General features: G+C 37.4%; 1 protein-coding gene across 1 annotated transcript; it reads left to right on the top strand.

Moving 5' to 3' along the window:
• The first annotated feature begins 4,164 nt into the window (after positions 1–4,164).
• COL21A1 (collagen type XXI alpha 1 chain) lies at positions 4,165–117,654 on the top strand. The gene is made up of 29 exons (XM_074864719.1): positions 4,165–4,220; positions 33,516–33,635; positions 35,563–36,114; positions 40,004–40,172; positions 40,307–40,523; positions 42,744–42,917; positions 46,434–46,520; positions 50,339–50,422; positions 52,727–52,789; positions 62,689–62,742; positions 63,652–63,705; positions 66,235–66,288; positions 67,145–67,198; positions 68,822–68,875; positions 68,959–69,012; positions 72,859–72,912; positions 93,289–93,333; positions 93,692–93,745; positions 102,575–102,628; positions 103,952–104,005; positions 104,524–104,595; positions 106,962–106,997; positions 107,691–107,735; positions 109,568–109,600; positions 113,154–113,300; positions 113,398–113,452; positions 113,731–113,931; positions 115,434–115,511; positions 116,247–117,654. Exons 2-29 carry the CDS (start codon positions 33,548–33,550, stop codon positions 116,432–116,434), a joined length of 2,874 nt encoding a protein of 957 aa, XP_074720820.1. The 5' UTR covers positions 4,165–4,220; positions 33,516–33,547; the 3' UTR covers positions 116,435–117,654.
• Positions 117,655–121,896: the final 4,242 nt, after the last annotated feature.

Below are 121,896 nucleotides of genomic sequence, written 5' to 3'. Positions count from 1 at the left end.
TACTGGTGTGCAAGTCATTACAGAAGCAGACCTAGGTAATAAAGAACTGTTTATTAATGTACATTTTATCTTTTCCAAACATTTCTCTTCAGTTAAGACAGCAAAACTATGTTCCTGTTTATTCTGTCCTTTAAAACTTCACTGAGGAAAAAATGCCAAAATTAAAATTTTTATTGAGCAAGGAAGAATAAGGGCTGCAGAATGTGATTCCTATTTCAGGAGTAGGAAAATAGACACAGAAGAATAGGTTTTGAAAGGTATTCTTAATCCCAGTCACTAAAGCTTGAGTCTTCAATATATTTAGGTAATATGGATTTAGCTCAGTGTAACTCCTGAGAGTTTCCAGAAGGAAACAGTTTTCTGTGTGCCATAGACTTGGCTAATGTAACTTGTTTGTAGAGTAACCAGAAACTCCATTTGAAGCCACAGAATCCTGAGACAAAGAAAGACATCAAGAGCTTTCACGGTGTGGGAGGAGGATGACACAATTTCTGATTGCCTGAAGCAAGATGGGAACGTAGCAGAGACCTCAAAATTACTAATTTGGACATAACTCATGCTTAGATTTTAGTTTGCATTTTCATTTAATTTCTCTTTCACATGGCCCCACTGGGCACCATACCTTTTTTTATGCTTTACTTGTTATTTTTTTCCCCTCTTCAGACTCATCATCTAGGAAATAATAACAAATATTATTGATAAGTAATCAGCTAAAAATTCACCATTTTCATAATTTAATGGTAGGAGAGTCTTAATGGGTGAATAAACATCATAATGGCAAAACAATAATCTTCTGGGGGGTGTGTTCCCATCCACTTTTGTGCATCATTTCTTCTAACATGACCAGCCTAAGGGCTAACAAGACTTACCTTCCTATCCCACTTTTTGTGTAAGTTAAACAAAAAAATTATTAGTGAAGCCTGGGTGATCACTGGTGGATTTAAGTCAATGATAGCTCATTGCGATTGAGACTGCTGTTTTATTACTGTAATTTTTCAGATTTAAGTGTAGGTTCTGTTAAAGGCAAAGTTTATACATATAGCATTAGAATGTTTCTAAATTGATTCCCAGGAAACAGATTTGTCAAACAGAGCATCCTCAAACCTTGCAAATGATTCATGTTTAAGGAGTCACAGTACATGGGCCATGAATGGTGAATTGTTCATGCTGTTAATAGAAATATTGTCTTCATATAAACAACGGACTAGAGGTGCTACACATTGAAAAATGTTGATTCTGTTAGATTTAAGTCCTCTTAGAGCTGGCATTTACTGTTATGTTCTCTGTCCATGGTATAGTTAAAGATTACTAACTTTTTTTCTTCTTGAACTTTTTTAGCTAAAATAGGTATTGTCTACTCCATGACAGTTCATATGCAGAATCCCTTAGTCTCTCTTCTAAAGGGTCTTTTAAATAGGAAAAAAAATACACAAAATACACATATGTGCATGTCTTTAGGTGTATATATATATACACATATATACGAATTAATTCACTGACAGCAATCAAACTGCATCATCATAAACTGATACTCATTGCTTCATTTGTGAGCTGCTCAGTTTTCCGAAAGTGTGGTCAGAGTGAGGATGGGAAACAAGGAATTGCTGTCAAGGACGTTGACATCCTTTCAGATGTTCCCAAATAGTGCCTTTCTGGGATATGATTTAGAACAAAAAGCATCATTTGATCCTTTTCTGTGTTTGGATAAGCAGATAAGCAGACAACAGTGGGGTTGATTTGTTTTATTTCTTTCTTATTTGCACTTAAATGGTAGGTGATGGCTCGCTCTGTCAAGTGTAGAGATGTTTGCCTGAACTTTGTGTATGAGCGTGCAACACAGACACTGCCTTGTTCATTCACAAAAATCTGCTGCTGTTCAGTGATCCTCAAAAGAGGCTACATGTTAAAGCATATTAGGATTATGTTTGAACCCAGATTTGTCTCAGAATCACTGAATCACCTAGGTTGGAAAAGACCTTGAAGATCATCCAGTCCAACCATTAACCTAACATTGACAGCTCCCAACTACACCATATCCCTGAGCACTATGTCGACCCTACTCTTAAACCCCTCCAGGGATGGGGACTCCACCACCTCCCTGGGCAGCCCATTCCAACGCCTAACAACCCGTTCTGTAAAGAAATGCTTCCTAATATCTAGTCTAAACCTTCCCTGGTGCAACTTGAGGCCATTCCCTCAGAGCCGGTTCATCTCTCATCTTCAATCTCCTTTTTCTCACCCTGAACTAGCTGCCTTGCACTTAAAATAAAACAAATAAAGACACATTTTTAACAACACAAAAAGGGCTTCAACACTTGGAATGACTGAGGCCCAGTTTCCTTTTACAGATGTTCCTCTGCGGGTGAATTTGGTCTGCCTTTGGCACCAGCACCTGGGGGTTTCCTGGGGGGGGGGGGTGACTTGGTCACTGTGGGGTCCCTCCTGCTGCAAAGAGCTCAGGAATCAGCACAGCCTGTGAAGGTCCTTCTGCAAAGCTCCTCAAGCCTTGCAGGGATGGTCTGGCTTGTCCTCCTGTCAAGATCAGAGTGAAAGAAGTCTCCTGGCTGAATGAACTATGCAAACACAAGTTTGTAAACAGGCATAGGTATAAGGCAAGCCAGAAAGATCTGTGGGAAGAGAGAAGCTGAGGTCTCTTAGTAATGTGCACCCTGAGTACAAAATAGATTAACTGGTCATGGGTACTGCTGTGCCCACAGTACAAATAGCCCACAATGTCTTGGAAAAGCACATTTAGCATCAAGAATACAAGCTGGCCTCAGGTCCGGAAAACGGCAGTGGCAGAGCGGGTGAGGACCATGAGTGTGAGAGCAAGGAACCTCTGTTGGGGACTGCTGGCATCCATAACTCATACTGCTTTCTAACGCAGGTGTCTATTATGTTTGGGAGAACATATGTATTATTCACAGAGAACTAGTGAAGCTGCATTCCCCTTCCTACCCGCCAGCCATGTAAACCAGGTATCCAGTCTGATGAAAGCTGCTACTTTCATGTTATTTAATTAAAGTTTTTCACCATATGCATTCCTTCACAGGAGGACAGGGCCCGTGTGGCACAGCTCTGAGGTTCCTCAGTAAGGGGAGACATGAACATCATCTAGGTAAAATCTATGACTAAAGAACAATTAGGGAATGGCCCTAGAGGTCTTAAATATTGCTTTCCCTGTGCCAGGCTTGCCGGTTCCTGAAGTCTGTGTAAAGGCAGTGAAGGACAGCCCCTCCTGGCTTTGGTAACATCTCTCCACATTTGAAAGTCATGTGCTCACTGGCTGGTCATCTGGTTCCCAAAGGCGACATGTTCCCACCAGCCTGTCTCCTGGGCACAGCAGCCACACAGAGGCTGGGGCTTGCAAAAGTCCTCCTGTCCTTTCCCCTGGAAAAAGGAGTGCTGGGAGGTGGGCAGGAATTTATTCAATATCTGGGCATTGCCTGTGTAGCTACAGGGTTAGATCTATTCCTCCGCCACAACACCTTGCAGCGTGTGTTGTCCAAAGGGACGAGGAGGAGGGAGGCATTTGGGTAACAAGTGCCAATAGTTTTGCATGGACAAAGGGCTTCTACACCTGAGCTCTGGCATGGGTGGTGGTGCTGCAGCCGTGCCGGAAAGGGTTGTGTGGTGATCACTGGAGGTTTGTGGGACAGCTTCACTTCAGAAAGTGTGAAAACACATGTGCAACAGGAGCGCTGAGGTGCGTGACCAAATAAAACCTAATTTTGCAATAAGCTCCCCAAACCAAGTACTTCTGAAATGAAAGCTGCGTCATCACCAAGTTACTTCGAAGTACCGGCCTGCCCCTCTTGTATCAAACAATTTGCTAATCCCAGACGCAGCCCGGGGTTCGGGATGCCTTCCCAGACCGGGGAAAGCCTGCCCGACCCCTTACCGGGGACCGGCTGGGGTGGCGGGGGACATGCCCTTCGGGGGGTGGGGGTGCACAGGCGGCAGCAGCCCAGCGGCGGGCTCGGCGGGGCTCTGGCGCTGGCCCGCGGGCAGGGCAGGGCGGCGGCCGGCCGCGGGCCGGGCGGGGGGAGGCGGCGGGGGCGGTGCCGCCGGCGGGGCGGGCTCCGGCTGCCGGCGCGGGGCCGGGGCCGCCGCCGCCGCCGCCGCCGAGCTGGCGTGGGGCAGAGCCGCGCCGCAGCCAGCAGAGCCTGTGGCAGGGGGGCAGCGCGGCTGGCGGAGGGAGGGCGTGCGGCCGCCGGCAGGTCAGCGGGGACTCCCCGGGGGCGGCGGGGGGAGAGGCGAGAGCTCCCTGGGGCGCTTCACCCTTGCGGGGCTCCCCTCGCTCGGGGGGGCGCGGCTCCCCTCGCTCGGGGGGGCGCGGCTGGAGGGGCGGCCGGGCCGGGGGCACAGGACGGGGCCGGGCCGGGAAGGGAAGGGACGGGACCGAGCGGGACGGGACGGGAGGGGCAGGCAGGTGCAGCCATCGGGGCGGCCTCGGCCCCCGCCCCACAGCCGCTCGGCCCTCGCCGGAGCCCGGGCGTGGGGACGGTGGGCGCCACGGAGCCGAGGGGCTGAAATAAGGACAGTTGTGCCTCCTGTTTAACAGGAGCAGAAAGTGGACGGTGGCACCGATGTGGGTTTTTTGCGATGTGCTTGCAGTGCGTGCGGGCAGGTTGTACGAGCTTGAAACTCTTCCTTAGTTTATTGGCATGAGATGAAATAATTTATATCACACTATATCCTTCTGTGCCACCAGCAATTGGCTTTATTCTCGCACCGCTGGTGAAACGAGCTACTGACTTTGTGTCTGAACTTCTTTCATAGTCTGTGGCATGGAAGTTCAGACTTTACAATAATAAGTAAAGGAGAAGCGTTTGTAATAACTGCAGTTATATTTGTTTCCATACCTGGAAAGAAACATCTGCTCTGCGGGCCACTTCTGATTACTACTATTCAGTTGTGTAATGCCTAGATATACGTGGTACTTACTGTACTGAAAGCATCTGGTCTCCGATTCAAGGATTTCACAAACTGGAAAACCTGGTTGATTCTGAAAGTCTTCCAGCTTTCAGGCACCTGAGAAAGCCTTGTGGGTTTATTAGACTTAGTAAACTTACTTGGAAGTTTTCCCCAAACCTTATTGATTGTGGGGGGTGCATATTATATATCTTTCAAATACATATTCAAATACATAATACTGAACTACAGAATGAGCACAAAATACTTATTTGAAGAACTGTGCTAAGTATACCTTAGGAAATTTAGTTTTCAGCATGAAGACTTTGATAGGATACAGCATATTAAAGATGTGCAAAATCAAGACAAATGTCATTCAGGGATGCATAACAGGAGATGTATGATGGCATATCCTGGTACTTGTGACTTTGGGGTCCGTGTCTGGTATCAGTACCATCTGGGATTTTGGACACCACAGTTCCAGCAGTCTTACCAGTTAGGCAAGAGAGGAGTAGCAAAGGTGATCAGGGATCTAGAAAAAATAGCCTACGAGAAAATAATGAAAGAACTGGAATGCTATAGTCTAGGAAAGCAAAGACTGATGAGAGATGTGATAACAATCTTCAACTGTGAATTTGGTTGCTGCAGAGTGGCGGGAAACGAACTGTTCTCCACATCCAGTGGAGATGTAACAAGAATCAGCATGCTGAACTGCAGCAGGAGAGATTAGGTTAAATGCTAGGGAAACTCCTGTCTAATTGTACAGCTAATTGAGCACTGAACTGTCCAGGTAGGGTGTGGAATCTACTTCACTGGAGCTTTTTAAGTTCAGATCTAACAAACATTTACCAGCAATGCTTAAGGCAAGTATGACCATGCCTTCCTGTTGGGGAGACACTACATGACTACTCCAGGTCCCTTACAGGCTCTGGGGGTAGCAGAGGCTACCAGGAGGCCAGCCTGTGAACTCCCACTCTTTGTGATGATCATGCATATTAAAGAAGCAGCTTTGTAAGGTAAACACGGCTCAGTAATCCATTTGTAATATTTCACTCACATGCCTAACTTTTATACCAGATTTTGTGATTCTTGCTTCTGCTCAAACTGCATTTACAGTTGAAGTCTAAGAGCAGTGGTGAGACATCACGTCTTGGTTTGGCACCATCACAACCAGTAAATTGACTTATTGGTAAATGATAGGAGATTGGAGTTTAGTTTCAAAGTACAGTTCTATAAACTGGATCACATTGCTCCCTTCAGGTCCTCAGTAATACAGGTGTGTCTCAGGCAGTCCATGAGGCAAAACTACTTTGGTTTAATTTATCTCTATCTTGGCTATGATCATCATATTTGAAATTACTTGGATTATAATTCAGTTCTTAAACATTCTTTCGAAAGTGTAGTTTGTCCTACTGCATTAAACAAGTTTTTTGCCCAGTCCAGTTATTAGCCCAACTACTTACAGAACTAGGTGACTGGAATGAGACTTGGTGTTTTTCTTCCCTTACCTCCATTACCTAAAGTTTTTTGCTGCTTTGCTCAAGTTTTATTCTTTTATTGTGTTATTCTTTGTGTTGCTATTATCAATTTACATACTAATTATTTTAAAATTCTACCACATTCTTTGCTTCCAGCGACTGGTTGTGAAATTAGCTTCACAGTCCAAAAAAGGATCACTTAAGGTTTTTGAACATCCCTGTTTTATAAGAGTGGGAACAGACAAGGCCTAACCTTTCTTTCCAGGTTATTTGTTATTACTTTGTGTCCTGATGTTCTGCCCTTACTACTTTAGACAGGCATTGAATAAAGCTGATTCAATCTTTCCAGAGTCTCTTTGTAAGAGAGGTCTTTTTTAATGCTCTTAGTAATCTGTATTATTAAGATGTCTTTGTTTCTGCCTTTTTTCTCTTCTTTGAGCTGGCATGACCAGAGCTGAGCCCAGTAACCCCACTGAAGACGTGCTGTTCATGCAGCATCTTCTGCTGCTTCCCCCTCAGCTGCTTCCCTTGCTTCCCATCACGCCCACATGTAGTCTAGAGTGCTTGAAGAGACCAAGATGCACCTTATAAAGTGCATTATCTTGTGTTTAATTTTTCTGATGTGAGTTTGTTGCCCTGCGTGCTGTCAGAGTTTCTCTGAATAATCTGAAAGGATGTGTTTTGTCAGGGCACCGCAGCAGGGGCTCCTCATGGAAGAGGGGCAGGGCAGGGCCTGGCAGCCAGGGCCCATCCCACTGCCCCCCAGGAGCAGGGTAGCTGGGGTGCACCAGGCAGCCCATGGCATCGGGCACCTCCCTGGGGACAGTGTTGAGCTGAGCCAGGCTGGGACATGGGCTTGCGGGTGGGCCCAGCTCAGCAGGGCCAACGGCCAGGCTGGGCAGGGCTGTGGGGAGCTGGAGACGGGCCCTGCTGCGGCGTCGCTGGGGCAGGGGCTGACAGACCCAGGGGGGCTGAAATGGGGTCCTGGGCTGTGGGAAGAGGCGAGTAAAGGCCTGTTAGTGCTGTGGGGGCCCTGACACGTTTCAGAGCTTCACTGATCCAAATTTTGTGTTGAAAATTTGTGAAATCTACCCATTAGCACAGTAGTCGGGTATCTGAAGTAATCCAAAGAGGTGGGCTTTAGGAAAGGTGAGCCTACAGAGACTGGAAGGTGAACTTTGGCATCTGTCCCAGGGTGACAGTCACAGGGAGATTGCCGGAGAGTTTATCTCCCTCAATTACACAAACCAGCAAGGTTTCTAGAAGAGTTTTTTGCAATACAGACATGTGTGGTTCAGCACCCGTCCTTTTGCAGCACGTCCTTGGCTTGCCTGTGCTGGAGCATGTAGGAGTGTGGGTTTGATGCCCCCTGTGCATCCTAGTCCTTTGAGCACCAGCAGCGACCATTCACAGATCTTTGCATTGGAGATGTCTCCATCAGACAGGGTCTGCTTGTGAGTAGTCAACTCTACTAGTCTGGAGTAAAATTTAGGAGTAAACAGAAAATTGTTAAGGAGGTTTCTACACCATGGCAATACATACTGCTTTGTTAAATAATAAAAAAAAAATAATCAAGGCTAGGCATTTTTTTCCTGCTTTTGCCCATAAAAATAGTCTGAGCCCTGCAAGACTTCTGTGTTGCTTCACTTAGAACTGGAATGGCTGTGGAAAAAAACAATATATGGTAGAAGAAAACTTGGACATGTGGGGGCATAGACAAAATGGCTTGAGAGGCTTTGTTCCTCTCTCTTGTTTCTATGGTACTGGAGTACTGTGAGGCTTACAAAATGGTAACTTTTCTAAGTTACCATTAATCTGCACAGACATTGTTTTAAAGCAGCGCTGATTGATTTAGCTTTCCAGGGTAGATGTCAGGCACACTATTCATGATTAACAGCAGATAGAAACCAGGGAGATGAGCAGTGTTGATCATACTGAATAATATTATGAATGGAAGTAAGAGTACAAAGTAAATACATGTCAACCTTTTGGAATTTTGTGTGATTTATATTGTTTCAATGTTGGATTGAGTAATTGATCTTTTTATCGGTGTGTTTTATGCTGTAATAAAACAGGATTTAAATGTGAGAAGTTAATAGCTGCACTAAGTAAAACACACAGGCACTGGAATGAGACACATTCTCTAGAACTAAGAGCATGCAAAAATTGCAGGGAAGATTGAACTTGATGTGGTGAAAAATAAAACTATCATTCATGCCAGTGAGAGATTTACATTTTTCCTTGAATTCTCTGTCAGTTCAAAGTAAGCCTGTTAAGAATACTGCATTAGCACATAGGAAATCTAAATTTCCGCCTTGTATATTAGTACTTAAAGGTCTGAATTATGAAGAAACCTTAATATTCCAAGATTTTTCTCTCTCTCATGATTAGTTCCAGTAGCTCGCTCTGAAGCTCTGGTTTGAGATGTGAGACACTGAACTAGTAGCAAAGAGAGGCTGGATGCTTCTTAGCAGTGTAGACAGAAATAAATACTGATGTGGCAAAATGAGCAGGTTCTGGAGATCATGACAGAAAGACAGGGAGGGGCTGGGATCAATTACAGGTCATCTGACGCAGGAGGGGTTGAGAAGTGCCTGTAAGGGCTACCTGCCTTTGGCTGTGGGACTAGGGGCAGGGGTCTTCTGGGAACTGACACAGGGACAGAGGTATGAGGTAGGCTCAGGGCATTTTTAGGACAGGGAGGGTTTGGGGGAGCTTTGTGGCAGCAGGATCTCTCTTACTCCCTCACACTTTTCATCCAGACCAGTTCTCCTCGTTGTTTTCTCCACTGTCCCTTGTTGTGGGTGCCTCTTGCCACCTCTACAGCCATCCATTTTTGCTCAAGCTCACAGTTTTCCTTTGCCTCTTCATTGGTCCCTGCCAACTCTCCGCTCCTGCCCAGGCTTTGGGAAGAGGGCTGGGGTCTCGGTGTCGCGTGTTCTGGCTGTTGGGAAGGTGGTAAATGGAGGTATGAAGAAAAAGAAAGGGACTGTGCAGAGGTGAAGAAAGCACTTCAGTGACCTTGAAGAGCTTCTGACTGCTTCTCTTGCAGTCCTGTGTGACATGAAAGAGATGTACAGCAGAGGAGTATGGCAGGTTCTGCTGCTGCCTCACACTCATCTCTGTCCACAGAGGCGGTGGCAGAAGTACTGTGCAAATAGGAGGTGCTATCAATGGTTTGGGATGTAGCTCTGTCATCCCCATCTTCTTTGGCATAGGTAAAATCTGCTGATAGAAGTGGACTACTTGCTTACAAGTGTGCAGCTTTGTATGTGGGTGTGAAAGACCTTGAACATAGAAGCGATTGTTGGGTTTTCATATGTTTTAATTGGGCAATTAAGATTATCTGGGAGGGCTCTAAATGTGTCTGTCTGGACATGGCATATCCATGGCTGAAGTGGCTCTAGCATACTGTATATTTGCTGCTGTGAAAAAACTTGTAGGATTTTTAAAAAGATTTTGTCTGGAACATGCTAGAAAAGCAACTTTTTCCAAGCTGTCTTTGAAAGGGAGAAATTGAGTTGTCTCACTTCGAAAGTGAAAAATTGAGGAATGAAGAGTATACATTAATACTGATATTTGGTTAGCTCAGAACATTTTTGTATATTTTAGAGACCATTTGCTCTACCCAAAGCTCTGTATTTTTTTGTATTTAGTCCAACTTATAAAATGTACAATATTTATTTGCATTATCCAAACTGTCAATTGTTTTCCCCTTTCTTTTGTGTAAATCTTCAGAGCCATGGTGATGATGAGTTCAACAAGTTAGAACATGTTTTATATCCTACAGGAACAGAAAGTGGAAAAAAAAACCAACCCTGAGCTCTAGCTTGAGATTAAGCCAACATTTTTTAAAGCATGCCAGCTTGTATTTTCCAAAATATTTTATAACAATCTGTACTTTCTTCATTAAGTAGAGTTAATGATTTCCAAAAGTTTTTGAGTCAAACTGTTGCAGCATATAAAAATGAGCCCAATTAAGGTGATTTGAAGACACAAGAGAAGAGTGCTGCAGTTGGTATAACAGCAGTATGTATAGGCTCAGCCTTTAAGAGACACTTGGGAAGTCTTTGTTGTCAAGAGTACCTTGTGCTTCTTTTGGTCTCAGTAGGTAATTCCAGTTCTCACCCCCTTATGAGTTCCCTAATTCCACAGCAGCTTGCAGGGTCTTATGTGGAGAGGTCAAGATAACATTACATAGTTGTATCAACAGTACAATTAAAAGACCAGATTATTGAGCTCAGTTTAAAATCTTGTGGTATAACCCTTGCTTCACTAAAGTGTGCAAGTGGACTTTTGTCAAACAGAGGAGCTGTCAGGGAGGGACCACACGGTCCCATGATGAGCTTTCTACATTATCAGTGTAATGCGTACATTTGAGAGAAGGTGTATGAAGTGGTACTTTAGTTCTTTTTCTGATACCAGACACTTAAAAGTTCAAATTATAGGTGGAATTAGAACAGTACCTACTGCCTTCAGTCTCCCCAAATGTAATAGTTTCTTTTTCTTAGTCTTTTAACCACCTGGGATCTCCTGGGTGGCTGTCTTGAAGCTCTCACCCAGACAGACTCCATTAGACAGAGATCTAAGCAAAGCTGTTTAAGTGTCTCTTCCTTTAATTGCAGCTCTCTTTGACCAGATCAGCATGTTCCTACTTACTTGCACTTGGGATCTGACCCTGGTTTCCTACTATTTCCGCTTTCCTCATTGCAAGTAGAGAAGATAGAGTAATATTCACAGTTAAATAAAAAGGCAGAGGAGAAAATAAATGCTGTAAGCGTAGCTGCAGTGTCCTATGTAGAGAAGAGGAGGCAGGCGCATCTGTGCAATAACTTAAAGGGTGGATGGAAGAATATGATTTGAAGATGGAAGAAGTGGGAGTGGACCACGGGTGGACTGTTAGGGTCGTGAATTCATTCCTTTCTCAGCTGTGGGAAATGTTTTAAAACAAAAAAGCACTCTGTGAGAAGTGTCTCTCTGAGATTATACGCCCAAGTCAAAAACCCAGGGGAAAGTTATATAATACTGAACTTGAATTTAATCGGAGGATTGATTGCTTATGGGAGGTGGATATGGGAGTCTCCGGCTCTTAATTTCTTGGCCTTGGTAGCACAGGACTAAAAGATAAAGTAGATCACTCCTGGCAGAATATGACTAACTGAATGTCAGTGCCTTGGTAAGGAACTGTGTGCCCTCCTTTCCCAAGTGGAATGGTATCTGCCTGGTTACCACATTTTGTTTAAAGGTTTCCATTAGGAGGGAGCAGACTGGGCAGGCAAAAGTGAGAACTTTTGAGATACACCATGAGATTCACTGTCAACTCCTGAAATAGAACAATGTGGAAAAGTACAGCCAGGATCATTGGAACTATGTAAAGAGTGGAGCCCTTTACTTCATAGCAACTTAAACCAAGGGAAACTTTAGGTGGAAATGCAAATATAAAAGGTGTTAATATGTTGAGGGGAATTTTCAGAGACAAATCCCCTAATTATCTTACTGAAAGGAAACTGAAACTCTCACCTACTGAAAAGAAGTTCTTTTTGTCCTTCAGAAACTGTCACTTCTAGAGAAAACGAGGATCAAATGGCAACCCTAAGCAAACCAACCAAATAAATTAAATCGCTTTTTGAATAGCTCTGGCTGGAAGTCCAGAGAGAAAGAAGAACAGGGAAATAATGTCAACTAAGAGATCTGGAGGAGACTCTTTTTATCTCAAAAAAGTAAAATTGAGAATCCTTTGGGTCCTGTGAAGAATTGCACAAATCATGAGAAATCACTGATGGTAAAATGTATCTAAATGCTGGCAATATATTAAACTGTGAAAAATATACTCTTGCAATATAATAGAAGATAAAGTGATAAAGGAGTTTTTTGCCTTTTTATTGCCATGAAAAAGAATGAGGGGTGGGGGAGGGGAGGAAGATTTGCTGAATATGAATAACAGCAATTTTTTTTTTGAAGGTCCTAGACAATGGAGTTTTATGTTTGTTATTCCCTGATGAATTTGCAATGAGGAGAAAGGAATGTAATTGTATGCCCCTGTGATTAAGTCCATTTGCTGTGCAAAGAGGCCCACATGGTCATGGCGTGCTCATGACTCAGCTGAAATGAATATTGACAGCTTTTGCCAAAAAGGGGAGGGAAGTCAGGATGCAGAGGATTTCACTAAGGAGCTCAAAAGAGAGGACAGCTGCACCTAATTTTCAGAAGCACATAGTTGTCTTCGAGGAAGCCAAGCAGTACCAAGAAAAAAGCTTTTTATTTCCTAAAGAGTAAAGGCATTCCATTTATTTTCTCTCTTATTTTCTTTTCCGTTCAGTATTTAAATAAGGTATCTGCCCTCCCAAAAGGTGTTTCTAGCAAAGGAGAATTTCTTCTTTTTGTATGCATAAGTATACCTACTTATGCTAAATACTCACTATAGGTAATCAGTAGTTCACGGTTGGATGGTACCTGACAGTAGCAAGAAAAAGGCATTCAACAAAACTGTTCTGGAGCTGTCCAATACAGAGCATTCTTTTGCAAAAGTTTCAGTTCTTTGCAGAGCACCTGATTCTCTCTGCTGCTCAACATTTGACCACATGCAACTTTGGATTAGTTTCCTGATTCACTCTATCTGATTTTTAAATAGAGCTGGGGTAATATAGGTCTTCTGCTCCTGCAGAATTATTTATAGGATGCCTTTGGAAAGTTGGGTAACTGCAGGCAATGAAATCTTGCTCAGAAATCAAAGTGATATGAAAATTCTGTTATATCGTGATTTCATCCTGAAAACTTAGCTACACCAACACCAAAATAGAACTCAGGCATGGATGATTCACACCTGAAGTAAATATATAATCACTTTAAATCATTAACCTATTTTCTTGTTTGAATAAACAGGAAGCAGTCTTTCTCTCCTGATGATGAGTAGGCCAAGATGAAGAGAATATTTGATACTATGGAAAAAATTCATAGTTATTATGATAATTATTATGAAATAATCCTATTCTCTTTTGTGACGTAGACATTTTGCTACCTTTTTCCTGAAGTGGTTATTTTCTAGTCTTGTTTACTTGTACATTTTCACTGGTTAATATTTTAAATCTATTTTCATTGCCATGGAAGCATATTTTATGACTGAAAAGGAATTGATTTTTCTGTGTGTGTGTACTCTTTTCACCTTTAGTACTATCTGAGAACCAATAACCATGTGTCTAAACATAGAGTTCATCTTTAACAAGTTCATTCCAAAACATACATGACAGCATTTGATTTTAAAGATGCTTATGGATTATGATATAGTTGCTGGTTATTATGTCTAATATATAGCTAAATTCTGTTACTTGCAAATTGATTGTGAATTCTCATGAATTATACAGCCCATATTAGAACAGAGAATGTAGTCACACATTTTGGACTAAGGCTTAGAAGCAAGAAAATCCATTTTAGTCAAACTGTGGATCAATTTCTTACAGTTTAAATAAGAGACAGTATATGATATTATACATGGTGTCTTTGGATGTTGATACTATACCCCAGAGATTCCCCTGATGAGGCTTTTTTTTTGAAGGAGATGACATTTTTATACAAAGTCATTCTGAAGTGGTAAATAAACATATGAAATTAGTTAGCTTATTGTGTGAAGTATCTAGAATTCACAAGCCACTTGTAGAACTATTGTGTACCCGCAAATACCGCCATTGTTGCACTGACAAATATAGCTTCTGTGAAATATGCCTGAACGTGTTCAGTCAGTATTCTCATTGTATTCAATATTCAGTAGTTTTGTATTTTGTAAATATAGTATCAAAATTGGGGGAATAGAATTTCAAAGAGTACTTCTTGAATTGTGGTTATTTCTTTCATATGAAAAACAATGTTAGATGGAGGTTAGAGCATGGTGTATCATTCTGTAACTGGAAACAGAATAGCTGTTATTTAAAGTTTCAAGTTATACAATGTAATGTGTATGCTTGCTTATTTTGATGACTTTCTGACTTGTTTCATTTGGAGGCCCATTTGTACAGACAATAATGTGTTTATTTAGGCCTGAATGCAACAAATTATGTCCAGGTGCAGATTTTATGATCCATGGAGATTGCTATTAATTTATTTTGAACTTTTTTTTTTTGAGTACAAAACACAGCAGTGCAGCCAGTCATTTTAAGTTGAAGGAGTGATACTGTGTCTATACAATGATTGGTTTTGTCTAAACCCACAGGTGCTAGTTTTACAACTTGAAGGTAAATGCTATATTTATTTTACATTTTTATTTTATAGTTTACATATTTTTTATACTTCTGCATAGAATGTAGACTATAATATACTTTGCTGTATAAAAACACATTGAACTTTACTGCAAAGGAATTTGTCCATCTCTCTTTTAGTATTAAATTCTGTACAAAATATTCTAGATACCTTGGTGCAGGCCAGGTGATATTACTATTGGCTTGTGCTAATGAATGAACCATTAATGAATGGACCATCAAAATCTGTATAGAAGTGAAACCAGCGAAGTGCTTTGGGTGAGTGGTTACAAATTTCTAAAATCTGGTCTTGTGGGCAGACACTGAGGTGCATAGTGATGCAGCTGAAGTTAAATGAATGATATTTGCCAAGTCTCAGTAAAAAAGCTTAATTTTCAGGGTTCCATGGGACACATGGGAACATAGAAGAAGCAGAATAATGAACCTGAGAAGGAGAGACCACTGAAATCAGGATTTCTGGGAATGCAGCTTCACCAAACAGCACCTAAATTAAGCTTTGCATCTCTGCTTCGAAGCACAGAATCTACTGCAGAGCATCTGTGTTCTGCATTACTGGTACATTTTGGTTTACTTAGAAAGGGCTACCCTCAGGTACAGAAATGAATCTTGATTGTATTGTTCCTCTAAGGACTAAGTACTTTGGTGTGTAACTTCTACTTTAGATGCCTAGATCTGACATTTAAATGCCATAGAGACTCTTGCTTCTACTCAATCCCGGGGGTAACTGAAGTCGTTGTACCTGCATTTCTGTCAGTAGATGCTAGGCATGCCTAGAACTGTGTGGCATAGTAGGGACCCAAAACAAGCCTGATTCCTAGAAGGTTTACACAGTAGAAATTCCTTTATCTCATCTGTGGATCCTGATCCAGCAGGAATTTTTAAGACATGTTTTTGGAACAAGCTCCATGAAAATCAGTATTTTCTACTCTTTATGTCCTGCGGTTAGAGCATTAGTCAGAAAAGAAGACCAAGGTTTAGTTCCTTCCTCAATCTGAAGCAGTTTGAACAATTTACCTTACGTTTCTGGTAAAAGTTTAAACAGTGAGCTTCTGGATGGAGGTGGAATGGGAGAGAAGTATGAGGAATGAATAACTATAGATGGTGGTGTGTGTGTTAAGCCCTTTTTTGCCAGTACTGCAGGGAGCCATAAATATAGGTATCACATTTTCAGTTTCTAAAGTGATCCTTGCAGCATAACTGATGTTCACCAACACTAGAGATCTATGATTTGTTTTGGATGTTAGGCCTCCAAAAGCAAGCCACATCACTCAGGAAGCATTTGTTGTTTACACTGGACCAAAGTGAGATGTGTATGTGTAAATTAAAGCACACAAATGCATTGTTCATACTGCTTTGAGCAACAGCACACTCAATAGCTTCTTTAGGATTTTCTTGTTCAAGATGTCTCTGAGCAGAACTGAAGAAGTGTGTCTTTGACACTCAGTCAGTGATGCTCTGTAGCACCGATGGACAAGATGCCCAGCAAAGGCTGTGCCTGACTCCAGACTACGCTTCACCACCAGGAGGTTGCCTTCTGGTACAGAGGTTTCTACACCTATTAGTCGTACCATGTTCTTACCTCTTACCTTAGCAGAGGACTGAAATATAGAAATAAAGCTTTAATGCATTTTTGAACCTGTCTTTTTTTAATTCATGTTAAGTCTACTAAAGCAAACTTCTTAGACAGGGAACATCATACAAAATGGAATATGTTTAGAAACTCTTCATCTGGATCCCTTTTGAGCTCTTTTTGTGTATGTTATCTAACATTATTTATTGCTCTATGTTGGATATGTTGAGTATAGAACTTTTTTTTTCTTTATCTTGTTCTGTATTTGTTTGATGGTTGTTCACACTCCTGGCTTACTGTATTTTTGACAGTTTATGAATCCCACAACTTAAAAGCTAATAGATATTTTCTAATGACACTATAGAAATGAACATGAATCTTGGGCATCATGGAGAGAAGATATAAACCAAATGATTTTATGTTGGTGCTCTGTAGCATAAATGCAGGCACTGAACTCTGATGAATCTTGAGGTTTTGATTTGTACCATGACAGGCACTAGCAGCACCTCATTTTGTAAGTAACTACTTTGCACCAAGTATTTGAAAATTAACCAGAGCAAAAAATGTAAACCTGCTTTTATTACCTTCAGCATCTTTACTGTTCTGGTAATAAATGGTCAGACTCTTAGGGATGCTTACAGAAGGTTAAGGATTGGATATAATTAAAGAGGGTCACTTCCATAAGGGAGGCTGCAGAACACCAGGGTCTGAAGAATCTATGCTAGTAATGCTTTTAAACCATGGCTTTTCATTTACTATAAGCAATACAAATTGGAACTGACATTTAACAGATAAATTTATCTCCACAAGCCTTCTTTATATGAAGTCACTAAGACTGCATGCATAGTGCTTTTGTCCAGCTGTATAATCTTTAGGTTCAAGTGCCAGAATAAACCCTGGAAACACTGTAAGTGCTTGCTCGGAAACACTGTAAGTGATGCTCAAGATTTTGTGTTCTTGGGAACACAGAATGTATTAGAATTCTCCCTATATAAATTCATCTTTTTAAAACAAGCAAGCAAACAAATCCCAAATCTACCCATTCTTCTAAGAGCACCAGTTTGACATTTAAATTATCTCAACTTGAATAACTCTGGAATAGGTCTGAAAATGCATCTGGCATCTTTAGAAATGTCAAATTTCTGGCATGAATAATAACATATTGTATTCCTTTCACTTTTTTTTGAAAAACATGTATTAAAATTTATGACAATGTAAAATCTGCTTTTTTAATTTATTGGATTTCTCTGAAAGGTAAGTTATACACCCGTTTATTCAAGAAAGCGTGACCTGACTTTGTTCAGGCCTGTCTGATGCCATCAATATACAGTGTAAGCAACTTATTGTAGGTCCTAGCAAGTGTGCCGTGTTGTTTTATTTGTTTTGCAACCTGTGTTGGTGACAGTAGACATTTCTTAATGGACTCTATGGAAAATAAGTTGCACATATTTTGTATGTTTTGAGATATGGGAACTGCTTTGGAAAAATTAAGCTGTGCTTTTGAAAGAAAAAATGTTGCCTGAACTGCTCTAGCCTCTAGTGGCTATTTAATTCACCTGTTGCTAATATAAGTCAAGGCTGATTCAGAAATGTGATACTCCTGAATTATTAACAAATTCTAGGCTCCTTAATGTCAAAAAGAAACAAAGGGCAGAACTGTTTGCTCTGCTCCCTTGAACAGAAAAGTTGTGAGTGGAATTGCATGAAGGAGGCAGAATGGGAAGGTCTTCAGCTCTTTACCATATGGGCTATAATATTGTAAAAGATACAATCTGTCAGAGTAGTCTCAGGTAGCATGGTCTTTATGCTAAATAATATTTAATTATTGCTCAAAAAAGGGGAAAAAAGTGCCTTATTTCTTCTGGTTCCCTGGTGGAAACCCAAGACGTGTGTGGGTGATGAGTCCTTATGATTGCTTGGTATCACTGCTGAGTAGGGTAGTAAATCTCATCTGCGGGGCCCAGATAACTCTGACCCATATGTTGAAGATTTCTTCATAGACATAGAGTGGGAGGAAAGAATTTGCCTTCTTCCCATGTGCTGTTGCATGGCAAGATGAAACAGGATGCTGCCTTCCACCCCCACTCCATCCTTGCAGTGCCAGCTTGCAGGGAATTCTCTGCAACGGCTGAGGAATAATTTTCTGCAGTTTTGAACATCGATATGTCTGGGAATTTCTGAATGCATAACAAATTGCGTGGCCTTGACTGTTGTAATTGTAAAAACAAACACCTCTCAGACTTGAGGGTAGTTCTCCTCATGGTATCCTGGAGATTTGGAGTTGTACTCCTATTGTACTATTAGATCCTGATTACTGAAGGTTAAACAAGTGGCCAATAGCACAGATTGTCTGGAGTGAGAGAAAAGAAAAGCAAAGATATTGGAGGTAAATGGCTATAGCTGTATTACAGGGTTCAGGGACTTTTTCATAGGAAAGATGAGATGGTACTTATGGTTCTGCTAGCTTAGTAGTAGAAGAATCACTCCCCAGCATCACTGAGGGTATGGCTCATCATAAACCAAGAATGTGGTAGCTAGGCAGTTATGATACAGAGCTATGTATCCAACTAACAAGTATCACTTGTGAAAATTCAAGCACACAAAGACATGTAGGGAACATTTTTAACATGTTAATACAAACGCTGACACCTAAACAACAAAAGAGAAGAGCTGGAGTTACTCGTGAGAGGGTGAAAGCCAACACACTTGTTAAAGAATCTCAGGCAATAAAAGCCCACTTTGAAAGTTGAAAGCTGAAGAGATGGTGGATGTCTGCTACAAAGGCTCCTATTGCCTTTGACCACAAGATTAGTTTCTTCTTAAGCACCTCTGAGGTGTCATAATAAAAAAAATACTATTTTATCTTCAAACTGAAAGATATTTGGTAGCCATCTCACATGCAGGAATATGGCTGCTTATTCTGTGCATGTGATGGGGGGAGATACGGAGTAGCTGCTGGGTGTACTCTGAATACGCAAGCTTTGTCTCCTGGTTCCTCAGCTGTCTGCCAGTCTTGTTGGCAAGAGGAGAGGTCAAGATATGAGGGGTAGCAGTGACTGCCTCTGAAGTCCCATTCTGCCCTTGAGCGCAGCAAGAGTTCAGGGCTGCCTGGGCCTCCTTTCCTCACCCTGTCCCACCTCTTCCTCTTGTCCTTCATCACACTCTGCTCTTACCTTCATAGGCCCTGTTCTGCAACAAAGTAGCTCAGAAAAGCAAACAGTTTAGAGAAGGGTGCCTGAGGGATGGGGGCCGTACACCTTGAGGGCAAGTGGCCCGGAAATTGTACTCTGAAGAGTGAGGAAGGGTACTGGAAAGGAACTGCAGAGGTACAGAAACATGGAGATTGGAAGGTACCTCTGCTCAAAGCAGACCCAGTTAGCATAGGCTGGCTAGGGTCTTCTTCAGTCCGGGTTTGAATAACCACGAAGATGGAGATTTTGCAACCTCTTCTAGTGTCTAGCCATCTTCCTGGTAGAAAATGTTTCCCATACATTGAGTTGTCATTTCCTGTCTTCCCACTTGTGCCCATTTCCCCTCATCCTTCCACTGTATGGCTGTGGGAAGAGTCTGCCTCCATCTCTTCTACACCTTCCCTCTAGGTACTTGTAGACTGCACTGAGATCTCCTTGTGGCTTTCTCTGCATTTAGACAGGGAGGTTGGGTATGGTGGAGAGAGGAAGAGACCCTGATTTTATTCCTGACTCCCACTGCCCCAGAACAATATTGGCCAGAACTGAATGCAGCTTCCCTATTCTCGTTCCCATGCTGGAGCAGTTCATGAAGAACCGCAGCCCATTGGAAGGACTCATGGAGAAGTTCGTAGAGGACTGTCTCCTGGGGGAGGGACCCCACGTTGGAGCAGGGGAAGAGTGTGAGGAGTCCTGTCCCTAAGGAGGAAGGAGTGGCAGAGACAACGTGTGATGAACTGACCAAAACCCCCATTCCCTGTCCCCCTGCACCGCTGGCGGGGAGGAGGTAGAGAAAATTGGGAGTAAGGTTAAGCCCGGGAATAAGCAGGGGATGGAGAGAGGGTATTTTAAGATTTAGTTTTGATTTTCTCATTATTCAACTCTGATTTTGATCGGTAATAAATTAATTTCCCCAAGTTGAGTTGGTTTTGCCCATGACAGTAATTTGTGAGTGATCTCTCCCTGTCCTTATCTCGGCCCACGAGCCTTTCATTACATTGTCTCTCCCCTGTCCAGCTGAGAAGGGGAGTGATAGAACAGCTTTGGTGGGCACCTGGCATCCAGCCAGGGTCAACCCACTACAGAAGTACAAGGCTTTTGAGTAGAAACAGGAATGCTAAAATGTTGTGCCCTGTTCTATATCCACACCTCAAAAGCATTATGTCAAAAATAGAGTTCAAAGGAAAATGACAAAAAGAAGGCGGCATTTGGAAAACAAGTATAGGAACATGAATCTTAATAGGGTCAAGTTGTTTAGTTTATGAAGGACAGCACTGAGTGGTGGCTTGGACAGGGGTGTACATCTAGATAGAAAGGAGTTGGGGGAACCTTTCAGTTTTGCTGAGAAAGTTATAGGCAGAATTAGTGGCTGGAAATTCAGACAAATTAATCTTTGAAATAAGATGCAGTTTCTTTAAAGTCAGCTGATTAAACAGTGGGAAAGATTAAGGAGACTGGGGAGAGGAGGGATGCATTTGAGTCATTAAATCAGGATTAGATATTTTTCTTAAAAATGCAGTTTAATCCAGTTTCTTGTAAACAATCTATAGCTTATGCATACAGGGGTCAAGCTAGATGACAAAAATATCCTGGATAATCCTTTCTCTTCCCATGATCACACATAATGGTTTTGGAAAAGCGGATGAACTTTCACTTAACTGTATGGATGTTGAAATGGCATTTCTGTTCTAAATGTGTGTACTTTCATGTACAACTTAAAACAGCTCCTTGTTCAGATGCTTGTCTGAGGGATTGGGAAATACTGGTATCTTTCCTATGTCAGAAAGTGATTTACAACATCCAGGGTGAGGTTTGTATGGTATCTGCTGGCTTACTTCATATTTTTTCTTAATGCTATTTACCTGTGTGAAATAAAACTGAAAGCAGAGGAATAACACAGGAGTTTTCTGGGGAGGGAATACCCAGACACATGGGTTGTGTAGTGCTGGATGGCCCAGGCCTTTTCCTGCACCTTTGCAAAACCTTCTTGGTGTGATTTGTCTGTTCATTAGACACTCAGTTCTGCAGCTACTGTGTCCTTAGTTGCTTGGGGAACTGAAGGAAAAAACATATGGTAGGGACCAGGAAGGAGTTATATACTGTATAAATGTATTAAAAATAATTGTCTTCATGTAGCAGGCTGTAAGAGTTGTCACATTGTGAAGAAAGTGAGCTTGAATACTGGCTGAAATATCTTTAGTTTTCTTGCAGGTCAAAAGCAGCTAAGCGTGTAAATTTTGCATGGTTTTAAGGTTTGCTTGGGATCTGGAACTGTGAGTGTTTCTCAAAGTACCAAATTTTGGATGTACTTGAAACAGCAAATGTTTATGTTTTCCCCTTTGAGCATGAATGTGCTAAATTTTTGTTTTCTTCCTTCAAAAAGCTGTTTAAAATATTAAGGGTCAGATTTAGCTCCACTGAAGACAACTGGAGTTCTTTCAAAGTTTTCAATAGTTCAGATCCTAAATTCCTCTAGAATTTCTACTATTTCCTTTATTTCAGTAATCACAGCCTCCTTTGAATGACTTGTCAATATTTTCAGTAAAAACAAAAGTAGTAAAACCCTGTCATTTAAAAAATGTAGAATTGGAAACCCTAAAATTCTTTTTTGTCTACCTCATATAATTTTTCTTGATTTGATGTCAGTGAGTTTATGTATCATTGTCAAATTGCTAACATATAATCAAATGTTGTAAAGGCCAGTCTACTTCATGATACATTTATATGTAGTCTAAAGGCTGTTGTACTAAGTTAAATGGAATAAACACCCATTCATTCTACAGCGTAAAACTAAAAAATCAAGTTTTGAACCTTGAATGGAGAGTTTAACCAGCTTTTCCCATGGCTATGGATTGCTATTTTTATTTAAAAAAAAAAAAAAAATCTGTTTTGCCTTTTATTGAATGTTTCTGGAAATGAGGGAAAAAGGGATGACAGTTAAAGGAATTGGAAAGGATTAAGCTTTCAGATATAGTTTTGAAACCTTCAGCTAAAGCAGGGGTCTGTGTCATCATTCTTATCCCCTCCAGCATTTGACCGTACTTAACATTGAGAAGAGCATTAAGTATAATTTATGAAAAAAGACAATGCGTAACACTAATGGACCTGATCTGTTGTTCTTGATGCTGAAATCCAGACCTGTTTAAGGGATAAACAAGGCAAAAGAATAGAAGAAAAAGATAGGAAGACAGAAAATGTAACTTCTATTCCTGATGCTGGCCCTTACTTGCAGGAGGCAAACAGATCCCATACACTTATCCTTTCCTTCACATAGCAAACATTTCAAATCACCTGTTGTGTGTTTCTTACTGCTGCTCTCTTCTTTTCACAGCAAATGTTGCAGTAATTACATTGCAAATAACATCTTAGCTAAGCCAACCCTACCCTTCCTTTTTCAAAAGTGGAGAACAAAAATAAAAAGATGGAAAGAAAATAAATGTTAGGGGAAAGGAAAGGAGTGAGGAGCTATTGGCAGAAATGTGTATCTGACATATCAGACATAGAAGGACCTAGCTGAATTTGGTAGCACTGACAATGTTTCTGAATCCCCGGCTGGCTTGCTTCTCTGAGGATTTTGAGACCACAGCAGTAATGGATGAGCAATTCTGTGTATCTGTGGTCAACTAGGCATGATCCTAACATAGTCTTTAAATTGCATTAGTTCTTACTTGGATTGGTTCTGGTTTTCTGTTGCCTTTATGCCTCTTTCTAGCAACATTTGTTGTTAGAAATTGTTGCACCTTTCTCTCAGACAATTTCCATAGTGGTTTCATGGCTAAATTATGTATAATTATATGTAATGATATATAATTATTATATATAATTTCCAGTTATTGCATTATGTGCCCCAATGACTGTTTTGCTTCTGTTTACCAACAGTTGTCACTGGCCCAATTGAACTGTACATGCCTTAGCTCAGACAAAATGGTCTCCCAAACCGTTGTTCCAGGTAGTCATTTGTATTAAATTGTTTTCTGTTTCCCTGTTTGGTAACACAGATACATATACACGTGTGCACTCAAAATTTGCACTTTTGGATTTTCTGTAGGAGTAGCTTCAAATGTTTCTAATGCAGAATCCTAGTATTGTATGCTAGGTTAATTTCAACTGTACAATTTGAGTGTCAGATTTGATCCTATTGATTAGCTGTTTTGTTTTCCTTGGGTCTGTCCAAGGAGGGAAAATTCTGTGGAATCTCAAGTTGCTTGATAAAAAGAGAAATAACAGCATGGGTTTTTCACAAACGGGATGAAATCATGGTTTCCAGGGAGACCTCAAATTCATTTGTTGCAGCCAGAATGCTGAGCTGCCAACTGTGGTTGCTTACATAAATTGCCCATCCTATACTGTATTCCAATCAGTTGTGTATCAGTCCAGCAGCTCAAATGCTGCGGTAAGCCTCCTTTTTCTTTAACCCATTATAACTAATTGCTGGCACCTGGCACAGCATTCTCTTGGAGTGGGAATAAATCCAACAAAGCGCAAAGTGCCAGAATAAATTGGATTTAAAATACAAGCTTTCTGTGACTTCAGATGTTGGAGCTTGAATATAAACTTACTCTGCTGTAGACTGGAGGAGTCTGTGGGTTTGCTGTGCTTTACTGAATCATATGAAAAATAAACAGTCAGCCCATCCCACTTAAGAGGATTCTTTGCTTTTCAGAAATACGTATCTTCTTGCTTGGGTTACAATATGTATCAACTGCTTACTTTGGTCTTTGATGTACAGCTTCGAAGTTTGTATAAAGCCTTTATAGAGTTGATACAAAGCCTTCTTTCTGAAATCTGCTGAAAATATAATTTCTTTAATCCTCTCTGCTCCTTTATATTATATATATCAAAGCTATAAATATGGAGTGTAATCTTATCATGTAGTACTAATTCCTATTGGTTTATTTTGTTTATATTGAATACTCTAATAGTAGAAATTGTCATCATGTTGCAGAATAGTTTCATTTAAACTACCAGTCCATTGGGGTTTTTTCTTACCTATCCCTAAAATGTCTTTTGGAGTGAAGATTGAAGTGGTTTGCTTTGTCAGTAGTTTGGGCAATGCTCTTTTGATTGTGAAGTCAACCATTTTTAATGAGAGATTTAAATTGTGGCTGTGTCACAAATGAATGAAATATCAAACATAAACTTGAAGTAGTTGTTAGTGCCTTTACTGAGCTTTGTGGGACAAATCCAAAATAATGTTTGAGCAGCAGGAACAGAGCACACTGGGCATACTTAAGGGACCACAGAGGTACATGCAGAGTCAGTTAAGATTGATTTCTGAAAATGCAGATGAGATGTGATGCTGCTGTTTCTCTGAGGTCTCCAATAATCATTCATTTTCTGCAGGCACTTGGACATTCACCTTCTGCTAACCCAGGTCACTTTGCCATTGGCACTGCACAGCTACCATTGCTGCAGCTCACTTACTCAGCTGCAATAGGTCCTTGCCTGCATTTCTCCTCACTTCTTTCATGTGTTTCTCCAGCACTGTTTGGAGATCTCTGTTCTTTAGTCTGTCTGTTGTCTAGACTTTTAGATTTTTAGAAGGAGGAGAAACAAAGCTGTGGCTCTTACCCTTGCCACGGTTGTGAAAAGAAAGACAGCAAAGGTGGTGGGAATGGGAGGGAAGGCCCAGGCAAAAGCTCCATTAGCCAAAGGCAATGCTTTCTGCTTGATTTCAGAGTTAGGAGCTGAAATATCTCTGTGTACTCTAACCGTGTACTTTGTATAGCTATATATTACATAAACTAAGTACAGATACTGCTTAGCCAGAATGGAACCATTTTACAACTACATTTCATTGTGCTAGTACTTACGTATTGTGAGTGGTTTTTTTTTTTAACAATGTAACTTAAACACATAATTTTCTTTCTTGACCTCTCTTAATAAAAGCTCATCTGAACTACTCTGTAATCATGTATTTAATGTTGTAGAACACTCCTGATATGAATGTAATTATGCCAGAATAGGTCATTCCAACATAGAAATAGAAAGAAATGGTATCACTGTAGGAATTTTATCTATTTATATATGTTCTTACATTTATGTGCATATACGTGTGTGTAAACCGAGCCTGAATTAATGATTCCTTCACAGGCTCACCCTTCCCAGGACATGCTGTTACTCTTTTAAATGTTCTCAAGTATAATAACCCCATCAGTTGTGCCCACCAAGAAAGGTAAATTAAGAACAATGTGTGGAAAACATGAATGCAGGGTGGGACTGAAATCCAAATGAAAATCAATACATATTCAGATGTATTACTTGATAAAAGTAACTGATTCGGAGTAACCTCATAGACTTTGAATGTTTAGGACTGATAGTATAAGGTAGAGTTAGGAATAAGTAGTTAAATGTGAATTGCCCTAATATTTTATTTGTAAAACCCATTAATTTTGAAAACAGAGAAAACAAGTGTAAAAAGAAGGCGATGCCATATTGCATTGCATTTCCACATTATTTGCTGCATTTAAGTCAGGATTTTCAGGGTTGCTTTTCTCTTGCTGTACAGTTTCTGTAGTATCGCATAAGTCTTGTAAATGCAAAGAATGTCTTTTCAAACATTGTTGTTGTAATGTTTTAATATTTGTTCCTTTGTAGACCAAACCTAATGATCTCTATTTGAATTGAGATGTTTATACAATGATGGAATATGAGAGAAGTGTTAATTTATACTTGGAAGGTGAGATAATATATATAACCCTTAGTCTGGTTATTTTCTTGGAATGCTGGAAAAGGTTAAAATCATACCCTTCCTGTCTTCCTCCTTAGACAGTAACTAGTAGTGGGAAGAAGTGAAGCAAGGAACTCCTTCTTTCAGTATATTTCTTCATTGTAGTTCTTCAGCAAGAAATCTTCATGCAGCAGAGAAGCCAGGGTTTTCAGAGAAAGAAAATACCTCTCTCTCTCTCCATTCCCCAGTTTGAATAGTGACAAAACTGCACTGAGGAGCAAATATTTTTGATTCTGGAAGATTCCAAATTGCTCTAAATGGAAAGTTTCTTCAGAGCATTTTCCTGGGAAGAGTAAAATGATATACTTATCTGGGCACTGGGAAGCTGGATATGGAAAGACTGCATCAGTAAACTGCCTTTGAAGATGCAGAAAGTGCTGCTTTTATGCATCTTAAAAACAAAGTGGAAATACTGCCTAACCTGCTTAGGCACCTACTTTTCCTGCTGAAAACTTAATTTGGATGTGAAATTCTTCTGCTGTGCGTGCATGCAGATGCTGCCATCTGAACCTCTGTGCACTTCTGTGTAGCAAAGCTGTTCTGGGAGTGGCACGCCTTTGCCATCTCTAACACACTGACAGCCTTGAATTCATTCAAAAATCGAGTAGAGGCTATTGGTTTCAGTGATGGCCATGCCACATATCCACTGTGTAGGAAACCCGAGTTCAATTTCCATCCCAGTCGGAGGTGTTCGGTGGCCCTGTTTGTGCAAATGCTGCTCCACAGCAAAATTGCAGCACCCAGAAGAAAGCAAGAAATATGTTGCAGGAACAATCCGATTGGTTAAAGCTGCCTAAAATGACACAGCGTGTAGATGAGTCAATATGTCACCAGTTTTCAAACTTCACTGAGTTTTCCTCCTGTACGTGACAAAAACTGAATGTGCATTGGGGAGGCTGTAATTTATCTGTCTCTGACCATGCACTCACAGGGCATGGGCTGATGCAGCCAAGCTTTACTCTTCTTCTCCTGTCCTTGGTGAAGACAGAAGTAATACTCTGCTAACTCTTGCTTTGGTGAGCAGGGTCTTATACTGCTGCACTGTGAGCCATTTTTCAAGGGCCTGATGCTTAGTAGCACTGCTATGGTTTTAGCTTTCGTTTACTCTGGGATGCACAGAAACTTGCCTGAGTCTTGATGCGAGTCTCAAAGATACTAAAAAATATGTGGTGACTCTGCAACCCCTCATTTCAGGGGCTCAGAGTAGAGGCCTTTACACAACCTGTTTGGGATCCCTCTGTGCAAGATAGACCATTTTACCTCAGGGGACTGTTTCCACTCACTCTAAACATCCCATTTGCTATCGAAGTGCATATTAAAAAAAAAAGATAAAAAGCATACAGTGAAGACCAGAAAAGTGGCCATAATGAGTCACACTGAAGGTCTACCCAACCCAGTATCCTGTCTCGGTTAATATCTGATAGCCCTGGTGGCTTTAATTTAAATAGTTTTGTGAAGCTGGGAGATAGCCAGAGGCTTGAGCCTGCCACCCTGTGCATCACCAGAATTACAAAGCCTCTGGGTGCAGTGCGCTGTCCCATTTAAGGTGGAAAAATGAAATAACCATGGGGGATGCCTTGAAAAATACAGTAACGCAAACGCTATTTCTCCACTAATACTCTCTCAAGTCTGCAACCCTTTACTTGAGCTGGATGCAGCGTCTGTGTACTTATTTAGTAACCCTGTATGGATTTCTCTTCCATGAGCCTCCATATACTAAAAGAGATTTGGTATAACTGAGATGCGGGAAAGCAGTTTGGTAAATGTGTTTTCCTGGTTATGTTTGGTAAACTACAAACTAATCACAACAGATAATTTGGAAAAAGACAGGGGCTAAAAGTTGTATTTAAAATATTCCTTTATGTTTTTATTTTTTGTTTTTCACATAGCTTAGCATAATATCATAGAATCATAGAATATCTTGAGTTGGAAGGGACCTGTAAGGATCATTGAGTCCTGGCTACCGTTTGCAGATGGAGAGGAAATAAGGAGCAAGCGTGAATCCTGTGTCCCTCTGCCTGTGCAGTGCTGGGAGAGATTTACCATCCCTTAGCACTTCCCTGCACAATTTGACCCAGCTGCTACAGCTCCAGCAGCAGAAGTTTGGCACGAGGACCCTGACTTCTCATAGCAGCCAGCAGAGCTCTCAAGGGCAGAGAAGAAAGCAGTGAACAGTTCCATGGACCACCATAGAGACAACTTTCTCTGTTTCTTTTTAAAAACCTGAAGATAGGAAGAACATGGTCAGCAGTGATGAATTTTGACTTTTGGCAATGTCAGTGGTCCTGGGCTGATATTAATGCTGGCCTCTCCATGGTAGCAATAAGGCACTTGGGCAAGTATTTTCTGTAAGTAATTTCAAGTACACTTCTGCTGCCTGTACTATAATTACTGTGTTGACAAGACACAGAATTTGGTCTCTGGACTTGTTGGTTTGGCACCTCTTTTGACTGTTTAAAGTGCAGTGCTATTATTATTATTTCAAATAAATTGAACACTGGATAATTCCTGGAATCCTCATTGGGTGGTTGCTTAAGTCTTGGGTTTATCCTTTTAATTTTGGTTGCTATTAATAAGTCCATTTTGGCCTACTAAACAGTTATTTGACTTTATACTTACAATGAAGTTCTCAAGTTCAGTATCTCATATTTTTCAGGCTTTGTTGTAAATGAAATACAGGAGGACTCTCACAAATAGATGGAAAAATTGATCCATTGAGGGAATACAATTTGATTCTGCAAATCAGATAAGCTTGTTTTTCCAGTTATTTTACTGATTCTTTTAAAGAAATATAAGTTGGAGCATGGTTTTTACCAAAAGAAATATTGCTCTGATGTGATAGGTTCATTACTTTAATGTCTTTCAAGATTAAAGATGTACATTGAAGGCTGCTGTAGCATTCACTAGTGAAGAATGGAAATTCTTCACTGTGAGAAGTGAGACATACATGATTCCTGACCTGTAAATCCCTCTTGTGCTCCCCCACGCTGATGCCTGATAGCTTGTGAAGGTATTCCCGGTATTATTTCTTTTACCAGTGGACTGAGAGAGAGTTTGGATATGCCCCTCATGTGAGGCCAGGGCTGCACAGTGAACAGCATTCTCTCTGTTTGTGTAGGTAGGGCTGGGGCCAGGAGGAACTTGGAAACATTTTTTCTTTGTTGTTCTACCTTTTTTTCTTTTGGGACTCCTGTTTTGCAGAGTTTTAGGACAACTTGATGAGAGCTGACCAGCAGGGTCATACAAGGGGTGTGCCATTCATTTTTGCCTGTTGTTTAAAACATATACATGAATGAGATGAATGCAAATGAATGAAAGAAGAACACAACTGCAAAATTCAGAGGACAGCACATTTCTGCTGGATGTGTGAGTGGAGCACACCACAGCATATCCCCATGAATTTTCCTTTCCTTACTTCTAGTTCCCCTCTAACACCCTTCATCTCCTATTTGCAGTGGTTTTGACATGATCTTTCCCCTCTGCTCCTAAACCAGGCTCCCTGACACTCTCCATACTCCAGGACAGGCAGTAAATGCTGCTTTCACATGTACCTCTCCCATGGTGAGGTATTGGTGTTTCTGTGGAGCACCTCCTCCCTTGGGGGCACAGGGCTTCCTTGCAGCCCCCTGCTCTCCCCTTCCCACCCAGCCAGCTCTGAGCATCTTCCTCTTCCCTGTAGCTTTTCTCCTTGCTGTTGATCTGGGGGGTTCATCCCTGGAGGTACCAGTGGGTAAATGTTTGTGGAAGGATGAGCAGAGATGAAAGGGAGCTGTGCAGTTTAAGGAAGGCATTAATGTCTTCTGCAGGGGTTCGTGAAAGGAGAGCTGTGCCAGCGAGCAGGATCCTGGTGTCCCTGCCTGACCTGAAGTGCCTGCGCTTATGGCACGGAGCACATACAAGTTTGTGCTGCAGGGAGTGTGTTAAAATAATTTTGTAGATTTAGTGTGCTGTTTTATTTTCAAAAAAAGGTGCAATATTAATAGTAGTAGTTCCTGTACCTTTTTTAGTGAAGACTGATGCAGTGAATTCACTAAGTTGCTTGGGTTTTATTTTCCTTTTACGTAAATTCTATGGGTTTTACATAAATAACCGTTTAGACAACCACAGAAATGACAAACACCAAAAATCAGTTAATGTACTGTTGTGATATTTTTCTCAGTTATCTTTTTCACAACTATTCCTTATCAATTTTTTGGACCTTTTTATTTTTGGGTTGTTGGTGGGAGGAATATATAGGATTTTATAATTTGTTGGGGCCAGCATTGTGTTTTTTTGATATATATGTATATAAACTCTCTGTACAGTGGTCTGTCTTTTTTTTCAGTTGTAGGCTGACATTTTTCTGATGTTCTCAAAGAATGAAGTTGTCCTTCTTTGGTTACCTGCTGTTCAGATTCCCACATAGATTTAATTTCATATGTTCTTCTTTGGTATTGCTCAATTTGGCCTCGTGAGAGATGTGTTTTACCCTTCAGTAAACACTTGCCACAGAAAAGGCTGAAAGTGGTTTTGAGATTATGAATCTTGCAAACCATCAAGTCTGAAATAATCAGTGTAAATTGTCCACTTCTACTATGGTAAGATTTCCTCACATATTACATGCCTATTACTTAGACACTTAATTTCATAGTTTAAACAGATCCGTTTTCAAATAACTGGGACGAGAAACTGCCACTTAATCTATTTAAATGAAGTTGGCATCCTAGTATTTGTGTAGCCTTGCTGGAACAGTGCATCTTACGTCCTATCCCATAGACCCCAAAGTGCTTCATGTGGTTTCTCACCCATTCTGACTCAAGGTAATATGAATAACAAAGTGTGGTGTTACCTTGCAATTATCTGTAATCTGAAGGTGATATTTAATAACATAATAATTATGCTTTTGCATTATTAATTTTGGGGGTTTATATTAGATAGGAGTAGCATTTCCTGGAAATTGGCTTTTGTGCATTTCTTGAGGTTGTTTGTGGAGATAATTTTTTTTTTTGTCTTAATGGAATGAGTGCTTTATAAGCAGTGGAAAAAGCAAAGCAGCTGACTGAAAAGCCAGAGTAAATCAACCTACTGATTTTGTGGCACGTCTTCTATTTGGCAAACACAGCTCATGAATCTACCAGAAATGAACCTGACATTGAAATTACTACTTCTCTACTTACTATTGTCTTGCCCCCACAACTCTGTAATCTTTTTCCCATATAATTTTCCTAAAAACATCATGTGAGGTATATACATCTTTAGAGAGAAAGGTCTGCATTTAATTGCTGTAGAATCTTGTTGCAGATAACAGCTTACTGGCTGCTTGATGACTGCTCAATATGTTATAGTGATTATATAGCATTCTTGTCAGTTTACTTCCTTGACTAGTCTTGCAAAAGAAAATAGTTACTTATTTCTATTTACCTATTTCTTCTCCTAAGAGGCACTTGCAGTAGTTTTGGTGTATTTTTGGAGAAGAGTATTTTCCAGCACTACAGAAGTTTCAGAACATCTGCCAGTATCTTATTACTGGTATGTGGTGGACACCTTGTCTACCCTGCAGAGTTCAAAATGAAAGATTAGCAATATAAAAAGGACAAATACACACAGTTTTCATCCCCCCCCCCTGCCCCCCCCCATATATTGACTTTTAGTTTTGTTGTGTAATAAATATTTTAATTTATATTTGACCTTTTAGGTGAGTGTGTAGATCATTTTGGTGCGGGCATAAGTAAAGGTTTATGACTAGAAGAAAAAGATATGAAAAGGGAAGGAGTCTTGGCCTTATTCAAGGAAGGCATTTAAATTCTAGGAAAGGGGCTGAAAAAAACTGCAAGAATGTTACTGATAAACCAGCGTGTAATAGACAAAAGACTAACATGACTGACAAAGCAAAGTCTGTAGAGAGAAGAGGTATATGTCGTCTTCTGGCTAGATGTAAAATACTTAAATTAGTGACACTGAAGGGTAGTGCGATGAATTGGCCCTGAAATGCTACTAAAAATTTTTCATGAATTTAGCTGCTTTTTTTTTTTTTTCATGGTTTAGAGATCTTCCAATAAATATGGGAAAATTTAAAAGCAATAGGTTGGTTGGCCAATTACTGAGCCATACAAAGACAATGTTGTTCTGAATACAAACCAAATAATGAGGAAAAACGTTTCTGTTAAAATATGTAAAGATAGTTATTATAAAATTCTGTCCTTTGTTATATTCATGACATTTGATCGCCCAAATCTCTGCTTACATGAACAAGTACCCCTTCACATAGTTTAGTAGAAATCAAAGGGTCACAGAATTGTTGAGGTTGAAGGGGACCTCTGAAGGTCATCTGGTCCAAACCAGTTACCCGGGACCATGTCCAGAAGGCTTTTGACTATCTCCAAGGGTGGAGATTCCACAGCCCTTCTGGGCATCTCGTGCCAGTTCTGTCACCAGTGCATGCACTTACTCAGACCAGCACTTAATCCTCCCTTTTTCTGTCAGGGTGTTCATGTTTTGTAGTGGAGGATAAAAATGTAGTTAGAAAGATTGCATTTTGCATTGGAGTATGAGAAGACAGAATACAAAAGAGATTCAGTATACTTTTTTCTTTTTCAGAGTCATGAAATGTATGGATGTCTAGTACAGTACTCCAAAAATGTATCTTTTCCCATTATGATTCTGTTTTTTTTGCAATAGGCATGAGTAATAAATATGACAATTTAAGTAAATTTGTCCAATAATATATGTGTGACAGCAACATGAGACCAAAGTTGTGTTTGCTTCAGGACCCTTTTGGGGATATGATTCAGAGACCATGATTACAAAGGAGACATAAACAGAGGAAAAAATCAAAAGTTGAAGATGGAAATAACTTATGTAACCTTGGATGTTTTGGTACACAGTCTGCAGGACATGGGTCTGCTGTGAGAGGGCTGAGGCTCGCTGAGATCCTGATTCCTGGTGGCAGTCTCAGCCCAGGGGTAAAGGAGTGAGAAGTGTCCCAGACTCCCTGAGGTAGCCAGATGTGTGGGTTGAAACTGAAGTAGCATCCACCCACCAGTACCTGATACATAAACACATGCCATATTTTGGAGCAGTAGCTTTCAAGTCTTTGGATAATGTCTGCAGAGTGGATAGTGGTTGCACAAGTGTGACTGGCACTGGGACTATAACCTACTCACGTAAGTACCTAGCAGAAGTGCCTTGGTGAAAACAGCTTCCACAGAAAGACTGGTGAGCATTGTGGAGTTTAGAATCTCAATTTTGAGCTTACTTTTTGGGTCTGTGGTCCATTGCAGGCTGGACTTACATCTGGGCTTGTAGATTCAATTCAAAGTTGTTCCTCATGCACAGGTTTTAAAGCACAGAAGTTTGGATTTGTTTCGTAATATAATAATATGGTATTTTCATTTCCTCCCCATCTAGTTTAATCTCAAGACTTTGAAAATACAATACACATGGCACAGCTCATAACATTTTTTCAGATACTACTAATTCTGCTACTTCATGATTACATCTCAGCTGAAGATGGGGAAACAAGAGCAAGTAAGTCTTAATTTTTATATTTCAGATAAGGGCAACTTCAAAGCATGCCTTGAATTTATAGTATCCATTTTCAGGTCCACATGTACAATTCTGTTGATGGTGATTTTTTTCCAGTATAATTTTCCTGGTGAAAATCCTATAATATGTGATAAGTAACTTAAATATCTTATTTCTCCTTTAAGAAGGGAGTATCTTGATTTCTCTTTGTGTCTTGGAAATGCCCAAGGGGGCAGATAGAACTGTAGAGCTCCAGTCTTCATTTAAACTTGTGTCTTGAGTATTTATATTTTTATTTCTTCAGATGTCATGTTTTAAATAGCTTAATGTTATGTGAGAAACTAAATAAGAAAAATAAAGGTTCTGTGAGAGGAAGCTGAGATAATCCCAGCTCTGGGACAGGCTTTCTTCATATTCTTCAAATTAGCATCTGAAACCCCACCAAACCAAGTTTCATACTCTAAATCTGGTTTATGGGAAAAAAAAAAGTTAAAGCAAGGTAGCTTTTTGAAAGACAAAAGTGGCTGAATAAAAAGAGTGTAGAAAACTTTCCTCTGGCCCTGATGATATTTTCAGGGTAGGTCTTTTCCTCCAGTTTTTCTCTCAATTCAGCATTTTTCAGTATTTTACAACAAACTCCATAAAATTCCTTTTGGTCTCTAGAAAGATATATTTTTTTCGGTTTACCTGCTCTAAGCTGGGCCTGCTTTCTGCAGGGTCCGATGATGTCCAAAGTCCCTTCCAGCTGAAATTACTGTGATTCTTATCCCTGGACCACAGAGTGATGCACTCTGCTCTCCCCTTGCTTCTTCTCCCAATGTCTTTTCACCACTACTGGTACTGCAAAAGCATCTCTACTGCAGACTGTCATCACTTGCTTTCAAGGAAGGTTAAATCTTGACCTGACCAGAAGTGTTTGCAGGCAGATGTCAGGACAAGGCAGAGCTTTCCTTCCCATAGTGTAGCCGCAGCCTTTCACAAAACAGAAAGCACAATAATGCACAGCAACCCGTATGACCCCATGTGCCATAGGATCTAAATAATCTCTCCTGGTTTTGGCCATCTCCTTGGCACCTCATATATCAGTTATCTAAGCTCCTTTCACAGTCAATGGAAGGTGATTCTTTCCTCTAGAGAATTATTCCCTCCATCTCAGGATGTGCATATAAATGGATAGGACTGTCCTATAGAAATGCTTCTGTCAGTTCATGGCCTGTAGCTGGCAATTTAGTTTAAACCATTTATAAGTGGCTACAGCTAGGAGAGCTGAATCCATGCTGAAGTCATCATGCAGTTACATTATATTTGTTAAATGCTTATGTGATTTTATATTCTGAAGGTTGAGCTTGTTCATTGAGCATTTTTCTTCTAATAAAAATAGAATATGCTACCAGCAACTTTCAACCAAGAATCAGGGTTTTATAGTAACTAGTTCTGTAAGTGCCATGTAACAGTGTCAGAAGTAAATTGAAATGTATTTGTGAGAGGACTGGATATTACTGCTGAATTCTGGAATATTCAGAATATAGCCATCTTCTGTAGTGCGCTTGGTTTGCAAACAAAAATGAGCTTTTATGTTTATCATCTCTGCAGGCAAAGAGATATGGAAAAAACCAAAATGTATTCCTCTCTGCTGATTGCATGAAATGCCAATGACAGCTAAGGAACTGGATTCCAGAATTTTTCATAGTTGTTTCTGGTGATAATGTAAAAAACAGAAAATGGTGTGGTTTTCAGATACCAAGTTGGATCTGTGTGGCTTACAGAAACAGTCTTGTTTTCTCTGATAAACTCTGCTGATATTTTTTTTTAATGGAAAGTATTTGTCAATATAGATTCTAATACAAACAGTAATTGATATGGAAGATATTTCCTGTGGAAGAAGGAAGTGGAAGAGTTCATTAAAATATTTGATTTTTTTTTTTTTTAGGTTGCAGAACGGCTCCGGCAGATTTAGTTTTTATCTTAGACGGCTCTTACAGTGTTGGCCCAGAAAACTTTGAAATAATCAAAAGCTGGCTTGTCAATATTACAAGAAATTTTGACATAGGGCCAAAGTTTATTCAAGTTGGAGTTGTCCAGTACAGCGACTACCCTGTACTTGAAATTCCCCTCGGAACTCATGAATCCACTGAGAACCTTATCAGGGAAATGGAGTCCATACACTATTTGGGAGGAAATACAAGAACAGGAAGAGCTATTCAGTTTGCCTTTGACCATCTTTTTGCAAAATCTTCAAGATTTTTAACAAAAATAGCAGTTGTTCTCACTGATGGAAAGTCCCAAGATGAAGTCAAAGATGTAGCAGCAGAAGCAAGGAAAAACAAAATCACTTTGTTTGCTATTGGTGTTGGCTCAGAAATTGAGGAAGATGAACTTAAAGCTATTGCCAACAGGCCTTCATCAACTTACGTATTTTATGTTGAAGATTATATTGCAATATCAAGAATTAAAGAAGTTATAAAGCAGAAACTCTGTGAAGGTAATTAATTGATTATAAAATATTTTAGATGTGCAGAATGTAGTTCTGTACCCATATTTCTTTATTTCACAAGCAGAATGCATGAATAATGTAACCTAAGGCACCTGATAATCTTTACTATGATCTTCTTTCATTTTGATCTTGTTTGTGGAAATCACTCCCAAAATGTTATCTTCTCTGTTAAAGAAAGAGGTGCATTTGGGAAAGATGCGGTGGTTTAACACAATGTGTGTTTAATTTCAGTATGTAGCATTTTGCCCTAAGCCTCACATTTTTTGCATTGATAAAGTTTGAAAACCCTAAAATAGTTGAGCAATTCTCATAAAGATGAGAATATAGGGCCTACTTTATCCTTCTCCTAGGTGTGGCTGATACTTTTCCACAGTCTAGCATTTCTTCTTGACAGTTAAGAGGATGACCTATCATTACAAATAACCTATCATTACAAACAGGAGTTCTTCTGCTAGCGTGTGTTGAAAAATCCAGAAGAAAGACTCTTGGCAAAAATGCCTGGGATAGTAACAAGCTGTTATGATCTTTTTTAGAAGGATTTTATAGAAGAATTTGCCAAGACCAACACTGTAAAATGATTTTTTAGCTTTAGAATGCTAGCAGCATTACTGCATTGAGTTTTCTGATAACTGTAAAACAATGGCTTTCCCATATATATAAAAAAGATAGCAAATTTCTTCTAAAATATATCACTCAGGACTCTGTTATACAGTGAATACTTATCAGTGCTATTTTATACATGTTTTATTACCAAGAATTGATGCAAGTCATATTTCAGTTGTACCATATCTCTGTACTTAGTAAGAATGAAAAACAGTTTTCATTTGCTCTCATTTTGATTATGGACTTCATTGAAAAAATGTGATACTTACGTTGACGATGATGGTGTTTATTTCTTGATACACTTATGAAAATCATAATAATTCCTTGTGACTAATGTAGTAAGGTGGTCAGTCCAAAAATTAAATCAGCTAAGTGCAGCTAAATTCTTTAATAAAACTTCATGCAGGGCGAAATTCCCCAAAATAAACACAATGTTTTCCTTAAATAAAGTTTAGAAGTGACATTATATTTCATCAAGATGGATTTTCTGCTTTCAGAATTAGCTAGTATCCTTTAAAATTCAGCTGCGATATTTGACATTTTTACAGCAGTAATCTGTGAATGTTGACTACATACACAAAAGTGTACTTAACTGTTTTACTTTAAGTGACCCACACTTCCACTCTCTTACACTGCACTCTTCCCTCATGTTAGCACTGAGATAACTCTCTCAAAGAGTGATCAGAGCCAGCTGGCAGCTTCATTTCTAACTGCAATGTCTTTAGCAGGTGAAATGAAAGACTAGTAAACTGGAAATTTTATATCTGAATGGTGGATTATTTTATTTATGTTGTTAAGATTCACTTTGACTCTGGGAGGGGAAGTTCCATGAGGGCAAAGAAGCAATGGTTTGGACTGTGATCAACCACATCAGACTGCCTGAAAATTTTGGAACTCTCTCTTGATTGTCTTTGTATTAATGTCTAAAAAAATGCTAGCCTGTACTCTATGGCGTTTTTAACGTCATTATTATCTGAACATAGATATAAGGGTATAGGGGAAGTATTTTCTTTCTGGAAAAAGGAGGTTGAGGTTTGGTGGTTTGTGTAGCAAGTAGTGCTATTATTAACAGCCTTGCAGATGGAGGGCTCTTGTGTCTTTTGGGAACTCTAGCGTTCATTTTAGAGCACGGCAGGATGAAAAAATCTGCTGAACCTGTCATCCAGAAAGGACAACATGGCTAAAAAAGTCCCCAAATATTAAGGAATATTTAATATTTCATATTTTAGCTGAAAGTCGAACGTTCCTATAGTATTACTGTTTTCTAGCAAAGATCTAGAAAAGATTGTGTGTCGGGAATGCATTTAAAAACAATACTCAATGCAGACCTCAGGTTTTTCTGGAGGACACTGAGAAAAGTTCCTTTGTGCTAGATAATGGGATTTAACATCAAAAAGCTATTTCATGCTTCAGGAAGGAAAAATAAAGCATCTGAAAACTATATCAAAACACTAAAAGGGAACAAGATTTCAGTATAGGCTGGAAAGTTGCTGTGACTGGTACTATGGACTGGAAACACAACACTGTTTCCCATAGAAGACAGTTCTTAATTTTGTCACTGACTTCTGCATCTTGTATAATGACTAAACTTTCTGGGAATGTTTTTATGTATTTCTTCAATGTGCCATTGGAAAGAATAGTTTCCTAATGTATAATTTTACACATGCTTAATTCATATTGGTTTGGAATAGTTACTTGGGTGTTGATACAGTGTAATGGCCCTCTGACATAAAGTAATCCTATTTCTGCATTTATTTTTTGATTTTACACCAAATTTCTAGTACTGTAGCTGAAAAAAGATTCTTGCATTCGTTTTCGTGTCAGTGTATGTAATCTGTATTAATGGCAATATGACCATTATTCAGCTTTGAAATAAATGAGTTTGGAAAGTATTTCCATGATAAGAATGCACAGTGAAGAAACCTGAAAAAATAAAGTGTTATTACTCTAATTTAATATCAAAGTATGTTGACTTAAATCCTGCATCTGTGTTTTGAGAAGGAAAGTTGTATTGGACTTTGTATTTTTCTTTTTTTTTTTTTTAAGCATTCAGAGGGTAGACATTTTAGTTTCCAAAATGTAGGCAGAGTTCGTGTAATTCTTTCTTGTAGAACTGGACAGATAACTTTTCATATATTATTAATGTGGGAGACAGGTGACACTTCGCTGTGGGGAGGAAAACTAAGGGGAATGTGTGTGGCTTCTTGCTGCTGCCCCAAATACCTGTGGCACGTCCCCTGAATTTTCTTAGCGTTTGTATATCCTGCCTCCCCACCAGAACGGGGTAGCTTCTGGGTTTGTCAGAAAGAGAAGCTGTGCAGCATTTCTCATATTACAAAGAGAAGCCAGTCTAGACCTTTGAGCTGATAATTCCCTGGCACTGAAGCATGAGTTTTCCAGCCCATGGCTGGTCCAGATGGAGATGAGAGAACTCTCCACCCCTTCTTTGGAATGTATTTCTAGCCTCTTCCCTTTCTATGAACTGATGCTTTTCTGAAGAAACAATAGGAAATGAATGATGAAAATGTATTTATTATAAATAGTTTAGCATAATTTTAATAAAACAATAAGTTGTTTGCTTTCTTTTAATTGATTTATTACTCTTATACAACGTTGGCTTTAGCATTAAATTTCACTCTATCTCACTTTTTTTTTTGAGACAACTTAGATCCACTGCCTAGTATTGTTTATGTGTAAAGACAATTAAACGGAGATAACATTCAGCTAACTTTAATTTCCACAGAAAATATATCACACAATATTTGTCCAGTGAGAATAGCTTCAAGCAGATTTCAGTGTAAGACAAAATAGATCGGAGTCCATTTTGAGCAAGAGAAGATGAAAAAAATAGTTGCAGATAATTCTACCTTTGCCCATTTTCAACCCAATTTTATAGTTGAGAGGGATGCCTGGATTAATCCAAATTGTTAGTGCATTGTGGAAACTAACATGTATAATTTTGTAGCATTTTGAAACCATGCAATTTTAGAAAATAAATTCAATTTTTTTTTTAGTCAGATCTAATACCTTTTAGCTATGATTAGTGATAATTCAAAATAGTCTGTGAATGTAATTGCAGTAAAATACGACATCTCAGTATTCTTGCTTCGTGTCTCTGAGGATTCTGCATGTCACTTCTCTCATATTACACTTAACTGGCAGTCTCAATCCCCATCTCAAAAGGCAGCTATAAAAAAAATTAGGTAGGTGAGAGGTTATTTTTTGAAAGTTTTAAGTTATATTGTGAACTATACTTGCATTTATTACTTTGCAGAATCTGTTTGTCCGACAAGAATTCCAGTGGCAGCTCGAGATGAAAAAGGATTTGACATTCTTGTAGGATTAGGTGTGAAGAAAAAGGTTAAAAAGAGGATTCAAATACCAACCACTAATGCAAAAGCTTATGAAGTAACTTCACGTGTTGACCTGTCAGAATTGACAAGGTATTTAAAGTTATAAATACACTTCTAAATTTAGTAAGATTTTTTTTTTTTTCTTAAAGTGAGAGAGACTTATTTTAAGATTTATACAAAAGTTCAAGTACTGTCTTTTATTCTCCCCCTGCCCCCCTATCTAGGAATGTGTTTCCAGAAGGTCTGCCTCCATCCTATGTGTTTGTTTCCACTCAAAGATTTAAAGTAAAAAAGACATGGGATTTATGGAGAATTCTAAGTCTGGATAAGAGACCACAGATAGCAGTCACTATTAATGGAGAAGAGAAAATGTTATCATTCACTACAACAAGTTTAATAAATGGCACACAGGTTATTACTTTTGCTTCACCTTATGTAAAGGTAAGGAGTAAGGAATACTCATTTAAGTACACATTATTCCTTTGCTCTTTATGTTTTTAAAAAATGCATGGTCTTATTTTTGGCTGCTTAGGCATTTAAAAATAGATGGGGGGTACTTTCTCTGTGTTTCTAGAGTGTTCACAGTGATCATCACTGTAAATGCTTTGCAGGTGCTTTCTACTCAGTAGTTTCCAGCAGGTAATTGTGAAGATCACAGAGACTTTTTCATATGCTGGGAAGTATTTTCTGCCTTGAATGTAGAGACTAGAAAATGTGAATGAAAATATTCCATTTTTAGAGTTTTTGTTAAGTGTCTAAATTCCTTGAAAATACATAATGGCTGAAGTTACTTTCTTCCTGAGAAGAGTAAATAGCAGTTTACAAAACAAGAGTTCAATCTGGATTTGTCTAGTTCTCTCTTAAATAAAAATTCCTACTTATTTTTCTCACTGAAGGGATTCCCCTCTTTGTGCAAACCAATTTTATTGTCTCCTAGTCCAATCTGAAGGTTCTCTTGCAACTTTTTTTCCGTAATTTCCAGTGAAGTATTCAATTCTTGTAAGAAAGATTGTCTTGGTTGTAGGTGAGAGGAGATTGAATGTCTCTACTCTTGCCTTTGTAGCAGTATAGGAGTACGCAACCCAGAGATTCCCATTCCTACCACAGGGACTGTTATTTAAATGAACAAAGAGGGATGCTTCAGCAGACAAAGAGTGGGTAAGATTTACTGCTGGAGCGCTTCATGGTCAAGTGGGTTCAATTTTTCTGGGAAGCGGTGGCCTGCATTCAATTCTTACTCCAGTTCAGGCTGAAGGAATTTGAAATATAAATCCTCCGAGAAGGAGGAACTCGTGTCCAAGAGAAGGTCTTAACTACTAAGCTTTTGCTAGGGAGAGGTATTTTATTCTTCTGTTATTGGATGGAGAATTTTACTTTTTCTTTCCAGATTTCCTCTGCCTTTTTACAGTTCTTTGTAGGTGAAATAATTTTACTTTTTTTTTAAGAAGCAGTTAAACTTGATTTACTGGAAATTGTTAGAAAATTCAGTTTCAAGTCAATCTGAAAATTTGTATTTAATTGTTTCTGGCAACTACAGTTGACAGATCAATCTTACTCCTGCAGTCCCAGGTATCCATAAACTTCACCATGAAAAGACTTTTGCTTTTTTTTCTTTTGTGTTTCTCCATGCTTGTATTGCTGTTGTGGAGAACAATAATTTTATGCCCTTTTTAGAGTTGTATATCTCTAAACATACTCTAAATGTCACCATGCTTTTAATGAACCTTTTTATTTAATAAACTTTTATGATAATTTATCACTTCTACTCAGGAAAATGGATATGTTATATTTTCCGATCTGTTGTTTATTTTATCTTGTAATGAGAGCCAATGTAAACAAATTAAAACCCAATCTACAAATGAAAATAAAATAGAAACAGAGGTGCTATCTAAGGGTGTATACTATTAAGTGAAGTAAACTTAATTTTTGTTTATATCTTCAAAAGGTAACAAAGATATATAACATACTGAAAGATGTATGTTTCAGTTTTATGTATACCAATTTAGTGTGGAATTAATCTCTATTAAATTTAGATATATAAAAGATAATCATCTAGGCTAGGCTAAAGAGCTAGATTGTTTTTGAAGTTAATGGATAGGCTCAAGAAGGTTCCTATCTTAAATTTAATTTCTAAGGTAGGTGAGATAAATACTTCTTTAAAGATATCTCTCATTTTCTATTACTTGTAAAACTATGCTGTTCGTTTAAACTAAATTTTAAGCTTTAGAAACCCGAGGTTTTGTGAGATTATGAATGTAATATTTGGTTTATTTATTGCAATATTGTGATTCTTTCTGCCAATATCATGTCGTCTTTAAGATTTTTTTTCATAAGAGGTTCAGTAGAAAGACTTTCAGGTACCAACTCATTTTCACCATGATTTAAGATCTGAAGTGTTTGAGACATTATGCCACTGCTGAAAAAAAGGCCTCTGGTTTCATATTTTTAACAACTACAGGTTTGATCGTGTTGAAGATCACAGACTAAAAAAATCTATGTGAGTTATAAAATAATTCTGAAATAGGGATTAATTATTACCAAATATCATCTTCTCAGTTATAATATTACTTGGCATTAGCAGTAAGGTGTTGAAGTGCAGTTTTATTGTTGTTTAAATTGAAGACATTTTGTTTTAAACAATTCTGTTTTCTTCACTTTTAGACATTGTTTGATGAAGGCTGGCATCAAATTCGTCTCTTAGTAACAGAAGACTTTGTAACTTTGTATATAGATGGCCAAGAAATTGAAATGAAGCCATTACATCCTGTTTTAGGTATTTACATCAGTGGCCTAACCCAAATAGGCAAGTATTCTGGAAAGGAAGAAACTGTACAGGTAAGCTTATGCTAAAACCACAATAACTCAGAAATTCTACTGTAGGTTATCATTGCATTGGCACCTTCTGTTTTCTTGAACTTACTCTTCTAATTTACACTAGGCTGAAATTTAATATTCAAAATTTTAATAGTTAAGAGGGAACATATATGGTCAAGAGGACTCAGCACAACTGATAGATCCTGTGCGGTGGGTGCTTAATTGGTCTCACTGACTTCAAGGGGCATTTATTTTTGCTGAAACACAAATTTTATGCAATGGGGTCTCCCAAATTTGGGAAACAGTGTCTCAAAGCAGGGGATTTCCTCTGTGTTTGACACTTGTATATCATTTCCTTCCATCAGTGTATGGGTTATGCTGGTAAAAGAGGGAGAGAACAAAATTTTGATGAAATTTCTCATCACTAGCTATCACAAAAATACAGGATGTATCAACTCCGTTTCTGTCATACTGCAAATATTTGATACTCAAACTGCCACTGTTTGATTCTGCTGTGCTGGAAAACCCCCCTGAAAATCCCTGTACCAAGGTTCTCCTCTGTTCTGAGGAACATTAAAGTCCTTTTGCCTTCAGTTCGTTGCAGATGCCAAAAAGCTGGTTAAAACTTCAGGCTGTATAAGTAAACGCTGTGTAAACCAGTGGTGAAGACTATTATGTTGACAGTATTCCAGATCTTGGCTAGATCTTGGCTAAATAGATTGTTTCATTATAATTACAACAATCTGGTAATGACATTACTAATTAGACATAGTAATGGAAACAGTTCTAAGAAATTGTGCAGTCGACATGCTGGAGGGAAGGGATGCCATCCAGAGGGACCTTGACAGGCTTGAGAGGTGGCCTGTGCAAACCTCATGAAGTTCAACAAGGCCAAGTGCAAGGTCCTGCACATGGGTCAGGGCAATCCCAAGCACAAATACAGGCTGGGGGATGAGTGGATTGAGAGCAGCCCTGTGGAGAAGGACTTGGGAGTGTTGGTGGATGGAAATTGGACTATGAGCCAGTAATGTGCACTCGCAGCCCAGAAAGCCAAACGTATCCTGGGCTGCATCAAGAGAAGTGTGGCCAGCAGGTCGAGGGAGGTGATACTCCCCCTCTACTCCACTCTTGTGAGACCCCACCTGGAGTACTGTGTCCAGGTCTGGGGTCCCCAACATAAGAAGGACATGGACCTGCTCGAGCGAGTCTAGAGGAGGCCATGAAAATGATCAGGGGGCTGGAGCACCTCCCCTATGAGGACAGGCTGAGAGAATTGGGGTTGTTCAACCTGGAGAAGAGCAGGCTCCAGGGAGACCTTATAGTGGCCTTCCAGTAATTAAAGGGGGCCTACAGGAAAGATGGGGAGGAACTCTATCAGGGAGTGTAGTGACAGGACAAGGGGTAACGGTTTTAAACTGAAAGAGGGTAGATTCAGATTAGATACAAGGAGGAAATTATTTACTGTGAGTGTGGTGAGACACAGGAACAGGTTGCCCAGAAGAGTGGTGGATGCCCCCTTCCTGGCAGTGTTCAAGGCCAGGTTGGACGGGGCTTTGAGCAACCTGATCTAGTGGAAGGTGTCCCTGCCCATGGCAGTGGGGTTGGAACTAGATGATCTTTAAGGTCCCTTCCAAGCCAAAGCATTGTATGAAATACTGAATTACATAAGTAGATGTTACTTCTAGTTATTTTGAAAGCTATGCTTTTTTTGTACGCTAATTTCATGATCCTTACTGCTCCTATTAAAATATATTAATGTGTTTTGCATCATCTTCAGATGTCTTTACTCAGTTACTCCTGAATTTTGTGTATTTGTAGCCAAGCTTCAGTTCTATTATTATATTCTAAAAGTGTATATGGAAACTTGGATGATGCACTGTGTGTGACTCAGCATTTCTCGTGGTAACATTGTCCGTACACTAAAGTACCCCTTTGTGAAAACTACTGAATGTTTGTCACAGATTTCTGATAGGGCTTCAAGCACTTATTGCAAGGAAAGTAGAGATTTCAGAATTGTAATCAATCGTCTCATGCATTTTCTCTGTCAGTGCAGTATTATCCCATTTTTATAGTTTTGTGCATTCTAGGATTAGAGGGTTGGTTGATTTGTTGTTTTTGTGTCTGTTTTTTTCCTCTAAATCACTGTAGAAATGGGACTTTATAAATTTTAGATTCTCAGTAATGCAGTTTCTGAGTAAAAGAATGTTAGTAGCAAGATGTTATCTAAAATAAAAATGAAAACGTTTTAGGAATGTTGAACTGTACAAGATCCTTTTCTGATAGTGGGCTAGAAAAAAAGGAGAAAATCTGCCTCAGGTAGCAATTTTGTATTTGCGGATGATCTCTATAATCTAAAATGATATTTCTTTTCTCCATTTTCTCAGACTGTGATGCATTTTGCAAAGCATTAACAGTCAAACTTTTCCAGCATATTTCTATTTAAACGATGATTATAGAGAAATATTTTAATGAATCTGCATACCACCTTTCAGTGAAAAGGTATTTTGAAATCCTTTAAGAAAGAAATCAATTTGAGTTGGATACAAGAATCTTCTTCAGAGATTCTTTGGTGAATTTTCATTCTCTTTCTGTGTTCTGATTCAGATGTTTCCTAGTGATATTTTGCAAGTGTTCTCGATTTGATTAGTATCTTACTGGCTGAAGTGCTTTCCAGTAGAGCGATGATAAACTTGTGTACATACTTAAGTGTTGTGAGTTGAAGACATTTTAAATTTGAAAACACATATTACTAGGCATGGTATTAACAGACTCCATTTTCTGTGCTTCCTTCCTCTGCTAGTCCAATTTATAGTCTGTGATTTCAAATAAGTGTAACAGGGCCTTTTTCTCTTTGCAGTCGTGATAGTTTATGCTAGAAAAACTGATTTCAGTGGTTTCATTTTTCTGGGGTATAGCGACAGAGCAGAATGGCACAAACTTTTGCTTACCTGGTGCCAGTGTTTTTATTGGTTGCTTTTTAAAGCTTTATGTTATACAGCTAAACTCTAAACCAAATTCTTTGAAGTGTCACGGATGCCTTCTGATGCTTTACCAAACCTTACTAATCTTATATCTAGTAGAGACAGGTCAGTGTAGAAACGTCTTCCCGTGACTCTTAAGGTTAAAAGGAAAAGGTTGGTTTTGCCTGTGCTGTTGTAACTTGTTTCCCAGTGATATTGGCAGCCGGTGTAATTCGTGCTGTGCGTGTTTGGATTTATTGTCAAGAATTAGGGGTGGTGATTTCTACTATTTTGGAAAAGAAAATCTTGGATTGATTATTTTTCTTTAAATAATTCCATTACAGAGTGTTTAATTGGTTGAATGTGTTAATCATTGTGAGTAGCCTGACTAAAAATGTTTCTACATCTTTAATTCATTTTTAACTCTATTGGACACACTTCCAGTTTCTCTTGCTTTTTAATATTTTTTTCATTTTTTAAGCTTGTGGATTATATAATTTCAGAAAAGTATAAACTAACTTAGTGTCAGACTGTTAACACTTTCTCTAAAGAAGGTCTTTTATGTTTTGAATTATAGTTTGATATACAAAAACTGCGAATCTACTGTGACCCAGAGCAAAATAATCGAGAAACAGTCTGTGAGATCCCAGGATTTGTGAGTATGGTAGATGAACTTTTGAGGACTACTTGACATATTTTACAAATCACTGTTTAAAGCTGACTCAATGAATTCTTAAAATAAATAATACTACATTGATTCAGCTGGTGCAAACAAATGCTTGTTACCTGTACAATATCAAGTGACACAAAACTTATCTTTTTTCAACCTTATTTTTGCACAAAAGTATTTTAAAAGTTTTTTTTGTTTAGATACTTGATGGTAGAAATTTGACAGCAGTATAGAAGAATCTCAGAATCTTCTGTTACAATTTAAGATTTTAAACATTATAAATTAGTAAAACTTCTAGGTTACGGCAGTGTAAAATACTTTAAATATTCCTTTTTTTCTCTGATATACTCCTTGCTAGGTCATATACTTCTTGTCTGATATACTTCTTGTCAGGTGATAAGATCTTGTCAGATAATGTCTGAAATTCTTGTGCATAACCAACAAACCTGTATTTTTAAATCACCTTTTCCTATCAGAAGTATCTATACTGATGTCTCTGTTAAATATCCCATTAACTGATATGTTGCCAAGATTTCATGAGGTTATGGATAAGACAAAAATAAAATGCTGTTCAGGATTTTATGATTCATGTACACTATTAGGAAGCTTATGGGGATCCTTTGACCCACCCTTTGCCCTCTTACTTACAGTTAATTATACAATGAAATGTAAAACACATGTAAACAAATTTGGAAACCATTCATGACACACAGTTGGAGCCAGATTTTCAAAAGTATTCAGCTGCCATCTCAAAATATAAGCAAGAGATCGTTTTATACATACAGTTTCCTTCAAAATGTCCTCCTGTGTTTGGTGTCTAAAACAAACTGAACTAAAGATAATCAAACACCAGTGTCTTACTGTGTAAACCCATATTCTTCATGTAGTGATGTGGTTTAGTATTAGGACCATTTTGCCAGTTTGAAAATAGAACCTGTGAATCTTCAACATCCAGATATTTTATTTTTGTCAGACTTGCACAGACCCCCAGCTAGTCTGTTTTTCTTCTACTTGTTTGGGGCCAGCGTGTCTATTGCAATCACAGCTTTCATTTAAGCAACGAGTAGGTGGCTGGATTATTAGCTGTTCTGAAATCTGACTGTGTGTGTCAAGAACTAATGGGTTCAGGAACACTTTTGTAAAGTTAGCTTTAAATCCTCAAGTAAATTTAGTATTTGGCTGTTTAACTGCACCACATATCTTTTTGCTCTTTAAAAAATAGAAGTAGGATATGAAAAGTAAACAAATGAAAAAAATTTTTGCATCAAGAAAGCAAACACTAAGAAGTCCATCATATCTTGCATTCTCTGTGATTTGGCAAGAAGTCCAAGCAAAAAGATTGCTTTTTGCCAGTTTAGTTTCACTTGCTGTTTTTGTAAATTAAATTTGGACTTTATCCATGAAATTCTGGACTCTTTCAGAAAATAAAAAATGTTGGATGATCTCCGAGGAAGAATATGTGGTTTGTGGTTGTATTCTGTCAGTGTGGTTGTGTCATCAGAGCTCTTGAACTAAGCAGAGGCTGTATGTACTATTTACAGCTTGAATTCATCCCCTTTCCCAGAGATACCTAGCTGCATAGTAATTTTAAGCTCTCTCTATGATCCGTGGAGAAAGGTAACCTTCTCTAGAGGTTGCCTAAGATGAAAAGAATACAGAAGAAGCTGTCTCTCTCCACAGAATGTGTATGAAGTCTGTGGTGACTGTGTGCATTAGAAAACTCCTGTACATGGTTGCTACTAAACCATTAAGACAGACAAATTCATGGTTGATATGCTGAAATATTTGGGGATGGATTGTTCTGTGGTGTTGCAGATACTGGAAAACTCAATTCAGTTTATAGCAGAGTCTAATGCAGTCACACAGGAAAGTGAGAAAAAGCCAGCCTTGCCTCTGTGCTGCTGTATGTTTTCCCAGATACTGGATTCAGGCAGAGATCAGAGATTTTAGGAATATTTTGGTACATTCTCTGACATGAATGAATAAGCAGAGGATTTTTTTGATGAGAGGTTACTCCTGGCAAAAGGTTTGACCCAAATCTAAACTTCTAGTGTGTAAATTTTTACACAGTTCAGTATTAATTTCTGTTTTGGCATTGCGTTTTAAAAATTGGTACTGGTAGCTCCTGTTGAAAGACCCTTAAATGAAATGAAATTCATATACATTGATAGCGGCTGCACGTAAGTCTGAGAAAGTCTAAATTTTTCAGTTATAATTCCTTGACAGTTACAGCCCTAAATTTATGATTGATTTTGGTAGTGTTTACAAGTGAATGGATTTTGTTTATTACAAATATTGCTGTACTCTTAAACTGTGTTTCTTCTTGTTTCAGAACGGAGAGGTAGGCTCAATCCTAAACTGCTCAAACTCAGTTTAAGGTAGTATTTGACTTATTATTCTAGGGAATGTACACTTTGTTTTGAAAAATGGATAGAGGTTTGCTAAGCTTAAAAATGCTGGATTTCCATAATTTGTGCTCTAGTCAGTAGACAAATTATGTTTTCTAAAGAAACCCATGTTTGTTAGGATAAATGGCTTGATATTTTCCCCTGATTCAATTCAGTTGCTCTTATTTGCAGGGCTGGATGCTGTTGCAAAGTGAATGGGAATATACACAGTCAGGTAGCTGTTACCTGCATCATGCTAATGGGAGCTCCCTGAATGGGAGCTTGTTTGAAGGCTTAATATGATAGCTTCCCTAACCATCTTCATAACTCCACTTGGTACCATTGCAACGGAAATGTGGATTTGTGTTTTGATCAATCATTTGACCCTGAGAAAGAATTCCATTCATAGAACATTGTAAAAAGTCTGCATTACTTTAGGAAATATGAGTAAAATGTTATAGAAAGTGTTTTGGATAATAAATACAAAATCTGTTTTTTTGTGTCTTGGATTCTTAAATTTTTGCTTTCCCATATCTCTAAGAACTTTGTGGGTGAAAAAGAACCCACTGAATCTAACTTTAGCATATAGATTTAGTACAGATGCACCTAAATTTTGTGTGGCTGACCTTGGGCAAATAGATTTGATCTAGTATCATTCCTCTTGCCTGCCTTGGTAAAACACTGGGGTATCATGTGGTCTCAATGGTGAGAAGTAAATACCTAAAAAAACCCCCCAAAAATTCTAGAGGGTGATGTGATCTGCCAAGGTTTAGTGTTTACTGCTGTTTGTATAGGGAGCATAGTTTGGAGGAGGTCACCTAATGGTCTTTGGAGGCTGGGCACCCTGGGGGCCAGGACTAGTGACTTGTAGGAGTTGGTGCTAACAGCCATGCCCCGCCTTCCCTCAAGTAGCTTTGTAGTTGGGACACATGCACGGGAGGTAGGAGACTTGGTCTTTATGTTCTTTTCAGGCTCTCTACACATGATAGTATGCACATCAGTTGTGGTCATTATGCTATACATAATATTTACTAGATTCTTTTTACAAACTTAAATAGTTATATTTGATAATTGATCACACTTCAAATGATGAATATCAGTTAGTTTAGGGGAAGAGTTTTACATGTTGTCAAATTTAAAATTATCAAACTATATGACACAATATTTGTGGAAAAGTAAACAGTTTCAGATATCAGCCCAGTATTGGTACTTAATTTTTATTTATTTTTCTTCTGGGTAAAATGATAAATTCATGCACGCAAAGTAATTGGAGGGCAATATTCAGGTAAGCAGAAGTTCCAGCTGAAAAGCGGAGTGAAAGCCAGGACTGATGCAACCTAAGGAAAATCAGTTTTGTATAACGTTAGGATACATTTGTTGAATGCTTTTGGCATGTGTATTGATGGCTGGTTTCACTCTTGGTAGTGCATGAATGGTCCTAGTGATGTAGGCTCAACGCCTGCCCCCTGCATATGCCCACCAGGAAAACAAGGACCTCCAGGCCCCAAAGTAAGTTTCCATTCTGACTTATTGAGTGTACACAACTTTCTTTTTTCTTTTTTTTTTTTTCCCCCCAAATCTTAAGTTGGCCAGCCATAGTCAGACAGCTTAAAAAAGTAGGGGACAGGTTCTCCTAGTTCTGGTTTCCAGTGCATGAATATAGTGATTAGGATCCTCAAGCCCAGGTTTTGGTGCCATAGCTCATAATAACACAAATATATCTTTTACTAATTAAGGAAAATGCCTGTGGATGTAAAATTGTGTTTCCTTGCTACTCTTCAGCAAATGATCTTGCACTGTGAATTGTTTGAGAATGAAATGGTTTGCTAATAAAAGTCTTCTCATGGAGAGAGTTTTTTTGCCTTCTTTGTTAAAGAATGGACTAGATACTTACTGGGAGAGTTCCACATTAGCTGTTCTGATGAACTCCCTTCAGTGTTGGTGAAGGATTAAAATGAGAACCAGACTTGAGTCTCACTTGTTTAACATGGCAAACTCAAATCTCTAGTATTTTACTGTACCAACTTTCTCAATAACTGTGCTAAGCAGTGCTTCCAGAATTACTAGCTTGCCTTATAAGGTCAGATAAGAAAACCCCAAACCTCTTGTCTTACATTAAGCAAATGATTAAAAAAATTCTACTCGTTATATAAGGACTCAGCAGTCAGCTGCAGGTGCTTCAAGTCAAAGGGCTCTTTGCTACAGTGGTAAGGGTTTCTAATCAGGGAATTGGAATCCACAAGATGGAGATCATTATTATTTCATGTAAGAATTTTTGCAGTGTTTTACCTTTTTTTTTTTCTCTTTAGCATATCAGACAAAAGAGAGAGAAGAAATATTTATCATTTAAAAAAAAATTGAAAGCCACATCCTGTGAAGTATGAAGGAGTATGAAATGTCAGAATTAGGGTAGCCTATACAATTTTATTTAGATCCCTGCTTCATGTGCAATCTTTCAGTTGCACTGCAGTATAATATTTGTTTCGTGAAAGCTCAATAATACAGGGGACAAGATGGTGCCTAACACAAAAGACTGTAGAAAAAGGAAGCCAATTTAAGATTGTATAGGTTATTTTAGTTATAGCATTTCTTAAGTTTTGAATACTGGACTTTGGAACCATATAAATTTAAACTTAATTTGTGTGTTTGTGATATTAATGGAGTACAATGAATTTAATTAAAACAATTTAAAAATAACAAGTAACTGATATTTTAACCTTTTCAAGTAAAAGGCATAAAATTTCATTTGTTTAGATAGCATATTTGAAAGCAATTTTATTTTCACTCAAATCTCAAACCTAGACTTCTTAATTTGGACAATAATAATTCTGGATAACTATTATTAATTAAAAAAATTATAACTGTCAGTTACGCTTTTCTAAAGAGACATTATTCTGTATCCTTTCTCATTTAGTGCTGCATTACATTTCTGTGGTTTATATGTGAAAAGATGTTTTTTCAGTCACATTGAAAGCTAGTTTCCTATTTCCCTCCTAATGTCCTCCTTGTTTATAACAATTCTGCAGTTGTAACTGTCCCGCAGGTCTGTTGATGGTTCAGGATGAAGAAAGTGGTGCCTGCTTAACTCTCCTGTAGAAGTAAAATGATTTATAGATAAGTCTTACTGGATCTTGCTGGGCTCAAATCAATCCTTTAGTAAAATAAACAGAGAACTTTAAAATACTACGAGGATATATTGAGTAAGAAGTTAACTTCTTCCTTTCTTACCATAAACATGAAGCCGGGGGAATGACTTTTGTTTTCCTTTACCATGGTCATAACAGAGATTATAAAAATAATTGCAAAGACCTTAGAAGAAGAAATCTAAAAGAATTATACTTTTTAGACAGCCATAAGTGTGTGGAGAGTTTAGTATTTACCCGGTTTTAATCCTGGCTCCTGCCTTTCCAGTGCTTTTGCTTTAAGAAGTAGACTCAGCCAAAACAGGTGAGAGTTTTATTCAGAGTAGCACTACTAAATTAGCAAGGTTTTAATAAAGTTTTTTTCATCTATTTGCTAAAAAGTGTTTTTATTTCTATTGATTAAGATGTTAAAAAGCTTGAAAGCATTTGAGATGATGGGCCAAACTTGTACTGTAACTGAGCATGGGCTCACTTCTCCAAGTCTGGCACAAGAAGTTAGGGAGAATTTTCCCACGGGAGGGTGTTACAAGACCAGTTCTTTTTTGCTGTAGGAATTGCTCCTCAATAGCAGGTATCTGGGCTTGCAGCCACTGTTTTGTGGAATGTATTAGGACTAATTTTAAAATGCTCTTTCACATCTTTTGTGTGTTAACATACTGCTTCTCTATAGGGTGACCCTGGGCAGCCCGGGAATCATGGTTATCCTGGTCAGCCTGGTCCAGATGGTAAGCCTGTGAGTACTAAAAACTTAGTCATACATTGTAAATGCAAAGCTAACAGGAGAAAAAAACATGTACCGTTGATATCAGGTTTTCAAATTTAGATTATTTTGTCTCTGTTCTTTGAAACTGTGAATGTCACTTAAGTGCTATCTGAATGTAACAATTCTGTGAATATGTTAATCACAGTATTTTTGTTTCAGCTTAACTATTGTAAATATGATAGCATGAGTTATGTAGGCACTGTCGTAAAGCAGAGAACAGGCTATGGGTGCTCCTGTTGGCCTTTGCATCAGTTTGCAGCAGTTATCACCTTCTGACCTTCAATCTTTACTACTCAAGAATGTTTGCATTAGAAAGCACTTTAAGGCAGCTAAAATCCTGTGTATTTTGTTTTAGGGATTGCTTCTCATGTTTAAGCTTGATTCATTTAATTTCTTTCTAGGCTGCCTCAAGTAGTCCATCAAAATATGTAGATATGCATATATAATGTTAAAAATACAGATATTTTGCACTTCTAAACATTATATGTTAAAACATACATCCTAAAAATACCTGTATATTTCTCTTACCCTAGATTTTACTTTTCAAGCTGGCATTCCGTTAGTATGGATGGCAAAGACTGGAAGAAAGTAGATGAATAACATATGTCCCTAAAATAAAAGTGACAGATTTGACAATGGATCATCTAGTATTCATGGATAACATTTTTTAGTGTAATAAAATTCTAATAAAATCAAATAAATATATAAAAATAGCCTAAGGTTTCATTGAAAAATATATTAGATTTCTGAATCTAATTGGAAGCCTGTATGATATTGACAACCAAGCTTCTCTGTTGAGTAAGGTTTTATTAACAGCCTACAGTCTCTTTATCACCGAAGTGGTGGTGTGCATGTGCCTCTGGTGTGTTAAAAGAAGGCAAGCAAAAGCTGGGAGACTTGACCACCTATGTTTCTTTTCCAAGAATGTGGCCTCTGATGTTGCTTACTATTTTAGTAATAAAAGCTATTTTATTTAGATTTTTTTTAAAAAAAAAAGAAAAAGGAAAAGTAAAAGATAGTTGGGAGCATTAAAAATAATTTGCTTCTGGAAAGAGGATAATTTCTCTGCTTGGATACCAAAAGCAGGAAAAGGAAAGTGCATGCACGTACTAGAAATCGTTAATTCATTGTAGCTTTTCATTCTTATTGTGAAGACTAAATTTTATGGTTGAGTCCTTATATTGTAGTGTTATTTTGAAATCTCCACGGTGAAGGAGAAGAGAAGGTAAGTATCATGTCTTGAAAATACGATTAGGGAGGAGTCCCAAATACTGTTGAGACTATACATACAAGAAGATGTCCCAAAACGTTAGAAAATATAAATGGAGAGTGAGGAGAAGACGAAATCATTTATGAAAGAAACATTGGATTATGGACTGAGGAACTAATAGTCTATGGGTTTGGTTGAGAGTTGCAACTTATTTTGGGCCATTTTGGTCCACACTTGACAAACTTGAGAAACTTCACAGAAGCACAACATAGGATTGGATTGCACCTTTCAACTTCACTCTTTTAGCAGATTTTCTGTCCTGTGGGTTCATGAGGATATTATAAGCAATCACAAATCCTTTCCAAATCTGCCCTTGCTTATCAATTTTGGTACCTCTAGGATGTTATTCCTACTAAAAAGGCACTACCCACCAACTTTGATGTCTGCATAAAAACATCTAACATTCTATTTTTGTTAAGAATTTTTAATACTAGTAACCCGTTTCATTTCTGTGTCAGCTAAAGATGGAAACAGTGAGCTTGAAAGTCCTTGGAAGTGTGTATGCTGTAAGGATAATAAATATTACCAGTTAAAAAGAGAAAGCTCCATGCTACACATTATAAAATGTTCACATTTCTCCTATTTTGTTGCTTAGTTACATGTTGGCCTTTTCTCAGGGATAGCAGCTGGTTCATTTAACTGTGGTGATTCCTTCTGGAGGCAGAGTTAGTTTGATAGGAAAAAAAATAGGCACTGAAAACAAGAAATGCAACTGTTTCTAAAAATTGAAAATTTCTCTGTTTTAAAATACGGGACTTGATACCTGGCCATAGTAGCCCTAATGGCCCAGGAGAGCAGTGAGTACATAAATTTGTCAGTAGTTCCACAAGCAAAGATCCTAATTTTTCCTGTGATATAAAAACATTTTTCTACTTTTGTTTTTGTCTTAAACAGCTTTTAATAGCTATTATCTTCAAAGGTTCTTGGAACTTGAAATAGACAAAACAATCTGAATTGAAATTGTTAGTACTATAAAATACTACATTTTGGTTCGATACAATCATGAAAATACAGGTTTTAAAATAGGAATGGGTGGAATCTGAGCTGGGGAAGTGTGATCTAATCAGAATAACTTTTCAGTTGATTATTGATGGTGCTTAAGCTTCTGAAGATCAGTCCTGTTCTTCTATACAAAGACAGGTGTACAAACTGTCTCAACCCAGAGCTGCATGGGAGAAGGTGTCCATCACAGTTTGACCATGCCAATTGCTAGAATTAGACTTGCAATATGGATAAGTGTAGCAGAGCTGTCTTTAATCCAGCTAACTCTGATATTTTGAAAAATAAAGTGATACTGTACTAGCTTTAGTGAAGCCGGAATGGACTGGATATTGGTAGGGAACTGTCAGTTTCCATTCTCTCTTTTGAAAAATAGATTAAGACTTTATTTCTGAAGTGTCCAGTCATCTGCAACAGCATTGTTTTTGAAACAGTTTGTTATGACTTTTTCATACTTTTATTAACAGATTTCCACTTCAATGCTATATATCTTCCCATAAGCACTGCAATTTACAACAGTGTGAATCATGAAGGAGAAATAAATTGATACTGTAGTCTTTCTGTAACTTTGTAACCTGGCAGTTTTGGTTTTTTTCCTGTGAATGAGTCATAATGTGCATAGATGGGCATTCTCTGAGCATAAAAAAGGTTAACAAAAGTATCTCAGACGATTGGAAGAGAATCAGAAAGTGTCCGTAAAGGACAGATTTTACCATTTTGCTGAACTGAAGTTTATATGTTATTTGAAGTGCTTACAGTTAAATCCTATAGCTTTATTAACTGACTCCTTTTTTTTTTTTTTTTTTTTTTTTTAAATATCAGCTGTAGCTTTTTGCACTTGTTCTTTGTAAGGACATAATTGCAAGCCTATTAGATCATCTGCAGCTCTGGCCAGTACATTACTGTTCCTTACAGTAGATTCTTGAGTACTTTCCAGGCTAGCTTTTAGCCATGAATGATGGGAGACCCTTTAGATACACTGTGCGGGAAACAGATTCCTCTGTCTTTTGCTTTCTGTTTTACTTACTTATTTGCTAATACGACTTGTGCGTTTTCTGTGCTGTCAGTGATTTTCTTTCTTTTGAGATAACTTTGCTCATATGAATCTTTTTAGCTGAATCCCCTGGGGAACTCTGAAAAGCAAGCTCTTAACTGAGATAAGGACAGTAGGCTTACAGGTAGTTGTGTAGTCAGGGTTGTTTAAACAAATGGCTTTTGCATGAAAAGCTTTTCCTGGAAAGTCAGTCTTTTCTGTTCCCAAACACATTTTTATGTTCTTCTCTAATGTTATTCCAGTTTGCCTATCTGGTATTCATTTTCTTGGAATGGTATAGCTGGTCAACAAAATGTTTGTTCCTCTGAGAAAGGTTTTAAGCATGCATATATGTTACTGTATGTAACTGATTTTTAAAGTAAAAAATCAAAGAAAATTTAATTTATTGTTTGTGGGCTGGCTAGATTGTTGTAGTACCTAAAGTTAGTTTTAGTCCAGGAAAATTCAAAACGATTACCATGAATATCTTCGATATTACCAGAAAATTATTGTTCACTTTGTGTTACCCAGTAAAATTGTTTGCTGTAATATTTGGGGAAGCGAACATAAACATGACTCATTTTCAGTCATTCTTTAATATTTTTTTAAATAGTTTTGTTTATATGTTCTTTGTTTTTTCCCTTTAATTGCCACCTCTGTTTATTTTCCATACTCTTGATACATACAGAAGAGATCAGTTGAAGTAACTGGAGAAAAGCACAAAAGTGAGAAGCAGAATAAGTAATGAAATTACATTTTTTTTCAATCAGAAATGTAATTTGGGACCTGAAATGACTAAATGGTCTTGTCAGGAGAAATAGCACCAGTAAATAAGCACAATAGTAAAATTAGTATTTAAATCTGAACTGAAACTCATTTTAATGGGCATTATTCATCAGAAAGAAGCAGCTGGAGTGGTTGCTGGCCCTGAGAATGCTCAGCAGCCTGACTGTGCGATCACAAAGCCATTTTTTATTCTAAAGGATACTTTATACATACTGGGGAAAAACTCAAGGGGAACAATAAATGAACAGAGTCTATGTAGTGATCACCTGTGGTCAATAGAGGTGATAGGTTATCGGTCTGCTGAAAAAAATGAAAAAAATGCAGTCATTTGTCAATTTTGAACTTTGAACCACGCAGCTGGCAAATCTGGACAATTTTCCAGTATTCCATCTAGTTTCATTCATGAAAGTTTGGAAACATTTGCCTTGTCTTTACAGTGTCCACAAGTAATAAGCAGTTTTAAAATAATCTGGTGAGACTGACTTTACTGATATACTCAGATACAGAGTTCATAAGGCATCAAAGCCTTGCATAATAAGTAATTTCTGATCATTCCAGTATTTTTTTTTCAAACTGTAGAACATTATTACAGCTGTACTACCTTGAGTTTAATAATATTTGGTGACCAACTGAAGGCCGACTCTTTTATGATGAACTTAGTATAATGGCAATGGCCAGCTATATCAACAGTACTTTTGGAAGAAAAATGGGTAATAGTTTCATGTATACATAGCATTACCTGTGCTATTGGATGGTTTGCCTGGGGATTTAAATTGATATAAACTCTGCAGCTAATTTTCTCAAGAAACTTTCACAGATATAGTTGATAATTCAGCTGTAAAATGCTGCTCTCAATTCCAGAAAAATACATATGCCTCGGCAACACTATGGCCTTGTTATTCTTCGAGGAAGTATGTTTGCTCCATTCTGACTAATACAGTCATGTCATGGCTTCACTGAGACCTACTGCTTTGAAATCAGGGAGATGCCTGATGCTGACTTGTGTTGCATACAGCTGTACATTTCAGACAAAAGACCCTATGACTGTCTTCAGCAGTGGCCAAGGGCAGGTGATGAGGGTGAACAATCTAAGCAGTGAGCAGGAAGATACACTCCCTTGGTACATCGTCCCATCTCCCAGATGACTGAAGCTCGGGAACTTTTTAAGCTGGATTTATGACCTTTTATTTAATAACCTTGATGGATTTTTTTTTCCTCTGTGGTATTTGAGCCCAGAACATCATGTTGAGGCAAAATATACTGCTAGTGGCTCTGAGCTATGAAAGCCTTGGCAGATGATGGAGTAGCCAATGGAAGGAAGTGTAATCAAATAGAGAAAGAATTAAACAGGCCAAAACAAAACAAAGCACAAAAAAGGCAACAGAGAAGACAATGAAAACTCTTTTCTGTACTTTTCCCATAATAATGTTGACGTGATTACAAATATTTGGTCAGGAGTCACCCCCAAATTTATGGTGGAGGGTAAAAGCTGCATTTAATTACCTTTGTGATCTAATGCTGGATCTGCTCTTCATTTTCATGTTTGGATATGTGTAGACAGAGGGGCTTCACTGCAGAGACAGTTCTTGTAGCCTGCAGAAGCAGATGCCACGAGGAGTCCTTCTATGGGGCCATGCTATTTAACAGAGGGAGGGAAGAGGAAATGACACTTGTTCTGAGCTCCTGAGTTCCCACTGCTTAAGAAAGTCCCAGAGAAAGGAGTAAGGCACAGGCTCCAAAGAGACCTGCTGGAAAGGACCACCTGACTTATGCACATGTCTAAAGGGGCAGGATAAAGAGAAACAGTAGGCAGATGAGTACAGGCATAGTGAGGTGTTAGAGAAGGTTGTTAGGGGGCAGGATGGGAAAAAAGGAGGAGGAGGAAGGACCTGAGGCAAAAACATTAAATGATAAACAACAACTTAGGCAAAGGCTAAAACACTTAATTCAAATACATCAGGTAGTTTCTGACATTTCTGTTGCCTCACAGTATTTTAATTACTGATATTGCCAGTGAGGGAGAAGGTTATAGCATGACTGCAAATTTGAGTGTGGGCATGGATATGTGTCTGAATAGCTATAAGAATTTCTGTCCTTTACGATGTAATGTATTTTATGAAGAGGGTTTAAAAACTTATCTTCTAATGCTTTAGGTAATGGTGTTTTAAATGTGCTAAAGAACTTCCACAAGTGACTTCCACAAGAGAAGACCTCGCTGTCAGGATGTTTTCCTAACACCAAGTTAAATTTTTCTTTCGCAGTTGAATTCCATTATGCTTAGCTACATCACCCTAAATAGTTCTGTTTACTTAGTGTTTACAGTCCCGAAATATCTTTAGACCATTACTGTTGACCCTTGGTTGTTTCCTAGCCAAATTGAGCTTGTTTACTTCTCCCTTCTCTTTCCTAAGTGGTCCTGTTGCCATGCCTTTGTCATTTATGTTGTTCGGTGGCTCCAAAAGCTTTTCAGTAAGGAAGTGTGCAGTGGCAGTTGTCATTGACTTATCAGTACATCCTCTGTTTTTTTAAAAAATTTATATTTGTCTGATGTGATACACCTATGAATGCTGTCTGAACTTCTGTCCTTAAGGCATGCAACTGCATTGAAGATACACTTCTGAGGTTTACTCTGCTATTACACCCAAAAGTTCTTTGGAATTAATAATTGTCATATGTCCTTCTTGCTCAATTTTTTCCCTTACAGGTAACTAACTTTCATTTTCCAGCAAGGCTTTTAATTCACTGATGATGACAGTATTGCTAATTTGTCTGTGTCCTTTATGTAAGTTCTTTGGCCTAAGAAGTCTGTTCAACTTTTTCTGTTAGAATTATTTGTAAATTATTGCCATTTTCTTTAAATTCAAAAGTTACATTTTATCTGTGATTTTCTAAAATACCTAGCCATCTGGTACAAAACTAAGCGTCTCAGTATCTTGTTGTTTATCACTTTGCCTTTACAGATTTTCTGGCACTAGAAATTTATCAGTACTGTTCCCACCCACAACAGATTGAGAGGGAGGTTTTGTATAATCCTGATTTCAGTTGCACTGATGTAAAATAATCAATGAAAATATAAACAAAGTGCTGTGGAGTAGTGCTGAGTGACAACATTGATAAAACACTGTAGTTTAAAACACCTACATTTAGTGTTTATATGTGTACAGAGACACTGGGTGTCTAAGTTTCCATATTAGTCAACAGATATTTAACTAATATACTCCAAGAAGTGTGGGAGTCTTATGCTGTAAGGTATTTTGTCTTGCCCACACCACTGCTTCAAAAGGTTGAATGCTTACCAAATATTTTGTGCCACTATCTTCTAACACTGGGTGGGTGTCTACAAAATCTCAAAAGGCAGGAGCTGCCAATGTTTAGGCAACTGGATTCAAAACTGAGGACCAAATTCAGGGTTAGCTGTAATACTTTTCACACCATTTGTGTGTCTTCTGAGAAGTTCACAAGAGAAGACCAAATAAAAATTTGGTCATGAGACAAGTCCAAATAAAAATTCTTTTTGGTGGCAAATTTAGTGCTTTCACCTTATTTGAAAGTGAACCTTCAGTCCTGAACTCATCTGTGTCAATTGAAAGGGGAATTTTTACTTCTGTCCCTTTTACATAAAATGTCAGCTATGGCACAGCTGTTCTTGGAGCATATATATGTGTTACATACATACTCCTACTGAGGGCTTTGAGATTAAGGAAAAAGATCTTGAGCTGACTTTAGTGCAAAAAAACCTGTAGGCATTAACATATAGATCGATGATCTGTACTGCAAAAAGAATAGTAGTACAAAGACATTTTTTGTCTTTGCTCAGTTTTTATGAAAGTGAGTTTTTGTAATTTATAGGTGTTTTTAACTTGTCCAAACAATTACTAAGTTTTTTGTACCAGTGATTCTGATTTTTGTGACTTCCTGTGAATTTCCTTTTGAATCTTCTCTGTTCCAGCTTTCCATTAAACAAACACACTGACAATGTGGTTGATTTGCTTTGAATCGCATTACAGGATCTAGCTCTGAGCTAAACATGCAGTTTTGTAACCTGAAAACTCTTCTGCCTCCTCCATTCATCTTGTGAATTTTGAAATTCAGTTCAGCCAGGAAATTGTCCTCCTCTACTTCTTCCCCTGCTCAGTTAGAAGGAGGAGGAAGGGAAATTGCATTTCAGAGATCTAAAATGTAAAATAAAGTTTTATTTATATAAAATTGTATCCTACAGGAAGTCATACAAACTTTTTGGCTTTTTTTGGAGAAGAAATAAAGGAATAAACTTTTAAAGGCATTTTTTGGCTTGGTGAATTGTTTCAGCTACCCGGGAGGCCTATAAGCAATATGGGAATGCTACACCATTTACAGTTAAAGCTGGTCTTGCTAGAATTGCCTTGAGCACTAACAGTGAAATGCTTGATAAAGGATCCATGTATGACAGAGACCTAGAATTCTGTTTATTTCTATACTAAACATTACCGGCTGGCTCATTGGGCATCTGCTCAAATGTCTTTTGGGAAGAGGGCACAGCAAGTACTCTCTTGTATCTGACCCAGCAAATAATTTTAGCTCTGTTTATTATTCCCAGGAAGCTTTGACTGATTTAAAGAAATCAGCCATACACATTGCCTTCCTTGTATTGAAAAGGTTCTAGTAGCTCCTTTTTACCAGCGTGGAAATCCTCCCATTAAATTTTGTGCTAAGTTTTTAAGACCGAAACTCATTTAGAGATAGGATTATTATTTCTTACAGTTCAAAGCAAGATCAAATTCTGGGTATTTGAAATTGGATAGTCAATTTTATGGGATTTATCAAATTTAGTTTGGGCTGCCTCTTGAAAGCTCTGAGCCAAATAGCCTCAGAGTTGTATAGGACAGTTTCTCTTATTGTTTTATATGTTTGCTAAAAAACTCCACAAAACCTCTTTGTAGCTCATTTTATCCATTGGAATGACATGTTTTTAATGGAGCTAGGTAAAATTCCTATTCTTCAGTTACTTGCCTCTATTAAAGGATTCTTCTAAAGCACTTGTTAATCTTGCATAAAAACAGGCCATCTTTGCTGTACTCATTGAATCCAATCTACCAAAACACCTCAGGCATATATTTTGGGTTCTGTAAAGGTTCCCTTGTTCTGCCAATATATTCATTTCTAGTAAAGCATTCCTGAAATTCTCTTTTCAACTCATGAATTATTTAGTCCTTCTTTTCATAGTCCTAGCCATTCAAATTATTTTCTTACTTGCATAGCCTGTTATGTACCTTCAAGTTCATAGCTAAGTGCTTAGTATTGAGAATGGAATTTTTGTTATTTAGAGATGTTATAAAACTAGCTGCATAATGTATTAGAACATACCTTGTTTGTTAAAGCTTATTCATGTACCTGGAAATAAAAAGTCCTGGCATTTTTCAGCTATTTTTCTTGAGAGAGAGAGAGAGAGAAAAGAAGTGTCTACATATGTGGGTTAATTTGTTCTTTTTTTTTTTTTTTTTTTCCCCCAATGGGGAATAAAACAATGTATTTGTTACATTCTCATGTTACAATTTTAAAATAATGGATTTTAGCATAAAGCGTGGAGGCTGCAAACTTCAGATGCAGAGATGAAAGCTTCTGCAAGCTGAAATCTAAATCTCAAATGTATGATTTTGATAGCAATTACTAAAATTTATGACCTAAAACGTTGTGAGAACAGTTCTCTAGTAACCAGGAGGATTATTTTTTCATTAAATAGGTGTTTGGAAATTTGTTAATGTAACTTATGAAAAGTCACAAGTCTTGGTCGCTTTTCCTTAGGGATATCAGGGATCAGCAGGAATGCCAGGTATCCCAGGAACTCCAGGGGTTCAAGTAAGTTTCTGTTTTATTCCTAGAATTTGAAAATCTGGGACAAATCCTGCCAAATCTCTCCCAATATCCATTGTTTGTGACTGAGAGTTGAGGTGAGGGGAATGAAAAGGGCTCAAGGGATGTCATGAACTCAGGAGCCATCCTTGGGTGAATTGCTTGGGAACTCGCATGGTTTTGGGGTTTGTAAGTGGGCTAACAATTAGGCTGCAAATCTGATCATTGCTGGGTAAGGCCTGTAGGAGCAGGGCTCAGCTGGGACTTAGACATTTTCATCCTGATCCAGAAGCCAAACAGTATTTCCTTCCATTTTTCTAAGAATCATTAACAGTGATCTGAAGCCTTGTCATGGTGATTGATTACCCACAATTCACATGTCCAAAAGAAGGTTTCCGATAAAGCCCAGGAAAATTCTTTTTATTTCTTCATTGTATTAATTTAGTAGCCCTTACTGGGACAGTTGTTGGAAAGCAGTGCTGTATTTTATTTGTGCCATGATCCAATGTGTCTGGATAGTCGAGGACTTACTAATTTGTTGAATTAAGTATCTGAGAGCGGCCGAGAGTGAGCCTGCAACATGACATGTGTGAAGGTTGTCTGACAGACGTTTGAAAGGAAGGGGACATCTCTGGACTAGTACAGGCCGTGTGATGTCCTTTTTTCCTGGGGTGGTTCTTGGTTAGAGCCAAGAATTGTTTTGGTGTTTCCTAGTCATGGGTTATGATAGTGTGCCATATTCATACATGTTGGGTACATTTCATGCTTGCTTCTGCTTTTGTATCCAGTTACCAAAATGTTGTGACCAGCTAGTTGACACATTAGTCCCTGGGTCATGTTGTATTACATTTCTGTGTCCCATTCTGTATCAGACTGTATTAGTATTTGAGCTGGTTTTCAATTTTTCTCTCTTAGGGACCACGTGGCTTACCAGGTATCAAGGGAGAACCAGGGAAAGATGGGACTAAGGTAAAAAAAAAAAAAAAAAAAAAGTAATAGATAAAAAGATTTTACTCCTACCATCTATCATTTTTGGTTGTACGGTTAATAATATCAATATTTTCACATGAGGCTTTGGTGAGAATTGTTTACTAAAAAGGTAATAAGGAATGAGAGTCCTAAATTGAGAATGTTCTTTCAATTCTGAATCTGGTCTGCTTTATTTAATAAAGTTTATATAGGGTTTAGCACTGCCAGTGACACCTTTATTGCACTGAATAATTTATATTTAGAAAGCCTATCTAGATATGGATACCTGGAAGCAGGATACAGACATCTGTCAGGATGGTCACTTTCTGTCTCTTTTCATCCTTTTTCTCTTTAAGTGAGCATCCAGATGAGCTAGGTAGGAATTTTTGGATGGCACTTGTCTGAAGGCACTGACTAATTGAAACCAAAGCTTTTTGCAGAAAAATTCTAGCTGAGGTGTAGCCAGTAGCTTGGAGCTGCAGACAGATGTGAAAGCTTATATATAACTCCCTTCTGGTAATCAGGATAAGCTTGAATCTGTATCTCCCGTATATGCCATTGGCTATTGGCAAGTCTCATTGATATGTAAATATCTGTGTCCATCCTTCTCTCACACTTTTGCCCTATGTTTAGAAGAGTTCTGAGTTCATTGTAATAAAAACGTATTTTGTTTTTTGTTTATTAAAACTTCAAAGCCTTTTTTATAAAACAAACACTTTTTTTCCAAACAGATTTTACTGTAAAACTACTTTCTTCTGAAATTCCCAGTGTTAAAAGCAGGTCCTTATATTCATCACTGTTCAGCAGAATTCTCAAATGCATGGTTAAAGCTGAAAAATGTACTTCTGTGTTCTGAGCTTTAGGCATATTAATCTGACTGATGTTAGATGTTAATCTAATTGATCAGTCAGTATCGGGCCATGTGCAGAAAATAAGATACTGATGATGAAAAACTCTATTCTCCTGGCAGTGCAGGATTGTGACAGATAGAATATTTCCTAACGCTCAGTCCAGCCTTGTTGAAAATGTGCCAAGAAGTAGGGCTTCCACCACCGTTTTAGCAAACTTCTTCCATTGTAAAATAGGTCTTGCCATTAGAATTTTTTTCCTGATGATTCAGCCCAAATTTTCATCCCTTAATTTCATCCCATTACTTGTAAAGTTTCTGTAGCAACTAATTTAAAACTGTTTCCATTGCCAAGGGTTTTAGTTTATCCAATAATTGAATTACCACTTCTGAGCAGAAATCGAGGCTCTGTTCTTTTTCATTAAGAAGCGATGGATACATGGAGTGTTTATTTTATAAGCTTTGCTGATTTTTTGAGCTCCATTCCATTGCCTGTTTTCAAAACTTACTTGAGAGATATTTTGATAGATTAACCCACAAGCTATCATTCCTGCAGTCGTGTTCCTATCTTCTGTGAATATGTGACAGTCTTCAAATCTGCTTAGACATGAATGGTTTTGATAAGTGCTAGAGACATGTTTTCTTTTACCCTTTGTCTTAGAACTTGAAATATTATATAAAGTAACTTCCTAAGGATAATTTACTGTTCCTCCTTTATGACTGAAATGTATTAAACATTGAAATACATTGCTCAATATAAAGTTAGATATTAACAGAGAGAAAACATTGTGATTGTCCAAAAATGAGTTGATGATTGGCTCTTTGTCCCGAGTGAAGTAGATCCTGTCTACTAAAACACGCAACTAAGCTTGTTTTTAACATTTCAAGTCAGGTAGTGCCAAGTTATAGTTTAGCCTCTTGTTGGAATTGCTCAAGGGAGTTTACAGACAATTTTTCAGATAAATATCTTCAGTACCAATGGCAAAAGATTTGGAATTCCTGGTGTCTGACACCTGTGAGGACAATAAAATTAACTGACGTTTTAGCTTCTGCTTTCAATTGCCAACTGCTTTTACCAAAGTGGGTTTGTTCTTCCACTGAAATGACAACTCGTTTGTAAAAGTGCCAAAGTTGTTTTATCAGTGTATTTTGGTTTCATTTTGTTTATTTTTTAGAGAAAATACTTAATACCTTATTTTTTAATAATTCAGTCATCCAGAGTAAGCAGGTGAGAAATTTGGTAAGGTCAGTAGGTCTTTGATGTTTTCAGTCAGAGACAGGAGCAAAGCTATCCCAGATTTAGGGAATTTCCTTATTCTTCAGGAATGAGGAATGGATGGTAGAATTATCATAGCTCCTACAGAGATTTTCAAAGCTCTTTTTGAAAGCTTTTTTCTTCTTGTTAAAGCTAAATTGCTACTTTTGAACCTCCATAAGCCTTATTGAGAGATGGCAGTAAAATTTATTCTAAAAAAATTAGTGATTGTTTAATTTTTTTCTTTTATATATTGAATCTTGTTTAAACAACACACTCTAACCAGTCATCATACCAATGTTATGTAGTTGATACGGTGATATAAAGTGTCTTTCCACTATTTGTTGATCATTTAGACTATGAATGTTATTATAGTATATTACTACTATTTTCAGTATAAAGATTTAAAATATGTTTGCTCTTTTAGGGTGACCGTGGACTACCTGGTTTTCCTGGATTACATGGGATGCCAGCACCAAAGGTTGAAATGATGTATTTCTTGTTTCAATATTCATGTGTTTCAGCTTGCTCTGTAGTTTAAAGGAAAAATACGTTTATATACAATATTATATCAGTGCATTTGATGAACAACATAAAATGAATAGCTATAATGCTGAAACTGAAGGAAGGTACATGCCATGGGACTTCATTACATACATATGAAGCAATGGAAACCGCCTGGTTTTTTCATTTTTGTTCTCTTCTATGGCATTCTATAGTAATTGCTTCAAACTTTGATTTTACTACTACTTAAACCCTTCTTCATCACAAATAATGTGTCAAAAAAAATTATGTAAAAATTAATTATATGATTTTCTTGAAGTCATTTGAGTGACAGCATTTTGAAGGATAGTTCTGGTCTAACCCAATGAGGTTATTTCACATGTACGTTCCCCAAAACTTGATCAACCGTGTCTTTTGCTCTTCTGTGTTAATACTCAACTGAATTTACTTCTTAGTTTTTCAAAATTTGTGTCTTAAACTTTTCAAATAAGGTCTTCAGAAGAGTGCAGCACTTTTCAAAGAGTTGAATTTTCACTGAGGTACCTACCTGTATTGAAGCAACCAGAAGCTCAAAGTGCCTTCCATTGAAAATAGAAGCATTAAGCCTGTGAGCTGTGGATTGTCTCACCAGCACTGTCAGACATTCTGGGCTTCTTTCCTAGGAAAGCTTGGAAAATTCAGGATTTGCATTTATTGTCTTGAGCATATTTTTTTATATTGGAGCTCTTTGCTGGCTTTATTTTATCTCTGCTATACATGTATGCTTTGTGTATATATCTATATATAATGACTTCTATTTTAAAAATTAACTTATTCACACACATTTTGTTTAGGGAGAAAGGGGTCCTAAAGGAGATCAAGGAGTGCCAGGAATATATGGAAAAAAGGCAAGTAAATTTATAATCATAAAATAAAGCAAAATGTTATTGGTATCTGTGGTGGGGTGAGCTTGGCTGGCTGCCTGATACCCCCCAGCCACTCTCATTCCCCCTCCTCAACAGTACGGGGGAAAAAAATAAGATGGAGAAGCTATTGGGTCCAGAAAAGAACAGGGAGATCACCTACCAATTACTATCATGGGCAAAACAGACTAGACATGGGGAAAATTAATTTAATTTATTGACAACTAAAATAGGTTTGGATAGTGAGAAATGAAGACAAAAAGTAAAACACCTTCCCCCCACCCTGCTTTTTCCCAGGCTCAACTTCACTCCTTCATGGGATGGGGAATGGGGAGCAGTGTGGGGTGGTCAGTCCACAACAGCTCCTCTCTGCTCTCCTTCCTCCTCACACTTCTACCCTGCTCCAGCGTGGGTCCATCCCACAGGCTGCAGTCCTTCAGAATAAACCTGCTTCTGCATGGGGTCTCCATGGGCTGCAGCTTGGCTACCACAGCTCCACCGTGGTCCACTCCACAGGCTGCAGGAGAATTTTTGCTGTGGTGCCTGGAGCACCTCCTCCCCTCCTTCTTCACTGACCTTGGTGTCAGCAGAATGGTTTCTCACTTTTCCTCTCACTCCTTACTTTGCCTGTGTCATGTTTTTACCCATTTTTAAATATATTTCCTCCAAGGCACCACCCCCTTGGCTGGGGGGCTCAGCCGTGCCCTGCGGTGGGTGGGTTGGAGCCGGCTGGAACCGGCTGTGTCCGGCACGGGACAGCCCCGGCTGCTCCTCACAGAGACTGCCCTGCAGCCCGCTGCCAGCGCAAGGGCACCTGCACCCGGTACAATATCATTTATGTTTTTTCAGTAGGTGTATTCCCAGAGAATTTAATTCTGCAGTCCTAACTCAGAAACATTTCCACTGAAGTTCTTGCACATATTTATGTCTAGTAATATTAAACTCATGCTCTGCTTATTTGGGTATTTTGAGAATTCTCTTCATCCTTCTGTTAATGGAGTGACATAATTCATTTTAACATAACACAAAATGCTTGTAAATGTATTTTTTGCAAATATGTCTATGCCTTTAATATAGGGTATATGTAAGAATTATTTAGAAAGTAGTCTGTGCTTTTTAATACATAGAAACGTACATGAACCATATAAACGAATGGGAGAGAGGGAGAAGAGTAAGGGGAGTGAGGAGAGGAGCACACAAATGGAGTGAGACTGATAGCTGCCTGGAAGAGAGATATTGTTTTAATCTGTAATTTATATAAAACAGGGTGTGCTTTTATGTAAATATTTATATTTCAGAGATCATATTTTGGTCATTCAATCTTAAACAGTTACATTTTCACCTGTCCTTATATTTTCTTCATGTATTTACTGGTCTAGAGTTTAAAGCAATTTGAAAGACAGTCTGTGTTCACATTCCTATATTTCAGAGCATATTTACATTTCTGTAACAGGGAGTAGTTTTAATTGACCACTACCTGTGTTAAGAAAGAAACAAATCTTCCATACATGTTCAAAATAAGAAATAACATATGTGAATTGTATGTTAAATATACTGAATTTGCAGCATAAACATTGAGCACTACTTTTCCTTTGCTGTATTTCTCAGGGTTCAAAAGGAGAGAAAGGTGATACAGGGTTTCCAGGAATGCCTGGGCGATCAGTAAGTTTTGTGAAGACAATTTGCCTTTACTTTAACTTGTGCTTGTTAATTCACCTACTGATGACTGTTAACTGTTGCTACAGGGAGACCCTGGCAGAAGTGGGAAAGATGGATTACCAGGAAGTCCTGGTTTCAAGGTATGTACAAATGTATGTTCGCATCTTGCCAAAGTCTTCAATAGCATTGCTGTTAGTCTAAATATACCCAGTTTATTCTGTGGAGAATAACTGGAAATTTAAAAAATATGTGTTACTGGGAAATGCTAAAAGTTTACTGCAGTCAATGGGCAGACTTCATTGATCTCAGTTTGTGAGCAGCAGCAAAGCTTTTATTAAGAGTGTATAAGTGATCATCAGAGATTGTTTATACTTCATCTCCCTTAGCCTGTTTGTGTTTCTCTAACTCTGTGAATCTGTTAATGAAATTTATATACAAGCATATGCTGCAGAAGATACCTGTTGTGTACAATTAAGAAGGAAGTAATCTAATTATTATTATTGCTTTTGAAGAGAGCTGGATGAAAGTTAGGGGAAAACACCTTCAGTATTGGATTCATGTTTATTTTTGTGTTCTCTTTACTGTGCAGTGCACTTTAATTTAGAACAGTTTTTCAAGTGGACTAAGTATCTGTCTACTGTAAAAAAGACAACAAAATCTGTTATTTCTATAATGAATTGCAGTCTGTGAGCTCACTGGCTGTTTTGTATACCCAGTTGTTTGCACTGTTCTAATTTGTGAAAAGATGGACTTTAGCAGTATCAGTTTTAAGTTCACAGGAAAAATTTTTTATTCATATGTGACGTAAACGTTCAGTTGAATTGATGTAAAGAAGCTTTTTAACAGCAGTTTTGTTCCTGTAATATTTTTCTTAATAATGAAGTGCTTGAGGGCTGCTCGAGATTAACGTTCCTTCAATGTCCAAAAATGCAAGTGTACTTTTAAGTGGATATGTCTAAAGTCCTGTTACTGTAGGTGAAGATCTGGGTCTTTCTTCCATTTTGTGACCATGCTTGTCTAGAGCAGTTGGGGCTACCATGGCATATGTGTGACATTTGCTGAAGCAGGGAGGTATGGCATGAGGCCTGTGAGAGACCTAAACCCCTCCAGGCAGCAGCTGCCAAGAAGGTGGATCCAGCAGAATCCCAGGCTCACTCAGGCTGGAGGGGACTTTGGGGTATCTCCTGGGCCATCCTCCTGCTCACAAATGGGACAGAATGAAATCCATACCAGGTTGCTCAGCTGCGTCTTGATAACCTGCAAGGATGGAGACTGCACAATAGGGCAGCTTGTTCCATCCTTGACTGTCTTCATAGTGAAAAAATTTTCACCTTTATTTGCAACAGGAAATGGCTCTACATGTCTATGTGTTGACAACTGAATCAAGCTCTTCATAAATATAATAAATGGAGGCTCTAAAGTCATTCAGCTGCTGAGTGTTAACTGCTATAACTTTTGTGAGATCACTTATAAGTTTCCAGTCCTATTTGCTGGTTTGGGGTACCCCAGGTGACCTGTAAGTGCCATTTCAGAAGGACACCGGTCTTCTGTAGGTGGTACCTGCCAGCCCGATGTGGAAGCTGTGGCTGCTCTAGAGGACCTCAGGTAGCACCAGGCATTTGTGATTAGGTAACTGAAACAAGCCCCTGTTCACTGTCACTGTAATGGGATTTTAGATCACTAACGTATCTCTAGACCTCTTCAGGTAGAAAAACACACGTAGGTGTCTTAATTTGAAGTTAAAGGGGGGAGTTATCACTTACATACAACACTACAGCCACTGTTATTCTAAAAATTGCACAACTTCAGTGTATAACTAAGCATCCTGCAATTCAAAATTTATTAAGAGAACACATCTAAAATAACAGCCTTTAAAAAGTATGTTTAAAATCTAACTTTTATGCTAGGTAAACTCAGTATTTCCTATTTTATTTGTTCTCTTTGGAAAGCTTAATGAGACTGAGCTAAAAGGTAATGGAATGACTTTATTTTATGTCAAATTGCTGTTCTGCTTTTTTTTAACTGCCCCTAAGTTTACACCCTTAAAATACATTAGTAAAAGAAGTTGTAATTGTTAATTATGGAAAAAAATATTTTCTTACTCCTCATTTTTGTGAAATTAACTTCAGCAACCAACAGCAGATTATTTCTGATACTGAAGGACTTTTTCTTTATTTGTTACTTGGTTTAGTTTTAAATACTCCTACATTCATTTAATTTTGATCTAATCCCATTGATACCTGTGATCCCCTTGATACAAATTGTCATTATTAATATATATATATCTACAAAAGCATGTGTCTCTGACACTTGGAAATATGTCAGGCAAAGACAATTTAACAGACATTCTTAAAACACTCAGCTAAGTTTGTGTCTATGGACATTGTAGCTGCCTATGCTGCCATTAAAGTCAATGGAGGTCTAACCAGTAATGCCAGTGGAGTCTGGAGAAAGTCACCTCAAAGAAGACAGACTTGTAGGTACCAGTTTAGTTGTCTACATAAAAGTGTCTGGTGCATTTGAGATGCATTAGTGTCCAAAGCATCCTAAGGATGCTGACAAATATGACATAAGTCCTATGGAAAGCCAGTGCCTTTCTGGAGTGGGAATAGGGACCCAGACAAGACACCCTTGGGTATGTCACATACGATCAAATGTCTGTGTGTGGGCAATGAAATTGAGCTCCTGGTGGCTGGTCAGTTGAATCAAGCCTCCATCAATTGTCTTGACTTCTGTTGGCTGTGATAGGAGTTTAGTTAACCCATGAATTTATCTCAAATGAATCCAGCCTTATTTTCTATATACTGATATATATACACAGAGATATCTCTGCTAAGTTGGTGGAGAAATTCCTTCTCTGGTACTATAGAAAGTAAAAAAAAAAATTAGATACTAGATTTTTTCTTCTCCAGTATTTGATAACATGGACAAGTAATAGTCACAGTTGTTCAACATAAAATTTTAGCTGTCACTGGTGTCTCTTCAGAGTGAAGTATTATGTTGATAAAGCATGAATTTGCAGAGTATTTTGATCTGGTTTTATGCTTGTAAACAATATACAGATAAATCAGTATCTTAGTTGTGTGAACCTGTGTACATTTAAACTGAAAGACACTTTCTTGACTATTTTCTTAATTATTGTAGTACAAAAATATGACATACTCAGTAGTTTTTATTCATTTTATAATATAATAGTTAACAGAAGCCATATTCTTCATTCAAACATTTTGTCAGCTTGACTTCAACATCTGCTTGCTATAAAACGTTGCTTCATTCTGGGTCTGTAATCAAATTCAGAGCAGTAACAAACAGGCTGTCTTTGAAGGAAATTTCTGCTGGAGCTTTCCTGTTTTCTTACAATATTCATTCTGGGAAAGAATGTGGAAAAAACGCATGGCTTGAAACCCAGATGCTACCCATTGTTACTTCAAGTCCAGTTTTTGTAATCTTAAATTAATTATTACCAGATTATTTTTTATATATGAATTGATCTTTGCATTTGTTTTAAGTGCTTTTATTTCTGGAATTATTCTTTAAATTCTCAGCATATTTTTGGTATTATATATATTTTGAGTAAGGATATAAAGATTTGATCATATCTGGTACTGCTATATTCTGGAGTGCTTTGAAATATTTTTCAGGCTATGAGTTGTACTAACAATTGGACAATAGCAATTTATTAAAGTTTTATGTGCTTCTTCAACCAGTAATTGCTGTTCTGATTCAAAAGACAATTGTCACTCATCTCTTTTTTCAAACTGCTTGACAGCTGTCTGTTGGATGCAGCATGAGGGAATATCGGATTGACAACACTTCCTACTGTGTTTTTAAGAGATTTTGTTTGATGAAGCCTTGACCATGTGTGTTGGTTTTACATTTTACTTATATTAAAAATAATAACTTACTATTTGAAATAATTATTTTTATTATGCAAAGGAAGGTTTGTTTTTTTAATACTGTATTTAACAGTCTTTTTTATTTTAAAGGGAGAAGTCGGACAGCCTGGATCTCCAGGCCTAGAAGGTCATCGGGGAGAGCCTGTAAGTCATTAAATTGCTGACATGTCCTTATGTAGCGATTTGTTTGTTTTGTTGGGTTTTTTTTAGTTAATGGGTGTTATACTTCATGTTTCATCCCTGTTGATTTAAATTGGTTGATATGTCAGTTTTTGTAAAAGTGCTTTTTCATTTTCTGGTGTTCATCTTTAAATCTGGATTTAGCAAAAAAAATAAACAAGCCTTTAAAGTCAAAGATGCCTTAAAAGAAAAGATTATTAACTATATTGCAGTTGTATACTTATATGTACATATGTTATAAAATTGTTTCATTATTGACTTCTTTCCTATTGATAGGATGGTATGGTTAGATATTGATAGTTTCTTACACAAGGAAGGATTCTGCGTGTTAAGTGTCATTTCTGCAACACGGTATATCTTCTTTCATATAGTTGTTAAATGCACACTTGAAGTTTATTTTTTCACTGTCTACCTCCCCCCTCTCCTTTGTCCAGTTTTATTGGTCATTTACTTCTTTGCATGTTGTTACACTGTCCATGTTATCTGTATCTCTGTTCTTCTTTCTTCTGGGGACCGTGCTGCTGCATTTTTGTTTTTCTCGTTTCTGGAGACATTGTTCCTCTACTGGTGTTTGGGCAACTCCTCAGTGCAGCTCATTTTTCCTCCTCTTTATATGTGATAGCTAGGCTTTGTTCTCCTTGTTTCCTTGTTTGGCTCTTTAAGGCCAGCAGACTTTGCTTGAAGCAGAGGAGCCAACATATCTGTAGAAATAGCTGAAAGCTTTGACTGCCAAGAGCCAGCTTCTTCAAATGATCCGTATTTCTTCAGTAGGCCAAGAGCAGTGAATGGAGCTCAGTTGGTGGAACACTGCCTTCCAGATGAATTACATTCTGAGTTACATTTTGAATTGTAAGATAAGGAGATACAGCTTTATACATTCAGAAATTTTTGTTGTATTGAATGTAACAAGAGGTTGTATGTGTTACATGGTACTTAAATCTGATAGAGTTTTGATAACTAGGAGATGGAAATAATACCCCCAGCTGAAAAATTCTCAAGCTCTTTCATTTAAAGTTTTTATATATTCACCAAAACCTCATAGAACACTGAGTAGAGTGCCAAACACTGGGCAATCATTCCCAGGAGACTTTCTTCCCACTTGGCTGGCTTAAGTGAAGAACACACATAATTCCTCACTTGGCTTTATTTTTTCCTCTTTCTGCCCCAAATAACTGTGAGATGTATTAACCTTTTACAATCTATGGCATCTTCATACATAAGAAAGATGGAAAGTGAATGTTAATTAAAAACCATAAAATAGAAATGAAGATGTTTTGATATATTGTTAGTTAGTACGCCATAACAAATGGGTTGAGATAATAACAAGACTTCTGTTATTGTCCCTAGCCTTGTTTTGTCTCTTTTTTAATTTTTAGAAAAAATGTTAGTTAGTCATTGTGATTTTTTTTTTTAAATTAATCTAAAAAATAGGAAGGAGAAGGTATTTCTGACCTAGGGAAAACTAAGTTTTTAATACTTTAACAGCTCTCTTTCTGATCTGATACCTTTGGTTACATCTGGCCTATATCTACTAAAGAAATGTATTTTGGTTTAAAATTAATATAAATGCTTCACAATATAACACTTTAAACGTCAGTGTAAACTTACCACTTAAGTCCCATACTTTTGTTTTAAAGAGAAATTAAGTGGCAGATTTAAGACATTAAAATCACTAAGTCTTTTAAAATCACCATAAAATAATATAGGGGAAGACTTCTGATAATTCAACTACAAAAGATTTACATAATCCGAACAGAGCAAGCCAGATTACACTATATGCTTCATTTATAATCAGCGGATATTCTTCTGAAGAGCAGAAAGTCTACATGCTGACCAGGAAATTGCCTCAAGGTAACCAGTAGGAAATGTAAGACACCTAGTCATAACTGCTCATCTGCCTCTCTTGCTGGTGTAGCACCAGACTGCATGTGCAAACATGGTGCTCCCATCTATTTAGAGCCTGAAGGCGGAGCAAAGGGCATTTCTGTGCAGCAGCTTTGTGATAAAAGTGTGTGCTTGGGCTGTGCAAAATGAAAGCTATCCTCAGCCATGGGATATGTAGGCTCCCCTATTCAAGTAGAGGCTTTCATCTGATGGAAAGGGAACTGGATTGTGGGGGCTGTGAGGGATGTCTTGTGCAATTTACTGCTTCTGTTGTTTCTGTTGTTCCTCCAATGTCTATTTGATGTATAACGTGTAAACGCCTCCTCTCTGCTCCTCTTCTGTGCAATTCAGTGTGATCTTCTCTGGTGGGATACCCTATTAGTTAGGGCATTGATGTAGGAGAGAGGGACTGATCTTTGCTGTGCCTTCCCTGTGATAGCCTCTGCCTAAGCTCAAGAGAGGCCTTGGATGATACTGTTGAAACTGTATGACACCATATTGTTAAACACCCAGATGCATCTGTGGCCCTGGGACAGCTCAGTAGGTTGCATGGATACCCCACCAACACAAACATACATTCAGACAGTCTATTTCTTCCATTCAGCCACATTAGAGTTAAACATGGCCTAATTTGTTAAGTTGGTGTAGTGGGTTGACCTTGACTGGACTCCAGGTGCCCACCAAAGCCGCTGTATCACTCCCCTCCTCAGCTGGACAGAGGAGAGAAAATATAACGGAAGGCTCATGAGTCGAGATAAGGGCAGGGAGAGGTCAGTCACCAATTACCATCACGGGTAAAACAGACTCAACTTGGGGAAAAATTGATGTAATTTATTACCAGTCAAATCAGAGTAGGATAATAAGAAATAAAACCAAATCTTAAAAACACCTTGCTCCAACCCCTTCCTTCTTCCCGGGCTTAACTTCACTCCCATTTTTCTCTATCTCCTCCCCTGAAGTGGTGCAAGGGGACAGGGAATGGGGGTTTTGGTCAGTTCATCACCTGTTGTCTCTGCTGCTCCTTCCTCCTCAGGGACAGGACTGCTCACACTCTTCCCCTGCTCCAGGGTGGGGTCCCTCCCACAGGAGACAGTCCTCCACAAACTTCTCCAACTTGAGTCCTTCCCACAGGCTACAGTTCACGAACTGCTCCAGCGTGGGTCCCTCCCACAGGGTGCAGTCCTTCAGGAACAGACTGCTCCAGTGTGGGTCCCCCACAGGTCACAAGTCCTGCCAGAAAACCTGCTCCAACATGGGCTCCTCTCTCCATGGTTCCACAAGTCCTGCCAGGAACCTGCTCCAGCGTGGGCTTCCCACGGGGTCACAGCCTCCTTTGGGCATCTGCCTGCTCCAGCGTGAGGTCCTCCATGGGCTGCAGGTGGAGATCTGCTCCACCGTTAACCTCCATGGGTGCAGGGGCACAGCTGCCTCACCATGGTCTGCACCACGGGCTGCAGGGGAATCTCTGCTCCGGTGCCTGGAGCACCTCCTCCCCCTCCTTCTTCACTGACCTTGGAGAGTTGTTGCTCTCACATATTCTCAGTCCTATCATTCAGCTGCTGTTGCCCTTCACTTTGCACTTGCACAGCAACTTTTTCCCCTTCTTAAATATGTTATCCCAGAGACTCTACCACCATTGCTGATGGGCTCCGCCTTCGCCAGTGGGGGGTCCGTCTTGGAGCCGGCTGACACTGGCTGTATCCGACATGGGGGAAACTTCTATCAGCTTCTCCCAGAAACCACCCCTGTAGCCCCTCCCCTCCCCCCCCCCAAACCTTGCCATGCAAACCCAATAAAGTTGGTCTTTTTAAAAATAGGCAGCTTAAAATCCCTCTTGCTTTAACAAATAAAAAGAGCACAGTTGCAAAATGGGTGCATCTTGAGACAGCATCCAAGAGGCAATGGTCTAGGATGGGGAGCACAGCTGAACTGAACTCCCATTGCCTCCAGCCTCTGAGAGGTGTGGTTATTTTTTGGACAACATACTTTCTGGTATATTATTACTCTTATTAATCCCCAAATTTACAAACAAGAAAAAGTAGGTTGTAAAGCTAAGTAAAAAATTCCAAGTGATGTGGTTGTTTTCCCTCAGCAGTACTATTTGGAACTTAAGTTAGCCAGGCCAGCCCAGTCTTACCCACCCTGTGTAAGAGTAACATTTGACAGTATGGACAGAAGAATTTAGACAGCATTTAGTAAAACTATTAATCAAGCTGATTTTACTGATGACAAAAATAGGCCATCTGTCACTTGAATAGTTTAATGGCTAGTCTTCTGTCTTAGTGATGACAGGCTGTTTTGATAAATACATTTTTTTGAGGGGCCAACTGTCTAAAGGATAGAATAAATCAACATTTATTTGACCTTAATTTCAGCCTGGCTGTCCTTTTTAACATAGGTAGAGTTTTGTCAGAGTTCGGTTTCAGTGGAAGCTATGTTTGACTTCTCCTTGTGTTTACAGTCATGCAGATGGGAACTCTGAAGTAAGTGCTTGTGGGTGAAGCTGGCAGGACATTCATAGCACTCTTCTAGGCCTAGCATATGCTGTCCTGCCACAAGTAATATGTCTGAACATTTGCAACTGCTCATGTTTACTCTCCAGAAATCATATTTTTCAGAAATACAGCTGTAAACACTTAAAATGGTAGAGTTTGCCCTTAATATTTAGGTCACATCACAAGACCTCAGATGTGGCCCCATTTGTGCCAGCGGTAGCAGCATAACGTGGCTTTCAGCTTCTGACCTGACTCCCTCTGTTATACCTGTACTCCTGATTAGTCTGTTGATCTCTTACAACTGCATCAGGAATGCCAGATCTAGATCAATGCAGTCTCTGAAAAATTTGTATTTTATGCTGGGGTATGGTAGCAGAATTCTTTTTGAAATGTGTTCAAGATACACTAAGGATATAGAAATCTCCAAGAGAAGTTGCTGTATTTTTCTTCATAAAGCAGAAATCTTTAAAATCCAACATAGAAACTGGTATAACCATATAGCCTGTATATTTGGAAAGCAAACCTAAAGTTCATGTAATTCTACTTCATCTATAGCCATGCTGAGATTAATAGAAACGGGAACCAAGGAAAGAAGGTTCCTGACTTAGTTATATGGTAGTATGCAGAACGAAATATTTTTTTGGTGTTTTTCTCTTCTGTGTGCCATGTACATGTAATAATCCCCCCTCTCCCTTATTGTGCAGGTTCCTAGAACTCTTCCCTGTGAACAAATTTGCTTAGAGTGCAGCACCTTGAGACAACACGGCTTGTTAAATAGCCTTGTGTTCAGTGTTGCCTCTCTTGACTTTCTTTACATAGAAAACTATGAAAAAAACAGACACAAAACACAGAGCTAGTTATCTGTATACTGACAGTGTTCCTTAGAGATCCTGTTCTTGGAACAAATGCCTGGCAGCCAACCATAATAATAATATAGGAAATAATTATATTTACTTATTAAAATGTAAATGTAGCTGATGCTAATGAACTTTCAGCTTTTTCAGTACAGTTTTACACGTATTATATCACTAGCTGTCATTTCATAAACATATATAAATGAGCAAATATTTTGAGAATGGAGGAAATTCTGAAAAAATGGTATTTTGCCTATATTTACCTGCTACAACAAAATTTTCTTTCACTTTAGTTTACCCTTTTATGCCTCTAGCCATGTACATATTCTCATGAGAATCACTGAGGAGAGAAATATAACACCACAACTACCATATTTGAGTGAAAAATGTGAAATGAATGAATGGTTTGTAAATGGGAACATCTTTTATAAGATTGTCTAATATAGTTAGATGAGATATGCAAATTTTAAGGTGTTCAAGTTCTTCAAGTCTACAGCAGAATCAGAAAGTAATTTTAACATTTCTGTACATTTAACTTGGTTAAGTTAGGTCAGTCCTATCTTCCTATTTCACAAACAGAAGGAGCAGCACAGTGTGTTAGTGTTAACTGAAACAGATGATGACCACTGCTTGAGATAAGTGGAAGTGAAATACACCACACCTACATGCAAATATCTTTTTCAGTGATCACAATGATATGTTTTGCTTGATGCACTTTATGTTGATGTTATGTTGATTTGTACCAGTTATAGTTAATAAGATGCTGTTTACTCAAGATTTATATTTTATATCTGCATTTATATACTGAGTTATGAAATACTTCAATTAGAAACAAATCCAAAAACCCTATAGTATACCTATTGTGAAAAATATCTTTCTGAAACCATTACTTAGTTTACTTTTTAATACATCTAGTCTGATTATTGTTGTATTTCTATTTTCAATCTCTCAGTAGATGAAAGCATAAAAATCCTGTTGTATTTCCAGTGCTCAAAAACTCATGTGTTGTGTGGATTTAATACTTGTGAAAATGTTTCATAGCGTACTAAATACTTATTCAAGTTTTATCTTGCCTTAAAGCACACACTGCTATAAAATAGCACTCTCTTTATAGGTAATATATTTAGAAGAAATTATTTCCTTACAGTCTTTAGGAGAAAAGTGATCAGGAGACTCAGCAAACTGGTCGGTCTGAGTCTATCAAAATTCTTAGCTTCAAATCTAATATTCATGCTTTTCCACTAGTCTGAGATGCTTTGATAGTAACAGCTGAACTCTGAACACTGATGGCCTGCTTTTCAGAGGTGTCAGCATTACAGTCATAAGGGAAGTAAGGACTAGTATTTGCTCTGCAAATGATGTCTTGTGGGTTTCAAAAGAATACCTTATTTCTTTGTTGAAAATTCTGACTTTGACCTATAAATACATTTATGTATAAAGTGAAATGGGTATTCAGGTGGGGTGTTTTTTTCTACATAAACAGCTGATGCAGTAAGACTTCGGTAGACATATGCTATACACTGTTATTTCTTTACAAGTAGGTTTGGTTAGTTGAATTAGTTTTTTAGTGATTGTTTTTTTATTACTTCTAATTTCTGAATTATTGGAGTAGACAGGGCAGTCTTGCTGATGACTTTCTGATTGCTGGAGGTACTATAACAGATGTTGTTAGACTTTCTCCCATTTGAGGAAGAGGGAGATGACAGCTTTGACAGCACAGTACTTTCAGTAATTGTTCTTTAATTGCACAGTGCTTGCTGTAAGCTCAATGACATTTTTTAGACTTCAGTGCAGGTTTTCCTGTCAATTATAACTTTTAGGTCCACTTTAGGTGTATACCTTTTTAACAGACTTTATTTGCAGCCTAGGTTATCTTCTTCATTCTGACCGACAAATTATTTTAACTAAATTCAGTCCATACTGCATTTTCATCAGAGTTAATTGCTATTAAGAAGATAAATATGAGAATGATGCTGTACAGAAACAGGTAATTAAAGACTTCTGGAACTTCAGGCAGACTAGGCTGCAACTATTCGGTTATTCCCAATTGACAAAAAGATATAAGACATGACAGCATAGTTGCTGATCCAAAGCGTATTGAAGTCAATGGAAAGATTCCCGTTCAATTCAGTCTGGACTGGGACCACAATAAATACTGTAATAAACTTGGACCCACTGACCTAATGCAACTTAGAAAATAATGCCTGCTTTTCTAAGTTATAAAACTAACAGTTCTCTCCCATCTAATTCTCACTGTCTGTTCCTCATGATTTCTAATTCTTAAATTTCTGTCTTCACACACTATGTAATTACATTAATTACATTAATTTTCTATAATTATATAGTATCTTTTTTCTTTTGTCTACAGAGACTTAGGAAAGTATTCTTTTTTTTTTTTTTTCCTGTTAGTATCATATCAAATTTAATAATTTTGGAGAATCAAGTGGAGAAAAGGTGTCATACCTTGCTGCCATTTCTTTAAGACTATTTTATAGAGGCAATGTTAACAAAGGCAATTTCTTAAAAGATGTAAGGAAACATGAAAGCAGCTGTAGTTGTAAGCCTATTATGGACATGAATGGTATGTGCTATAAATAGTTGTAAACAGTACTCAGAGTAGTCTGTTTTATGCTTGTATGCTGTAGTGATCTTTTTATGGCTATGCTGACACTTTTCTTACTAATTCATGTGCTGATAGAAATTACATATCAGCATTCCTCTTCCACTGCAGCTGGTTTGTAAATATAGAGATAGAAATACCTCTGATCAATATACTATACCAATTAAAAATCTTGCTACTGACTTGCTGAGCTGTATTACAATAAACAGATGCTTGTTGTTTTTTAAAATGTTTCTTAATAATTTGTTAATCTTGTATAAATTAAAAAATCTGTTAAAACAGTGTGATTCTGACAGAATTGTCCTGCAGCAAACACCTGAAGGTGCAACTTTGCTAGAGTGCAGTAACTATCTTCTAAGCACAAAATTAGTGGTAGTGCTTATTTATTTGTATTCCACAGGTGATTCCAATGAATTAGTCCACTTTATACACAAACCCACAAATTCTTCTGAAGAGTGTAATTTCTTCTATGCATTAAAATAATTTTGGGCATTTATTGGAAATTTTCATGTAGAGACTTTAATCTTGATACTATACTTATTAGTTAACTGTACTAGAAAGTGAGCTTTAATTTCCAGATGAAGTGCTTTGGCATAAGCTTATACTATCTGTAGAGTAAGAGCTGTGACACACACTGTTCCACCTGTGGTTTTTCCCACTGAGGGAATGATCATATTCACTTCATACTGCAGCTTCAGCCTTCAGCTGTCATGTTCTCAGCTTGGCTAAGATATAGTCTAGAGATCTGCTATGAAACTAAGAATGAATCAGCTTGACAGTATGCATGTATACAGCACACATCAGATATCCCCTCTCGTGGTAATATCACTCAAAAATACATATAAATGTTTGCCCATTTAAATGTTTGTGCATTTAGGAGACTGGGGACCTCCACATCAGTTGCAGAGACCAAAATAGGCACGTGCTTACAAATATCACTGCCTTTTTTTCTGAGTGAAAGAAACTAGATTTTCTTAGTATTAATATTGCAGTGAGCCTTTCTATAGAGATGGTTTATCAGTATTTGAACATTATAGCTATATAATTTGACTTCTAATGTATTTTTAAGTGGGAAAAAGTTTAATATAAGTGATCATCATTCAAAAGCATTTCTGATAAGTTCTATTATTTTGAGCAAATGATGTACAGATACATTTCAAGTTTATTAACTAATGTACTACTACTGGGACTGAAAAGAAGGCATTCTAAAAAATTACTGGACTTGATCAAGTGGAGATTTTTGAGGAGTTGAATGGACAAATCCACACAACTGTAAATTGATTCTGTATTCTTCATCAGAAATTTCTTTACTCCCAAATCTCAATTAAAAATGTAATTGGTTGCTGGATTGGCTAAGATTAAAGAATTAAAACTATATAATCTCTGTGTGAGTGTGTGTGAATCCAGTTTGGCTCTGTCTGAGTAGCTGATCTGATGTAGCAAGTTTAGAATTTCTTTAATCATTCTTTACTTTCCCTGCAAGTTTACTAAATTATGTGTTTGCTTAAGTGTTTAATCTAATTTGATCTGGTCTAATACTTCCCAGGCATAATGAGTTAATTCACCCTGCTAAGAAGAGAATAACCACTAAAGATCTTGAAAGTTATATAGTAAAACTGGTATAAAATAGGTATGCCTTAAGTGATTAATATTCATTTCATTTGACATGTGATATTTAGAAAAGGACTCATTTGCATTTTTTTTTGATCCACCTGATGTCAATAATAATGCTTAGGGCATTCCTGAACTTGTGTGCTAATTTCATACATTCAACAAAGGCTTTTCTGAGGTAGGAGATGCTTGAAGAGAATGTTTGGACTGGTATATGTTGTGTATTGGGCTGATGTCTGCCATTTTAGTGCCAGGAAAGTTGGTGTTCATACTTCCAGTAAACAATGTTTCACATGTGCTGATTAATCTTGAAACAGCAACATCTCTCCATTATTCTTGCCTTACAATTTTCTTCTTAACTCCCAGTTTTCAACACTTTAAGACACTGTCAAATCCTTCAGTAATATAGATAGCACATTGGAAATTACATCTTCAACAAAATGTTTTTTGTATATTCTTCAGCAGAAACATTATGCCTATGCCTAGGATCAGCAAAATAAATAAATGCATAGTGAAATACTTATGAATTTGAATGAACTTCTGACAGCCAAAGTACCCAACAGTCCCTATTAGGTGACAGTATCATCACATGGTTTTGGCCTGATTTAGGCATATATGCATCACCTTTTAATCAGAATATGATATGAAAAATTATTTTAAATCATTGAAGTAACATTTTTGCAGTTTATTGGGAAGAAAGAGCAAAAAATGAAAAAAAGTTCTTTTGTAAAGGAGAAAATATTTGACAACCTGTGGTGTAAACTTCCCATTTGTGGATTGTGGCAGAGGAGTTACAAGTAAGTAATATGCAAGATATTATTTGTGTATTTGTCTGTGCTGATTTTCCACTCTCACACATATTAGAGAGGTAGGATATAAAATACCTCAGTTTCTAGTATCTATACTAGTAGAATTAAAAATATTTTTAGCAATAATAAATGGTCATTTATCCAGTAGATTTTATGCAAAAATACAAGGCATAGAACATAGTCATTTAGTTCACCAGATTATATGACTGTAATTTTTGCATTGCTTTCATCTGTAATTCACAGAAACTGTGTTCAAGATTATCGCTTAGCAGCTATATCATGCAAAAAGTGTCATGTATGTTACACTGTGAAATGCATGAATATGTAATTAATATGTGCCTGTCCTAAGTGGCAAGTCACTAATCACTGTGCTTACTGTGGTCTTTCATTTTGTCAGGTCTCAGAAGTAAGCTATGGAAAATCAAGATAGATCTGGATTTTTCTGCCATTGTTTTAACATGTGCTGCAAGATGGAAATGTTTTGAATCTTTAAATATTTGTCAGACAATAAAGTTCTAGCTCTAAGATTATCATTTATGGTGAATAAAAGCAGAGTGTGTATAGGGTTTTTTTTCCCTATTTATGGTGTATAAATGCAAAATTCAGACGAAGACTTTTAAGCTGTACATTAGTAATTCCATGTAGTCATGGGCAATACTATAGGAGCTAATGCTTCACAATGCAATTTCTGTTTGTGTGTGCAATTTCATATTTCATTTTTAGGCACTGGTTTGTATCACTGCATTTTGACATAACGATATAAAGTGTGATTTGAATTTTAATAGTATGGCTCAAGGACAAATTCCTAGATACATTCAAATGTTGCTCCGTAGAGTAAAGGGATGTGGTGTTTTCAGGTTTCCAGGGAAAGTGACCCCTTGATACGAAATTATGTCTCTGTTAATGTTCATGGTAGAGAATAGTCGAAAGAAGAGACATCTGAATGCCTTTAACACATCCCCTGAATATTTCTATCTTCCTTTCCTAATATACTATGAACAGTAGGAATTAGCATTTTAATTTACAGCTTAGGTAAATTTCTGCTGGAGTTTCCACTGACTCTGAAGACCAAAGAGAATCTTCCCTCAGCTCATTGCTAGACTTAGAAACAAACAAAGGCAGTAGGCTGTGAATGAAGATGACAGTTAGAATGTAGCAGCCATGAATATGTATTATTTCAGTTGAATTCACTTAAACATTACTGTTCTATTCTGTGCTTCTCAACATGTTTATGGTGAGTTACTTAACAAGTAGAAAAAGGATTACAAAAGGGTGTTTGACTTTCCTTCTGACCCAACTTCAACAGGGTAGTAACAGGGTAGCCAGTTTTCTTGCTAGTCATCATTCTTCAACATATAGGACAAGCCAGAGAAAATATTTGCTGTACCTGTGTCCTCAGAACAGCCTCCTCAGGAACTGTGGTCAGGGTGGTGATATGAAGCAATCTAGCTGTAACTCCTTCAGGGCTCTGAGTTCTGCATCTGAGCAGCTAATCTACAGTCTATACTCTGATAATTATCCAGAATTGTTTTCATTTCACCTCATATAGTCAAGTAGATGTAGTTAGTCCATCTCTGTGTTACAGTTCTTCTCTGATATGAAACTAATATCTGTGCAGGATTATTCATCCCATCATGAAATACTTGTCTCAAATAGAAGGGGTCATTTTCTTCTGAAGTTGCCTGTTTCTTTTAACTGGCTTAGACAGTTTAGATTTTTAGATTAGTTAAAGTTAGTTGAATTGAACCCTTCCAGAAAATGTGGAAGAGAAAAACAAGCAAACAAAACAGTGCTGCTTTGTTATTTTTACGTTCAAGTGGTAGCTGGGCTGTCAAAGTAACTAGTTTCTTGTTATGCTTCTTTCATGTGTCCTTCATGATCAATAGCATTGCATTATTCTTGTGCAGTGTGCTCAGTTATGGTCATGCCAATTGTTCAAGATATATTGTCACATACTTTCTACAGATAGTGTAGAAAGAGGAAAAGATACAGTGAACTTAAGTAAGGGAGATGTGCAGTATTTGTGAGCCTTAAAAATATTTTCATCAGATGTTAGTATTGCTTATACTCAGTATTCTTGCTCTAAAGAAGGTGATAAAGATAGTTTTGTAACTGAGATCAGTTGGTTCACCGGTATTCAGGAAGTGATGAGGACAGTCCCTGTCCACAAAGGGCTTTAAGCCTGAAATTGAGAAGTTGATACTCAAGTCTCTGGCACTCAGGTAGATGCAGTGCTAGCAAATTTGGGGAAATTTGGTGCAGTTAGTGTATTCATTTTTATTATCTACGTATTAAAATTACAGTGATTTGAAGCTACGGAATACAGGCTGGCTTCCCATCCATATGAAACAAAAACTGAACAGTCTTTATTCAAAGTGAATTTAAATCCATTTGTAAGGTTTAATTAATGTTTCTGCTAAAATTAAAATACCATGATGGTATAAAACCTCTCCTTCCCAAACTGAAAAAACCCCCCCCATGATAAAAATACATAATTTTTCATTTGTACCACATGTTGTTGTATTGGAAGTGTGTTATGACCAGCATTTGTTTCTTTTCATATAGATAATTGAAAAATATTATATGTTTGTGATTAGACATTGTTCTAAAAGGATTAAATATCATGAATCAAATAGTACTCTGGGCTAATGAAATACAAGGAACGCAGTGCTTATGGGATCCTACTCTTAGGTCAAGCTTAAAAAAAATTGACTTTAGGATTTTGACACATTTTACTCATATTGGACCAATATGGAAAAATTGCTACAGGACCAGCAAAACCAAGGTTATTGGATACACTGAGACCAAGAATAGATAAATGTACTATAGAAATATTAACCCATTTAAGAAAGAACCTTTGACTCTTACTGCAAAAAATAATTTTTATTTTAGTAATTAAATTTAGTCTTAGTGATTGCTGTGAGGGTCATGATGTGATTTTCCTTCTTTGTGCTCTGGAAGAGTTTGATCCCAGTCTCTACACCAATTTTTCTTAGCTATTTCTTAAAAACAGTAAGAACTGCCAAGCAGACTCAGAGAAAAGGAATTATCACAGAACTTTTTCTCTGACAATGGATAGGAGTATGTAGAAAATTATTTTTTCACCTGTCATTTACTGCCAGATTCTGTCTCTCAGAGCTTTTGGGACTTCCTTAGACAAAAATGCATGCTGGCCCATCCTACTTAATAGCCAGCAATGGACCAATTTTCTAGTAATTTTACAGTCCTTTTTGGAACATGGTTTTACTGTTTTCATTTGCTACATCCTGTGACAAGTTTCACGGTATGCACCATATGGAAAAAATGCATGATTTGTTGTTAAACCTACTCACTGCTAATTTAACTAAGTGGCTTCTTACTACAGGAAAGGGGGATGTCTGAAAATTGCATTCTTCCACATCAGTATGACCTGTGTGAACAGAACTGCGATTCTTGTAGTGTCAGACAGATGGGCATGTTGGGTGCAAGGAGCAGAGCAGCAGTCAGTGCTCTTCGAGGTGGCTCTGCTGTCCTCAGCCTGCCCTCTCTTATGTGTGCAGGGTGCTCAAATTGGGTGACCCATCACAAGCTTTTGTCCATAATTTAAGTAGTCGAGAAATTTTAAAATATTTTGAAGGCATGTAACTGCTTGAATATCAGTGTGTTTACATGTAAGTGTCAAACCTGGGTCAGTTTGTTAGCTGTTAGAAGTCAGTGTAAACTTTTTAGACAGGTTGGATGTTGGTTTGCACAGTCTGTAAGGCTGGTGCCTGGCATTGCAGGCAGAGGGAGGGCATCGCAGTGTCATCTAACAGGACTGGGGCTCGGGTTTTGTCTGGCCACCTTTGAATCCACAAAGATTTGACAAGTCTGATACTATTTTGAAGGGTATCTACAAGGAACAGTGACACCAGTTTCTGCCTGTGACAGGATATACACAGTATTCATTTTCTATTAGTATTTCCAGCTTTCAAATTACAGTTTTCCAAGGTCTGTGTTGTTGGCAATGCAACAGGGGTCACTGTGTTCCACATTTAACATATGTGTGGTTTATTTTTAATAACTGATTTGCCAAAAAAAGTGTTTGCAAACTCTGGTCTTATAACTGCAAAGATCTTGGTAATGTTTTTCCTTTCCTGCATTTAATTTAAAGCTGCTATGCTAGTCCGGTGGATGCTCATTATGTCTGTGGGAATGCTTCTTTGTATTTAGCCCATTTTTCTTTGTCATTAATTCCAACTACTCAGTAGTAGCAGATGCAGCTTCATTGAATTTCTTTTACATATATTTTGCTACGTTCCCCGGTAGAAGGTTTTATCCGTTGTCTAAATTGGGTTCGTGTCTTTCATTCTATTAGGATTATCAAGGATTTGCTCTAATCTTTAAAAAAGTATCTTGACTGTTGCAGTTTTATCCAAATTATGGTTTGACTTGTACTTTTTTACATACCTCCAGTAAATCTCTCATGTGTCATCAAGTATGCTTTTTCAAGTAAGGATCAGTAATACATAAACAGTCATATTTTTCAGGTGTTTAAAGGGATCATGGGAACATCTATGTAGACAGATATATTTTGTGAATCTTCCTAGAATCAGAATCACAGATTTTTCAGAGTGGAAGGAGCCATTTGATTGAAACATAATTCAGAGAACTCATATACACTAGAAAAAACATCTTTTTATCAGTAGTCATGACTTTTAGCTTATTTAAACCTGATCCTTCAGCTGACCCTGATTGACAGTTACCCTGCTGAATAAAGAGTAGCGTCAAAATTAGCACCATTCTGGAAATCTTCTTAAAAAGCCAATTGACTTTTTAAGACTGAAACTCTGATTAAAGTTTCTCAGTGTCTTTTGTGAGGCTTGTGTCACTGCCTGAAAAATGAATGATCATTAGGGATAGAGTTTGAATTTTTGTTGTGTAAATGGACAACAGCCTAGAATGTGACCATCTTTTAACAAAAGTTTCTAAATGTTACTCAATGGATCTCTTTTTTAAAATTTATGTAATTTAAACAAGGTAGAGTCACAGCAAAATAACCTCACTGACCATCCTCATAAAAAAGTAAAATATGAAAGCAGATACTATTTTAAGCCATAAATCATAATATTTACCAATATTCAACACTAGTAGTAGAGAAGTTAGTAAATTTTTTCCTCCAAATAGTGGCCTCTGAAATAAAAGGTCTATGCTTACCTTACATTTTACTACTTCTTCATTTTTTCAGAAGGTCTCACTGTTTAAACAGGAAGTATTGTTTTATCATAACTTTAAAAATCATGATCAATTTTAATAGAGAAAAATTATATTATTTCAAGTATTTTTGTCTTGATGTTGAAGGGAGAATGGATCGTTTGAAAAACTGTTCCATAGTGGTTTGTCCTGCACAGTATTTAACAAATTTGACACATTACAAAATAAGTCCAGATGAAGTGGCTCTTCAGTGAAGAGCCTGTTTAATTCAGTATGTTGAAAGAGTACAGTTTTGTATACCTGCCGTAAGAAAATAAAAAATAATAAGTTAATTGTACTAATGTTGTCTCCATCTTCTTGGGGAATTTACTGCAAGGCAGTTTGCTCATAACAGAAGCTTTTGGAAATACTATATAATTTTGCATCTTCCAGAGGTAGAATTTTACAATAATGGGTATGTTTTCTGTAGTCTAGAATCTCCTACTTCCCATAATAGGGCTATCAGCCAGTACTGAAGAAGGAAGTCCTACCAGCTGCTGAAGAGATGGGGAATATTAAAGACAATAGCAGAAAATAAAGGATAGAGTAGGCTAATAAATACTCATTTTAGGAATAAAATAGTTTTTGTTTTGTTCTGGAAAAAGGTTTTGTACATGGTTTCTTCTGCTGTTCACAAGCATAAAGTTAAGTATGAGGGAGATATCCATAATACTAGCTTGAAAAAACAAAAATAGACACATCATGATTAATGAAAACTACAATAAAGATTGTTCCTTTTACAGTTAAATCCATTGTATCTGCCAGATGTTATCAAAGAATGGAAGATTTATTTAAATTGCTAAAAAATAGGGGTAAAATAGAATATTTATACAGAATTGTATAAATGTCATCATTGAAGCTCATCATCACAATAGAAACAAATTCATTTTTTTGGGTGTTCTGAAGTTCCAGGTGTGGGGGCTGCAGCTGAGGAAAACTGCTATGAGACCCATGGCTAAGCACTGTTATTTCTTGCAAATAAAGCATACCCATAGCTCCTCTTACCTTTGCATATCCTAATTTATACTTATAGGTCTTGTGATTCCTAGCCAATGTGAAGACATTGTCAGAAACTTTTGCTATCTGAGCCTATAAAGACCTATCACACCACACATATACAAACAAGCAAAGAAAAGAAAAAAAAAGAGAATTTTTGCTCCAGAGAATGAGACATCAAGGTGTGTGGGGTTTGGTCACTTAGGCACTGGCACCGAGAGCCGTTTGAGATGTATGAGGGCATCTGCAACATCTGCCATGTATGACACAGTTCTTAGAGCAGACTGGCATCTTTTTCAGAGGGTAGATCAGCTATCCCACAGCACCTTCAATGACACTGGAGACAATTTCAGTTGCCTACATGGCATTCAAGTGTCAGTTTAGATCCTGGAGCTACGCTGCAAAGCCTCTCCAGGTACACATAGGTAACACAGGGCGGAAGATAAATGATTAAACAGGCAAAGGAGGCTGAATAAAGGGTAAAGACAGCAGTGTCTCAATCAATAAAAAATCTTGGTTAGCTGCCAGACTGATGTTCACATTATTTTTTAGGCAAAAAATCAGCAGGATGTGATAAAAGTGCAGTTGAGAATCTTTAGAATAGATACCTTTTTAAACCAATGTATTAGGTTTACAAGGCTACCTTGTTGGTGTTAAATTTCATGTGATTATAGTACTTGCTGATTAAGGCCAAAATAATGAATAACATTACAGACTTTTATGGGGTAAGGGAAGACTTCCCATTTAAAGGGAAATTTCAGAGAAAGGAGGAGAGCATTCCAATGAAATGAAGGTAATTGAGAAAGATTGGTGATGCTGAAAGAACTAAGGCAGTAGTAGGGCTTGCAATAAAACTTCATTTTTAAGTATGAAGAAACTTTGAATAAACCTTACATGAAATTTGATGTAAAACATGAAGGGGAACAAATTAACTCATTCAGAGGTGTAAGATGGTCCGACTCATATAAGGGCAGAAATCACTAAAGTGCAGTAGATGCTTTGATTTTTAGCTGTTCTGGCTAGAAACGTAATGCTATGTTTTATTGGTATTATAACTGCATATACGATAAACAAACCATTTAAAGTGAAGTTTTCTGGAAAGACAAAGAAAAGACTATCGAGAATTACAGCCCCTTTTTCTTATTTCATATGAGCAAAATGTTGCTTGATAGCTTTGCAAAGGACATCCCCAAAGGCAATTTTTTTCCGTAGGCCAATGATTCATGAATTATTCCATAGCATTGATTCTGTTACTCCCAGTGGGTGGCAGTTTTCCCATTTGTAGTAGTTCCAAACATTGTGTTTCCCTTAGTGGCAGGAAAATTGCATGATGAATCTGTTTCATATTAAGTTTTGATTAAACACAGGCATTTGTGATAATTTTAGTTACAATATACTCTTGACAAAAATTACATTTTATCTTACAAATGGAGTAAAACTAGTTGCTTTGCCTCATGCTTTAAAGAATACATTTTTTGATAATTAGAGTAAGGTTTCTATGATAGTTTAGTTAGTGTTATGTCACCCTATTAAGTACTACTTCCTATTAAAAATGCCTTATTAGTCATGGTGGACAAAACAGTGCTCAGATTCTGAGGGTTTGTACTGCATATGAAATCTGTTTAGGGACAAGACACGTTTCCAAAGCTTGGTTTGGCTTTTGAACTCTAAGTTAGGGGAGAAACTCAGGATATCTAAACTGCTTTTTAACCTTGTCTTCTGGGAAAGTGCAAATAATTCTAATTGGCATAACCAGAGATTATCCATGTAAAAGGAAGTAATAGATTGGGAATAGATAATGAGAAGGAAACTAAATTTAATCCTGGAGCTGATACTACAGAAATTAGTCTTTGTAATTACTGAACCATGGAAGCTATACAGAAAAGTAACTCTGGTGGGAAAAACTCATTCTTTGTGACCAAATTAGCCACCTCATTCTCCTTCTTTTGTGCCAACTGACATGTGGAGAATAACTGAAAATCTCCACCCCATGTACTGTGGGATTCACTTACATTAGCATAAGTGTAGATTCATTCTTAGCTGAGTGAATGTCAATGAGCCATAAGAGAATTTAAGGGTCTGGACCAGCTCCCACTGAAATAAGAGCCTAAGTTCCATGTACTTCAGTAGTGCAGAGTCAATCAGAGGAAAAAAAAAAGGGGGGGGAAAGAAAGAAATATGACTTAGTTTTACAATTATTCTTTGAGTTTTATCCTTCTTTGCCACTGATATAAAGTTAAATTTCTTGTATCAGCAATTTCTTTTAGCCAAGAAAGTTCAACACAGCTTAGTGGGACACTGTGTTTCTTCTCTTAGGTGAGCTTGTATAATGGTAAACCATTTGCTGTGTTGCATAAGTATGTGGAACCATCTTCCCTCAGCCTTGCAAATAGCATAGAAATGTAGCCATTAAAAGCTTTGGTACATCCTTTCAGTATGAGAAGTTTGCTGCCTAGTGGGAGGTTTTTTTCAGCATATATGAAATTCTGTTTTGTATTACAGGTACAGATATTTATTTTTATATTTTACAGCTACAGAAATTAGCTGTTTAATAATTATACTGAGAACTCATGGACGGGTCTGGAAGTTCCTAAATGTGATGATAAATATGCCCTATTTCTCATCTCTTTCTTTGTGCAAAAGATCTAAGATGGTTTTAGACAAAAGTTTAGCAAGAAGAGTGATGTTACACAATGTGAGTAGAAGTCTCAGAATGAGACATTGTTTTCCAGTTCTTTTTATTATATTCTTTGATCTCTTCTTTTAATGATAGGTACATTGGAATTTTGATGACCTGTAAAATGCTCAGGATGTCATTGTTAACTCATGTGCCATTGACCAATGAACTGTTTCTGCTTGATGGGGTCATTATTAACTAGAAGCTGGGTGTAAACTGCAAAACAATGGAACTATCTTTTCCAAGCCAACATTGTACAGATGTAATCCATATGGAAACTATCAGGTTATTCCTGGTTGTTACATTCATGTTAATTTTTTTCCCACAGAATGCATTTGTTTTGGTGGTGTCTAGAACAGTCCTCTGGTTTTCACTGCAGCATATTAATTTTAATATTAGATTAAAATGTAAAGTCTGTAAGCCAGATTGTTGCTGGAGATTAATGATGGTACAAATAAGAACAGTGTCTGTCCAATAAATTGGAATAGTTTTACTTGAGAGAAAAAACAGATTAACTGAAGGTAGACTACAGTTTTAAGTATATATGGAGTTCTGTTTTACAACTGAATTATGTTCAATTACATGATCACTGTAAGAAAACTGTGAGATATACTGTAGAGCTAAATGAGCAATGATGCTGAGGAAATGACAGATATCTTCAAGTATTTATGGAGGTAGAAGCTAGCATACATCAAATATAGTTATAGCTATCTCTTGTGTTCTGTTACAATCACTGTATTTTAGGTAGGAAAATAGGATTTGTCATACTCGTGGTCCTATTGACCAGGACTTTTGCTCTATCTTATGTGGGAAATCTTATGGATACTGAAAAGTGTTTTCTTTCCCTGTGTCAGTCAGGGTTTTCAATAAAGCATTGCAGCCCTTGGTGGGCAACTGGGAGCATGTGAGCCTGCCCAGCACCAGACATGGACTACTGGCACAAAAACACTGGGGAGTGACTGGACATTAGTGTTTCACTGCATCCCCAGATGAAATAGTTTGAATGTTTCCATCTGAAGCTCTTTTCTCTTATGTGGTTTTTTAAATTTTATATTTCCTGCCCATATTTTGAACCCCAATCGTGTGGCAGATGTTAAATGTATGAGGACGGGGGGGGGTGTTATATATTATCTTTTGGAGAAACTATTCCATATCGTTAAAAGGTTTTCTTTTTCTCCCTCAGGGAATTCCTGGAATCCCTGGAAATCAAGGAGCAAAAGGACAAAAGGTATTATTAACAGTTCAAAACACAGTTAAAACCTGTGCATATATATACCCATTCCAAAGTAAGCGTTCAGTCTGCTCAGAGGAGCATTTTCATAGTGGGGATTTAGGTCATCAAATCATGCTGCAAATGAATGGAGACATGCTCCAAATTCTTTGTGGCATGTTTGAAAATCCCCCATTAGGTTTTATTTCAGCTATTCCAGAAGGAATGACTAATTTAAAAGTAACAAAGTTAATTTCATAATACTTTGAGAAATAATCCTAACTAAATAGATATGTATAATTAAAGAATATTTTAAAAATTTGTTAACTATACATACATTAATCACAGAATTCTTATCTTTATGTAAAAAATACAGGGTGAAATTGGACCACCAGGTCAACCAGGAGCAAAGGGGTCACCAGGGGATACTGTAAGTTTGCAAAATAGTGTTATTATGAACAAATAATTCTGATGCTGTCATTCTCTACTTGTAATAAGCAAAAAAGCAATGGCAAATACAGTAGCAATCTAGCATTTTCAGGTTGGCAAATATGATCAGACTAAGTCTAATGTCTGAATCCCCCCCAAAATATTATAAACCCAGTTTTCTTTTAAAATTGATGATTTCCTGACCGTACATTTGATAAACAAATCCGGAAAACACATTAGTCTGAATTTACTTTCTGAATTAACTTTGAATTAACTTTGAAAGTACTCAAGTAAATTTATTTTGAAAGTTAAGATTAACTTAAATATTGTCATAGAGTGCAGTGGGTTTCTGAAGATTAATTTCAGGATGCTTTTGTGATAGTGCTCTTTTGACAAAGACTGTGAGAATAGCTGAGATCACTGAGTTCCCAAACTGCTTAAAAAGAGATTTTTATTTTGGAATGTAGGAAACTGGAAATAATTAGTTCTTTTTGTACAGTCCAGCTTACCATGTCTTTGTTACTGTCTGAGTCTGTGTTCTTTATAATCCTTTAGAAATCACAGTAGTAAAATAATTGTTCTGAAAGTTGGTGCAAGTATATATAGACTTTAAAAAAGGAAAGTTTAAAGGCAAAAGGGACAGTGGCTTAAAACTAGTTTGAGAATTTTCATTAATTAGTATGAATTTCATCATTCGTTGAACATATGCTGCCTTAAAAAATAATTATCTTTTCTATTGAGAAGTTCAACAACGTTTACATGGTTCCATTATTAATCATCTGCACTGTTAACATGTCTTTTTGCAGTTTTCATTTTATGCTTGAGATATTTGATCTTCTTTGCTGATATATTTTATCTTCTTTACTGACTAAAATGCGTCTGACTTTCCTGAGAGATACATGGCTTAGCAACATGAATGTTTACTGTGACTTTTTATTTAGTTAAAGAACCTACGTTTTACCCTATATTCAACCTCAAGCAGATCAATATAGACTATTACTGCTAGTAAATACTGTAGAGGATTAAGTGCAGAATTAAGACTGATGCTGTTATCTCTATAGACAGCGGGGCACTAAATGACTAAAAAGTTTTAACCTTCTAAGAAATTTGTTGTTTATTCTTAATGTATATAAGTCATATGGTAGTATAAGAGATTTTATGTAGTTGTATTCAGGCTACAGGTTTAGTTACACTTGTCAGGGAAAAAATTAGATAACACTTCTTGATCTGTAGCTGAATGGCATATACAAATGTTTTAATGTGTGGCAAGAAGATTGCTTGCTTTTTTCTTGCCTTGTTGCCTCATTTTGAGATTCACTGTATGGTGTGCATGTAAGGGGCTTGTCCATGCCCAGTCCAAATAGAAGAAACTTCAGTTTCTCAGGAAGCCAAGAAAGCAGTTCAGTGAAAATATTTAATTGGGAAATTTCAGCATTTCTGTAGTGTTATTACTGGGATAAATATGATTACATGGGAAACTGTAAGATCTGCTTAATTTTTTTAGCATTTGAAGATAAATAATCGCCAAGTCCAACTCTGTCTGTGATTTTGATTTTGATAACAATAGTGATCAGTTTTCCAATATCTGAAGTATCAGATTCTTATAAATGCTTTGACAGCGTTGCTTTGATAAATATGAGACTAACATACAAACAGTTACAAGTATTAATCTCAGAGCAATAATTCTTTTGATAATTAATTCTGCCTGAAATGAAAGGGTAAAAGGAAGTAGTAAATTAAATTATCTGAACAAAGCTGAGGGATTTGAATAGCAGCAAAAAAGGAAAGCTCTGGATAGAGCCTCAGAAAAATCATTAGAAATAAGCAGATGGCATTCATGAAATGGAAGAAAAGTGCAAATCTTAGATGGTGATGCCTGTGTTGTAGGTACAAAAGGCACTGAGCATTTTATTCCAAAATAGGGAAGCTATGGTTAGAAGTCTCAATATTCTTACTATCAGCAGCAAAAGACAAGGCTATGGCAAATGTAAGTTTTTAGCCCAGCAGCATATTTGAAGTGTGGAAATTGTGGGTGAAAGTTGTAACTGTTCTCTCTGCTGCCCTTACCATTACATTAAGCTTCTTGATATTTTGGCAACAGGTGAGAGAACATTGCTATAGGTTCTTGGATTTTGGCAATAGTTAACAGATTGTGTTATTCAGTTTCATAATTTGTCTGTTTCTCAATTTATCTACCCCATCTGTTTTCAAGGTCTTTCCTTATGAAAATGCTTCATCAGTAATGAACTTCCTCTTGACATCCATTCCACCTGTTCCAAAAGACAAAGGAGTTTCAGATGCCACTTTGTAGTGTGAAAGGTAGAAGAAAGGGAGAGGACTTATTCTGAACTTAAAGAAATCAATACTTATATCTGCAAGGTCAAATGCAGGATAGTCAGTGGCTCTCTAAAAGGGGCTTGATGTTCATTACTCAGTCATCAGGATGCCTACTGTCACACTGCTAAGGCCATCTTACTGTCAGGATCTACCTTTCATTGCGGGACAGGAATAATCTTTTCAGGGACCTTTCTGTTCTCAGTGATTTCAGTGGTGTTTACCCAGGTTGTTGTGGTAGCTTGGGCCTCATTTTGGTGGGTGACAGGAGCCTTGAAGAAAGAGAATGCCAAGGATCTCAGTGTAGACCTTTTGATCCTCTGTCTTTCTTGCTAAATCTCTAAAATCCTAGTTAAAGTTACCGTATTCTACAGTACATAAGGGCAGACCTGATATCAAAATTATTTGGAGCTTACCCTGCTGCATCATTACCCATTCTAAAGAGAATCCTTGTTTGGGTGGACGTTAGCAACACGTGTTTCTGATCATCTTGGTACGTGCAGTCTTGTGTAACTACGTGTTTCTGCATGCCAAACTAACCATCTGAGTATGATGGTACCTGCTAGCCTAAGGGTCATTTATATACTAGTGCTGGAATGTTCCTCAGGGTACGGCACTTCTCTGTCCAGATTGTTACTGGTGCGTGTTTCCCTCCTAAGGCAGAAAGGGTACCCAAAACCAGGAGTCTTTTTTCTCCAGAGAAAAAGAAAATACACATTGACGTATTGGAATTTGGAGCTTTAGGAGGAGTTTGTTTATGGGGAGCCCAAGTTAAGGGCTCACTGTAAGCAAATAGTGACTGAAAATATGATTGTTTCCATCCCTAAGCAAAGTAATGAAAGGGTTTTTCTTCTTTTCTGGGAAGATACTGCATTTATTTTCTCAGATATCTGAGTCACATATGGGTCTTGAACATGATGTCAGACATTGTCATTCACTTCAGAATATTGAATCAGGAGTGGATATTTTATTCCTGATGTTATTTTAATGAATGGTGTTTTCAACAATTTTGTCTCTTTTGCTTTCATCTGGAAATACAGTCTGCTTTCCTTTAGAGTTCTATACTTCTGGAGTTGAAGTCACAGAGAGAGATAATGCTTTATGGCTTTTCCGTGGCTGTTTAAGGATCATCAAAAGATAAGTCAGATGCAGTTTACCAGATTTTGCCTACATCTGGACAGCTAAAACAGTTTGAGTTTGTGGATTTCTGAACTTGGTGATAAGGTGTCCCATGCTCTTCTCACACCCAGAAGATCTGACAATAAAGGATTTAGAAAAGACTGTATACTCCAGTTACAACACATGTGGATGCTTGATGATTCTTTATTTCTAGAAAGAGCCTGTTCTTCTCCAGTTACTCCTGGTAATAAGAGCAATATACACCTACCTGACTAAGTGGAACATGTACTTGGTCTAAGGCTTATCTAAATCTGAATCCTCTCTATCCTTGCTATTTTTTATTATATCTTGGTGTTGAAGTTTTGATTATGTACATCAGTTCAGTTAAAGTCCTTTCAGTATCTGTAACTCCCACTGCCCTCTCCCTGAAAGCATGTCTGTATTTTTTTCTGCCCCAATTTTATTGGGATTTTGTCATTTTATATGGGATTATTTGGCGAGAGCATCTGATTTAATAGAATGTTATGTCCATTGTGGGAAGACTTGTTTTTCACTGGCCATTTGTTCTCTATTTTTCTGTGAAGGTTGCCTTTTCTCTCCAGTCAGAAGGTGAATAAGGTGCTTAAGGCTGAATAGTAGTCTAACTTTACTTTTCAGAGAGAATATATTTGCAGACCCTTCCCAAGTTTCTATTTGATCTTGCATCTGAATTACACTTAAATCAGGTGCTAGAATTCATTTGTAATTAATCAGGTTGTTTAGACCTTCAAAGGGAGGAATGCTCACACACCCTGTAAATCAAGGCTTGCTGTGTGTCTGTCCAGTAGCGTACATCTATCCCATCATGAGTAAACCTCACCATTTTTGAGGTGGTCTTTTGGTTTTGATTGTGCATTTTTCAGAATGATGATGAAATCATTGATTCCACAAAGGAGTCCTAAATCTTTACTTTAGCATGCTATGATTGTGCTGAGTACTGCTTAGTCGTGTGGGATCCAAATGTGATTATCACTTCAAGAAGCTGAGGAGGTTGTTAAACTGTAAATAGACTTCTCAAAAATATACAGTCCACAGATCTCATCTTCTTTCCTATTCCTTTTCTTAATTTTTCACTGTGTTTTATAGTTTTTCATCAAAGAAAATTCAGAAGAACTAAGGATGTGGTTTGTGTTTTCTCTTATATCTCTGTAGATAACCACAGACAAAGGAGAGAGCCCTGAACTTGCTCTCTGAATAATGCTAGTTTAAAAAAAAAACTTGTCTCTGGTTTCCAGATAACAGAGATTATATATAGGCATATGAATGTCTGTAAATGTACTGAAGAGCTCACTTCTTTTTCCATGCTCACAGTTCCTTACTAAAATATATGATCAATTAAAACCAATGCAGTCCTGGTTGGAGAGAAAGATTGAAACCTGGTTTGGGTTTTACAAATTCTGAGCTACTCTGTCACCCAATACATTCAGAATTTCCTGCACAATATACAGCTACTCTGCATCCACCCAGCACCTCTTCCTTTCCTGACTCTACCACAGGCATGACCACTACATTACAGCTGTCAGAAGCCCTTTTATATAAAGTGAGTACACTGGTTAATTTTCTTTTCATAAACTTAAAGGACTTTTTCAGCCACCTAAAGATCTTCTCTGGAAAGAATAAATTTCCTTGACAACCAGTTGTTGCAGTTGTTGAGATCAAATTCAGACAAAACATTGCCTGAACTGGAGTTCACATGTCCCTACTCTTAGTTAACACATGCACATTTGGTCTCTCACCTGTGCCACTAAGCATTTTTATTGCCTATTGCTGGAAATTTTTTTCTCCATTTCTGTCTGAGCAAAGTTGAACAAAATGCCGGAGGGAAGGCTGTCTCATCAGCTATAATAAAGCCTTGTGGGTTTTCAAAGTGTACGTATTTATTCAAGTAATTCACCTACCATGTTTTGCTCAAATTTTATTTAGATAAATAACATCTGGTTCTTGATACACTTGAAATTAATTTATTCATGTTTCCTGTCAACTCATATAATGTATCTTTTGTCACCTGATAAAATAAGTAGGAAATTGATGCATGGGATATTTGAATACATTATATGGCATTAGGGAATTTCAACCAGAAAAGATAGTGGGATTTTCCTTGTATTAGTCACACTGAATATGTTTGTTCCAGAAAAAACAGATGGAAAGCTTGTGGATGGTCTATTAATACCTTGGGAAAATTCCTCAGTAACAAGTTCTTCTTCAGTAATAACTATCCCTATTACATTGCCAACATCAGTAATTTATTAATTTGTCTGCCACATAAATAGTGTTCGTTCTGGAAAATGGGGGAGTAATGATACATTTTATGTCCTTGAATTATTCTTTATTTTTATTCAGGACCTGCTCTTCTCTTTTAATTTTACATGACAAAGTTTTCAGATTATGTTCTCAAGCTTTTCCTATGTTGCATCTGAAACTTTTCTTCTTGCAGTATACTGATTTCATGTAGTTGTCTTCCTGTAATTTTTTTAATGAAATACGTTAAATATGGCCTAGTAATGAAAGTGCAAGAAAGGAATCCAGGACAACTGGGTTTTATTTCTCCCTTTCCTGCAGATGTATGCCTGACCTTTAGTTACACTAAACATATTTTCTGATTTGCCTTCTCCAGTATATGTTTGCAGGTCAATGTGGATATGTACACACATCTGATTGAAAAAAAAAAAAAAAGCTATTCTGTATATTCTGTACACATAGTATTTCCACTTTGTATAAGATAAATGAATGAAGGACATTTGTGATGAACATTTACCACTTCTGTAATCCAAGGACTGGTGTGGGCATAAACTGGAAGTGGTCTAGTGTGGAGCTGGTATTGGGTAGGCTCTCAGTGTGTTACATAACTTGAAACACAGGGCTACACTGAGGTGGCAATGTGAAAGGAGACGGAAATCCCCCAGTCTCATTTCTCATCTCTTTCCAGTATCAGTCCCTAAACTTGTGCTTACTTTTCTCTACTGATTAACATGTTAGTAATGAGCACAGAACACAAATCTGAGAAGAAAATAATAATTTCACAAAGTTTTTTGGAAAAGGAAGGTAGCTTTCAAGGAGTGAAAAAAAAATACACAATGAAGAGAGCTGTATTTCATAAGTAAGGATGTCAGTACGTAACATGAAATTTGATTTAAAACAACCAAATTGAATTAAGCCTTACAGTGAAATGAAAATTAATAAAACCTTACTTTGCTGTGTAAATAAAAAGAAGAAAAGTGAAGAAGCAGGCCTAATGTGCATGTGAATTAAGACAGTCTTAATATAATCAAGGTTAGGTTCCAAAACCAAATGAATATTTTCTTATGCTTGCTGTAACAAAGCTGGTGCTCTATATAGACCATAAGCAAATGGTTAATGGGAATACACTGTCTCTTAGGTTATGGGTGGAAGCAGACCTCAGAAACTTCACTCCAGCTGGAGAGGAATTGGTAATTTCTATTCCAAAACTATGAAAGAAATTACATAGGGTATAGTACACCTTTATTTACAAAACAATAGATTACACTAGATTAACTGTATCATCTTTAATAAAATTACTGATTTTCTATGTAGGTAAGAACAAGCAGATCTAATCTTCAAAGTTCAGGAAAGTGTTTTAAATTATTTGATATATTATTAGTTATTTTAGAGAAATTGAAGTATAATAGAAGAATTTTCATGTGCAGTTGACTGAATGGGAAAAGTCTGATACTGAGGAAAATTGGCAGCAAAGTTGCTTAAGTTTTAGTCTTGTGATTAATACCATTTATTTGTATTCACAGACCTGTGTATGTGGCCTAAAGAGCAGGTTGCTGTGTTTATTAATGGAAAGTTTTGATGACCAGTACTTTCTTACAGCAGAGCAGGAAAGAAACCTGAGTTAATCCGTACTGCCTCAGTTAACAGTAAAGCACAGGTGAAACACCAGAAAATTGATGAAATACTGAAAACCCTGGCTACAAAGAATTACTTCTTGTTCCAAATATTCTGAATTTTCTCTTGTATTTGTAAAAACAAAGCCATCCTTTTTAGTTTTAGCAAAGAAAGTTAATTTTTTTTTTTTTTGGCAAAACTGAGTTACAATCAGTGTAACAAATTACTGTAGACATACTTTTATTTTTGATCACATGTAACTTTTGAAGCAGGTCTGAGATAATGTCATGGAACTGAATAGTTCCTTTTAGTAATAAATGAAAGGTAGTTGTTTTTATCTATATGAAAACAAAGATTAAATAACAATAATAACAGTAGGTTTTGAAAATAGTATCAGTTAGAATCATTGATAAAAATTAATCTCTGACAGGTTAGATTTCCAGGCCTTATTTAATTGTTTGACTTTCTATATTATTATTTTATGCTGTCTTAAGTATGCTCTTACAGCAGATCATATTTCAGAGTATATATGTAAGTCCAAATAGAACAATAATATATTGTTTTTATTGACGCATGCAGTTCTAGAGTCAAAGTGAAGTGAGATGAAGTGGTGAGAAAGACATATATTAATACCAGATGTGGAAAATACTATAAATGGGAATTCCTTCCTGGAAAGTACAATTTTAAAAAATATTTATTTTCTAATATATGCTTGAGAGTAGCTTTAAACAGAAATTAAGAAAGCCAGCTATTTGATGGTTTAACTCCCTTTAGCTCTTATGTACGGAACAAAGACAACTAAACATGCCTTTACGAACTCCTCTTTATGAGAGGAGTCCAAGGGACTGTTTTGGCAATGCTCTGGCTTTGTACATGTGCTGAAGTGTCATGATCTGAGATGGCAGAAGCTATTGGGTTCTTGAATGAACAGTTCAATCCTGAAGATACTGCAGAAGATGCAAAGGTGTGGTCCCAAAGTTAACTGCTCCCTAAATCTCCACAAAGTTTGCAAAAGGAGTCAAGGCATGGCAACCTTTGAGGGACACACAGTCAGAAAGAAGGAAGAGAATTACAAAATGCCACATGCACTTTTGCTGCTTCTGGGAACCCTAAATGGAAACTAGAAACTCTTGTGGCACTTTGAATTATAGCTAAGGACATGTTAAAGATATGTTAAAGATTACATCATACAGATGGGGTTTTGAGTTGCAGAATTTTTTCTCTCAGGAGTATTTCATAACACCTCTGTGCTTTTTTCCTGCATGTTTTTTTCCATTGCACAGTAGCCGTTCGTAAGGCCATAGAAGGTCTAAATAATCCACTGAGCTGTATCAGAGCTACAGCCTGTATAGTAGTATGTTGAAGGACATTATATTTCCTGTCCTGTTTATAGAAGTATAATACTAATAATACTAATACACTATACTGAAGCCATTATTCCTCTACAGAGTACAGAAATGTCTCTTCCTTTTTCACAAATAAATAGGGTTTGATGGGACCAGAAGGCTCATTTGGTCTACCTGGAGCTCCTGGGCCTAAGGTAAGTGTTTGTGTTAGTTTGCTTGTGACTTTGATAAATGACTGCTTTATAGATGACAAAATGCCAGGATTTTGCAGCTAATTTTTTGGTACGTTGAATATTGATGAGTAGCTGTATGATGTTCCCTATATTACCTTATATGATAGTTCAGTCTCAAGAGAGCTTAATATAGCTCAGTAAATGGTGCCTGTCATCCCATGAGGTTTGGAGCAGTTACAGAAATGGTCATGAGACTTTGTTGCAGCTTCGCAGTTCTGGAAAATGTTCTGCAATGCTGGGAGCCAGATAATTCTCAGTATATACATCAGAACTTTCTGCCCATGTTACATTTATTTATATTTTAATTGTGTTAAATAACATTACATGCTGCTTTTTCCACCCAAGGAGCCAAATTTATTTCAGATGTAACTTTATTGATTGCACTGCAGCTACAGCAAGAATTAATTTGACCCATGCTCTCAGAAACTAAAATAGATACTATAAATCCAGATCTGTTAGTGTAACCTTTTAATTTAATCCAGGATGAGTTTTGGCCAGTAAGCACTGAATTGTATGTCCTAGAGAATATTTAAGAATATAGAATCCCTTTCCCGAACTTCGTACTTACATTTAGCTCCATTTCTACCCATATGTCATTTTATATCCAGTAGTACATATGTACTTATTTAAAATTGTATACTGAAGGTAACATTTTTTAAAGTGGTCAGTGTTTGCTATGGTCAAGAAGATTGAATACCTATGAAATGACAAAAAGTTAATTAGCTTTATTTTCATTTGTAAAAATTGCTTTTGTATATTTATCGCTCATTCAGAATACAAGCTGATTCTTACAGAATCATTCTTAATTAGCTCGTGCTTACAGAAGAGCATCATGAAATAATCAATAATTCTTAGATTTTAATTAAAATCCTTGTAGTGAATATATGCCTAATTTCATAGGCTACAGTAAAAACCAAAACATAAATAAATATTTTGGCTCAGACAGGTCTGAGGATTCTCAGAGTTTTATTAAATAAGATGGTGGAAATGTGAAGTCAGTACACATAGACATGGTATGACTGGGCAAGGAAAATGCAGCAGGTGGGGAAAGGACAGGTGAGCAGAGTCTGGCAGATCACATTTTGTCATCAGTAGCTCATCTTTCCTGAGAGGAAGTTGAAACTTCAGGTTTCTTGTAAGGGAACAGAACTCTAGCCTTCCAGTCACTACCTGTGTCTGTTTTTAAGAGCCAATTTCCCAGCAGTGTCTGTTTATGTTTGCTAGTCATACCACATGGGATGAAACATACTGATGTATCAGCCACACTCTTACATTGTTGTATAGGGTGATAAAGGCGAACCTGGAATACAGGGAAAACCAGGATCATCAGGAGCCAAGGTAAATATGAATCTGGAAGTATTCTAGTTAAACAAGGGATTGATTTACTTTTCCATGATTTACTGATTTTCCATGATTTTCCATGATTAGTTACAAGGCAATTTGTTTCAAAATAAAACAGTAGTTAACTTAAAATTGCATCAGAATCCATTTGATGGCTTATCCTTACTAATTTTATACTAGATTTTAGGCAATGTAAGTCAGCTGTTCTTGAAGTTCAAACCTGCAAACACTGCCATTACTTCAGATAGTTTTATTTGTATAATTATGAAAAATCAACATCAACTGTATTAAAAGGCAATTAAAAAATAGAGATGCTGGAAGACTGTGATTAAGAGTCCTTTTGTGGCTTCTCTGTATTCAACATCCCCTCAGAAATTTTCCAGACATTTCAACCGTCCTCAGTTACAAAATTTCAAAATACCGTAGCCGAAGCTTATCATGTGACCTTGAGAAAACATGCAATATATGTTTTTACACAAAGCACATCACTGACACAGAGCTATTGTATTACTTAGGGAGAACTAGGAGTACCAGGTGCTCCAGGTGAACCAGGCTACCCGGGCATTCCTGGTACCCAGGGTATAAAGGTAAGTATTTTTTCCAGTTTTATCTTAATTGCATCTTTTATTGTAAGTGCTTTTCTTATAAGTGATCATTATTAAAGGAAATCCTTTTTCTAAATGCATCATTATTATTAGAGAATAGTTGCTATAATTTGGAAGTTCCATTCTTTAGAAAAACAGTCATTTTTCATAGGGAGGCGTGAATGGCCAAAATGCAGAAACTGTCAACCTAAAATGCTATGACATAGGTATTAATGAAATGTGGTATTACCAGCAATGTAGAGGACTACCTTGTGAAGGATGAAGCCCTTCATATAAGGGCATTACAGAAATAGGGTTGAATCAGGTACTTCACTATGGAAAGAAAGATTTAAGGGTAAAGAAGCAGTAAGTTAAAAGGGTGGTGTTATATTTAACGTTTTATGAAAATCCAGTGCAGAGGTATTCCACTAGACTTCAGCTTCTGCTCCCGAAGGGCACAGGTTTCCTGTATGTCCAGTGTCATATATGACAGCCATGTATGGATGTCTTAGGTATGCTAGACTATTTCGTATGTCAGTAGACACACATGGGAGTGCCTTGGGTTGCCTAGAGCATCTTAATGCCTACGTTTAGACAGCTAAATCAAGTCCCAGGTCAGTGAAGGCTAGAGAATGATCCAAATTTAGATGAGGTTTTCTCAGCTAAATGAGATAATGGAACCTGAGTTCCATTTTCCAAGACAAGATGTAGAAAAATTAGTCTTCTGACCAGTTTCAAAACAGTGATTTCCAGAGCACATAAGGACAAAGATTTCCTGGCTTAAGTCTTTCAAAATGTACTGAAGTCCAGTGGAAGAGTGACTTAAGTCAGTGTCTTAGCAATAGTTCAGTTAGTTTCATTATCACCATATATTCAGTTTCAGTATCTAAGGTCATGTAAGATACATGTACCAAGACAATAATACTGATTTTAAGAAGGGAGATTTTTGTTAAATTTATGGAACCTCTCCAAATTTTAAACTGAAGATGCCTTTGCAAAAGCCATTATTCATTTCATATAAAGATGCAAGTCAGAATATATATCGCTGGTTAACTGGAGTTATAAGTCATAAGTATGACAAACTCTTGAATTATTCAGGAAAAAAGGTGCAATTTGGGCATCTGACAGTGAAGCCTATCAGCTATAGCTTATTTTAAAACTTGAAACCAAACCAAATATTTTACATTCAAGTACAATACAACCAAATACAGCTGGCATAAATACCCTCTTATGTTCTGGGATTTTCAATCAGGAAAATATTTGCCATGGCCAAAATCTCCTCTTTACTACTGTTTAGTGTTTAACTAAACATTCTCTTTCTCAAAAAACAACCAAACACACACATGTTTGGCTCTTTCAAGAAGACTGGCAAAATGGATCCAAAAATCTCCAACCTAATTCTTTTCTTTATTAAATGCAGTTTTGTACCTCCCCCACAGATCTGTCTTGTTTTATGAGTTGCTATGTTCTCAGCCCAACATTTTGATTCATGACCATTTAAACAGAATCATACTGATTTAAGAGGTCAGAGTTAGGGCAGGAGCCATCTCCCATAACTTTAAGTTTCCTTTTCAGTCAATGAAGAGAGATATGCATGTTCTGGTAGTACATATTTTATACCTCTCTTGTTAATTGGCATGAATGGTTTTCAAGAGATGCCTGTTTCTCTCCAGTGTCAATTAGGTGATGTTCAGACAACTTGATAAACCTTGATACCTGCCTTTTAAGTACCATTTGCACTGTCTGATTGCCAATCACCCCACTAATGTTTATCTACTATAAACATTTCGATGAAGCTCAAAAGGAGTGGGTGGAAGTGGAACTTAGTCCTTACACAGTTTTGAGTAAATTTAAAAATAATTTTTTTTCTGATTAAAATATTTTTTTCTTTGGTGTGTCGTGTATAACTTCTGCATTCAGTGGGTTTATAGTAAGTGTTACAGAAATTATTTATACTCTGTTCTCTGTGGATAAAGGCAAGCATACTTACTGGTTAGCATTCAGATGAAATTTAACCCGTCAGAAATACTGCCCCCCTCCCTGCCTGCATCCTCTCCATTCCCATACACTGAGTGGATAAAGTCCTGCTGGATTTGCCACCTCATTGTGTTGTATTTTTAAATTTTAACTTGGTATATGAGTATCCATTTTTCTTTTTGATAGTTCTTTCTATGACAAATTCCCCTCTTAGTGTAACTTTCTGTACTTTTCTCAGTGTTTGTGTACATGGGGATAAAGTGATTTGGTTTTATTCAGTATAAATAAAAGCTATTAGATGCTTCTCTTGTATTTACTGTGTTAAAATACAGACTACATGTCTTTGAGATGAATCATGGTACAGTGGAGACTTTTCTTCTAATATTTTACAGGGGGACAAAGGAAACCAAGGTGAAAGTGGTATCCAGGTATATCAACTTTATTTCTACTGAAATCATCTGGCAACACTATCAATACAAGTCTTAGGTGTTAATTCAGGAGCTTTTCTTAAGATTAAGCTCCACAGAAGGTTTGCTTGAAGAACAGCAGCAGTGAACCCTAAATCTTCAAGGAAAACTTCCCAGTATGCCCAGTAGGAATTCCCAGCTGCGTTTCTGAGGCTGAGCAGGCTATTGTCATTTGGTGCAGAGCTGTGTGGTCCTAGCAATGGTGCGGGCTCAGGGATGCGGGTTGTGCTGCTGCTGCAGGGGGCTGGGACATGACCCAGCAGTGTCCCAGGACGGGTTCTGTCCCTGCCTGCCCCGGGCACGGTAGGATCACATAATCGCTCATAGTCAAAGTATTGCCACCTGGCCTCTGCCTGCCTACTGTATTATAGCAAGTGGGATTTTCCTTCTTGTTATCTAAAAGTTATGGAAATACCTACAAGAAAAAGAAGAGCATCATGTCATTACTCAGATCCTAACTTGGCTCCTCTCTATTCAGAGTAGAAACTATATCCTTCTGCACAGTTTCTGCTCTAACCTCTTGAAGAGTAACTTTTCAGATTGATTGGGCCTGGTTTAGGATGAGATTTTAGGGTTTACTTCTCTGTGTTATTTTTGATAGTTTAATTGTCTCTCAGATAAATATATATTTTAAGAAAATGTGCTTTTCTGAAGGGACTGAAAGGAGAAAAAGGAAGACAAGGAAATCCAGGCTTACAGGTACTGTTAAAATAGCGATCCTAGTTCAAGAGACCTATGATTCATATTTGTTTCTTAAGATTACTTCAATCAACATGGATAGTTCTTTGCATCAGGTGAAATATATTTATGTATAACATGATTACATAGTTATATAAATTGCCTCTTAAACAACCTTAGTGTTTTAAAGTAACAAATACAACACATATAGAGAAGATGGAGCCACACTTTTCTTGGCTGTGCACAGTGGAAAATGGACACAAGTTGGAATGCCAGAAATACCAACTTGATACATGGGAAAAGCATTTTGCTTTGAGGGTGGTCAAACACTGGAGCAGGCTGCTCACAGAGAGTGTGGCAAAGCCTGTCTGGACAGGGCGTTGAGCAGCCTGCTCTAGCTGTATCTGTTCTGAAAAGGAAGTTGAACCCATGGAGGTCCCTTCCAACCTACATGTTTCTGTGGTTCTGGGATATTAAATCTTGAGAAACAGACTGGAAGTACATTTTTCTGGATTATTTTATTAAATCCTTAATTATGGAAAATTTTCATGACACTGTTACAAATAATATAAAATGCAGGTAACAGCACAAAGTGGCTTTTGTGTAAAGGTTGTAAGAATTATGCTTCAGATACTAAGATTTTGCACGTACTATGCTACACTTTCGTGTAGTTCATTACTTCCTAGGAGTACTGGGAGTCATTATTGACATCTTCTGTGCTCATAAATTACAGATGTTTCCTGTTTCAGCTGCAAATCAGTGAGATCCAGTTGTTTCTCTTTAACTCGGGGCCAATGTATTTTGATTGTGTCATAGTTGGCTATCTTGTTATACCACAGAAAATAACTGTTAGTATTTATAAATAATTGTTAACTTCATAATCTATGTCGTGTCTAAACAGAGAAGTATTTGTTAGAGGTACATATCTGAAACTAGACTTGGAAGGAAGTCACAGTTGCTTTTTTCAGAATTACGACATCAATACAGCTGTCTGTCTAGCCAGAAGGAGCTGATTCCAGTGGAGCATGGACAGGAGATCTAGATTGTATGTTAGACATTTTTTCACTCTCAGCAATATGTAGGTTGACAGGAGTCAGTAGTAAAGTTGAGCAGATAGTTTTGGAAAGAAATAGTTTAAACTAAAAGGCCAATCATTGATTTTAACCAAATGTAATGTCCTACTCTAACATTTTGCAAATTAAACTTTCTGGTTTTTTCCTTTGCAAATAATGGACAAATTTTTCATGTATTTATTATTTTGATCATAAGATAAAGCAAAGTGATAGTGAAAGAAAACAATTTTTTTTTCACATAGAATGATGCAACTGAATTGCTGTTGTTTGCCTTTTTTTTTTTTTTTTAGGAGAAGGCTGAAAAAATAATAAAGGCTTGATCTAAAGTTGTTTCCCATGCTTATCTAGTTTGGTCAGCAACCAAAAAATGAGTCATTCAAATACTTCTGGTAGACAGTGTTAGGTCCTTCCAAGGTTTGTGGAGCCTCCAGGACTTCTCAAAGTTACAATACAGATTCCCTTGTTCATAGGAGTATATGAGAAAAGTGAAAAAGCCTGCATTGAACTGCCACATTGTCACGGAATTTAATGATCAATAACACCCTTGAACTACTTGGCAGAAATGACACCAAAACCTTTTGCCAGCATGCAAAGTCTGGCTTGCTTACAAACTAAGTTTATATTTCAAAGACTCTGAACTTGATTTCTGTCTAGTAAGACGGTGTTAAACAGGTAGAATCAGGAGTTTCCTTTTACTAGAACACAAAGTTTTTTTTCTTTCCAAGTAATTTGGCTCATCTTGCTTTTTTAATTCTTTTTTTTTCATATTAATTCCTAAAGGGAGTAGAAGGATTGAGTGGAGAACAAGGAGAGGTAAGTATTTTGTAATTACAAATATAGTATTACAAAATTATTCCATTTGTTTCTGCAAGTTGTGTGATCTGTAAAATGCATGTTTACAGTCTTACTTCCATACTCACATCTCTATAAGTAACAGAAGAGAAATGAGTTGAGAAATATCAGAGACAGAAAGAAGTATTAGTTAAAAAGAGACATAGTGGAATACATATTTAATGAAATGAAAGATTAAAAAAAATAATTGAAGCCAAGTATATACATTAAGAGAATTAAACAAACAAACAAACAAAACTGTGTAGGAGCTAGTTGAAGAAAGCAAATCATTAAAGAAAAAAAAGTATTCATAAACGAATACAGAATACTTGATCAAAATGATCCATATTATTCAGCAGCAGCAAATAACAGCAGGGCAGGATACAAAAATAAGGGGCACCATACACAAAGTTCCTTCACCTTGTATACCTTCACTCTTTTTGGCAGTCAACAAATCAGGGGCATTTAAGCTAGAGATCAAGACCATGCCATTTAATATAAATCTTGAATTTGCCTAATTCCTATTAAACTGTGCTGATATACTGTATTTTCAGCTTCTATAAAAGTCTGTGGTAAAGACTTCCACAGCTAAACTATTTGTCTTGTCTGTTTTAACCTTCACTAGTGAGATTTCTTTTTTTCAAAGCTAATGAAAAGGAATATGGCGAAGCCTTTACAAAGGGTTTTTTTTTAGAGAATTCTGTCTTTGAGACTGAATCAGAAAATGCAGGGCAGAATTCTTTCTCTCTACTAGTAAGTTTATACAGAACTAATTCAGCTCAGCCTGAAACTTGAGGGGCATAAGGGGAAGCCTGCTCAGACTTCTCTTGGTCTGTCAGAAACTGCATTTGTTGCTCTCCAGAATATTTTTAGAAGTCCCAGCTCTTTTGTCCTTGTGTTTGGCTAATGTAGAGATATATTTATGGCCAGACCTTTTAATCTTTGTATTGCATGTTGTTTAAAAATTGATATTTAAAAGACCAACTTTGTTAGTTATGTTTTATTTATTCCAATATTTGGTGAAATCAGGGGACACACTGTCCCATTGATATAATTCTCCTTCACCTTTAGTTAGAGATATCTTTGTTCAACCCTTTTTCCTTAAAGCATTGTGGCATATCAGTAACTGGACATATTAACTGGAAGCTCAATTCTGATAATTAAATAATTTTATGCATTTAAACATATAAATTGCCTTATATGCTGATGTGGTTCCATAAAATACTTTAAATTACAGTTTGGCTTATAGGTGTTTTGCTAAATCACTGCTAAAATTGGTAAAAGATTCCTTGTATACTATTGAACTAGCCTCTTTAAATATTGTAAATCATGGTAACAATACATTTCTTCTGAAAAATCCTTTAAAAAATATTCTTACTATACACTAAGATACAATGATGTAGTTGTTATTACTTATCAGACCTATAAAATTAGTTTATTTTCTATTTTTATAAAATATGTTGCTTTTTGTTAGACTCCGACTCCTCTATAAAAAGTTTCTGCAGTCTGGAATTCTTAGTGCTTATTGAGCTCTTTTCCTTTTTTTTTTTTTTTTTTTTTTTTTTTTTATTTTCTTTGCCAATAGCAAGGGTCAACAAACAAGGCCACACATGGGATGTGGCTGAGCATTACAAGACCAAGATATACTGCAGAAAATGTTCCCTCAGCAGTTTCATTTGCTTTTTGGCAAGTTCTGCAGGCAGTTGTGCTGATGCTTCCAATGTTTTGTCCTGGTGGTTTTGTACTGGCTTCTTGCCTGTAATGTTTGCCTATAATAGATGCCATTTTCCCAATATTTCACTGGTTCTTAATGCTTTCTAGCTCCTTTGAAATAAATCAACTTGCAAATCAGATGTCTTTTATGTAAACATAGTCCATAGCTATAAAAGTAATCAAAATTAAGTAACTTCTAGCTACAAGAACAGCATAATTTTCAGATTCCTGCACATATAGCTTCTAGTATAGCCACAGGCAGCAACATATGCTCCATATGTTTATCTCTGAGCTTGCTGACTCTGTTAAATTAAAAAAACATTTGTAATTATGTAATAGAAATGAACAAGTACAAATCTATATGGTGTAGCTAAGAGTATCAATTCTCTATGACTACAGCATTCAAGTTGACAGTATCAAGAAAATAAAATACAATTACAACCTTAGAAAAAGTCAGTTCTGATTTAGTGTATAATTTTTGTAGTGGGAATAAGGTATGGACTGCTGTTCAGTTCATGTATGGCATCTTACTGGTAGACCATCTTTCCAGCAGGACTCTTAGGCACTTGGCTGACATCTCTCACATTTTGTCTCATTTCTCTGTTTTTTTAAGACGAAAGACTATCTGCCTTATTTAGTGACTAGCTCTCTGCATAAAACTATTAATCCAGTACTGAATTTGAAGCTTGCTACCCTGTAATAATTCATGTGGAGAACTCTGGGCATTGTTACTAATTTAGACCAAGCCAGAAAGCTTTGAAGTTTTCTGATGTAAAAAAATTTGATAAGTACTATATAGAATGATACAAAACAATATAAATACCATAATTTAAAATTCAGTGTAAGTCTATGAGGACTGTATGCCTGAATGCTGCTTAAACTTGCCTTATGTGCTCCAATAAGTTTTGTCATATATAGTAATCCTACTGCCTTGTTTCCATAATTCCATCTAAAATGGTTGGAAAGGGCAAAAGAAAATTTTGAAGCAACTGATAACAGTATGCAAAAGCTGTGCAAAAATGGAAGGAAAAAACTCATCAGGGAGCAAACATAGTATACTAACTTTAATCTTGAGCACGTACCAAATTATGTTGCACTGATGTTTTGTTGGCTCCATCATAGGGAAAGAGTTCCATGTGAACTGTTACAGTAGGTAATTCCATACATAGAAGAACCATTGCTTTGATGAAGACATATCCACATATTTTCCAGTATTATTTTAACCTTTTCCAATGAAGCAAATGGACTACAGTTGTTATCAATCATATGGAGAATAAGTGAAGTCAGAAAAAAAAAAACAAAAAACCCTTACTGAAATTTAACAATTTTTTTCCTTTGTCTTATGCACTACAGACGTAGGATAAAACTCTTGATTTTTATAGTAAGCTTGCCAAGAACTTCAGTGATGCCAGAATTTCACTTCTAATTTTTCCAGCGTTCTAAAGATTTTAATGTACTGTAACAAATTATCTAGTTCTAATGAAAAAGTGAATAAAGCCTTCCTTCCGTATGTTAATAAGGAAGACTATTTTATTTTATATTAATTAGTAAGTAAAATGGGTCCTTAAAGTTTTAAAAAAAAAAAGGTAATTTGTTTCTAGTCATATTTGATAAATAATTGTATCTGAAACAGATACTAAAGAATCTGAAAACTTCAGTATATTTTAGTAAAATAGATCTCAAGTTAACTTTCAGTGACAACTTTTATTCATTTTATGAAGAACATCAATGAAGATTTTCTCAGAACATGTTTGCTTGGTGCTACCTAGCTTCCAAATGGTCTGTGAAGATACAGTTGGCTTTTTGTGGGTTTTCATTCCAGAAAGGTGAGAAAGGAGATCCAGGCATTCGAGGCATCAGTGGACAAAAAGGAGAATCTGGTATCCAGGGTTTGGTTGGACCTCCTGGTCTCAGAGGTCAGCCGGGAGATAGAGGACCCCCAGGACCACCTGGATCAGATGGAAAACCTGTATGTATAGGACCTCAAACTTGTCATTTTGGGTGCCTTAAAAACTGCGAACAAATGGACGTTCTCTGTTTTTTTAACCGTACTCTGTTCAATTTAGGCACGAGAATTTTCAGAAGAATTTATTCGAGAGGTGTGTTCAGATGTACTGAGAAGTAAGTTTGAAAGCCTGTTTACTGTCTTTTCCTTGTTTAAAGTGCTAAGAAGTTTCCTGATAAATAGGCTTTTTTGAAAGCAAGATCAATATTGCTGATTTATCACTTGTTTTCCTACAGGTATGTAAATATACTTTCCATACTTTACCATCTTGTTTCCTAAAGATATCATATTCTCTAAAGAGAGGAAACTGGTTTTGCATTAGTGGCTAGGGGGCGATACTTTTATATTTTATTGTTACAACACTCTAAGCAATTCTTTGTTTGAATTCTCCCAGCCCAGTTGCCTGCCATCCTCCAGAGTGGAAGGCTACAAAACTGTAACCACTGTCAATCCCAAAGCGCTTCTCCAGGACTTCCAGGACCACCAGGTCCAAGAGGCCCTGAAGGCCCAAGAGGGTTTCCTGGTTTACCGGGAAATGATGGCATTCCAGGGCTGACGGGCATCCCGGGTCGCCCTGGAGCTCGTGGGACAAGAGGTATGGTGTGCATGTGTCACAGTGCTAATGGCCTTTATGACTTCGTTTTCTGCTTCCAGTTTTGAATGGAGTTAGCACTGGGTGGAGTAAGGGAGTAGCTGGGTTGGTATCACAAAGTGTAACTGAGGACACTGTGCAATGTGAATGTTTCACCGCTTATGAATAACACATGTCAGAAGAAGAGAAAGTACAAGAACACAACAAGATAGCTAGTGTTCAGTTCTACTATAGTCAAACTTTGTTCTGACCTTTTTAGAGAGTTGTTAGTCTCAAGTCAATGTTTTTAACTGCATTTGGATTTTTTTTTTTTAGATCAAATATGCTTAGACATGGAGTTTGATGTATTTCCATGTTTTCTGGTTTCTTCCAAACTTCTGTTTCTGCTATTTTAAAGAACAGTATTTATTCACTGGCTATTTACTATCTGCTACCTTATAGGCTGATTTGTGGCATGCGACAACCTTTATTCTCCCTCTGATTTCCCAGAGATTTCTCCTTTTTTTGTTTTTATTTCATAAGGATTTTTACTTCTTTATGCTTTTCTTAAACATTCTGGTTTCTTTTTAGGCAAGCTAGGGTTTAGGCTTTCAGGTAACTCATCTGTCCTAGCATTCCAGCTAATTTCTGTGATGTATTTGCAGACTTTAACTTAAAGTATGAATACATAGTCTGGAACTAGACCAAGAGACAGGGTGAAGTCCATAATTTGGTAACTGGTCCCAGCCAGTGCCTCTGTTTCCTATAGCATAAAAATAAAATAATCAGGAAAGCTGTATGAAATAGAGCTAACTAGTAATGTGCCAAGGGTAGCCAAGACAAATGGTTGGTAAATATTTACATTCTTTGTAACTTACTAACTGTCACCTAGCACATCAGATTAATTTTGGATGTAGTAATGATTTGTCTGTAGTGCTTTTATAATTTCATCTGCAACAGGAGAATGTCCAGTTTTCCTCTGGAGCTGACACTTAACAGTTCTGGCTCTTCCATAAAGAGTTGGAAAAATAGGTATATGTTTCTATGAAGAAACTGAAGTTATTGGGTTGTACTAGTGTAAGAGAGCACATATTTTGCCCCTCTCAGTATTTCTTTGGTGGAGATTTAATTCTGCCATATGTTGTGGAAGATCGTCTATGTATTCTGTATTCCACAGAGGCTGTGGTGAATTCCTTACACTTCCTTCATATAACTTCTTAAAAACTTTGCCAATGGAAAGGCAATGATGGCAAATTTCTAAATTGCCCATTATCCATTCCCTCAACTCATAGTGTCTGTCTGCTTAACAGGTGCTACATCAGCTCTTAATTCAGTAGAAATTATGATAATTTAAAAACCAGTCATACTGTGTGGGTTACAAGGAAATGCTTATTTTACATGCCATTATTTGATTTTGAACTATTGCATTTTTTATGCAATAAGTATTATCAAATGCTGACTTCCTAATTCATTGGATGAAAATATTCTTAGTATGCAAAGATATACATGTGTTTGCTATTTCACAGGACTGCCAGGAAAAAATGGCGCAAAAGGCAATCAAGGAATTGGGGTTCCTGGGATCCAAGGCCCCCCAGGACCTCCAGGTGAGGGATGGTTCAGCTGTGCAGATTCAGTACATGCTAATAACTTTTTTAAAAAAAGTAATTCAGAAAAAATTTTGATATAATTTGCAAAACTTCAATAGTTTTTACACATCTTAAGTACCATATATGTTTTATGGCTAATGTCTGTCTCTTGCATGCCTTTTAAATTGTCATATAATACATTATTTAATATAAGACAGGTCTTGCAGAGATTGGTTCCTGAGACTGCTGTTTCTTGATAGATGGCTTCTGAAGTCAGCCACTATCTGAAAACTGAGCCCTGATATAATCATGTGACATTGCTTAGTGAAGGAAAACGTTCTTCCTAACAGCAGTGTATTCATGCAAAATGCAAAGTTGAGCGTTTGGAAGAGATATTAGGTCCTGATCCAAAGCCAGAGAAATGAATAGAAATAGGACTCTGATTCATGCCGTGGTGGTTCCAGATTATATGATAAAGTATAACAGTGTTCTAAAGTGGATTTTTATATTTCCGTTTAAAAACTATTTTTATTTAAAGTGTTTTCCACCTGCTTTAAAAAAAAAAATCTTAATAAGGTATCATATTGTTTGTATAAACATACAAGCAGTTTGTGACAAGAAGTGTCTTTTTCTGAAAATGAAGTTTTCGTTATCTGTGTACTCACTAAAGAGCAGGGATTGATACTTGCTCTTGTTTTCATTTTAATAAAAATACTCTGTAATGTATTTGTTCATTGCATGTGTATCGTTAAGGTCCTGAAGGTCCGCCAGGTATGAGTAAGGAAGGACGTCCTGGAGAGCGTGGGCAGCCCGGTAAAGATGGAGATCGTGGCACTCCAGGAATGCCAGGACCAGTTGGACCCCCTGGAATTTGTGACCCATCACTATGTTTTAGTGTAATTGTGGGGAGAGATCCATTTAGAAAGGGACCAAATTATTAATTTGTGATACAATAATTTAGAGAAATAGGTATGGTGCTTGTCTTTTATGGTCTTTCAAGTCTCAGGAAGGCGACCAGCAATAATCCCATAAGCAGGAACAAAAGTACCTCTGGCATTATAAACCCAAAGGTTATACATTCCTTTAGAAAAGAAACTCCAACAATTTTTGTATAACTTGCATTGATTGAATCTCAAGTGTTTTTAAAGAGATCATAAGTTTTAACAGGAAAACAATTAACAATAATATTTGATATTTAGTATTTAAGTGTCCTAACATACTCCTGTTACCACTGAATTCCTTTGCAAAATTGCTGGAGATGCCAGTGGGAGCAGGATTAGGCCTTAAATGGTATTGGTCAGGTATAAATTACTGTGAAAGTTTTCACGTGCAGCCGACATATACAGTATTTGATTTTGAAAGAATGTGTCTGGCTTTGACTTCATATGTGTGTGAATCTCATTGGCTTGTGTACATTTCATATGTCATAGCTCCAAGTGTTCTGTGAGCAAAAGCATATATCAGATTTTTATAAATGAAAAGAAATATCTGGACTTATTATGGAAGTAATATCACCTAATTTGCCATGCAACTCTTTGCTAAAAATTAAGGTGAAATACAAGGGTAGAACTCCTGGCTCAAGAAAGGCCAAGGTTTTACTGAAGATGGTATGTCAGCAACAAAAAGTCAAAAGGTTCCATGTGGGTGATTCAACTTATATGAAAACAGCATTAAAAAATAAAAAAAGAGTGAAAAACTGGTATAGCTTGCTTGTAGCTATGATTTGACAAAAATAAAAATTAAAATGTTTGCACAACCCCAGTGTAACAGTTCTGCATAATTAAGTTATATACCCTTTGCTGTTTCTCCTCAAGGACTGCATTTGCCAAATTGAAGAAGCAGGTTTACAAGGAGAAAGGTCTAACTGCTGGCTGACTAGCTGCAATGTTTGTTATGCTGTTTCCTTTTGCATTTTAAGCAAGCTATGTGTAATTTTCATTGTATGCTTTGCTAATGAGGTGTACTGCTTGCTTTTACATAAAGAGCAAAGGCTCAGTTCCTGAGAATTTAAAATCCGTTTCTTAAATTAAGGCAGAGTCTTGTATTGAACTTAACCAATGCTTTATAAGTGGCTTCTTCTAATGTGGTTTTTTTCTGTTGTCCTACTATCAGAGTTTGGTAATATGCTTGACATTCAAGGTAAAATAAAATTTTGTAAAGAACTGGTGGTGATTTGATAAGCGATTGCAAGAGTCGCCTATGTCGCAGAAAAGAGCGATGCCTGTAATATATGGAGGGATAGTTCCACCTTGCAGCTGTGCTCTTTTTCCCCAGTATCCTTTCATTTCCTCTGGAGAAAGCACCATGCCTGGGATCAGCACCTTTCTGTTGGGCTCCTGCTGCCTGCGGGGCAGGGAGTGCCAGTGCGGCCAGCTGCACTGTGCCCAGGGGCTGCTGCCTGCCCAGAGCTGCGGCCTGCAGAAGGGGGCTTGCAGTGGGTAGCTTAGTGGTTAGCAGAGTGCAGTTATTAGCATCTCATAAAACCTAGTCTGAAAACCTCCGAATGATTCTTGAAAGATACTGGTACGGACCTGAGAAATAAAGCTCTGTGTGAAGTTTTCTCCCCAAACGTGTTCCTCGGTACATGCTGTAGGGCTTTGCTCATGTGAACAAGCATTGATTGAATTTGTGGAAGAAAGAATCTAGAAACTTCTTATTTTGTTGCATTCAGTCTCACACTGTTTATTTTTTGAGACCTGTAAGTGAAACATGTTGCTAGGTTGGGAAGGAATAAGGATCCCAGCATGTTTGTAGAAGCTTTCCGAGCTGTCCACACTGCATGCTAATTTAAATCCACATTTAAGACACCTTTTCAAATAAGATGTATGGTGGTGTGACTGATGAGCCTGGGAGGAAGCAAACCAAAAAAAAAAGAGCAAGTCAGAAAGCCCTCTGACTGCAGCAAATACAAACAGAAAACCAGAATTCCTTACTTGTAGAAAATCACAGTACGTGTTTTCATTATAATTTAAAATAACATACATACTTCTTCCACATCAGAAACATGGTGGAAAAGTTGGAAATTTTTTAATCTTTCACTTTTTTTTTGCATTCATTTAGGCCAAACATTTCATCCTATATCCAAACATTTCAATTTTATCAAGAGGAATAAAAATTTTAATGTAGTGCATTTGACAGGAAAAAAGTCTTGATTTATTAGCCAGTCTGGTAACTTAGGTTATGATTTAGGTTATGATCAAATTCACACATATATCAAGCTTCAATTTTAAAGGTAGTGGTGGTTTTGTCACCCCATTAGTCCTATTGGAGGGTTGTTTCTGAATGACTGAGCATCTATATGTAATTTTCAGTCTGCATCTATTGGCCATTTTATATACCTTCATTCTTACGATAATGTCTTTACCTTGAGTTATTTCCTTTCTTTTGGCATCTTTTAGAAAACTGATGTTCCCTGACAGCCTTTTGTCTGGTAGGTTAGGCAAGCAAACCTTTTATTTTCCACCTGTTTGAAAGGCTTTCCACTCCCTGTTCATCCTTGTAATTCTCTGCTTCGCTTTTTTGAGGGGGAATGTGTCATTCTAGAAATATGTCCATAATTCTAGGTAAGGAACCTCAGTCATACCTCAGTGATGTTGATACTTAGTCAAAGTATGTAGCTCTGTACAGCTTCTCATTTTTCTTAATTCTTAGATATTATACAAGTGTCACGTAGGTCTTCTCTGATGAACTAGTATTACCCAGATCTTTTCCCTCTATTTGACCTTGGTGAATCTGTGCTGGCTTTTCCCAATCACATGCTTCATTTGACTTGTGATAACCCCCAGGAGGATTTGTTCCATGTCTTTTCCAGGGACTGAAGTAAGACTGATGGGCCTATAATTTCCTGGATCCTCCTTTAAGTCCTTCTGGTAGATGGCAGTGACATTAACCTTCTTCCAGTCTTCTGGGATGTCCCTGATCTCCACAACTTCTCAAAGATTATGGAGAGTGCCCTCACAATGATGTCAGCCAGCTCTCTGAACACCCTTGGGTGAATAATGTCAGGGCCCATTGATTTGTAGGAGTCAAGATCCTGTAACAGTTCGCATACCAATTCTTCCTTCACTGACAGGGGATCTGTGTTTGCATTGACCTGGATTTTTGTTCCCAAGGCCTGGGGCCCAAAAGTGGTGATAAAGACAGGTAAAGAAAAAGTCGAGAACCTCTGCCTTTTCAGCATTGTTGGTGACTAATTCACCTCTCCTGTTTAACAGCAGGCCAGTTCCTTCTATTTCTGCTTGTTGTTTACGTACCTGAAGAACCTTTTCCTGTAGTTTTTTGACACCTCTGGCCAGTTTCTATTCAAGCTGAGCTTTTACTTTTGTAATTTCATCTCCGCGTGCCCTGGCAATGCCCTTGTAGTTCTTAACAGGTATTTGTCCATTTTTCCATCTCTGATATGCTTCTCTTTTGGATTTGAGCAGACTCAGAAGCTTGCAGTTAAGCCACCTTTAAAGGGGATGAACTGTTTCTGTGCTTCTAGGAAAGCATTCTAGAAAAACTCCCAGCACTTGCTAGCTCCTTTATCTTCCATGGAAGCTTCCCACGGAATCCCTCCCAACTGAGCTCTGACCAAGCTGAAGTTTGCTCTTCTAACATCTAAAAGCTTTATCTTAGTACTAACCTTCAGTGTGCTCAGCAGGATCCCTAACTCCATGATACTGTGATCGCTGCAGCCAAGGCTGTCACCAAGTGAGATACTACAAATCAGGTTTTCTTGGTCTGCAAGTAGCAAGTCCAGCAGTGCCTCATTCCTGGTTGGCACATCTGATATTTGTATGAGGAAGAGGTCCTCCACGCATTCCAGGAACTTGATGGATGACATGTGAGCTGCTGTATTGTTCTTCCAACAAATGTCTGGGTAGTTGAAGTCACCCATAAGAACCAGATTCTGTTGACCCGAAGCTTGCTTAAGTGACCCAAATACTTCTTCTTTGGCCTTATCGTCTTGGTTTGGAGGTCAGTAGCAGACGCCCTCTGTAAGGTCCCCCTTGGAGATGATCTCTCCGATCTTGACTCAAGAGCATTTGACAGGGCTTCCACAATTGACATAGCTGACTTCTATACATTCAGGTTCTCTTTAACATAGAGCACAACTCCTCCTCCTGTTCTTCCATGCCTGTCTTTACGAAAGAGCCTATAGCCATCCATTGTGATCCTCCAGTCATGTGAGTTGTCCCACCATGTTTCAGTTATTCCTATGATATAATAACTTCCTGACTGGGCACAGAACTCCAGTTCCTCCTGTTTGTTCCCCAGGCTGCATTGGTATACGTACACTTGAGGTGGTTGGTCTTCTGGTTCTCATCTTGGGAGGCAGCTAAGAAACATTTGTCTTTATTTTATTTTTCTTTGTCTATGCAAATAAAAGAGAGACTTTAATTTTCCTCTACTCCTTCTGGTATCTAAGGTGGCTCAGTCTGGCCTAGCTCAAAGAATACAATCTCATCTAGTGCATGTCTTTGTTACAGCTTTAAAGCAAAATCTCATGTTGAATCTATTCCACTTTGTGTAATAATATAGCAAGAAAGACTGAAAACTAAATAATTAAGAGACTTCACTGAATGTAAAACAAACTTCAGACCCTTGATCCACAAAAGGAAGAGATTTGAAGCTGAATCTATTTGATTGCCTTAACTGCTGAGCTGTTTGGATGCTTTGAGCTTCAGTACTGCTATATCTTTGGTATTTTTCTCTGAATTAGTCTGTGAACCTGTCATAATTCTACAAAAATCGATTTGACAAATTGTTATTTTCCAGAGGAAGTGCTCACCATCTCACCTGTGCAGGTGCCTCTTTGAAAGCTAATAATAATGTAGCTTATTTAAATAAAGAAACACTTTGAAAACCTAGTTTTATATGATTAAATAACCAGAAACTATTAGCAAGTGTCTTTCATCCCACTGAAATGCATATGTTGTAGCCTAGGAACCTGTGATTTAGATTATTGCTCCTTACAAGATTTTGTCAAGCCAGAATTTAGCTGAATTCACAATAATTTAATTTTCTGACTTCATGTGATACAGTGAGATTATACAGTAAATGTAGGTGTGTTCAAGATCATATTTTGATTGGATAACCAAGAATATGAGTACTTAACTGAGAAGATGAGTACTTTTCCCAGATCTTCAACTATTTCTAAAGTAAGAAGTTAAACAAATGGTATAAACTTGAGTATTATCATTTTAATGATCCTCAGGAAAGATGTTCTCATTTACTATTCATGCAAACTATATGAGGTTATTGCGGGTGTTGATCTGCAATCAGAAGCTGTGAATAAAAAAACCCACTGTGAAACATGTCACCGTCTAACTACCAGATATTGCCTGGAAACAGTTACGAGAAACTCTGTTAACTGACATTTACTTACTCTCCTGATGATAGTCTTTAAAACTGGATCTTG

This window comes from Strix uralensis, chromosome 3, assembly GCF_047716275.1.
Source record: "Strix uralensis isolate ZFMK-TIS-50842 chromosome 3, bStrUra1, whole genome shotgun sequence".
Classification (NCBI taxonomy): Eukaryota; Metazoa; Chordata; class Aves; order Strigiformes; family Strigidae; genus Strix; species Strix uralensis.
Note: the sequence above shows the minus strand (reverse complement) of the source record. Positions and strands in the feature narration are given on the sequence as shown.

Excerpts from the sequence above, each read along its gene's own strand:
- COL21A1 (XM_074864719.1), top strand. The coding sequence starts at position 33,548 with ATGGCACAGCTCATAACATTTTTTCAGATACTACTAATTCTGCTACTT. Across the intron at positions 40,173-40,306 it reads GACCTGTCAGAATTGACAAG|GAATGTGTTTCCAGAAGGTC; the intron begins GTATTTAAAGTT and ends CCCCCTATCTAG. Across the intron at positions 52,790-62,688 it reads CTGGTCCAGATGGTAAGCCT|GGATATCAGGGATCAGCAGG; the intron begins GTGAGTACTAAA and ends GCTTTTCCTTAG.